The sequence below is a fragment of the Canis lupus genome, chromosome 38, assembly GCF_003254725.2.
Source record: "Canis lupus dingo isolate Sandy chromosome 38, ASM325472v2, whole genome shotgun sequence".
In the NCBI taxonomy this organism is placed as follows: Eukaryota; Metazoa; Chordata; class Mammalia; order Carnivora; family Canidae; genus Canis; species Canis lupus.
The window spans coordinates 13,663,628-13,807,806 of record NC_064280.1 but is presented as its reverse complement, the minus strand read 5'-3'; the positions used below and the strand labels follow the sequence as shown (position 1 = coordinate 13,807,806).

At 36.7% G+C, this 144,179-nt stretch overlaps 2 long non-coding RNA genes across 2 annotated transcripts; one reads left to right on the top strand and one right to left on the bottom strand.

Moving 5' to 3' along the window:
- Window positions 1-44,322: 44,322 nt before the first annotated feature.
- On the bottom strand, window positions 44,323-53,613 carry LOC112643141 (uncharacterized). Its single transcript, XR_003125661.2, has 3 exons — window positions 53,485-53,613; window positions 46,511-46,648; window positions 44,323-45,906 (listed from the first exon to the last, which is right to left on the bottom strand). It is a non-coding gene; the product is annotated as an uncharacterized LOC112643141 (long non-coding RNA).
- A 6,552-nt stretch (window positions 53,614-60,165) lies between these two features.
- LOC112643140 (uncharacterized) lies at window positions 60,166-143,534 on the top strand. Its single transcript, XR_003125660.3, has 4 exons — window positions 60,166-60,913; window positions 61,188-61,323; window positions 126,113-126,187; window positions 142,098-143,534. It is a non-coding gene; the product is annotated as an uncharacterized LOC112643140 (long non-coding RNA).
- Window positions 143,535-144,179: the final 645 nt, after the last annotated feature.

The window sequence follows — 144,179 nt, the reverse complement described above, 5'->3', positions numbered from 1 at the left end:
GAGAAACTCATCCACCCCGTGAACTTTTTGTTTACTTCATTTGGGAAAATCTCCGTAGTATGTGTGCCATCTTTTTTTTTCTTTCCCCACCCCCCCCCACCTCAATCAATGGAATAATCTCAAAACAATTTCATTATCTTAAATGAAGAAATAAAACTAAGTGTTGGACAAATCCAACACTAAAGATGGTAGCTTTGCTTGTTCAAGAGATCCTGGGTCCTATAGCAGAGAAAGTTGGTTGGTACGTACATATACCTTTATTGTGAAGGCCAATCCTTTGAGAACTCAAATGAGAACCTCCCCATAGAATAAAATTATCTCAGAAAATATTGACTCTATATCTCATCGTGTTAATATATATGAGGGGTTGTTATAAATGATAGAGATTTTTAAAGCAAATTAATTTGATTCTACATAACCAAATGTATGTTATCCTTAAATGTGGTCTCTGACTCAGGATTCCTACAAAAGGCAGGCTCTGCAGACATTTGGAACATTTGGAACAGCATTTTGGATTCCAGAGGGCAAGTGAAGTTTGGAAGGATGCTACTTATACTTACCTCCTGAAATGTGAAGTGAATGAGTCGCCATTAACTCAACACCTTATCAATTCAATATTAAAGTCCACAAGGCTACACCGACAAACACTAATACTTGAAATGAGGCTGAGGATGTGAGATCATCCACATGGCTAGAAATTAAGAAAGAAGAATAAACAGAATTGAAATGAATGATGACACTAGTTGATCTTCCCTGTCTTCCAAACAGGTGTTGTCATAAAGAAAGAGCATATTACAGAAAAGTTTGAAAAGAAGGTAAATAAGTAAAAAGTTCACTCATTATTGAACACAGAAATAGCCTATTAGCATTTGCAAGTTTGCATCTAACATTTCGTGTGCACATATATTTGTATTTATTTGACAATTTTAACCAAATCTGGCATGCCATTTGATGATTTTTTTTTCCACTTAAGCATTCTCCTTGTTTTTACCTAATCACCCGGGCATTGGTGTAAATTTATGTGGTACCTTCTCTTTAAAGATGTCACACATAACTTGTTAACAAGTTTAACATTTACATGTTAAAACTTTCTGTTAATGAGTATCACATTTTATTTTTTCCATTTTTAAGATTATAAAAAATTCTAAGATAAATTTCTTAGTTCATAACTTTTCCCACAAATTCAGTATTGGTTCTTAGGATAAATTTTGACAAAAACTGTTACTTCCTAAATGAGAAAAGTTACTTTTAAGAGAGATTTTTGACCCATTCTAGTTGTAGAAAACCTTGAAAATACAGTAGGTATGAAGATGAAAATAATAATTATGCACAATCCTACAAAATAGAAAACTAATCACTGATATGTTTACTCCAATTTTCTTTTTCCTATGCACATAGGGCACACACACACACACACACACACTCATTATGTGATTCATAAAATTGAAACCTTATTGTGTATACAGATTTGAGTTCTGCTTTTCTTTAAATTTCACATTGAGTAACAAGAGTTTTCTTAGGTTATGAATCTCCAAGTATGATTTTTAGTGGACATACTATTATTCACTAGTTATCTCCTTATTGCTGAATTTTAGGCTGTTTCCAAAATTTTAGTTATTATAAAACATCTCTGATTTTTTTTTCTTTAAGATAGAGTTCCAGAAGCCATATTCTGGGTTTAGGGCCATGTCCTTTTAGAAATTCATATTGCCCATTTGCTTTCCAGGTCAGTCATATCAAAGTACATTTTTCCTGGAGCACTGCATGGCTCAGGTGGTTAAAGAGCTGACTCTTGGTTTCAGCTGGGGTCTGATCTAGGGGTCATGAGCTGGAGCCCTGTGGCAGTCTTCATGCTAAGAGTGGAGCCTGCTTGAGATTCTCTTTCCCTCTGTCCCTCTGCACCAAACACACACACACACACACACAAAATCTCACTCTTCCTGGCAGTGTATGAAAGACCTCTGTCTCCTTGAACCCACCTAATATTTAATAATATTATTAGATTTTACTATTTTTAAATTATGGAAGTGATCAACTACAGCCTGTTTTGAAAGTTTTCACTTACTTTATTTTTTATTTTTATTTTTTTAAATTTTTATTTATTTATGATAGTCACAGAGAGAGAGAGAGAGAGGCAGAGACACAGGCAGAGGGAGAAGCAGGCTCCATGCACTGGGAGCCCGATGTGGGATTCGATCCCCGGTCTCTAGGATCGCGCCCTGGGCCAAAGGCAGGCGCCAAACCACTGCGCCACCCAGGGATCCCTCACTTACTTTATTATTAGCAACATTTTCTTTTAGTTTAAATTAAACTAAGCTTAATTTAAGCTTAGTTTCCCAAATTGTTTTGCAAAATTAGGATTTTTCATAAAATATATGTGCCTATTATAAGAAATCTCATTACAAAAATAAAAATAATTATTGCTAAAAATATCTCACTATTCAGATTTGACAATATTTTATTAAGTGATCATCCTTCTAGAAAACCCTATGCAAGGGCAGCCCTGGTGGTGCAGCGGTTTAGTGCCTCCTGCAGCCTGGGGTGTGATGCTGGAAACCTAGGATCGAGTCTCACGTCAGGCTTCCTGCATGGAGCCTGCTTCTCCCTCTGTCTGTGTCTCTAAGAATAAATAAACAAAATCTTTAAAAAAATATTAAAAAGAAAACCCTATGCAAGTATACAGTTCTCTTTTTAAAAACCACTTTATGATTGACATATATGTATACAACTTGATAGTGAAATTTTCTCCTTAAGCCATCACCATCACCAAGGCTATAAATATATCCATCCCTTTCCGAAGTTTCCTCCTACCCTTTTTATTATTATTATCATTTGTGTGCACATGCCCGTACATGGTAAGAACATTTAGCCTAAGATCTACCCTCTTAGCAAATTTTAAATATACAATACAGTATTGTTAGCCATATGTGCTATGCTGAATAGTAGAACTCTGGAACTTATTTATCTCGTGTGACTAAAACTTTGTGCCCTCTGACCATCACCTCCCTAATTCCCCCTCCCCTATGCCCCTGGTAGCCACCATTTTACTCTCTGCTTCTAATAATTTGACTTATTTTAGATTTCATGTTTCTTAATTGACTAAATACCATTGTGCAGAAATGTATGTTCTAAAGTTACCGGCAAGGGTGACCCCAAATATTGGAGGAATAAGGCAGTAAACCCTTGGGTTACAAATCACCACCCTTATCCATAAATGTGGCTTCCTTGCAGTCTCAAGATCCCCAGAGCTTCCTCTGTGGTAGGGTCTTCTATCCCATTCTGGAAATGTTGCCCTGAAAGCGTGAGATATTCCTATGCGTGTGCATTAAGCAAGGACCATAAGCATGCAATATTGCTAGGTCTCGGGCATTGTAATGTCACTCCATGAAGATTTTTTCATCTGGAATAGAGTTGTATCATTTCTCCATATCCCATCATCTGGAAACACGGAGTAGTATAACATGTGCGTTTTTCCCTGTGTTCATGTTGATTTATGCAATTACAATAACATCTGCACTTGTGTAGAAGTTTAAAACAATTTCACTTCTGTTGTCTCATCATCTATCTCTAATATTATATCACTGACTTGATTTAAAATGGCTTAATCCACTGTCCAAGGTCATATAAACATTCCTCTTTTGTCCTAATTTTGATCTTATGCTATAATACATCAACTACTTTTATCCTAATCATATTTTATTTTCTATGGATTCCACATAACTTTAATATAAATTGCAGCTCCTCACAGATTTTGTCTGCTGTGTTAGTTTTATAGTATATCTTGGCTGATTTATAAGGACTTATACAATATTGTGTGATATTAACAGTAGTGATAGAATTGCTTTGGGTATGATAAGCAGGCACTTAATAAATCTTTTATTGACTACATTTTTCCAAATTAATTATTTAAATCTCAGGATATGGAAGAAATCAAGGCATATATGTTGCTTTATATTAAAAAAGATACTGCTTTTTCAGAATTGCCTCACAATTCATAGATCCTTTGGCTGGAAATAGAAAACAAAGAGAAAGAAAGAGACTGAGATTGACACTGATGTTGAAATTAAAAGAATTTTTTCTTTTTTTTTTTTTATTTTTGAGAGAGTCCCTCTCACAAAAATAGGGATGCACATGTGTGGGCGTCAGGGATAGGGGCAGAGGGAGAGGGAGACAGAGAATCTTAAGAGTGGCCCATGCCTCCCACGAGCTGATACAGTGGAGCTCCATCTCACCACCCTGAGATCATAACCCAAGCCATAATCAAGAGTTGGACCCTCAACCGACTGAGCCACCCAGGTGTGCCTTTCTTTTCTTTTCTTTTCTTTTCTTTTCTTTTCTTTTCTTTTCTTTTCTTTTCTTTGTTTTTATTTGGGGAGAGAGAGAGTGTGAGTACAAGCCAAGGGGAGAGGGACAAGTAGGTTCCTCATAGAACAGGGAGCTTGATGGAGAACTTGGACCCTGAGATCATGACCTGAGCCAAAGGCAGACACATGACTGAGCCACCCAGGTACCCCTCTTTTTTCTTTTAAAATATAACATATAATTTTGCCTAAAGAAAAGCACATGAAAAGCTAATGGATATACCTATTCTGTTTACTTACAAACTCATTCTTTTTATTTCAGGATTTCTGAGGTCCTTTCATTGGTACAGGTATTAGGACCCAAACAGTAGCAGGACTCAAATTCCATATAAAATATGCTAGATTTGAAAATTTTAATATTATTTTCAGAAAAATTTAATAAGTGCTTTTGGCTTAAGAACATAAAATCGCTGCTTAATTATTATGAAGAAAATTTCAGAAGAGTAAGAATACTATTCCGACTTTTCCAAAACATCTGCAGTGATATGGGGCTATCCTAAATATTATAAGAATTTCATCATATCATTTTCACTTACATATGCCTATGTTTTGTAAACAAGTAAATATATTTTAGGATGTATATATAAACATGAGATAAATATCCTCTCCAGCCTAGTGAACTTGACAGCAATTGGTAAGTACAGCCAATGTCAAATTGTTTCAAGTAAAATATTAACTTACTGATAGAAAAGGAAATAAAAAAAGAATAATAATTTTGAGAGCACTGTGAAGAAGAAAAATATAATATTAGGTTTAGGACTTCCATATTTTTTGATCAAGATCTTTTGCCAACATTAATTAGTATTCACGGTACGTTGGGAGGTAAATATTATCATCTTAATTTTAAATAAAATTGAAGAATAAAGGTTAAGTGGCTTCCCCCAGGCTACGGAGGGATTAGATTTTATTTTTTACAAGGAAAATGAAAACGACTAGTTCATAACAATGTTAAATAACATAGAGAAGAACATAGAAGTCCCTATTTACAATGGTAGGCACCCAGTAGGCTTATTATAAATGTGTGTTGAATTTTTTAATCATTATACTAGTTAAGGAGAAAAAGACCTTAATGTGTCTGCTTCTGTTACCCAGAAAAATATATATATGCACATATAGTTACAGTTTTTACTCATGTAGTTAGTTACTGATTAGAAGAATTAGAAAACATTTGAATGCATAAACTTATTTGTTCTTTTGTCTTTTGAGTTAGCCTCTTTCTTGGAGAGAAGAAGGCAGATGTTAGGTTTTTCAACTTCTCCATAGAATGAGATTATAGATTCTCTTTAGTACCTAATGACACTCATGTTGATATCAAACTGTGTGGCAAATTTAATCAGGTCAATAAAGAATTCAGTAAATCATTAATAGGCTTTCTAGATCTAATACCATCCCCTAAATGGCCTGTTTTTTTTTTTTTCTTCTTAATCCAATTGGCTGAAATTCTATCTAAATTTATTAAGGGTTCTAGTGTCATGTTGGAATAGTCTCGATGTCAGGTGGTTTTTCCTTAAAGCTACCCTACATCTACACTACATTCTTTGATTATTATCAAATATTAATAATAAATATTATTATTCTTGATTATTAAAAGATCCTAGTGTTTTTTGGTCACTGTTGGACACACACTGAGGGCCAAGGCTCACTTTCCTGCTTTCTTTCATAGTAAACAAAGATTGCTTCAGCTGTGTTGTCATATGAAGGAAATGAAAAGTCATAACAATTCTCCACCCCCCTCCTCCAAAAGAGAGAAGTCCAGTGGTCTCTGGTAAATAAATTGAACTTCTCCAGGTAATTCTGTAAAGCTAGCCACAGTATTAGTGATAAATACATTCAAAGAGAAAGCTGAATGAATTCTTTGATAAAAATTCCTTTATCAAATTAAACTTCTAAAGATCACTTAATATCAATGCCACATTTTGCTACTATTCATTAATGCCCTGAGATATTTCAGTTTATGGTCGAATAAAACAACTCAAAAGCAGAGCACGTCAGTTCTTGGCACATATGATGTACAGAATGGCTGGAAAGAGATTATTTTTTTCTCTGATTATTAGCGAAAGCTCATGTTGGAGATTTTTGCCTTTAGTCAGTTATTTTGTGAGCTGTCATGTTTACTAGAAAAAGGTGAGTTGGCCTCAGAACTGACACAACATCTGCTCTCTAGTGTGTTCATTACTATTGCCGCACGACAATGGCACCTCAAAACTTAGAGGCTTCAAGCAACAGCCATTTATTTATGTTGCGTAGGTTAGGAATTCAGGCAGGTTTCAGCTGGGCAATTCTTCTGGTCCTCATCTGATTGATGAAGATCATCAATTTAGAGAAACTTAGCTGGGACATAGGTTTGCCTGGAAGATCCACAACAGCTTCCTTCCTATACCTGGCACCTTGGTGTGGGGTGGGGAGGCTGGGAGACTGGGCATAGCTGGGGGGCTATCAGCCAGGGTACCCCATGTGGCCTCCTTAGCATGACAATCCCTAAGTAGTGAGGCAAGACAACTGGATTTTCCCAGAGCATGTGTCCCAAGAGAACCAGGAGAAACTGCATGGCCTTTCTGACATAGCCTTCAAAATCGAATGGTTTCACATCCACTCTGTGCATTGGTTAAAAGCAAGTTCTAGGTTCAGCCCAGATTCAAGGAGAAGGGAATTAGACCTCAACTCTGCATGGGAAAGCTGTGAGTGAATCAGTGGCCATTTTTCCAAAACTATTATCAAGGGACCCCTGGGGGGCTCAGTTGGTTAAGCATGTGCCTTTGGCTCCAGTCATGATTCCGGGGTCCTGGGATTGAGCCCCACATCGGGGTCCCTGCTCATTGGGGAGTCTGCTTGTCTCTCTCCTTCTGCCCTGCCCCTCTGCTTGTGTTCTCTCTCTCTCTCTTTCAAATAAATAAATAAAGTATTTTTTTAATTAGGAAAAAAATAAAACTGCTGTAAACATGAAAGGGCAATACTGGGAACATAAAAGAGGTTATAATTTCATGCAAATCCACATGCCATTTTATTTACAAAGAACAGATAGAAATAAACTATATATCCCTTGATCTTAATTTAAAATGAACAAAATAGTGCAAACTGAGACCACAGTTAGATCACAGTCACTAAATGAATAGAAGGGAAGAACTTTCCCGCCTTTTCCACCTGGACATATGTGGACTCTGGAGGGGAAGGTGCCTATGGACACTGTGACGTGGTAAGAGAGAAAAAGTTTTCTTCATGACATCATTGGCACCATCAGAGTTTGTCCTGTGATATCAGATGGCCTGTTACCCTGATATGTTTGGTATCTTGAGTTGCCTGAACTTATTTAGGGCTGCACTAAGATAGTTTTTTAAAATATGATTTTATTGATTTATTCATGAAAGACAGAGAGAGAGGCAGAGACACAGGCAGAGGGAGAAGCAGGCTTCTCACAGAAAGCCTGATGTGGGACTCGATCCCAGGACTTGGTTCACATCCTGAGCCAAAGGCAGATGCTCAACTGCTGAGCCATCCAGGGGTCCCTAAGACAGTTTTTATATGGAAAATAGGTCCAATACTAAGATTTTAAGCTCTTTTCCAATATTGATTTTTGTTACTTAGGAGAGAAAGAAATCAATGATATATTCTTTTAAAAAAATATTTTATTAAAAAAAATATTTTATTTATTTATTCATAAGAGACATACAGAGATAAGCAGAGACATAGGCAGAGGGAGAAGCAGGCTCCCCACAGGGAGCCCAATGCGGGACTCAATCCTGGATCCCAGGATCAGGACCTGAGCTGAAGGCAGACGCTCAACCGCTGAGCCACCCAGGCGTCCCTCAATGATACATTCTTTAATTTGTTTTTTCAAAGTTTTATTACAAACATAATCTACATGTATTCAAACATAAAGATAAGTTTAAAGAATTACATAGTAAAAAAAAAATAGACATTACCTCAAATGTCTTATCCTTTCAGACTTTAGATACAATACAATCTGCATCCAAGGACTTTAGAACACTTAGCACTCACGTCACTGTTTTCAAGGAATTTATTTAAAATTCATTACAAGTGTGAAAATATCAAATGTCCTACCTACGGAGTATCTACAAGTAACATTTTGCTATACTTGCCTTTTTCTTTAGATGCATTTCAAAGTAAGCTGTTGATGTTGATACATATTATCTTCTTGGGTGTATTTGATTTAATTTTTAAATTTTTAAAAATGTTTTTAAGAAATTCTTTAAAAATTTTTTAAAAAGATTTTGCTTATTTATTTGAGAGAGAGAGAGCAAGTGAGAGTACAGCAGTGGGGAGGGGCAGAGGCAGAGGGAGAAGCAGGCTCCCCATTGAGCAGGGAGCCTGTTGAGGGGCTTGATCCCAGGACCCGGAGACCATGACCTGATTCTTGGACTTATTTTAAATGTTCATCTCGGTACAAGAGCAAACTATAAGAACATTATTTCCAGAACTGAATGTAACCCAAAGGAGGTTTCAGATTTTGCTGGCTGATACGCTCAAGGTGAAACACTAACCCTTCCTGTTTTCGAATACGATATGCATGTTCATTTTGTATCTGACAAAACATCAAAAATAATTTACATTAAGAAATTAAAGTCATTTTTCTAGTTCAAGTTAATGATAATATCCACATCGATCTGATAAAGTCACTTGTTCAATTTCCAATAATCTATAATTATTAAGAATTTTTTAGTTTAGGAATAAAAATAGTAAAAAAAGAAAGTTAAAAATTAAGAAACAGAACCAGCTGGTTATGAAGGCTGCCCCGTGGTGCAAGCCTTTGTTGCATTCCAGCATAGAGAACGTGGCTGAGGATTACAAACAGTATTAAAGTTCCAAATGATAGAAAGTTCTTACTCCCTTTTAATTGTGCTCATAGGTTTTGATATTTTCACACTTGTAATGAATTTTAAAATAAATTCCTTGAAAATAGTGACGTGTGTGCTAAGTGTTCTTAAGTCCTTGGATGCATCTTGTAAAATATCTAAAGCCTGAAAGGATAAGACATTTGACGTAATTGCTTAAGAGTTATTAATTCAGGAAAGTTATAGGAACGTGGTCCCACTGACATATGGGCTCAGATTCCACATTGGCAATTGTATGTATCAGGATATCTCATCATCACAAAACTAGCTTTTAAGGAATAATGGAGGCTTGCAAATGTGAACATCTGCTTCTTTATTTTATGCTTACAGAAGAGAATATTTAGAGAAATGAAGGAGAAATAAAGTCTTTCTCCTCTCTCTCTCCATCCCTGTTTCTAGCTATAAAAAGTATGCCCCATGGAATTTTCTACCTTAGTGGTTAAGTGGACTCATAGAAAAAATTATCCGATTATACCCAAGGACCCAAGATGCCCACACTCAATAAGAACATTTAAAAAATTCTTAGCTAATAATATGACCTGACCATCTTGACAAAATGGTCTATTAAGTAAACTAAGTTAAAAAAATTGAGAACACACTATATATGTATTAGTCATATCTACATATATAGAGATTTCTTTATCTCTCTATAGGATCTGTATATATACACAGATTATTTTATTAATTATTAATTATTATATATTAATTATATATATACAGATTGTCTCATAAAGCCAATACTCCATTCAAAATAATTGAGAAGTGTTTCAGTCTTTTAAATATTATGAATAAGTGTCCCAACTTTGCTTCATTTTGCTAAGTGGACTTGATTATTATGGTCAAGTTGCTAAATTCTCAGGTGACCCGGGCAGGTGCACTCACATGATGGTTTCAGTAATGTGAGAGAAACCTTTAATTGCTATGGGTAAAATCTGTTGCCATAGCATTCACGTCCTTTTTAAAGAACTATCTAGATTTCACCCTCAAGCATTTCTCTTCTAGATCAACATGGATCACAGGCAAATTGGGAAACACTCAGGTCAAATTTCCTTTATTTACACACACACACACACACACACACACAAGCTACATCTTCTGTCTTTCAGTGCAAGCACATAGACACCTTAATAACCTTAAAAACATCAAATTCTGCCAATATATAATTTTTAGAATATGGCATATCGATTCTGACTTAAAAGAATAATATTACATAATATAAATTTATATTAATCTGTGTCCAATGAAAAGTATCGAATAGGAATTATGGTTTTTGCACAAAAAGCACTTCAAGGGTTAAATTAATAGCACAGTGGCTTTAAATCCTCGCTTAAAATATGCCCCTTCTTAAGGGAGGAAAAAAAGAAAGAAAAATGATGGGTATTCACATGATTGACAACCTTTCCAAATAGAAGTGTTGCTATAATTAAGTAATAATGTATGAGTGAGTGTACATTATGACAAATTGGAAGCTTGGTTGATTAGATTGAGCATATAAGCTGTCAGTATAATTATCATATTTTAATCATTTTTCTCCATTTTTTATAACAGCATTGTCTTCAGCCTCACTTGGTGCTTATTAGATTGATATTCTAAGAGGAATTGTACAACATAAAACATGTCCTTAAACAGGATGAACTTTAGATAAGGCTTTAGTTATGTCTATAAACATTTATAATGATTGCTGTTATGTTTCTGTTTCTATCTGCTGTTTTACTTTGTGTAAGAATGAAAATATCTTTTTCAAGATAAAATGGATAAACTTGAGCGTATATGTCTCTGTGAAACACCACTATATTTCAATAGAAGCATATAAAATATTTATTAAAACTGCCTTCAAAATGTGGAGCTTTTTCCTTTCCATTGCCTGTTCTATCACAGACAGATCGCCTAAATGGCTAACTCAACCCTTTAGGCTGAATACTTTGCTTCTATTATTTGGTCTGACTTTCTCTAATCACAAATGTTGAATCTGTGAGCCACACAGGAAAGGAATTTGGGGGGGGAGAAGGGGGGCAGGTAATGGTCCAGCTTCTGCTTACTAAAAGCTGCTCATGCAACCAATAAGAAGGGATTATTAAGGAAAAAGCAAGAAACCAGACACGGCTTAGTACCCAAGTTTTAAATACAAAGCCTGTAAAGGGATTGTGCTGATGTTATGATATAGACATTTAGGAAAGACATCAAGGGACTTGAATATTAGTGTTTATTTCTCTTCCCCAAATCAGGATGCTCACTGGACAGTCCCAGCAATCCATCCTTCCAGCATGGGAAGAAAGGACTCACCAGGCTCTCAGGTCTATATTTTTGTCTTTGTGAGCCACAAGTTAGACTAGTCTGAAACACAAGGTTTGGAGGGTCTATGGACACATTCACTTGGAAGTTGGTAGAGTTTCTTTTCTCCAGTGTTTCAGTGTTTTAAGAGACACACCAGAGTTTTGAGTACAGGCTTCCAACTAGGTATGCCCTTACCTCAAGAGGGTGTGAGCTACAGTATTTTCCCATTTATTCATAAACTTTTACTGAGGCCCCCAAAATGGACCTTGTTAAAGATGTTGGTTGCGTGGAAGTAAATGATATGGTGGTATCACTGCCTTATGGTAAGAGCAGCCCAAACCATTAATGAATCAGTTGACATACAACGAATCCAGAGTCTCAGGAAGTAAGTGGAGAACAGATCAGCCGTCAGGATGCCCAGGTATCCATATTCCCAGGTGGTCTTTCTGCTGTACACAAGTACATTTAAAAAAATTTTTTTGAAGTTATACTGAGAGATTTTGTGTATGTTGATCACAGACTAAATAAAGTTCTGGTATAGTCTCAGGCAAGCAGGCACCTATGGTATGTTATGTGGCACCTACAAGTTGAATTAATTATTAATCATACTCAGGAAGAGATTAACATGGGTACACAGGTTACTGTATGCAGTTGGTAATATTTTTATAAAAGCATAAATTCACAAATTTGAACCCTGGACTGTTAAGGGAAGAGCAGAACTTTAACTCAGAACAAAGGCATATGAGGGAGAAAGAATGATTGACTTGATATTCTCTTTTTTTTTTTTTTTTTTGACTTGATATTCTCTTGATGTCTGCCATGGACTGAATGTTTGTGTCCCATTGAAATTCTTGTGTTAAAATCCTAACTCCCAGTGTGATAGTTCTAGGAGATGGGGCCCTTGGGAGATAATGGAGCCCTCAGGAAGGGGATGACTGTCCTTATAAGAGATGGGAGAGAGCTTTCTCTCTCTCCTCTCCCCAGCCCCATCCTTTCCACCATGTGAGGTTACAATAGGAAGATGGCCATCAGCAAACCAGGAAGAGGGCCCTAACTAGACAACGGATCTTAGACTTTTCAGCCTCCAGAACTCTGAGAAAAAATGTTGCTTAAGCCACCTAGTCCATGGTATTCTGTTACAGCAGTCTGAACTAAGATAACACCTTTTTAAACTTTTGATCTGACTTAACTCTTTTTCAACACCTGAATAAGTTTGATTTCTTTAGCAAAAGCTGTCCAATGATCACATTCTTAATTTTTTTCAGATCTAAGTCCAGGATTTCAAAATAGGAAGGCATCTGGAAAACATGTACCTCTATTTTAGATAGATTTTTAAAAATTTATTTGAGATGGGGTGGGGGAGTAGAGGGGCGGGGGAGGAGAGAGGGAGAAGGAGAAACAGACTCCTTGCTCAGCAGGGAGTCCCACACAGGCTTGATTCCAAGATCCTGGGATCATGACCTTTACTGAAGGCAGATGCTTAACTGACTGAGCCACCCAGGTGCCCTTATCTCCACTTTAATCTGTTGGAGGTTTAGTTTTTCCATCTCTAAAATGGAGATACAAAAAAATAAAAATAAAAATAAAAAATAAAATGGGGATACTTTTATCTATCTCTTACCTATAATTCATGCAAGGTATAGCACAGTCCATGTCTGGGCACACAATAGCCATTCAAGAAATGTTAGTACCATTTTCCCCCCTTTAACATTTAAGGAAACTGAGACCAACAGAGTTTAAATGATTTGAGTAGAACCGGATGGCTAGTATGTATTAGAACCAGAATTGTATACCTTGTGGCTTCTTCCTGAAGTCTCTGTTTCAAAACAGAATTATTTTTAAATGCATATCTATTTTTTTAACCAAGCTCTAGACTTACTTCTCTCATACTTTAGTGATGTTTTAGATGGAAAATCAAATCATATTGCCTCCATTACTAGCTGTGTGGTTTTATGCATATTGCTTACCTATCTATAACTTTGTTTTCTCATCTGCACCACGGGGTAATTCTAGAACGCCTCCCTCTTGAGCTTACTGGAAAGATGACACGAGATCATCCATGCAAAGCACTTGACACATTGCGTGCCACATAGTAAACTCTCAATAAATGTTCTGTGTCTTGCAAAACTTTACTAAGTGCCTGACTCTGTAAGTCAGTACTAGAGACACAAAAATGACACCATTTCTGCTCTTTGCTGGTGCATCATCTCCTGGAGAGTTGTCAAAACAACATGCACCCGGAGTGCAGTGTGTGGTTTGGAACTCGGGCTAAGGCAGTCGGGGAAAGAGAGAGATGTGTGCGGAGCCTCGAGGGACCAGGAGGAGGTGGGTACAGGTGACTTGGGTAGGGAGAAAACAGAACAGATAGGTTGAGGCATGAGAAGGTGGGCAGCTTGTGAGCACTCCAGCTAAGATTTTGGGAAGTCAGAGGTGAGTCATGTGATTTGAGATGCGGGAAAGTGCCATAGTGTGTTGGCCTGATGTATCAGGATGAGGAAGTTTTCTGTTTTGATTTTGAATTATTATTGTTTTTTATTTTATCTCGGGAGCCATGATTTTGAGGGCCTTTGAGAAGGATCACTGACCAGGTTTGGGTTTTAGAAAGATTACTCTGACAGTTTTAGGAAGATGACTCTGTTTGGGAAGAAGACCAAAGCAGAAAATCACCAGAGCTAAGTTCATGTTGCATATTTATGAAGCTTCTTTTAAAGAATGCAATACATATATGAGTTTGTACATAAGATTAAGGTTAACTTCATTGAATGTTCAATAATGAATGAGTGAATCGATTAGCTCACATAATCAGCAAACACTTAATGAGCATATAGTATGTGTGAAGCAGGCCAGGGGTTTGGGCTGCAAAGTTGAGTAGGTCCTCAAAGATCTTTCTATCTGTTTACATGATGAGGCCATCTCACAGACAGAGGCCAGAGAGACAAATGGCTTCTCTGTTACTCAAATTAACCTAAAAAAGCCAGTTAACACAAAAGCTCTCATCCGGGACTATTATCCGAGTCTCAAATAACCTAGTTTTGCAATCTGAGAGCTGTTAGTTACCCACCAATACTTGTCTCCTAAGTGTTTGAGTTTGATGGATTTCAATGTCAAAGAGTCTTTTTCCATCTTTACACAAGGTGTGCTTCTGGTAGAAAACACCAGTTCGTATTATATATCCTGTTAGACCTCATAAGGTGTGGATTAGGTAGGTGTTCAAACGGATTGAGTACGCCACAGATACCCACTAAGTCCTGGAATATTTGGACAAAGATCGAATTGCAAAACTTAGAAAGTACATCTGCTGATATTGTTAAATGAAGCTTGGTCTCCCAATTATATCAGCTTTAACAGGAGCCCAAAATCCAAGAAAGAGAGTTAGTTCCTTACTAGTGGTTTGTGCCTGCCCAAGAATGTCACCCAAGTCCCTGGGGGTTGAATATGCCAGCATTAGGGTGAATGAGACTGATTATTTAGGTCACACAATCAAAAGCATTCCTTAAACATCCTGTCTCCAATGTCCACATTGCATAAAGGTGTACAACTCATTCATCACAAAAACAAAACCAAACAGAACCAAATACAGGTTTTCTACACTCTCCAGCATTCCAGGAACCTTCCAGTGTGATGTCCTCCAGGGCTGGTTTCCATTGGTCAATGCATCGCCATCTTCTGGTGAGGGTCTTAGAAATACTGATTCCTGGCTCCCACCTTGAGAGATTCTAAGTCAGTTAGTCTGCACTAGACTCTAGTAATCTGTGTTTTTAAAAAATAGCATCCCAGATTCATCTGATGACAAGTGTGGTAAGCGCTGCTATATTTTATAGACAAAAATGCCTCTGTAGAGAACCTTATTGAATGACAAGCAAAATTATAATGAACCAGATCAAGTGCCCAGAACTCATGTGAGCATGAACTGGGTCCATCCCACTCTAACAAGGAAAGATTGTATCTAAACAGTATTGTTAGAACAATTGACCGTTTGGGGGTATATATCACTGTCTGGGCACATGCTAAGGGAGAAGACAGGGAAGAAAAGCATTATCATGGGATTCAATATTCTATTATTAGGGCATGGAAGTATTTTTATCTCCTTAAAGAGCTCAAAGCATTACATAATCAGATTTTAAATTGAATAACTCTCCAATGGCACACATTTCAAACCTTGAAGTCATACTAAGGTGGGAAAATGGAACCATTTACTGAGCATCTACTAGGTGGTGGATGCAGCTCTAGGGGCTTCACATTCTAATTAATCCTCACACTCTGAGATAGGATTCATAATCTGTGTTTTGCAGATACAGAAACGAGACACATTTAAGTGGCTGGCCCAAGGCCACACAGCTAGTATTTGGGAGAAGGAATCAGTATTCAAACCAGGGCTGCCTGATGCCAAAGTCCACTTGATCTCTTCTATTCATAAATAGAAGTTTTACTGGGAAAGGAAGTTAATAGTCATTTCATGTGTCTACTCATCCCTCCATAATAATAACAATAACAGCTGTTATTATAAAAAAATGGAAGACAATTCATTATAACATCTAGAAACAATAAGCAAATTGAAAGTAATGGGTATGTCCATGGTCTTGATTGTGGTGGTCAAAATATCAAATCATGCACTTTATTCACAATTTACTATATGTCAATTATTCCCCAATAAAGCTATTAAAGAACCCTTACAACTGCACACCGGTTAAGTTAGTTGGTTGGATAGTTGGAACAATAAGGTCACAATTCTGGTTTAAACTCCTACACAGTCCAGAGGACTTCAGAGTTATCTATTCTTTGTCTTCAGACAAATCTACGTTCTCTTAAACAAAGGTCAATAGGTGAGGCTGAGGCTAGATTAGAAAAATAATTCAAAGAGCACACCTGGGCCCGGTTGCACATCTCCCAGCCTACTTCTGACTTCACGATTAACCTTTCCCATGTGCGTAGACACTGCCTCCGCTGCAGGCTGTCTCTGATTTTTTTCTGCCTTAAAGCTTCCTTCAAGGCCTGCCTCGCACATGCGAGCGTATCTTAAAAGCACAGAAGAATTCTCAATCCCTGAGAAATTCACAACTTTTGTTGGACAGGAACCTGTGGATAAATGCTCGAGCTTTCCTTCTTTGGGAGGGACAGTCCTGAGGCCTATTCTAACATGTCCTACGTGGTGCTGCAGAGGGTCCCCGTGAGATGGAGCCCAGTTGCCCAGAGTGATTGCTAATAGGGTAGCCTGGATGGGCTCTTCCAGTTACGTGACTCGCCTTGCTGCCTCACTCATGCTTCCTAGGATCACTTCCTACATAAGCCACCTGCACTCAGGTCCTCTCAAGGTCAGGTCTCAGAAAAATCAAAGGCAACACTCAGCTCTAATTTTCGTTTTTTTGGTAGATCGTAAAATTATTTACCATTTTAATCAAATAATAGTTCCTGTTTACTTTTGTTGTCCCTTGGTTATGAGGTGACACTGGGACAAAATGGGCAATATTGAGGGCTTTGTCTCTTGGGAGCACATATTGCACATGATTGTGATAAGGCTCAGGTCAGCTTGGTTTAGAATCAGTCACCTTGGCTTATGGCTCTTGTGGTTCATCCAAACCATAGTAAACAGTAAAATTAATATATATTCTTTAATAGTCAATAGTTTGATGTTATGATTTTAAAAAAGGATTAAAAAATGAAGAAGTCCACAAATTACTAACATGAATGTCATCAAACTGTTTCCATAACAATGTTATGGCAGACGCTCAACCACTGAGCCATCCAGGTGCCCCAAGAATTATAGAATTTTGAAAATGTATTTTATGAGTATTGGCTTATTTTGAAGATGTCCCATGTTGATGTTTCATGTTGTGCAGACACTAAATTAGGTTAAACTAGAGGCAGTCCTTTTGGATGCCTTGAAGGATTGGTTCTTGAAACAACTTGAATTTCAAAATTTCACCAAGTATCATAATACTAATGGGACGCAGAACAGAACTCAGAACACATATTCATTAACATGCATTGCGGTTATTTTTATTATCAATCACATGAAATTTTTTTCATCTTATAGATTTAAGCAACATGTTTTACATTTTGTCCTCAACGGATTTGTTCATTCATGTATATATTCTATTTATGCTGATTTCACTCTTTCTTAATTTTATATGTACAACTGAATTTTTACTTCTAGCTGTGTAACATGGTAATATTTTACTAAAATAGGAAAGGTTATATTGTGTTGCTATTCTACGGCTTTAGGGTATAGAATCAACATTTCTAATCTAATTCATCAACAACGTCAGGTGTTCACAAAAAGATGGAGACTGGAACTCAGAGCCGGCACATCTTTATGTTAAGTTACCAGAATCTAGCCTCTTGTCGCTAATAAAATGACCACCTAGTTTTCTTGACTGTTTAATACCACACGGCCAGGAGTCTCATTTTGGACTTACCCACCTAAAAGGATCTTTTCTTCCCCACCTTGGTCTTCCCACTTAGGTTTCCCAGAATTTGGATACAGGTTCTCTTTCCAAGCAATTTCCTATGTCCTCCTATAACATTATTCCACAGATTTGCTAGTTGAAATAAAATACTGCAGTGACCTTTTTAATTCCCCTGACTTTTTACAATCTTGGAAATTTAACACAACAGCAGGAGTTTAATCATATTCACTGATGTAAAAGACAAAATAAGGCACCTTTAAATTCAGAGGGAGATGTGACCTCCAAGGTATCAGAGCTCAGAGACTCCCCAGCTGTCTCTAGGAACCGCTGCGGCTCTGCTCTATGGGTTTCTCATGGTACCTCACTACATCGTGGGCTGACACGTCTACCCACTGCTCATTCTTGAGCCTATAGGCCACAAACTCCTGGATCTGTTCCACATTTGGAAACTTCCTAACGAGAACTATGATATTCCACATCCACTTCTTCTTTTCTGACAAACTACTTTTTGATTTATTCAGAATGATATTCATTCAAATGTTTCACAGCCTTTGATTTAATTTTGAAAATGTATCCTGTTACATTGGATATTAAAATCTTTTGCAACACCAGAGCCTATAGCTAGATGATGCATGATGCCAAACATTCATTTGTTTACGTGAGTATCTAGCAACCAGGGGACTGATCTTTAAATCAAACAGAATGGTTAACCTGATTCCTTGTGGGTTTAGCAGAGCCCAATCATTTAGCCAAGTGTCATTATATGTGTTTTTTTAGTTTTAGGTCTCAATTGTGGTGCAGTTCAGTTGATGGATGAGATAGCCTAAAGAAAAGTAAGAAAGAAAAAAAAAAGAACAATGTTCTTCCCATAGCCCAAAGTGACAGAGCAGATCAGCTCTCCTAAATTCCCTGTCCATACAGCCATTGTGATCAAGGTGATTGATGAAGAATCCTACCAGCTCTGAGCTGTTTAGGTGTCAAACTGATAGGAAAAAGCAGTGCTCACTGTGTTCCTGCAAACAGTTTGAGAGGTCAACGGCTAGCATATCTCTACAACTCGATGTGGGCTTCCGTCCTTCAGATACAAGCAAGTGCTTATCAATTTATGTTTGTTGTGAGAGTTTGTGTCATAGGTGGTCACCTTCAAAAAGCAAGTCACTGCATGTTCCATCTCCCGTAACTACTTATTCAAGGTCTTTCGTTGAGCTCTGCTAATGAATATAGGTATGTTTGTGCAACTGAGAAATTATGATACCTTTTTTTCCTAAGCTTGCAAACACTTCTTACTGAGTGCATCTCGTGAATTATCCTACTCACAGTGGTAGGGAGCAGGCTTGCTTCCTTTCCACCACAGAGTCTTCCTTCCCAAGAGAATGTGTGTCTTCCAACAGCCTGGGTGATCATAATTAGCCGCTCAGACATGAGTTTCCATGAAAATGGAAATGAAAGAGTAAAGGAAAAGAAAGATAGATGGACTGTATTTGATTTACTTCTAGGCCTAATGTTAGTAGGCTCCAGGGATATCATAATATAGATGCCTGAAGAAAAGATTCTTATTTCTCTTAATACTGTAAAAACAGATTTTTCAGTGAATAATTAATTAGTTCAAACAGAAGATAGGTTAACGTTACCCAAAACCAAGTAGAGTGGTAAAAGTATGTATTTAGTGAATTTATTTTTTTTTATTTTTTATTTTTAGCATAAAACAGTTTATTGTTGATCTTTAAAACATAAAATGTCAATAATTCCAGCTAATTGGAACAAATACGGTACTGAGTTCTGCTTGTTGGCCTGTTTTTGTATTTAGTGAATTTACAATCATCTTAATCTTTGGTAAATATTCAAACTCTAAAATATCATAAATTCCTGATCATTGACCTACAGATTCTTGGCAAGGGAGTTCTTTCCCTCTTGAAACAGATTTTTCTATTTTTCTATTGAAAATTGCTTGTCCCTTGGTTGTGCTGGAAGTAGCAGAAAAAAATAAAAACAATGTCATTACCAAGATCTGAGGCTGGGAAACTCTGGGCTTCATAAATTTGTTTTATTTGATCGAGATTAGGTAATAGATAATGTAAGTGGACACAGTTCACAAGAAATTATTTATTATTTAAAGAACTACTTAAAGAGGCACAGGCTCATCAAAGAAGATTTAGGGGAAAAGTGGAAACATAAATAGAACATGCAAATATACCAATAGTTCTACCACCCAAATTACAGGCCACATCTTGCCAGCATGTTAGTGTTGCTATTTAGTCATTGAATATGCCAAGATTTTTTAAAATATAGTTCTGATAACTTTATATATACTTAAAAAAAATCTGATTATTTCATCTAACATGTACCAAGATGCTTCTACATTATAGTACAGTCTTCACAAATTGAATAACGATATATTCTCATAAGTGCTCTTGACAGACACTGTTCGTTGCTTACTGAATATCCTTTCCTCCACTGGATGCGTGGTAGCAAAGCCCCAGTTTGTTCAACTGATTATCCCTTTCTTACATGATTTAGGGAAGAGTGATGTTTTCCCTGAAATACCTTGGATTGAATATCAGTCAGTCATCATGATCTTATATCTTTGTCCGTTGATCAGCTCCAGGGTGCCATGTGACCCACTTCCGTCCAGTGAAATAGAAGGTGAGGTCTGTTTTGCTAGGAGCACTTCAAGGATTTCAAACCCTTAGGCTATTGGCCTGGTATTTATCAGATGCTAAATAAATAATTGTTGAATGAAAGGGTTTTTCATTCAAAATAAGAATTCACTGGAAGATCTTGCCCTTTCTAGACTTTGCTGTGTCTGGATGTAATGGCTTGAGCCATCTGGCGATATAGTGTGGGATGAAGTCAACCCACTAATGAGACAGACCCAAGAGATTACAAGGAGTAGAGCGCAAGCAATCCTTGCAGATCTGTGACTTCTGGGTTTCTTGAGATAATAAATATCCTTCTTGGATAAGCCAATTTGAATTCAGGGTTTCTATCATTTACTGCTGAACATGTTATTTTATATCAGGATTTACCACATTTTTAGAGTAATACATTTAATTAAAAGAGTTTAACAGATCTTTATTTGGCCATCAACCATTACAGACTTAATAATAAAATCTCTTGCTAGATTTAATAAAGATGTGAATGCTGATTTTTAAGAGATTATACTAATGTGATACATATTTTATTAAATTCAATAGCATTTAGCAAATTATAGTAAAACATAATGATAGATATCACTGTACTACAAATATCACCAGTTGGTGAATTAAGGAAGTCGTTTTTTCTTTCTCTGCTGCTCCAGGATCACTTGGACTTCATAACAAGGGTCAGACTAAGCTCAGAAAGTGAAAGACTACAAGAGAATAATGGTGAAAGAAATGTGAGTTTGTGAAAAGAGTATGTTTCAGTATCAGTAACAAGAATTATCACGCATAGTTAAAACCAAAAATGTTAAGACTGGAAGTAAGCAACAAACGTGAGGGAAAGATTTTTTAAAGCAAATATTTATAACAGCAGTTAATTTTCACCCTGCAAAAAATTTTCACCCTGATTAAGTCTGGTTATAAGCATATATCATAACATCCAAGCATCTGCATTCAAAATTTTAGGATCAACAACTTCATATGATATGGTTGATGACATACATTATTTGACGAAGTTAGGCATTTGATTAATGATCTAAATGTTTAAAAAGAAAAAATTATAGTAAATTAGAAGTATATATTAGAAATAAGCAAGTTTGAAGTGTGTAGGTGGCTTAAGTTGGTTGAATGTCCGACTCTTGGTTTCATGGTCATGGTCTCAATAGTCATGAGATTGAGCCCCCCATTGGGCAGGCTTGGTACTCAGTGCTGAGTCTTCTGGGGATTCTCTCCCTTTGGCTCTCACCCCACTCACTCCTTCTCTTATAAATAAATAAATAAATAAATAAATAAATAAATAAATAAATAAATAAGGCAGCCCCCGTGGCTCAGTGGTTTAGCGCCACCTTCAGCCCAGGGCCTGACCCTGGAGATTCGGGATCAAGTCCCATGTCGGGCTCCCTGCATGGAGCCTGCTTCTCCCTCTGCCTGTGTCTCTCCCTCTCTCTCCCTCTCTGTGTCTCTCACGAATAAATTAATAAAATCCTTAAAATAAGTAAATAAGTAAATAAATAAATAAATAAATAATAAATAAATAAGCAATTTCTAGAAACACACAAGATTCTTCATGAGAATCACACTTTATTTTACGAGGAAAAATATGAAACCCTGTTTAGAAAGCCAATTCAATCTTTCAAAATACCATAGAAAAATTAGAACAAAATGAAATTCTAGGTGATGGTAACATCCCATCTTGTATGTAACTAAGCCAAATATAATGTGCTCTTTTTGGTAGAATTTCCTCTAATCATGTGACTCTGTTGAAGCCATACTTGCTTTATTACCATATCTAGAAAAAAACCACAAATCCAATTTCAGAAATGTTTCTAAGTAACATATATCTTAGGGGGAGATGCAGGAAGGTATTACACTGTACATCTGTTTGAATCAGCACAACCTGGGGCCACCTCTCTTTGGGTCCAGATTTACTTTGGTTCTTTTTGATCTTGTAGTTCCTACTCAAGCATTGTGTTTAACATGTGTTATGAACATAATGTGTTTAATTATCTGTCTCTCCCATTTGACTACATGGACATGAAAACAGGGATTGTTCCTGTCTGGCACACCTCGCAGAATGAACGAACAATGTTAGTTGTTTGTTCAGAGGAAAATAAGTGTGTGTGTGTGTGTGTGTGTGTGTGTGTCCATAGTGGAAGAGGAGTTATGTAGAAATCACCCTGTTTCTATAGTTCCATAGAGCAAAACTAGATCTGGTGTGGATGTATCAGCAAAACAGGTTTCACATCATTACAAGAAAGATCTTTTTACAAACACAAGCTTGGCAATAATGGCTCAGGTTGCCTTAATATGTGATGAGCCTCTGGTAATGAAAATATAAGCAGAAACCACATGAGTATAACTTAGCGATATTATAGAATGAATTCTTGTCCTGGGTGGATAGTGAGATTGAACAAACCCTAAATTTCGTCTAACACTAAGAATCTAATCCTAGTAAGGTGTCAATTCTCAGTAGAGTGGATAAGAAAAATTAACACTTACTAAGCACCTAGTATAGGCAGACATAGCCCTTGCCATTGAGGATACAGCCTTAATTAAGGAAGAAAAGTCCCTGTCCTCATGGAACTTAGAATCTATTGAAGTGGGGCCCCTGGTGGCTCAGTCAGTTAAGTGTCTGCCTTTGGTTCAGGTCCTGAGATCAAGTCCTGCATCAGCTCCCTGCTCAGCAAGGAGTTTGTTTCTCCCTCTCCCTCTACCCTTCCTCCTTGCTCATGCTTTCTCTCTCTCTTTCTCTCTTGCTCTCTCCCCGCCCCTCTCTCTCCAATAATTAAATCTCTCCAATAATTAAACAAAATATTAAAATAAAGGAAAGATCTACCGTAGGAGTTGCTTAATAAGTAAAAAAAAAAAAAATACTGATAATTTAGTTTTAGATAGTGGTTAGTGCTATGAAGAAAAAAAAAAAAAGCTAGGTTAACTTACAAGGAATGACTAGGGTCAGGGCCAGATAGCATTAGATGAGCCAGCAAACAAGAAAACATTTATGTCTCACACAATCTGTATTACATTTTAGTAGCTTTTCTATAAAAACAAATATCCAGGATATAGTTATTGCTGGCACTTCAAAAGTTAACACTGTCTCTGAAAACCCTGGTTTTCTATATTATGGGGATGCCACAGAGGGCAGACACACAGCATCATCTGGATAACTTACAACCATTTAGGAAAGACGACTATGTCATTAATGAAATAGTTAAATAGTAAAATAAGGTCGTGGATGGTAAATGAGAAGCATAGGGAGTAAATATCATAGGATATAATCAAAGGGAAAAATAATGTCAGGAGTGATTTGGAAAGATGTGGAAATTAAGAGGGCTCTAAAAATATATAATTTTATAGTAAAATCATCAGAAAACCAAATGTTCAAATTATGGTTAACATGATAATGGAATGTCTATTACAGGCACACATATTTGATCTGTTACAAATTTCTGACATGCTTCTGCATGTAAAATATATTATTGCAAGCTCAGGGCCCATTAATATGTGCAAATGTTCATGTAGCAGATGGCATCTCACTGTATAAACATTATCAATGCAGATATTAGCGGCTAAAACGTTATCTATTTCACGTACCTACTTCTACAACATGGACCCAGAGGATTGCTTAATTGTGAAGCTTTGTGATTTTTGATTCTCATCTCTTTCATTTTTTTGGTCCAAAGAAAAGAATCTCCAAAGACTTCACGCTTAACGTTGACTGTTTATTGTAATAATTTATCTTATTGTTTTCTCTCAAACATGGATAGCTGTGTATTGGAATTTTATGTTCTCTTTTAGGAGGAAATAACTGATATTGGGGGGGGGGAGGGAAAGTATCTTGCATTTATTTATTATTTATTTATTCATTTTAAAAAATCATTGAAATCCTACTATGTGCCAGCCAGTGAGAAATTAAAGGCCAGCAGAAATTGATATCATCCTTTTTCCTTGGACTTGGGCAACTAAGGAGAGAACTCATATTGTCGTAGGTAGCTAGGGTGTTAGGAGTGAAGATAGACTCCTCATTCTCATTTGAAGACCCTTCAGAAACTATATGGGGGGGTGGTGCCTGGGTGGCTCAGTCGGTTGGGCCTCTCACTCTTAATTTCGGCTCAGGTCATCATCTCAGGGTCATGAGATGGAGCTTCAGGTCAGAAAGGGAGTCTGCTGGAGATTCTCTCCCTTTCCCTCTGCTCCTTTCTCCCCGGCCCCCTTTCTCATTCTCTCTCTCTCTCAAACAAATAAATAAATATTTTTAAAAAATGTATTCTGGAAGGGAGACAGAACATGAAAGACTCCTAACTCTGGGAAACAAACTAGAGGTGGTAGAAGAGGAGGTGGGGTGGGTGTGGGGGTGACTGGGTGATGGGCACTGAGGGGGGCACTTGACGGGATGAGCACTGGGTGTTATTCTATATGTTGGAAAATTGAACACCAAAAAAAAATAAATTTATAAAAAAATATAAAAATGTATTCTGGAACAAAAATATATTAATTTTTATGAAAAATAAAATTCGGGTGTTTTTATGAGGAAAGTGAATACCAACATTTATCAATGGACATATTGCGTTGTTTTTATTCTAAAATGCTTTGAAATTAATTGGATTACTTATTCCCAACTCTCTGTTAAGAAGGAATTCCTATCTTCAGAACACTTGGAGAGAGAGTGTTGATACATAACATAATTGCTAACAGTAATTATTTAATATAGAATACAAAGAAATATTTCTAAAGGAAAAAAAAAGCACCCAGGTTTCTAGTATTTGATGAGCATTCCTAAAATGACCTGTGCTATAAGAACAGAGCAATGTTTTGTGTTGTTGGTAAAAATGTTTCTCACTTTTAAAAATTCTTTCAAGACGCTCTTCAATTTGTGGGAATTTCAACTTTTCACGAATAAATTAATAGAAAGGATTTTGTGCCTTTGATTGCAGGGTGTGGGGGGTCCTTCCTGTGTTCCTGAATACACCAAATATCTTCCTGAAAGTTCATCCAGCAAATTCACAATCGACTAGGAATTCAATCTCCTGCACTGTGCAAATGGCACAAATGAGGAAGGCCAGTGACCAACCTTGTATGACCATCTACCCTATAGGCTAATTTAATTTAAAGCCCTGGGGAAACTCGGAACAAGCACACACTGATCTCATGAGATTGTTGCTTCTTTGCCAGTACAGAAGGGCTTATGATATGCTACTGTGACAGGGATCTTTCCATGTATCAGCAATATTCCCTCTTCTGAGCGTTCAACTGCCTCTTGGAAGAAGACATCAAAAAGGCAAAACAAAAACAATCAGTGTAGAACAAAACTTTGCTTTCGTACATTGAGCAAAATGGGGGTTTGAAGCAATTACCAGGATATGGTTTGAAAACCACTAACAATGTTCACACTGTTTGGTCAAATATTTTAAGGAATATAAATTACGCAAAAGCTTTCCTCTCCTGCTACCTCATTCCATTTTAAATAGGCAGAAGCAGATACCGAATGCTGCATTAATTCCTAGTTTGGGTTTTTGAAATGTAACAGTCAAAATAAAAGCTTTGTGTTATTCTGGTATGGTACTGTTTTTAAAAAATTATTTGAGGGACATAATAAAATGATGAGATGAAAGACCTTAAAAAATCTACTTTATGAAATATTAGTATTACTAATTTTATTTTTAAATTGTTATTGTAATTATTTTTGCATAATTGAGGAGAAATTAATTTCATACAGTAAAACATATTCCATTGTAGTGGGTGTTAGTTTTTTGTATCAACCTGGTGATTCTTTTGGACTATTTTAATTTAAAAAATGGTATTCTGGGCACAGAGGGTATTACTTATCAATAGCTTTGTCCTGTGAATAATCTTTTTAATGTGTACTAGGAACTAGGATTACCTTTCTATTGAAGGCTTAATATCCTTTTGTTATCACTCTTGATCTTTGTTTAAAATAACCAAATTTCTCTGTGAATTTTTAATGTTTCATTTGCTCACTGGGAAAATTTAGGAAGGTATCATTTTGATTCTAAAGATGCAAAGTTAACTTTCTATAAATCAATTTTACAAGTATTAAACTATTTCTAAATACATGATCATTATTGTTTTGGAAACAACTGCTGAACAATATTTGATCCTCTTGAAAAAAAATATCTTTAATACAAACAGTATTTAAGAAATATAAACATAAAACAGGAATTCCAGTAAAATCATTAGGAGGAGGTGAATTGACCTGTAAAATGTCTAAAAGAAAAAATAAAAGGATTTCTTTTCGTTTTTAATTTGCTTTTTTTGTCCTCTAACAGCCAGGAGGTGCTTTACAATAGCTTCCTTCTTTCCTGACGCTCCTCCTTCTTACCACCAGATGTCAGACTTTCACTGCAGATTTAAATTCCTTCATTGCATAGGACTCACCGTTATCTTTTTATTTGTAAATGTTCACTATTCCGAAATCATCTCTCTTTCAACTTCTGCACACGACTTAAAAACTTGTCTTTGAATATGAATTTGCAGATACTGATTATAGCTGTTTCAGGCAGTTTCTATGTAAGTATTCCTCTTCAATTCACTCTTGTGAGTTTTGTATTTATTTTGCAGTATCTACATTTATACATGCACATCAATGCTAGATCTCTTAGCCTTAAAATTAAAATGACATACATAAGTGCCAAAGCAATGAGATTCTGTTCTTGAAGCAAAATATAGAAAAATGGAAAACTAAATTTTAAGAATATCGAAATACAGTTTGTTTTTGATAAAACAATAACAACAACGGAGTGGGAAAATGCTATTTAAGTACTATGTTTTTTCACATAAAATGTAACTATTACAAAGGTGTTATTTTCTCACAAATATCAACAACATCTATGCCAAAATTCCTAATTTTCTCACTAGAGAAATAAGCATAATTTAGCATATCTAGCATTTTAACTGGCAAAAATTAAACATCAGAATACTATACTTTCTTTGTATGTTGTATATACAATGGCCAAATGACTAAAAGTTACTAAAATATGCATTTATCCTGTGGGCAAGTTATAAATTGTTGTGATATTGAAATGATCTAGTATAAAACTTCATTCCATGTTTTTTCTTAAAATCACATCTTTTCTCTATATAATGCCAGAAATGCTTAACTAGAAATATAGTATAAGAAACAAAATGTGAAAATAATCAAAACTTTGGTACTACAGTTTTTATGTGTCATTTAGAATTTAAATTTAATTACTATCCAATATTATGGAATATAGAACCTAAATACTTTCAATAAGTGTGTAATTGGAACAGGATAATACAGAAAAAATATATTCTGTTTGGATCATTCAAAATGTTTTTTTTTTAAGACACATAAATGCTATAGTAAGCATAAGCATTAAAGTATGTTAGTAAATTGTTAAGGACACATAAATATGCCACTATAGTTTGTTTCTGGGTTGCCATTTACAATGGTAAATTATAAAGTTACTACACAACTAGTTACAGCAAATTAACAAAAGACAGTTATCTGAAACGAAAGGAAAGAAAACGAAAAGAGACTGTCGGAATGTGTGCACAAGAGAATTATCTTATTTGAGCGGGATCTCCCTACCCTGCTGGGAAACACTGCTCTTGACAGGGTATCAAAAATAATGAAGTTAATGTTTCTCTCTGTCTTCAGTTCTGGTACAACTTTACATTCCATTGTTCTTGCCAGTCAAAGATACCATGTTCCAAGAACTGCAAAACTGACAATGGGTAGTCCTGATTTCTTTTATGATAATCTTTAGATTTTCTTTTTAATTTTTAAAGTTTGATACAAACGAAAATATAAAAGCCACTTGTTATTTTTCATTGTTTCTATAGCTATTTCTCAATCACAAACATACAGCCATTTCATGAAATATGCTCTTGGAATCCTCCCCTTTTTACCATAAACTAGGCATATTTATCATCAATTTTTTACCTTTAATGCTGCTACTAGATGCCCTTTTTTTTTAAAGCCTCATTCAATCTGACCTCTTTTAATGAATATGCACATATTCCTTAGTAAGTGAATAAAACTTTGCTTTCACTTGATAGTAAGTACTTAATCCTCATTATTGAGACTATGCTGAAACCTTGAATACTTGTCAAAGATTCATTTTATAATCCTGAGGTTGGTTTGGCATTCAGTGATTTACGCAGAGGCTCTGCTTACAATAATTGATTCATTTCATACTTAAAACCCACTGATCTCATTACAATTATGGGAAGGCATTTTAGCTGTTGCAATTTAGATTTACATCAAAGAAAGGAAGACAGAATGAAAGAAGGAAAGTAGAAAAGAAGGAAGAAAGAATGAAAGGAAAAGAAGGAAAGAGAAAGGCACCCTCTACCCCCTTTGGATTTCTGCAACAAATGAAAGAATTAGGTCATATCATGTATCAAAATAAAAACCCGGTACTGACCTTTCTAGACTCAAAAGGTTGCCCTAGAAATATAAAATAATGAAACATACTTCATTTGAGCAATATTAGCATAGTTGAGAATGAAAATATTATCAACTTTATTATCTCCTGCACTTATTTTTCCATTAGTAATTTTACAGGACTGAAGGAACTAAAACACAGTTTTCAACTGTCAATTCTAACATTTAAGTCAGTGTCTATGGAGAAGCTCTCAGTTCTAAGAACTCCAAATTATGAAATGTGGCATTTTAAAATGTACTTGCTGAATATTATGGACATGCTGGCTTCTCCTTAAAGGTGTATTCCATATTTCTTTATTTCGTATACTATTCTATAAAAAACAAATATATACTTAAAACCAATTGATCACATAATCTATGCATCAGAACACTGTCCATTTTTTGGAGGCCTCGATAAAAGAAAACAAGTAGGTCTTAAAGAACACATGGAGAGAGCTTCTTTTATATCCTAATGGTTTGAATATGTAAGAGGACAGAGACTAATTGGTGAAAGAAATATTGGTTATTAAAGGCAAACCGAAGTAGCATTTTTATTTCATAAATCACTTAAAGGCTATAAAGGGAAGAAGGGGAGTGTTGCACATCTCTTCCAGTTTTGTTCATTTCATTGAACTTTCGTTATTGTTGCAGAGATAAAAAACAATAATTATGGCTTATGAACATCGTAATTTTATCCACAGCAGAAAACATGTTTTATAAAATGAAAGGGATATTTTTACAAGAAGCATTCTCAAGCACTTAAGAAGAGCTACACAAAATAAATACAACAGAAATTAGGCTGAGTGTACTTAAAGTTTATTGCTTCTGAAACCTACTCTTTAAGCTAATATAATCGCTCCTGTGAATCACCACCACTAGCTTGGGAGGGCATTTCTCTGGTGGGGAAAAAAAGAAACTTTGAGTTTTCCTGTCAACTGTGAATATTCTTGATTTGGCTGATGGGAGTCTTGATCTCCCAATCCTAATATCTTCAAGTGCAGGGAAATCTAATTCATTAACTTTTCCAAACGTTTTAAAAGTTTCTTTTCATCAGGGACCATTTTGACCTTCTTTATCCACACCACTCTAGAGATCAGAAATACAAATGATAATAATTGATACCCATTAGTTAGTAGCTCAGAAGCCCACTCTCTATGACTGTACACTCTAAAGGCAAATTATCCTTGTACAAAACTATGCATATTTTAAATGAACTGTTATACACATGATACCATGATGACAAGTACTCCGGGATCAGTATAATATCATTTAAAAATGTTTTGATCTTAAAAATGTGAGACAAAATATTTTCTAAAATTTTGTCGGTAGCAAGATGTATTTTTAATTACCTTCAGAGAATTTATTTGTCTCTCTCCTCTCATTCATATATTTAAGTCAAATATTAAAAATAAAGCTGTCTTAATAAATGACCAATTTTCAGTACAAATCATAATTGTTTTTCTTTAACTTACTTCAGAATTCTAGAGTACTGAGTCTTGTTTAAACCTGTACTTGCATTAGCAAAAACGTATTACATATATGCTTTTTCCCCAAACAACCCCTTAATAATTAGTTATATGCTGATTAATATTAGTTATATACTAATGAATTAGTATATAAGTATATTAAATAATTAGTATATAAGTATAAAATGCATTCTAAAGAATTCAATAGGCAGTATCAGATACATTTATCAAGAATTTTTAGTCATTAACCAAAGCTATTTTAAATGATTATTTCATTTTCAATATTAAATAAAAAGGTCTAATTAATTTGTTACAAAATAATCATGTTATAAGGCAAATGATGTAATACATAGTATTAGCAAAAACAAAAGAGGTTTTTGTGGTTCATATTTAGAATATATTGGAATTTTGGGAAGACAGTAAACAATTTAAAGATTTTTAAAGATTAAGACAAATGAAGACTATATTTCAAGGTTACCTATGCTTTTGAGCATTATTGAATTTTCTAGACTTCAAATTTACATTTATATGTTTTTGGTTTCATAAAGCTATATATATTCTATCCACCAAAGGGGAGGGATATATACACTGGAATTTTTTGAACCTTTAAAACAGAAATATCAATATAAATCATTACTGTTACTTTCTTTAGCTGACTATAAATGACTTCATTATGGAGCAAAAAAATAATAAACTTCAACACTTTAAGCTTTTAAAATAAAAAATTTAGAATTATCTGGAAGATCAATTTTGAAGGACAATATTAGTAAGAATAAGTATAAAAATCTATTATTTTAGGACTGAATCCATTAAGAGGTGACTATTATGATGAGATAAATATTCTTAAAAATGTCTAATTTTCTATTAGCCTTGGCTGTCCCTTTTATCTCATATTTTCAAATTTTATATACTCTAATATATCACGTTTTGCTGGAATTATAAAACACACAACATTATCCTTAAACAAACATATAATGTACTAGTCAAGCAAACATTTCAAACTGCACCAAGACTTAAAATGTCTCTGGAAAAAAAAATAGAGAAAATGTAAAGATAAATCTTGACAGATTTGCATTACAACAAGCTTTATGTTAACTAAAAAATGTATCCATCGCACACTTTTATTTTTAATATCTTGTTGAAATGGAAGACATCTATACATGGACTTTTGTTACTCTTGTAGAGAGGATTTCTCCCTTTTCGAAATCACTAATATCCTGAAATCACTCTCCCTTCACTTCTATAATTACAACCATTAATAAACATTTGTCTGGCAACAGATATCACCAAGCACCGCCTAAAGTAAACCTGTACTTTACAAATTCTGGATTATGTTCTCAATTTGCACTACATTTCCTCTTTCCACTTGGTTCTATTTTTCCTGCTTCCCTGGTTTATTTTCTTAATCCCATCTTCCCAGACACATCCAAAGAACCACGCTGGTTATGATTACAAACACTGGGTACAGAAACATTTCCTGTGGCCAGTTTAGAAGAGTTATCTGTCGACTTCCCACAAACCAAACGTTAAACCCCCTGAAAGACCACTCCCAAATCTCCTTCTGTGGATGGACACATTAACTTTAATTTAAAAGTTGGGGTTTCTCCCGGAGTTTGGCTTTGCGGTTGGGGGTCTTCAAAAATCTCTTTGCCTTGGGAACAGTTGTGTTCTGCTGTTTTCTGTTTCACTCCGCATCATAATGCCAAGGAAGGAGGGCAGTGAATATGCCCCATAACCTGAAGTCCAAATAATGCTTTGTGTTCTGATGCCTATATCCTGGCCAGAGTTTTAGAGGAAAAATAATATGCAGATAGTAACCCCTAAAGATGGTTTTAAAATTTTTTTTTCTCATTTGCATAGCAAGATTTAATTTCCATCCCTTAAATATGACGAATTGCTGAGATTTTCTCCAGTTAATGCTTTTAACAGCTCCCAATAAACTTCATTAATCAGGCAAGCTCGAGGCCCAATGTGTAGCCTGGAAGCAGCTAATTTGCTTGATGAGACCCCGACTTTAGTGAATAAACAGGTGGATAATCTGAGGGCTTTATGGCCTTAATTACAGTCTAATCAGTTCAGCGGTTGGCGGGCAAAAAGGAAAGAACAGGAGGGGGGGGGGTGTGTAGCTCAAAGCCACTTTTCCTAAACTAGGGGATGTGCACCCTTTGCTAGAAGCCTGGCTGGCTGCCTCCGTGCTGCCCCGGCCCGCCTGCTCTGCTCTTCGCCCCACTCCCGCCTTCCCCTCCCCGGCCCCCTGCCTCCCCCTGCAGCGCGTCCCCTCCTGCTCGCCGCCGTCTCCGCGTTCTCCCTGCAAGCAGCCCCCTCCCCGGCCCCGCGCGGCCCGTCTCTCCTTCTCCTCGGGCGCCGGGGGTCACCGGGCGCCCCCCCCCCGCCCCGCCCCGCCCCCGCCGAGCATCCTCCCTGTCACCCGTGGGCCGCCTGACAAATCACTTCAAGGGCAGCCGAACTTTGAAGGACAAGACAAAGCTTCAGCATCTGGTCGGATCCCCAGATGTCCGTCCTTCCGCGCTCGGCTCCCCGCGCCCCGCGCGCCCCCGCCGCCGAGGGGGGCGCCCACCGAGGAGTGGCTCGGCGTCTCCTTTCCGCCTTTTGTCTCCGCGGCCTCCCTTCCTGGCCGAGGAGTGGGGGGCAGGCGAGGTTTCTTTGAACCTCGTGATTTATGTGTGACCGTGCGATCGAAGGCAGGCTCCCGGGCCGTGGGGCGCGGAGCGGGGACCCCGGGGCGCGCGGAGGTGGCGGGCGCTGCGCGGCGACGGGGTGAGCGGGACAGCGCGGCCCCCTCCAGGAGCGGGTCCCAGGCGCCCCCGCCTTCCCGGGCCCCCCGCCGGGGGTGGAGGGGAGCCCCCCAAAGACGCGGGCAGGGGCGCGCGGCTGCACCACCGACCCCGGCCCCCAGCACCTGCAAGGCCGGGCAGCCGGGGAGCCCGCAGACCACCTGCGCTGCGGAGCTGGGGCGGCGTGCAAGGTGCAGGGTGCAAGGGGTGCAGAGTGCAGGGGTGCAGAATGCAGGGGTGCAGGGTGTAAGGGCTGCAGCGGTGCAGGGGTGCAGAGTACAGGGGTGCAAGGTGTAAGGGGTGCAGAGTGCAAGGGTGCAGGGTGTAAGGGGTGCAGGGTGCAAGGGGTGCAAGGTGTAAGTGCTGCAGGGTGTAAGGGCTGCAGGGGTGCAGAGTGCAGGGGTGCATGAGTGCAGGGGTGCAGGGGTGCAGAGGTGCAGGGGACACCCCCCTCCCCGGGTCGGGGGCGGGCGGGAGCTGCGGCCTCCGGGCGGCGGGGGGGGGGGGCCCTCACCCGGAGCGCGGGGACCGTCCGGGGCTCGCCCCCGGGCCCCCTGCCGGGGACTGTGCGCTAGCGGCCGGGGAGGAGCGAGCAGCCCGCCTTGCCCCCCGCTTGGGGCCCGCCAGACCTCCCGTCCCCCCTCCCCCTCCCCCGCCAGGGGCGCGCACATCTGGCCGCAGCAGCCGTGGGGCGAATCGCGTCGGGGCCCGGAGCGCCCCGCGCGGTACTCGGTGCCGCCCCCGCCTCCACCCGCTGGGCTGCGAGCGGCCCGGGAACCCCGGAGCGAGTCACTGGCCCCGCCGCCCCTTTCCTAATCAGCGGCCTCCGTGTGTCCCCGCCATGCAACTTTGCTCCCTCCGGCTGCGTCCACCAAGACGGGCGGCGCCGCGAAGAGGGTTCCCCGGCCTGGAGACAATGAGCCGGACGGGACGGGGGAGCCCGCGCCCCGGGAGCCGCGAGCCCTGCAGCGGTCCCCGCTTTTCCCTGGGATCCTGTTCGCCCGCATTTGGGGGAAGGCAGGAGGCAAGGATGCCACTAGGAAACGACAAGCCCCGGGCAGTCTTCCCTCGGCCACAAGACGTCTTACAAGCGTCTGCGCGGGTCGAGGTCCTGCGCTGCAGAGAAAGGCCCTTGGGACGCACGTGTACCCTCCAACAGGGGAAACTGAGTCCACGCATCCAGATTTGGCGTCTTTATTGTTCTGATTTTCCCTCCTGCCCTATGGTGGGGAGAGTTTTCCCTTAGTGGGGTGGCCTTTTTTTTTTTTTTTTTTTTAACTTTTTGGTTATTCCCTGCCCTCCAACATCCTTTAACAGGTGCGCTTATTATCTGCAACAAAAGTGTTCATTTAGTCCTTTGGAGAAACCCAAACTCGAATTACGTGAACAATGGACCCAATACATTATCAATATTTTCTATTTGCGTGATAGAAAATATGCCTGGTGCTACGCAGATGGGTCAACTGAAATATTGAATGTTGTAAAATAGGCACTTGAAAATATATTTCCACCACATGTACGTTTTCAATAAATGGCTGGAGTTAGCAGAAATGTATCCAAACTGTACGTACTGTAATTTCAAATTCTTAACGTTACGGCACCTACTCAAACCGTTTAAATAACAAGATTATGACATTAAATCAGTTTTCCAAAATAAAAAATAAAACTGCAGAAGAGCTTGAAAAGTGAAAAAAAAATTTTTTTCTCTGCTATCCTAAATTAGGTTATATTATACAGTCTTTTTGGGCAATAGGTGAGCCTTGACCTTTTGTTCTTTCTCTTTTATGTGATCGTAAGGGAACAAACGTCTGTTTTGCGACTGGGTGAGTAAGACATCTCCCAAAGAATGGCCATGGTCAGCATCCTCTACTTATCTAAACTAAATTACAGCTTAATAATATTGCATCGTGTGCTGCACCGGTGCTCTCGCACACCTGAGCGGACAGGGCCATTGTGCTGCCTAATTTCTCTTTTGTGTTATGTCTTCATCATCAAAATGCATTATTATTTCTTTTTCAAAATACAATGGGAATCCCTCCTTCCCCGCCCCCAAGTTCTGAAAATTCTCAAACCGGCCCTGGAGAAATACAAATGCACAAAGCGACAGGCGAAGCCGGCCCTGTGTTCAGCACTCAATCATTTCCTGTCACAGGTGCAACCACTATGCATTATCCTGCCATGATTGATAGAGTGGGTTTGTGCAGACTGGGGGAGCTGGGGAGGCTCAGATGGGGTCCTGTCATTTGGGCTCCATTTCATGCTACCTGTAGGGAAAAGGAAATTCTTTGCAGGGATTGGCTGTTTAGTGAGTTTTAAATTTTAGTTCTTCGTATATACTAGAAAGGTCATATTTTCTAAAAGTCAAATATAGGCTTAAGCTTTATCTTAGCATAAACTTTATGCTGGGGGAAGAAACAAAGCAAAACCCCGAATTGTAACACAATGCATTTCGTTTTATTTAAATTGACACATCATAGAAGTACAGCTACAACCTAATTTCCCATGATTGTGTTAAAGTGTATAAAGCTATTTCTCCAAATCTTAGTCTTTACACACAAAAAAGCCCCAAACAGGTTTGATTTATACCCCCAATGGCTTAAGTATACAACAACCTAATATTGAGATTGATGTCTATATAATAAGGTTTAAAAATGTACTTAGATCATGTGAATCACTTTACTAGACAATGAATTATGTTATCATATGCCCTTCAATAATATGCCAAATATTGGAGAATATCACAGATAAAGCAGAAATTTTCATCATTATAGGTCGTAGCTGTATTTCATTTTAACTGGGGACCAGATTTTTTAGTTTGCTTTTGCTATGATCAGTCAAGATCTTAACTAATTAATGTAAGATCAAAGTTGACAACCATCTCACCAGTGTTATGTAAAACTGTAAAATCCTCTAGGTCCTTCATTTCTTTTTGAAATGGCTAAAGGCAAAATGATTTGCATAAGGAGGTCTCAGATTTTAAAATGTAAAACTTCTTTCATTGGGATTATTAAGTGGTTTTCAATGATGTCCACAGATGTTCGTGCACCTACTGCAATGCTTTAATATTTTTCCTTGTGATTTTTATGCAGCTTGATATATTGATTAAAATGATAACACAGGAGTGGAGAATGAAATGGCCTTTAAAATGTTCACGTTTCTGGACACCAGAATATTATCAACACATCTGAATTTCAAAATGATAGCAAACAATATTAAATTTCTCCTAAAAATTTGCCAACTAAATTATGTTCTCAAGCATCAATTTATCCTTAGTGTATTTTTCTTAGCCGGCAAATTATAAGTATATATATATATATATACTTTAGCAGATAAATTTCTTTCTAGAAAAGAGGCCTGCACCTATAAAGAATTTTTGTTTTTGTATTTTCCTTATTATATATAGCAACAATCTGGCATAATACAGCAGTTTAAAAATCTGATGGCCCAAATATCAGTCATTTGGGGTAAATGTTTATGTAACAACATTTATGAAGCTATATTGATAAAAGGTAATTTATATTGCATTTTCTTTTTTTTGTAAAAATTGGAATGAAAAGAGGCATAAAAAAAGAAAAGAGGCATAAAGTCTTAAATGTTTTCTAGTAAGATTTCAATGACTAGAAAGTTAATGGACATTATTTAAATAAGCATAATGCTGAGTAAATGTGTAGATTGCTATATATATATGGATATAATGTATGTAACTACAAACATTGTCAACTACTGTCTTTTTAAAAAAATTGTACATTAGTTTCATTTGGAGAAATGCTAAAAAACAGCAACCCTTGCCATCCACTGCCCCAAGGATTTTAAGTATTATTTGGAGGACCTTTAATATTATACCTATGAGGATGTCCATTTTAACATGCTAAAATATAAAGAAGTAACTTTAAAATGCATATAATTTCTTTTTCTTTTTTTTTTGTAATTAACACTAGGCTGTACTGGATTCATAGTTAACTCTATTGTTTTATGTTAACCATCGTGCAAGACCAGTAGTTATAAAGTGCTCATGATGCAGAATGTGCCTTTAGTAGGTCATTTATTATTTTAAAATGAAAAATGTTCTCTTCTTTATATTACAGTATCACTATGTTAAGGTTCTTATTCAAGAAGAAATAACTTGCGTGTATACCTAGAGAGAAACATGCTGTTTTCTCAAATACCGGTGAGTTTCAGTTCACTGTTCAAACCAGTTCATGTTTTGAAATCCATTTATGACTTACAAATAAAATGGATACAGATTGAAAAATGGTTATAATTAAGTGAAACAGCAACTTTGTGAGAAAATGAAGGCAATTTTGGCATTGGACGTGAATATGGGTCTGCCTTTTTCACACTGGGTTTCTGACAATCTTATTTAAGTAGAGACATAGACCCGAAAACTGAGAAGCCAAAATGAGATACCACACAGTGGACAAATGAACCTCTTTCTGACTTTATAAATATATGATATGCTCAAAAGCAGACTGGAAGCTGCTGCTGTGGCCACTAGGTGAGTCAGCCAAAGAGCCGGAAGCTGTAGCAGGGGAACATTTTCATCGTCCTCCCTGCAGGTTGTGGTGAAGACCACCTCAAGGAAGAGAAGTGGAGAATTTTCTTCTGAATAACAGGAGGTATTGCTCAATGAATCAAAGTGTCTATACATTTCTGGTTTTCTCTGAAAACACACACACACGCACACACACACGCACACACACACACACACACACGCACATACTGGCATTCTTTAAAGAATAATACCGTTATGCCACTCTGGTGGGAGTAAAGGAAGAAAACAAGTCATATAAAGATCTGGAGCTTAAAAATTGATTTTGATTGGCTTGAATAATGTAGTTCCATTTTTTCTTTCAGTGTCTGCTTGCCTGTGGGATGCAGAACGTGGTTATCAGGTTCAGTTCCCCTGCAGCACCTTTTCGTTGCAAGCTGGGACAATGCCTTTAAAAATAAATCTTGAAGCTAGTTGAGTAAGCTAAGGAAACCGTACCACAACCAAGCTCTCTGTTGCAAAGCCACAGTTCTTGCTTTTCTACATACCTTTTACTCCCAGGTGATCTTTTTTTTTTTTTTTCTCCCAGGTGATCTTAATGCGGCTACTTTTTGTTTCGTATCTTAGAGCTCCTGGTTCTTCACTATGCGGTACTGTGCGCATAGCTTGCTCATGTAAATTTATGAAGACTGGCAAAAGGATGTGTTAGTACTTGTGTTAACATACCTAGGAATATTTCTCAAGTGCAATATAATTAGTAATATAGAGAATACAAAACAGATAGGGCTCAAGTGCCTGTCTGAGAAAAAGACAAATACTAACATGTAACCAGGTCAGGGTATAGGTGTCCATTCCGCTCAATGCATAAACTCAGAGTGTTAGTCCTACTATTTTCTTTCCAGCTAAAGAGTAATTCAGAAAAATCACCAGAGCTGCAATTCTAAATTGTGTAGAGAAATGGAATAAAGTGAAAGGCACCTAGGTGGGAATGTGATTTTTCAGTTGTATCATTGTATCATCTACTTGCCTTAGATGGCAGAAAAATTGAAAACATGTAAACTTGCAACTGTTCTGAGGGCATCCTGGCACAGTGGGATTCAGCACGGTGCTACACAAAGTGTGAGTCTGCAGTGCGAGCATCACCTCACGTCCCACCAGCTGGAGCCCCCAAACCAGATTCTTCAACGGGGAGCACAGGTATCTCTATTTTAACAAGCGCACCGATAACTCACATGTACAATGAAGTTTGAGAACCCTACCTCCAAGTGTCACAAGCTGTTTCGGTCTTTCTCAGAAATGTATCCCCCCCCAATATTTATACTTTAAACTTCTATATCAGAAGGTATTTCTTTTTTTTTTTTTTTTTCAGAAGGTATTTCTTATATAAGAAGTGAGACTGGGGCACCTGAGTGGCTCAGCCGGTTAAGCGTCTGCCTTTGGCTCAGGTCATGATCCCAGGGTCCTGAAATCGAGCCCCGCATCGGGCTCCTTGTTCAGTGGGGAGCTTGCTTCTCCTTCTCCTCTCTGCTCATGTTCTCTCTTGTTCTCTCTGTCTCGCTCTCTCCAATAAAATTAAAAAAAAAAAAAAGAAGTGAGACTGATTAGAAAGGCTTAGAAATTGGGAACCCCTGTCTAAATTAGGTTCATGGACTATTATAATGTGCTCAAGTTGAAGTCTTTAGAAGCGAGTTAATGTACGAACTTTCTTATATGCATAATGTATAAACTTTCCTATATTTTACTAGCATGAAGCACAAATGTGTAGAGTAGTCCTATCTAAATGCAGTAGTTGTTCGGGTGTTCTCTTTTTGATGACTGTCTGTGTAGCCCTAAAGTCTCTGACTGGCCAGCCATAGTTTGTGAAGGTCTTTTACCAGCCTGTTTCTCTTGTGTAGATCACCTCTCACCCTGGATCACAAAGGAGGTAGGAGAGAGGCGGGAACAGTGGAGAAATAAAATAGTCTGAGTGGTGATAGTTGCTTGGCAAAAAGAACAAGTGGCATTTTGGGGAAATACTTTAGCTATTGAGTCAAGATTGAAATGCCCATAAGAGAGTAGGCAACGTAACTTAGCTTTGGTCAATATGTGTATGTTGACCAGAAGTATGGTGAGAATCTGCTTGGAGAGCCCTTAATCACTTTTTTTTTTTTTTTTTTTTGCCTATAAATCTCCTTCTTGATACTGGAGATGACAGTAACTTCTGTACTGCAGTCCAGTGGAGCTGGCAAGCTGTAAAGCATGAGGTACCACCACCTGAAGAGATGATGAGTTTGTCGTTCAGGAATTAAACCGTGAGTGTGTGTTAAGCGTCTGTTCTACACCAGCACAGTGCAAGGTGTCGGGAAGAGACAAGAAGGCCCAAAGGGGTCTGTGGTACCCTCGAGAATCTTTCGCTTTGTTGAAGAGAGGATAGTTGCTTATTCAAAGAACAGGAAAGCCAAAACAAGCAGGGTTCTGTTGATCCTAAATGCAAACTGAGTTCAAGGAAGATGGTGTTCGGTTGCAAGTAACAGAATCCTTGAGAAACTGATGGAAGCCCACAGGAGAATGCTCAGCTGCATAGCCTTTGGGCTGGCCTCAGAAAGGCCTGAGGATCTCAGTGATCACCAAATGTCCTGCTTCTCTACCTTACCTCCAGCAATGTCAGCTTTATCCTAAGCCTAACTTGCTCGCAGCCCCAGGATGTTTTCCAGAAGCCCTTCTTCCTACATGTCTGTGTGTGGGAAAAGAGTACATCTTTGTCCCAGCACTTTAGCAAAACCTTAGTTTCTGTCTGCCTGCCCCTGCCTGACTAAATAATGTTAATTATTTATTCACGAGAGACACAGAAAGAGACAGAGACACAGGCAGAGGGAGAAGCAGGCTCCATGCGGGGAGCCTGATGTGGGACTCAATCCCAGGACCCTGGGATCACACCCCGAGCCAGATGCTCAACCGCTGAGCCACCCGGGCGTCCCCAGATCCCACTTTTAGAGCTGAGGACGGAGCCCTGCCAGACAAGCCTTGCCAAACAGCATGTGGGACTTAGGATGGAGGGAAAGAAAGATGAGGATGCAGACAACAGATGTCTACTATAACAGGTGACTAAGGCTGGAGTCATCGAGGAATAAATACTTCTTATAAGAGCTGGCCCCGGGCCGGCTCTGGAAAGGCTGGTAAGTGGAGAGAAAGGAGAAAATAGTCCAAGCAGGGGGAAAGGCAAGGCAAGCAGGAGGTTAAGAACAAGCATGGACAATGGGAACAACGAAGCATCCCTGACTGCACCAAGCCTTCGTGTTGGAGAGTGCAGGAATGAAGTTTGGTGTTTGGGGTTAGCTGGTGCAGGAGAGAGCAGTTTAGATTTAATGAGATCAGCAACAGGGAGCTCCAGATTGACTGAGTTGAGCGAGTCACAGGGTAAAAATATTCACTGATGGTATTTTGTTCTTTCTGAAACAAATTTCACATACCACATACCCATTTTTTGGAGCAGTTATGTGTGAGCTGCTGGATATGCAAAGATGAAAAGCACAGATCCCGAGCTCAGAGGAGTTCCCAGCATGATGCTCCGGGTCCGTGTGACACCCTCGCAAAGGACCTCAGCATCATTTTACCCCACCGCCGCATTTAGTAGCCATAGAAAAATACGATCCAATAGGATTTTATCTTTTCTCTTTGAAGATTCCTATTTCCCGAAGCTTCGGAGCTTTAGGAAATCCACATGCAGATTTAAAGGCCTTGCTTGATCTTCTGTTTGGCCACAGGTAAAATGCACCCTCATGAGCTTTGGGTGTGAGGAAGGAAATGAGAGGCCTAAGGGGTGTGTGTGTGTGTGTGTGTGTGATGGGGGGCAGGTTATTTGGGGGAAAAAATCATCAACCCAAAGTGGAAAGAAATGCCCTACCAGGGAAGGTGCAGGGCCGAGAGAGCGGCCCTGGCGTGTCCCAGTGGGCAGGGCGGCCAGGCCGCACGTCCAGCAGGGACAGGTGTCAGGCGGTGCGGTGGCAGTGACGGCCGGTGAGTGATTGCACCATCAGCTTCCTGCCGCGATCCATCATGCGGCCCCAGCCGGTGAGGAATCACAGCCTCAGCCAGGTGCTGAGCCCAGCAACATATCATTAAACAAGGTTACCACCGGCAGATTTGTTCCCATGATCAATCTGGTCAATAACCGTTCCACCTCACTGTACCCCCCCACCCCTACCCCCCACCTTAAAACATAAACAAGTATTATGAAAGCACTTGCAGAACAATGTATAGCTTTCTGAAGTCTTCATTTCTCCGGTGGCATTCCGCAAGCTTCTTTAAAAACCCTTATAAATCATGAAAAATAACCTTTACTACAGGATATATCCTCAGGCAAGTGCTCTACCCTAATTCCATATTTTATTACCTGATACTGACTGATTTTTTTTTTTCTCCAATTGATTACTGAATAGCATTGGGACAATTTCTTTTTTTATTTCCCCTTAAGTCTGCATAGCTCACTAGTTTCTTCCCTTAGGAGGTCCCAAATGAGATAGAAGTAAAACACTTACTGCTTTTAGTGTTCGGCTTTAATTCTCCTGTTTTGCATTTAACCCTTCGCACACCCAGGCAGACAGAGTACTCGGTGGTCCTGCACACTCGCCTTCCAGAAAAAGATCTTGACTTTGCTACTGTGTGATTGAGGCTGGTAAATGTTAGAAGTGTTAGAATTTAGGAAATTGAACAGCAATCTCAGGGGAAGAACTTGTTCCATTTTCTGAGCTGCTGAGTTTGAAACAGAAGATCCTAGTACATATGGGAACTTTGAAAAAATGAGAAAAAAATGTCCACAAATATGAGTGGTTATTCCAAAAAAGAAAATTTATGTTCCAAATTTATGTTCCTTTCTGGCTTGTGTCCCTGGGATTCTCTCAGACATTATGGTTGTAAGTTTATACCCATCAAATTAAAAAATATATATATTTTTAAAATATATATATAATATATATGTTTGTGTGATTAGACACATTGGTGATCTCTGCCTTGCTAAAAACTGTGAGAGTCTCATTGTTTAACATACAATTAATTGATAAACTGTGGAGAAAATTACAAATCCGAACTCCATCTAAATTCCAAAATTTTCATTACTGTGAAAATAAAGTGTGTTCTCACTTCCACCTTTGGGCAGGGCCCCCTTGTGTCCGTCCAGGAAAATAGGACAGATTTCCTTCTTAAATCCTTCCAGAAATCTTGAGTAATCACATTAAGTAGAATAACCCATATAGAAACTTCAGTTGCCTAATCTCTTTTTCTTTATGCTTTTATTCAAATCCATTTCCTTCTTTATCTTCTTAGTGGAGATGGATTGCAGGTGGGAGTTTATCTCTTCATAGAACACCGTGTAAGTTAAATGGTTTGGTTTATCTGAGGTTAAGCATTCGTGGAGAGAAGATAATTCCTCTAGAAGTTCATGGTACAAAACATCCTGCTGGCTTGAGAAATCTGAGAATTCTTGCCAAGTAAAAATTTCGACATTTACTGAAAGTTGAACTCATTGCTTAGGCTTCAAAAATACATTAATTGTTTCTGCTTTTAAAGTATGATACACTTCCTGAATACCAATGGAATTCACTCTTGCCATTATTGTTTAAAAATGTTTATTCTTTTAACCATTTGTGAATATTCTTCAGTGGTTCTTGCCAGTGAAGTCAGTTTTAAGAACACTTAACGTGTACTGATTACCAGTAAGAAACTGATTGCCTACTGGGGTAGATTAAAAGCATGCATTGTTCATTCAGAAGAGGTGTGTTAGTCTATTCTATTCTGTCTAATAAGAGTTCCAAATTCTCCTCAGGAACATCATTTCATATATCAAGGCTGATGGCATGATAAAAGTGTTATAGATTAGTGGTTCTTAATTCATTTATAGGAGAAAAATAGAAGAGATTTGTAGTAGGCCCAGGGCATATCTGCAATTCAACAAATATTTATTGAATGCCCATTGTGTATAAGGCACTGTGTTTCAGTTTTTTCTTATAATAATTCCATGGTTACAGATTACATTGCTATGTTCTGAAGATACTAAATCTGAGTCATGCAGTGGAGACTTAATTTGGTTAAAACCTGGATGACTTATAGTCTAGACACAATATTCATGGCAGCTTGGTAATGGGCTTAGGTGGCTCTTATAGCACAATAATGCAAAAAATTGAAGGAAGCTATTGCTTCCATAATACACTATAATTTGACTTAGGCTCTGTATAGATACAGTCATCAATAACTCAGTAAAAACAATTTCACATCTAAGCATCAGCTCTAACGACAAAAATGCCTAGACTCTTGAAGGGAAGGTGATGGAAACACAAAGCCTTCTTTCCAGTATCCATTTTCTTCCTTTTGCTATTGATTTAACTAATGACTTAAACCCTAATTTAGAGGGGCATAAATGAAAAAATATATATATATAAATGAAAGTATATTATAGGTGGCTTTAAAGAGTAATTTCACAGCATTTCTTATATTGTTCATAAAATTATTTGCAAGCATTAGTAAATATCCCAATACTGTTTCAATAATAGCATTTCATTTTTAATTTAATAAAATTTTTCTTTTAATCGTACTATGCCGGAGACATCTTTCTCTATTTCAGGAGGTTGTAAACATTCCTGCATGTGCATATGCACATATGTGTGCACATGTGTGTGTCATTTTTTGTTTTTTTTTTTTTAAGTCCTCATTGTAAGCTTCAGTTGTGTGCCTCTTGGAAGTTCGATAATCTTCAAAAACCCTTCAACTCCATCTTACATAAATTTAATTCTCAGTGGAAAAACTGTAGAAGAGTCAATTAAATGCTTTAGAAATTGTCACGGCCTTTGCCACTCATTCCACATTGAATTCTTAATTCTGAAGTTTTTCCGAAGAAATACTACTTAGGGAAGGCAAGATTTTTGTTTTGGTTTGTGTGGTTTTCAGTTTCCTTCAGGGCTAGAAATGAGCCTACTGAGGCATTTCAGGTGAGTAACTCAGTGTTACAAAGGACAGTATTTTCTGTTTTTTTGGTTGATGCTAATAAAGAGGTAAACCTAGTTATTTCTGAAGGACTTTGTCTTGGCTTTTCCATTTTGTCTCTTTCACTTCTGGCCACCATAGCTTGGATTCTCCTTTCTAGTTTCTACCTAGTAAAGCACAATTACAAGTAATCAGCACACAGAGGCCTCGGCCCCTCCCATAGTACTTACTGGAGGCTTCCTAATATGTGTTATGCCAGGAGTAGAGTCCTTCAAATGGTAACAATGTTAAAATTGTTAAAATTATGGGGTCAGATATGATACCTCTACTTCTGCAATATCAGGCAGCTGTGTGGAGTTTTGTTATCATTTCTGGATAGAGCTGTGTGCACCATGACAAAACAAGACTAATTGAGAGTTTCTGTGTGTCCAATCAGCCATGATGCATTAAGAAGGCTAAACAGGAACAGCAGGAACCTGTAAGTTCAGGCTCTTGCAATTCATCTCACTAGAGTAGACAAGTTGCAGGAAATCAGATCTACTAAAACACCAAATAAATACACTTGGTTTTGCCATGTTCTTGATGTTTTACTTTCTTGCTTGCTTCATTCAACAAACACAAGGAGGGTTGTCTGCAGGCTCTGTGATGACAAGGGATTTAAAAACACAGCCCCAGAAGCTCAGGGTCTCAAGTCATAACGTGAGAAGTAGCAAGATCATGCCAAGATTACATGATAAATGCAGCCTCATGGGTACACACAGGGTGCTCTGAGGGTCAGAGGCAGGGAGCTATACTTTTAACACCATATCAGGAAGAAGTTAATACTTTAGGAGACTCCCATCCAGAGAAGGAGGTGAAAGAAGCAGCATGAGAAGAGGCATAGATGTGGAAAAATTCAGCCTCTGTCCACAACCTCAGAGGTGTACATTAAGGCAGGTATAGATTGCCTGCAAAGTGCAGGTTGAGAGATGAGTCTGCATCAATGGGCAGGCCCCACCTCCTAAAGAGATGTGCTGAGAAATCTAGACATACTGCTGAAACAGAGAAGAGTAACTCAGCAGCAGCCTTGAAGAGGATTCCTCTTTTTTCTGTGGAAGACTTCAACTTACGGGATCCCTGGGTGGCGCAGCGGTTTGGCGCCTGCCTTTGGCCCAGGGCGCGATCCTGGAGATCCGGGATCGAATCCCACGTCAGGCTCCCGGTGCATGGAGCCTGCTTCTCCCTCTGCCTGTGTCTCTGCCTCTCTCTCTCTCTCACTGTGTGCCTATCATGAATAAATAAAAATTAAAAAAAAATTAAAAAAAAAAAAAGACTTCAACTTAGGATACCAACAATTTTTTTAAAAATGTATTTCTCATAAAATCATAATTGTAAAAGCAATTAGCTCTACTGTCAGTAGAAGACATACAAATCTCTGCTTTAATAAAGGTTTATAATCATTGTGCTCATTAAAGAAGACATCAACCCATTATGTCTGAAAGTCATCAACAGAAATAAAAGCAAAATCGTTATAGAAACAGACAATTATCTAAAGAAGCAAGAAGGTGAGTATCATGTGAAATGAAAAGGGGACCACACATCTAGTGAAATTATACTAAAAGGGAAAATTGAATAAGTCTGCACATATGTCTTCTTCTTTAATGAATATGGCTGTCAAAAGGATTTGAAAGGACATGCCAGAAAATAGGGAGGAGGCCCTAAGTTCTTAAAGAAGGTATTGTAAAGCACTATTCTAGATGGATTGCTTGTGATAGAGAACTAGTATGATCCTCTCAGTTTCTCAGCTTTTCCTTTAATAATCCCAATGAGGGATGGGACTCCTCAAGTTCCCGCTAGAAAAGCAGAAGTAATGTTACTTAGAAACCTACCGTAAGTGGGCTGGGTTGGGCATAGGTACTGTATTCAGTGGTTGCATGATAGACACACACTTGGTGGAAGGCAGCCTCCAAGTCAACAACAGCAAAAGTTACTCTCGTTTTATTACTACAATTAATTGGGGATTTCTTCTAAAGAGGAGATACAAGAATCATAAATGAAAAATCAAAAATTTCTCTAAGGAAAATATTAGGATAAATAAAAATTTAAAGCGATTTGGCCTTATACCTAAAACCCAAAGTAGAAGCACAAACATCATGCAAAAAGTTAAAGCGGAAATTCAAGACCTGACTTCCTGTTTACATTTCAATCTCATAGATTATATATATATATACATATATATGTCATAAATTATATATACTCACATATAAACATATAAATATATAAACACACACATATGTATAAAATGATTGAAGTTAACAGTGGATTACTATAAAGAGATTGAATCAGTAATCAAAAACCTCCCAACAAACAAAAGTCCAGGACCATATGGCTTCACTGATGAATTCTATCATTTAATTCTAATTTAATTTAATTCTAACATTTAAAGAATGAATACCAATTTTTTCTCAAACTCTTCCAGATGAGGACATCACAAGAAAAGAGAATGACACGTCAATATCCTTGAAAATTCTTAAAAAAATATTAGCACACTGAATTCAACAATACAGTAAAAGGATCGTACACCATGATTAATTGGGATTTATTCCCGGGATACAAGGATGGTTCAACATCCACAAATCCGGCAATGTGATGTACCACACTAACAAAGTGAAGGATAAAAATCATATGATTATCTCAGTAGATGCAGAAAAAGCATCTGATAAAATTCAATATCCATATATGATAAAACTTCTCAACAAAATGAGTATAAGGACACATACCTCCCAAATAATATTATTTTAGGTCAATTTCTATGCCTCCATGCATGAACATTTGGAGATATCAGAATGGAATCATTCAAAATATATATGCTTATGTAGTTTGCTAAATTGGGAAAATACAAGTACATTATCACTTGTTCACAGACACTAATGACTCTAGGAAAGATTGATAAGCTCAAAAAACCCAAATGATTAGAATTGATGACAGAACATGAAAAGAACCTTAACATTTTCTCTGCTGAAGTTATAAATTCACTGTTAGGGGTAGGCCACCTTCAAAGCACAACACAAGCACATGTACACATGTATTTAGTTTATCCACTAATTCATTTCAAACCTCTTGAGATACTAGTATATTCCAAGTGTGCCATGTTTATAGAAATTGAATATAGTCATTCCTGTCCTCATAGAGTTTGCATTGGGAAGATGGATACAAATAAACATGGGGGAAAACAGTAATTTCAAGTTGTAGTGAGTGCTATGAAGGAAATGTTATGAGATAAAATAATCTGTGTAGATGGCCTATTTTAGGTTGGAGGATTGGGGAACAAGGGTATATTATCTCCCTCATGTTTACTGAAGATTGTTTTTGAACATAGAATGTATTAAAGTATATCATATAAATAGATTCAAAAATACACATGTGAAATAGGTTTTATTTAATCTATGAGACACAAATCATAATTTGAACTGAAGAAGGATGTCCAAAGAATAGGAACATTAGAATGAGATTTCTTAAGAATGAGGTATGTGTTTTGTGTTTCAGTTCCTAATTTTAACGAAAAAAATTTAACAGAAATTCAATTGTCAGCAATTGAAAACAAAAGGTAAAAACTGTACAAAGCTTCTACTTGATCATGATTTTAATCTCATTTAAGTATTTCTAGTGACATGGAAAATAGTTACATTTTATAATTAAGTTAATAAAATTTAAAATACAGATGTAGAATAATAGGTTTTTTTCCTATCAGAAAATTAATTTATATTTTTAAATGAACATTTTTGTTTTTTACATTGAGTTAAAGTAGAGAATCTCTCTCTCTCTCTCTCTCTCTCTCACACACACACACACACACACTCATAATACACATCCCCATGCAAAATAAAATGCAAAGTTGAGTGCTTTGCATTTTATTGCAAAATAAATGAGTGCAGGGTTGAATAAATGTAATGATTTTATCAACGTTGACTTTAGGTCAACAGTTGTGATTTTTTTTTTAAGTCCACGTTACTGGATAATTTGCATTAATTATTTCTTTATGTTGAGGCACACTTGAAAAAAAAGGAGATCAAATAATAGCAACAATCGGATGAAATGTCTTCAAAGCTCTTTGAATGTAGTCTATGTGCCTATAGACACTGTGGTAAATGGAATAATGGCTCCCAAAAGCTTCCATGTAATTCCTAATCCCTGAAATTTGTGAATATGTGATCTTACATGGCAAAAGGAACATTGCAGATGCAATTAAAGATTGTGAAATGGGGAGAAGATCCTGGATTATCAGTGCAGGCCCGATGTAACAAGTATACTACTAAGGGAAAGAGAGACAGGAGAGTCCGAGGACAAAACATACAGTTGGAAGGAGAGGTTGGAGTGATGGCATTATGGGATTCAAAGATGAAAGGGGACCACAAGCCAAGGGATATGGGTTTCTAGAAGCTAGAATATGTAAGGTAAGGAAACGTGTTGTTCCTTGCATTCCTTCATTCCCCTGCGCTCCGTCTCTCTAAAGGGAATGCAGACTTATCAATACTTTGATTTTAACCCAGTGAGACTTCAAAGCTCCATATTCATGAGATAAAAAATTTGAGTTGCTTTAGGAAACTGGTGCAGAGATAGAACCTCATAGATCATATGAAATAAAGATAGATAATAGTTAACTAAAATTCTTCTCAAGTCTCAGGGAGCAGATGACTTCATGAAGTTTGTAGACAGCAAAAACATAACTAGATTCCTTCTTTGGTTGTGACAATGGTTTACCACATGTCCTTTTTGAATCAAAAGATAAAGAAAAAATATCTACAATGCTTTAGATTTCAAATCTATGAATTTAACTTGGTTAATTTTAACTTGGGACTGCTTCTTGGCAGTGCTGATTTTTCTCAACAATGACATAAGAATTACATTGAGCTAGGGCGGGAGGGGGGGCAGCTGAGCGGTTAACGCTGCCTTCAGCCCAGGGTGTGGTCCTGGAGACTCGGGTTCGGGATCGAGTCCCACCTCAGGCTCCCTGCATGGAATGAAGCCTGCTTCTCCCTCTGCCTGTGTCTGTGCCTCTCTCTCTCTCTCTCTCTCTCTCTCTCTCTGTGTGTGTGTGTCTCATGAATAAATACATTAAATCTTAAAAAAAATTACATTGAGCTAAAAGTTCAAAAATTTCTCTTAGATATTTTCTCTTTCTTAAGTCCCATTCCCTTTGTTTAATGTATTTGTAATGAACTTTTAAATAATTTCATAACAAAAGCTCAAAAAGTTAATTAAAATATAAAGTCCTACAGAAAAACGAACTTTCCTTATGTGACAGTTTAATGAATGTTTTGGAAAGTAAATTCACTTGTCTAATCACTACTTAAATTAAAAAATGGAATAACTAGCACCACAGAAGCCCCCCTCAAACTTCTCCCAATCATTATGCTCTTCAAAGTAAACCACCATCATAAACCTCTTTTATCCTATTTTGCCTTGTATGCACTTCATATAATCATACAATATATATTTTTTCATCTTGTTTCTTCTGCTTAATTTTATGTTTATGAGATTTGCCTTGTTTTACGTATAGCAATCTTTCATTTTTGCTAGTATATATTCTACTCTATAAGTATAATGTAATTAATTTATTTGTACTTTTATTTATTTTATTTATTTATTCATGATAGACACACACAGAGAGAGGCAGAGACACAGGCAGAGGGAGAAACAGGCTCCATACAGAGAGCCCGACGTGGGACTCAATCCTCAGACCAAGGATCACACCCTGAGCCAAAGGCAGACGCTCAACCACTGAGCCACCCAGGCATCCCTCTGTACTTTTATTGGTAGACATTTGGGTAGTTTCTTGTTTGGAGCGATTATGGATAGTACTGCTATGAACTCATTTCTGGTAGGTATATAGCTAAAAGTGGAATCTTCCCTTAGGGATACATGTGTTTGGCTATAGGGGATGATGCTTAACAGTTTTGCTAAGTGATCACACTAATTTAAATTCTCACCAGTATGTTTGAAAGCTTGTTGCTCACATTCTTCTTAATACCTGGTACTGTTTTTTTGTTTGTTTTTAAAATTACTCACTCTGGAATATATAAAGAAGTATCTCATTGGCATTTAATTTGCATTTCTCTGATGATTAATAATGTTAAATATCTTTTTTACGCTTTTATTGGCCATTGGATATACTAAGAAATGCCTAGTTTAAATCTTTTGTTATTGGAATGTCTATATTTATCTTGATGTGTAAGGATTGATTTGTATTCTGGATTTAAGTTCTTCCATTGTTTGTTTTTTCATTCATTTGTTTAGTGGTATCTTGATGAATATCAGTTCTTAAAATCAAAAAGCCTAATTTTTCAATGTTTTTCCTTTTCAGCTATTGCTTTTGTCTCCTGCTTGAGAAATTTTTGCCTATCCACAGGTCCTGCAAAAGTTTTTCTTTTTTTTTTTCCCTGCAAAAGTTTTTCTGTATTAAATTCTAGAAGCTTTGTGGGTTTGCTTTTTACATTTAAGGAATTCGTCCGGAGTTGATTTTCGTATTTTTTACAAGGTGAAGGGTCAAGATTTTTTCTGTACGGACATCCATCTGACTGTCCTTTCTCTGCTGCACTGAATGTTGCCAGTCCTTCCATATGTAAATGTGTTTTTATATTCGGCTTTATTCTATCTGTCATTTTTCCTGTTCTTATACCAATACCACAGTGTCCCAATTATTGTAGATTTTATAAACCTAAAGGTTGTGTAAGTTCTCCAATTTTGTTTTTGTTTTTTGAGATTATTATGGCTGATATTGATCCTTCGTATTTTTTTTTAGAAGTTTTAGAATCTATCTTTCATTTACACAAAAAAATCCGCATTTTTCAAATTTTAGTTGCATTTTCCATACACTAACTTGGGGGAGAACCAGCATTTTTATAATATTGAATCTTTCAAACCATGATCATGGTATATTTCTCCATGTATTTAGATCTTACTTAATTTCTCTCAGAAGTGTTCTGTGGTTTTCTCTGAGATACTGCACATTTTCATTAGATTTATTAGTAGGTGTTTTGTTTTTGTGGTATCATTGTAAATTACATATTTTTAAAATTTTCATTTTTCTAAATACTTGCTACACCATGATATGCAATTGATTTTTGATTATAGACGTTTAATCTAATTACCTGCCTAAGTTTATTTAATAATTCTGGTATTTGTATGTTGAATTTTTGAAGTTTTTCTCTGTACATGGTCAGTTCATCTACACATTATGACAACTTTATTTGTTCATCATCCTTTTATCATTTATTTATTTTTCTTGACATTACCACCCAGTATAATTTTCTTTCAGCATGAAGAACTTCCTTTAGTATTCTTTGTAAGACAAGTCTGCTAACAGTGAATTCTCTCATTCTTTATTAAAATGAGAATTTCTCTTCTTTACTATTTGAGAGATATCTTTGCTGGATATAGAGTTCTTGGTTGGCAGTGATTTTTCTTACAGCACTGTGTATATATCATTTCACTTACTTCTGGGGCTTCTTCTGAAAAGCAGTTGAGTGTTAATCAAAATGTTTCCCTTTACCTGGAGCATTAGTCTTCCCTTTCTGCTCTAATTTTCTATTTGTATTTGAATCATTATTGGCTATTATTTAATATTTTCATCAAATTTGGGAAGATCTTAGCCCTTTTATTTGTTTGTTTGTTTATTTATTTATTTAGATATGTCATCTCCTTCCTTTTTTGTCTCTCTTTCCACTACTTCTTAGACTTCTACTATATGTATTTTGGTATGCTTGATATTGCTCCAATTTGTCTCTCTTGCTCTGTTCAATTTTCTTCAATCTTTTTTTCTCTGTTCTTTAGATGATATAATTTCTCTGGCTTTGCTTTCAAGTTTACTGTTTATTCTATCATCTCAAGTTGGTGAAGATTTCTTTTCAGTCATTGTAATTTTCAGTGGTATAATTTCCATTTCATTCTTTTTTTAGATTCTATTTCTTTACTGAGATTTCTTTAATGAGATGAATCACTGTCATAATATTCTGCATAAATTTTGTTAAAGTCTGGACATTTTAGATAATATACTGTAGCACTTTTTGATTCTGATATTTTTCCAGGAAGATTTCTGTTGTTGCTGTTTTCTGTTTAGTTTTGGTTAGTTTTTTTTTTTTTTAAGATTTATTGATTTTAAGATTTTAAGATTTATTTATTTTAGAGGGTGGGGCAGAGGGAGAGAGAGAAAGAAAGACAATCTCCAGCAGACCCTGTGCTGAGCACAAAGCCTGAATCAGGACTTGATCTCATGATGCTGGGATCATGACTTGAGCCAAAACCAAGAGTTGAACACTTAACTAACTGTGCTACCCAGGTACCCCAATTTTGATTAGCTTTTTTATAACTTGCCTATACTTGTCTCCTCTGTGGAACCTTTCTCTATATAGTGTGTGGCAGCTTATTTCTCTACTAATTTCTTTTTAAAAATATTTGCTCTTAAGCCTGACATCCTAAAGGTTGGCCTGTGTTTCCATAATATAATGACCAGAAAATCATTCATCAGAGGTTGTATTCAAGTACAACTCTCTGGAAAGTCTTCCCCTTTTGCTGATACATTTATGTGTGGGTTGGGAAGTAAATGCAAAGCTTAAGAAGTTTTTAAGTCTTCTCTAGCTTTTACTTTCTGCCAGGCCCTTGTGGAGCTGCCTGCATGTGGACACAAGCTCACAGTCAGCCAGAGAGTTATGGAGGGATTAAGACCTCTCAGATCTTCTCTGCACAAGTATACAGACTCTTATTTAGCCAGAGATGTATGGATAGCATATTAAGCCACACTATGGTTCTCTCATTGCAAGATTTACTGTCAAGTTTATGGCTCATCCACCAGTCTTTTGCTTACCCCAGATCAGAGTTCAACTTCAGTCTAACAAATCTGCAGTGTTTTGTTTTCAATTCAGTTTCACACCTTTATTGACAATACTATGGGATGTGGACTCCCCTCCTTCTGCTCTAGAAAAAGCTACTCTCCCCACTCATTGGCAAAGCAGCTGACTTCACAGACAGTATTGTCCTGCTACCATGACAGCACCAATGGAGCTGGGAGCAGCCCCGGGCAAGAATTTCCTATATTCTCACTAATCTTACCTTAAGTTCAGCGTTTTTCATGAATACATGCTTCTAAGTTCATTGTTTGCTATTGGTCAATTTCCAGAACCCCAAAATGGTAGTTTGGGGCAAATTTTGTTTAGTTTTATAATTGCATTTGGGGGAGAGAATTTATTGATTTCTTCACTTTGTCATCACTAGAATTACTGTCCTGTAGGGGTGCCTGGGTGGCTCAGTTAGTTAAGTGTCCAACTCTTGTTTTTGGTTCAGGTCTTGATATCAGGGTCCTAAGTTCAGACCTCACCTTGGGTTCCATGCTGGGTGTGGAGCCTACTTTAAAAAAAAAAAAAAAGAATTACTGTCCTGTTGTTCCCACTGAGAGAAATTTTAATAAAATTTCTCGATGCAGTAATGTCAATGAATTTTAGAAAAATAATAGTGTGGAAAAAAATGATTTCATAGGAGATTCATACAGTTTGATGATATTTCCATGTTTCCAGGAAACATGAAGACAACTGAAGCTTTAGCAATGAATTTGTCTAGAGATAAACATAACTGATGGAAATACAAGCATAAAATTGTAAAGAAATAATTCCCAAGTACTGAAAAACAAAATTAGAAGAATTATATGTGCCAAATTTACATCAGATAATGATAGCCATGGTAGGTGAGGGTGGCATGTAAATATAATGTACAGTTTTTAAATTGGGTAGTAGATTTATGGGTGTTCATGATTTTTTGTTTCATTTCTTAGCTATATTCTGATATATGTTCTTTTATATGTATCAAATATTAGATTAAAAATTTTGGCACAAAACAAAATCTAAACATCATTGCCACCACAACAAAAACGTATTGAATCATTCTTACATATTTCTCTCTAAAATTGTACTCTAGTAAATACTTCACGTTTAGAGCTTTTTATATTTCCATTCTGTAGCAATATCTTATCCTAGTGTTATTTTATTTCTTTCCTGGACTGTCCTTCTCCTTTTCAAATTCTACATCTAGACCTGGAAATTTGGCCTTTTAACAGTCTCCTCTGGCATTTATGCCATAAACATAATAATCTCGACCTAGACAATGATGAACTAGAGATTTCTTTTTCTATCTAAAAACATCATGTTTACTTTACATTCAAATTCACAAGTTATTTGTGGTTCATGGAAAAAAATATTATTTTAAATTACTTACTTCCCAGTAAAATTAATGCCTCTATAGTATGTGCCAAGCTTGTCCAGGTACACCTATAGCCCAGTTGGGGAAACTGTACAACTCAGGTCGATTGAGACAACCAGATCTAGCAATAGCATTTTATCAATATTCTAGATTTTAAGATGTATTTACAATCCAGAATGCATCATTCTCTATCAGAAATGTTAGACTGAGGTATTGAGGCTTTTGGCGAGATGGTGGACATTTGTACTAGTGTAATGGCAGAAGAAAACATTTCGAGCAAGCACTTTAATGTCTTACTCCTCAAATGCAAATAATAATTATTAAAAATCAACTTTATTGAGGTATAGTGTGTAGTTTGATTCATTACGACAAAAAGCTTCCACACCTATAACTACTACTGTAGTTGAGATACTGAATAACCCCAAGATCATCCTGCTTTTCCTTTGTAATCAGCCTCCTCTTCCAACCCTGGCCCCAGGCAACCATAGTTCTATCTTCTGCCATTATATACTGCATTTTTATTTTCCAGAACCTTATGTAAATAAAGGTATACAGTATGTAGTCTCATATCAGGCTTCCTCTTTTGAGTATAATATTTTTATATTCATCCATGAGGTTTTATGTATCATTCATGTCCATTATTGCTGAGTAATATTTCTTTGTATGGATGTTCCATAATTCCGTATAGTTTCACCTGTTGATGGACATTTCAGTCATTTCTAGTTTAGGGCTATTAAAGCTTAAGTTCCTTTGAACATGTTTAATGACTACTGATGGCTAATAATACTGATTATCTTTACATGGGATTGTGGGCATTTCACATATCTTCTTCTGTGAAGATTCTTAATTCTTAATCTTCTGTTAATTTTTATAATATTTAGCTATTGTTATTTTTAATAGACTTTATTTTTAAAAACACTTTAGGTTCACAGCAAAGTTGAGAGGAAAGTGCAGAGATTTCCATACACCCCCCCACACACACACACATATACACACATTCACAGCCTTCCCATCATTGAGTTAATTTTTTCAGAGCTAGGTTTTTGTCTTCCTAGTATTGAGTTAGGAGTTCTACGTAAATTTCAGATACCAGTGACTACTCAGACACAGGTTAATACAAAATCTGGATTTTAGTCTTTTATCAGAATATTTTCTTGCAGTTAGAGGTTTTCTATTTTTTTTTTTAATGGGATGTTTGAACATCAAAATTTCAACTTTGATGAAATCCATTTATAATTTTTTTCTTTTATAGTTTCTGACTTTTGTGTAGCCTATCCAAAATTTTGGCCTACTTCAAGGTTAAAAAAATGTTTCTGGTACGTGTTCTTTTAGACATTTTATGTTTATGTATATGACACATTTTGAGTTAATTTCAGTGTGTGGTATAAAGAAAAGATTGATGTTGATTTTTTGCAAGTGGATAGGCAGCACCATTTGTTGAAAAGACTATCCATTCCCATTGGATCATCTTGGTACCTTTGTCATACATCAATTTCCCATATATATGTAGATCTATTTCTGGATTCTACTCTTTTCATTCATTCATACACAAATATCTCATATTTTGATTACTGCAACTTTATAATAAGACTTGAAATCAGGGTGGTGTAAGTCCTCCAACCTTGTTCCTTTATTTTTAAAATTACGTGACTATTCTAGTTTCTTTGCCTCTTTGTCATACATGTTAGATTACTGTGTCAATTTTTCAAAAATCCTATGGAGAATTTGTCTGAGATTGCCTTAGTTTGTAGATTAATTTAGGAAGAATTAATATGCTCACAATGTTGAATCTTCCAATCATAGGAAGCCTTTGAAAAATGAATGATGAATATGGTCTTTGTCAATGAACATAGGAAGTCTTTCCATTTACTTAGGTCTTTTTTTTTTTTACTTCCCTCAGCAATATTTTGAGAGAATTTTCAATGTGTAAGTGTTGCATATAATTTATTAAATTAATCACTATTTGTTTCAAGGTTTGATGCTATTCCACAATTGATTTTTGTTTATTGATCTTACATTCTGTAACCTTGCTAAATTTACTTATTAGTTCTAGAATCTGTTTTGAGTATTCCTTATGATTTTCTATTTACATGGTCATGTCATCAATGAATAAAAACTATTCTTACTTCTTTTTTCATATTATATGCTTTTTTATCTTTCTCTTGCTTGATTGCACTGGCGAGGACTTCCAGTGCAATGTTAAATAAAAGTGATGGAATTGGACATTGTTGCTTTCCTTCTAATAGAGAAAAGGAATTCAGCTTTTCATCATTTAAATATGATGTTAGCTATAAATTTTTTATAAATGCTGTTTATCAGGTTGAGGAACTTCCTTTTAAATAGCCAGTTTCCTTTTATATTTTTTTATTATAAAAGACTTAAATTTTATCAAATTTGTTTCTGTTTATTGACATAATCATACAGTTTCACACTTATCCATTAACATGGTAAATTACACTGTAGATTTTTAAATCTTAAACAAACCTTACATTCCTGGGATAAATTCAAATTATTCAGGATATATTATTGTATCATTCAGGGTGTGATCAGAGGAAAAGAACTATGGTAAATCACAGATTATGAAATTTATTATAAGAATTTAACTTTATGTAATTTTGAGGGACTAGTTAAACATTTTGTGTATAGTTATTACTTCTATCTTTGGTGCTGGGACTGGCCCAAGTGTTGGAGAACCTGAAAGAAGAGATTCAGTGTGAGCTGGAAGAGTCCTGGGTTTGGCAACTGCCCTAGAAATTGCACGTGTTGGCCAAAGATTCAAACAACCTGAAGGAGGAGATCTGGAGGGACTGGAAAAGCTTTGGGCTCAGCTGCTTCTTCTGGAGCTGCATATTCTGGCCTTGGATTCAAAAAAGTTCAGAGGTGATCCCATGGGAGTTGAAGGGGCTGAGAGAACAGCAACTGCCCCAAGCCAACAAAGTGAGCTAGCAGATCACCAGCAGTGCGTGTACCCTGCAGCAGTGCCCAGTAAGCCCATGTCTGCCCTCCATGAGTCACAGCAGAATTGTGGCAGCTCCACTTTGCTTCCAAATCTCATGCAAAATGTTTCTTTGAGCCAATGCTAATTTAAAGTTATGGAAGGCCAAGAATTCTGGAAAAAGTTGTTCCAACTTAGTTAAGTTGAAGCAATGCAATACAAACCAACTACAACTACCTTTTCCATGTTGCTTGATTTGATTGAATACTATCTAGTTATGAATTTTTGCATCTGTACTCATGAGGGATTTGGTCTGTAATTTCCTTTTCTTGTGATATCTCTGTCTGCTTTTGGTTTTGGAATAATACTATCTGACAAAATAATTTAGGAAGAATTCCTCCTCTATTTTTCGAAGAGCTTATTTGTTGATGGCTATGTTGCTGCCCAAATCCTTCTCCTCCATGACATATCCCCATCATTGTGAGTATTGTTTTTTTGTCCCAAACACCTTCTTTCTGATACTACAAGATGCCCCAGGCTCATTCTGTGATATCTCCAACTCTAATCCATCACCACATGGATCGCTGTAGCCTCCTCTTCTTTCTGTTTTATAAAGTTTCACTCCAGTCATGAGAAACCTGACTCCCTCTATTCTCCATTTACTGGCATTCAGTGTCATCATACACATATAGAAGGACCAGAATTGTTAAGATTAATATCTTGTGTACAACTTTATCAACCAGAGTACAGTGCTTACATGCAATTTCTTTTTAGTCTTTCTTTTTTAAGCTTTTATTTATTCATGAGAGATGCAGAGAGAGATGCAGAGAGAGAGGCAGAGACATAGGCAGAGGGAGAAACAAGCTTCCTGTGGGGAGCCCGATGCAGGACTTGATCCCAGGATCCCGGGATCACAACCTGAGCTGAAGACAGACGCTCAACCACTAAGCTACCCAGGCATCCCCTTTTTTAATCTTAAAGACTTTTTTTCTACATTTACTAAGGTCAGCCTTTTTCCTCCCACCCCTTCATTGAGGTTATTTTATACATTTGTAACACAGCTAGATTGTCCTGTCACATTGTGCATTTTATCTTGCTCTTTTCTAAACCTCCTAAGTGATTTTTTAGCAAGTGTATGTGTTATGTTAATATTTCCTCCCTGGGCTAGAAAGTTCAGTGGCTTTTGACAAATGCACAACATCTTGTATCTACAATTGTTACAATATGTCTTAGTGTGGTTTCTTTGTGTTTATCTTGCTTGGGGCCTGTTAAGGTTCTTGAATCATCAAGTTTACAGTTTTTATCACATTTAGAACATTCTAACCATTATTTTCCTACCTAATTTTTCACTTCATCCTTCTTTTCTGGGATTCTAATTACACATATGTTCATCTGTTTTATATGTTTTATAAGTCCCAGAAGTTCTGTTCATTTTTTTTAAACTTCTTTTCTTCTATGCTCCAGTTTGGGTAATTTCTATTGATATGTATAAACATTCATTAATCCTTTTTTCTATAAAATATAATTAACTATTAATCCCACACAAGAAACAGCTCATATAGTATACTTTATGTTTCATTTTTGGAAATTCTATTTGGTTCATTTATATATCCCTTATTTCTCTCCTCATTGCCACAATGTTCTCTTTTAAGTCATTGAGCAGATTCACAGTAGTTGCTTAAAGTTCTTGTCTGTTTGTCCTATCATTTTTGTCATTTTTGAGTCAATTTTCATTGAGCAATTTTTCCTCTGGTTATGGGCAGAATTTTATGGCTTCCTTGTATATAACTTGTAATAACGTCCCTATTGGATGCTGGAGATTTGTGAACTGTATGCGTTAAGTGATAGATTTTATTGTATCTATTAGTGTAAGTTGGGTTCTGTTCTGATTGGAAGTTAAATTAACTGAGGATCAACTAACTATTTCTTGTGGGACCTACCTGGCTCAGTTGGTAGAGCATAGAGCTCTTGATCTCAGGGTTGTAAATTCAAGCCTCACATGGAATGTAGAGATTACTTAACAATAAAATCTTAAAAAAAATAAATTAACTGAAGGTCAGTTTGACTATTACAAAGGCTATGTTTTAGACTTCTTATGGTAGATCAAGAGCAAGATCAGTACACTTCTCCTATGAAGAGCTAGATAGTAAATATTTTAAGCTTTGCATATCTCATCCAATATCTATATATGCTATAACCTCCTTCTCCTCCTCTCTTTTCTTCTTTTTGCAACTTTTTAAACAGTAAAAACTATGCTTTAGCTGGGGGTCCCTGTGAGAAAAGGTTGTGGACTGGATTTGGCCCTTAGACCATTCTTGTCAATCCCTGATATAGAATGTCCTTTATTCTAGGACTAGTTTAACACCGCTAATGAAATGCAACATCTTTGTGGTCTCCAACGAAGGTGTCCCTCAGCCCTGCATGAGCTGCAGGAACAGCTTATTATACAGCTCTTGAGCTGCTGTTTGCCTGGCCTCATGGACTTTCACCTTACGCATGTGTACTTGGTATTCAGCAACAGATTCACGGGACCCCTAGGAATATTTCTGGAGCTTGTTCTCCACGCAGCTGTCTTCCTCCTCCAGTCATCTCAGTCTTCCAAAACTCAGATAAGTAAACTGAGTTTACTGCCATACTCTCTTTGGGACCTCCTCACTGCCTTGCAAGAATATCCAGACAGGAACTTGGGCAGTGGGGTGGCTTACTTTATTCATTTCCTTTCTCTAATGGAGCTCTGCACTCTCCCAAAACTATTGCTTTACACATTCCTCCTATTCCAGGCCCACACACTTTTCTAATTGTTTTCAGTGAGAGGGTATGTTTGGTTCTAGGTAGTCCAACATGTTATGAAATGGAGCTTCTCCCCACCAAGTGTTCTTATGACATGTCTATTGTTCTTAGAAACTAAGTTTAGAAAGAAACCTAATCATGCTCATTGCTGTTTGAACATCTTTCACATTTTTCCTTTCTTTTACCTGCCTTCTGCATTATACAAGAATAGGATGGTACAACCTCCTCCTTAGGTTACTGCAGCAGCTAGATTGTAAAATCTTTGCATACGATGATTATATTTGTGATCTTGAGTATGCCCTTCTATCTCCTCTCTCAGGTAAGTCTAGACTTTTATTTTTACTATGTATTTTTTGCATATATTAGGATACCAAAATACTAAACACCTGAACTTTGAAAAGAAGAAACCAGGTAAGATACAAAAAAGAAAAAAAATAATGAGCAAGTGAGGGACTGTGAAAACAATATTTCTAATAAAAATGAGATGAAGCATTTGTTGAAACAGACACTATGCTAAGCATGTTATGTACCCCATATCATGTAATCCTCACAGCATTCTTATGGAATAACATATTTTAATCTGGACTTTATAGATGTGGAAATTATGACACTATCACATTCAGTCTTCCCTAAACACCATAAGATTGATAGATCTCAACTTTACAACCTCTGATTTCATCAAACAAGGCACCAGGAGTCCAACCATGATTTTGTGGACAGCGTAGCTGGGTGAGTGACAGCATTAGCTAAATCCTACCTCCATGTGTACTATATACATGACCCCAGTAGCTTATCTTTTCGGTCCTCTAGCTTCCCAAGCCAATGATGAGTCATAATGGAAGTGTTCTCCACTTCTATGTCCATGTCGTCAAATTCTTTTTCTCACATAGAAGGGCCGGTTTCAATGACAGGCGTGGCAGCTCTGAGAGGATGTAGGATTATGTAAAACTCTGGCAAAATGTCATGAAAACATTTTGGGAAACCAGCCTAGCTTGCCTAATGACTGATCCTCTTGGGCCTCTTGACCTCCTGGTCTCAATCCTTTTCCAATTGAAAATAAAACAAATTTAGCAAACTCCACCTCACTCCCTGTGGATTATTTATCATGAAATAACTTCCAATTCAGCCTGATTGCCTTTCTTGGAGGGGAGCTGTGTTCTGAAATTAGGAGGCAATGTCAGGACTGAGGTCCTGCACTGTGAATCAAGGAAAAGAAAAGACATTTACATGATGCTTATCTACCCTTCAGCTCACTTAAAGTCACTGCCTTAAATGCACAGCATCTGGGAATATAATAATTCCGTCTACTTTAGCTTTAAAGGTGAATTTTGCAATTTTTGAAAAGGTCCTTAGAATCACATTGCAGAATTAAAGGGTGTATTATAATTATCAATATCAATAGTCATAAAAGTTTATTAAAGGTCATTAAAATGAAAGGGGATGGCTCTAGATCCCATCAATCTGAATTGACTCCCTCCTCTTGTGTTAATTAGAAAACTCAGATAATGGTTCTATGGGGGAGTACAGGGAAAATTTAATTACGAAAGTTTAATGGGCCACTATCTACTTCCTGCCAGATTAAAAACTGATGATTTACACAATTTTAGATACTACCACAGGCTTTTCTAACAAAACATGTTGCAGAGTAATGTAAAAGTTTACTGAAAGCTTTCTATTCATTTTAAAACAATGGCAGCAAAAGCCACATTTGCATGTTCCTTTTCAAAGGCATATAACCTTAGCTATATGGAAGGCATATATTCAGTGTTTACTAACGCTTAAAACCCTAAAATAAGTACCAATCAGAAACTGTAGGGTTTTCCACAAATATTGGTTAAAAATAAAATTGTATCTATTATGCTTTGGGAATTGAAAAAGGGGTACATATTGGGGGGGGGGATAGGTTTTAAGCCACCAAGGAAGGAAAGTATTGTTTTGTCCCATGTTTTTCACTGAGGGTTCTCTTCCTTGAGTCTCAGTGACTAACTTACTGTCCCAGGGCCAGGGCTGCCTGTTACCAACACAAAGCAATAGTATTATGGAAACATGAAATTTAAAGGATTTGGATGGAGAGAAAGGAAATGATTGCACAGGAGAGGAGATGAGAAAAAAAAAGAAAGAGCAACATCCTGTTCTTACTGTTACTTACTTTTTAAATGGTGTAGCATGTGGTCACTGAGGAGATAGTTTTTCAATCTGGGTTGGAATCCAGGATAACCAGAATACTCACATGAAAATATAGCTGCACATGAGTCTCATGATGAATTTAGGATTTTTAGTAAGCCCTCTAGATCTGCATCATTTAGTACAGTAGCTATTAGCCATATGTAGCTTTTGAACACTTGAAATGCTGATAATCCAAATTGAGACTATCAAATTGTCAAGTACACATCAGATTTTGAAGACTTAGTGTTTTAAAAAGGTTGTAAAATAAGTCAATAATTTTGATGTTGAGTACATGTTGACATGATCCATTTATTGGATTAAACAAGATATATTATTAAAATTAATCTAACCTGTTTCTTTTTACTTTTAAAAGATGCCTAGTAGGAAATTTAACATTGAATATATGGCTTGTATGATATTTCAATTGGCCAGTGACTCTCTAGATAATTGAAAATGATACTCAGAGGAAGTAATGGTTTCTAGGATGGAGTTCTATGGCTTGGAATATAATGGTAGAGACCATCAAGGTTTACCTTTAAGAAAGGGGAGAGTGAGGGACCCTGGGTGGCTCAGTGGTTGAGTGCCTGCCTTGGCTCAGGTGGTGATCCTGAAGTCCCAGGATTGAGTCCCACATCGAGCTCCCCACAGGGAGCCTGCTTCTCCCTCTGCTTGTGTCTCTGCCTCTCTCTGTGTGTCTCTCATGAATAAATAAATAAAATCTTTAAAAAAAAGAGAGAGAGAGAGAAAGGGGAGAGTGAGATGAAATTCAGGAATAGAAAAAAAAGGCAGAGAAATATGATATGAAGGGTTAGCCTGGCTTGGAACTAGAGAGGTCTGAACAGTTTTCTGAGAAGATATAGTAGCACACCTTTCACATCTTTAGCTTGTATTAAAGGAGGGGAGAAACAGAAAGACACAGCTTTACCATGTTAAAGGAATGGAAATAAAAGTGAAACAACCAAAATGGAAGGGATTAATATCTTTAATCTCTAAAAAACTATTACAGGATTTCCTGGGTGGCTCAATTGGTTTAGTGTTTCCCTTTGGCTCAGGTCATGATCCCAGATTTTGGGATTAAGCCCCACATCAGGCTCCCTACTCAGTGGAATGTCTGCTTGTCCCTCTCCCTCTGTCCACCCCCCACACTCATGCTCTCTCTCACAAATAAATAAATAAAATCTTTTTGAAAAAGCTGTTACAAATAAATCAAACATTAATTCCAGTTATAAAATGAACAAAAGGATGTAAGCTAGCTAATGACCCACAGAAGCAAAAGTACAACAGCCAGTAAGCATTTTGGAATTTAACTTTATTTGTAATCAAACAAATGCTAAATAAATACAAAAATACCATTATTTGTAATAAAAATCCTAACTAGATGCTTAACAAAAGTTAATGCTTAAATAAACTCTTGTATACTCAATGGACAGAAAGTTATATACTATTTAAAGTTATATTTTCAGGGGCACCTGGGTGGCTCAGTCAGCATTAAGCATCTGCCTTTAGGTCAGGTCAGGATCTCGGTCCTGGGATCGAGTTCTGCTCAGTCTCAACAGGGAATCTGCTTCTCCCTCTCCCTCTGCCCTTCCCCCACTCATGTTCTCCCTCTTGCTCTTTCTCTCTCTAAAGTGAATAAATAAAACTTTTTCAAGTTATATTTTCAAATTATTTTTAACAGAAAAAATGTTGAAAATAAAAAACAGGTTCCTAAATTATATATACTCTGTGATCCAGTTATGTAAATACATATAAATTCTCATTGAAATAAGATGTTATTTATTTATTTATTTATTTATTCATTTATTTATTTATGATTTTGTCTATTCATTGAGACACAGAGAGAGAGGCAGAGACATAGGTAGAGGGAGAAGCAGGGTCCTTCCATGGAGCCAGATGTGGGACCCGATCCCTGGACTCACCCTGAGCCAAAGGCAGACACCCAACCACTGAGTCACCCAGGTGTCCCTAATACCATGGGGAGAGAAACCATGATCTCTCTCAGTTGTGCAATTTACAATGATTTTTATTTATACTTTTCTTTTTAACAAATATCCTACAGTGAATTTCTGTTTATTATACAATTATGATTCTGCTTATTATACAATAATTATTTAAGAAAAATATACAAAAGCTTTTTAATCTAGCTAGTGATTAAAGAAATACAAATTATAGCATCATCAACTTGCCATTTTCCCCTATTAAATTAGCAGTGACTATGCTGTGAATCAATGTGGTGTGCTGGGACAGACCTCTTAGTGGGAATGTGGAGAGTGAGTGTGGCCCAAGAGATATCCATAGAGTATGGTTACTTTCAGGAATTCTTCTGAAGGACAGAACCCAAAATTTGAATTTAGGATTGTTAGCCAAGACTCATCATATGAGTTCACTATATTCAATTAGAGTGCAAGACCGAAAACCACCCAAACTTCCAACAATGGTGGGTTAGTTAAATGGGATTTTGAAAGTGCTTTTAATGGCATGGGAATTTTCATGGCATTCCACTAACAGCAAAAAATTAGAATGCAAAACTATGTATGCTATAGTATCCCCGTATACAAAATACTATGTTTTATATGGAGAAAAGACTGGAAGGAGTCGTGGTAAAATGTTAATAGCAGTTATCTCTGAATTGTAATATTATACTTAATTTAAAAATTTTTATTATGGTTAATTTACGTTTTTTAAATCATTTTCTTTGTTTTCCAAATTTAAAAAAGTCAGGAAAAAATCTTCTAAAATAGCTGTAACCCCAAAGAGTTGCCTTTAGCAGTCAATTCTCCGAGCTGCTCCTCAGAGGTTGTACTTAGGAGTCCAGAAACTGAGGAAGTCCATGAGCTGTTCAAGGAGAAGAAAGACTAGTTCCTGGTAGGAGCTGTAATCGGGAACTGCTGCCAAGAGGGGTAATATTTGCTGCTGGGGAAGGAAGCCCCGGCCAGAGCCAGACTCCAGGAGCAGCTGTTGGAAGACTTTCTTATCTTTTCAGAGAAATGCCTGTGGTGGGAGCAATGCAGGAAGGCTTTCAGCAGAGAGATCACCAATCCCTTCTAGAGTGTATCATGCAGATGAAGAGGGTCAGCCTTCTTTTCTCTACTTGTTATTTTAGGGAAGAGTGAAGAATGTAGATTTTTCATTCTAATCCTCTTTGAGAAGAGAAAAAATATTTTTCTTCTGGCAATCTGGTGATACATGAAGGTCACTCTGGGTGGAGTCTTACAGATCATAGGCAATAGACTAGTACCCAGATTCCCAGACTGAATTGTGTTGCCCGTGGAAAGAGGTTAAACAGAGGAAAAAGTTACATATTTTAAATACTTGTTAATTTTAAACATCCTTTATTTTATGAGTACCAGGTAGTTTAGATGATATAGACCAGTGGTCTTCAAAATGTTTTCATCCTGGACTCCATCAGCAAAAATGTATACCTACAAATTTTTACTCAAAAATTATAAAACACTCTAATATACTAACAGTGTGTTTATCATAAGACATATGTATATGGTGTGTGTGTGCATATAAAACCTACAAAAACAGAGTTTTACAAGGGTTAAGATAAAGATGAAATCAATAATATTTAACTATAATTTTATTTATTGATGCTATAAAAGCACATTATAACATAAACTGTGATTGACTATGCTTCATTAGTTTTAAAATTTGTTGTTCAATACTTTGTAATATAGTATTTGAAGGTGTGGTTTTAAGGTCTTTATTTTAGCACAGAGTTTTAAGGAATGTCATTGCTGGAAAACAGTTACCTTACAAAGAAAGATAGATCCAAATGGAAGAAGTTCATTCTTGGCTCATCTTACTAAATCATGATACTCATTTTTCAATCCCAAACTCCAATTATGCAAAGATATTTATTGTTGGCAGGACTATGGGGAACAGACATGCTCATATATTGCTGGTGGGAGTGTAAATTGGTACAACATTTATGAAGTTAATTTGGCAGTATCTTTCAAAATTGCAAATGCACACACTTTTTGGTCCAGATATTCAACCTCTTAAGAATTTATCTAACAGTTACACTCACACGGTGTTTAAAATGACATACAAAGGAGTTATGCAATGCAGCTTTATTTGCAATAGCAATAGATAGACACAACATAAATATCTATTATTTGGAGACTGATAAATCGATCATGGCATAGCTATAAAAAGAAATACTGGGCAGCCATAAAAAAAAAAACACTAAAAATTCTATGTGCTTATAGGAACTGTCTCCATGACATAGCCAGTGGAAAAAAAAATTAAGGTTCAAAATATACATGGGCTGCCACTACTTCTACTGTAGAAGGGGTGGTGGTGGTGCAGTTATGCCAGCTTAATGCGTACACATAGTAGATCTCTGGAAGGGTCCATAACAAGTTGGTACCTCGAATCAGCTCTAAGACAAATACTAGAGGTGAGAATCATGACTGACAGGATGACTTTTCATACTTGATGTTCTTAAGTGTTTTTGATTTTGTACAATATAAAATGTGCAAGTAAAGTGTTTAATTTTATTTTTTGTTATTAAGTGGACTGATTTTTATAAAAGTAACCACATTGGTAATATCCTGTAGTATGTAAACTATAGCATATTGTAGCTGGTAAGTGGAGATGGTGGGGCTCCGCTGTCAACTCTTCCGTGTTATAGCTCTTCCCCTCTGTGTCAGGCTACTTCAGGTTTTATATGTCACCTAAGGACCAAAGGTGTAGGCAGTGTCAATCCCTATATTAAAGATCAGTAAAGCTTCATTGCCTTTCTAAAATTTATATATAAGTATAAATAAAACTTGTATTATTATTATTTGCCGCATCTGAGGGATTCTCACAAACACTTTGAAGGCAGGGTTTGGAAACTAATTATAGGTCTACCAGTAGTCATAATACATGGCTAATACCAAAGTCATATCTTATCTCTAAGATAGCCAACCTTTAGCATCAACTAAGAGATAATAATTTTAAAATGTGTCCTATAGATTGGTAATAGCCAACTTTTCCCACAACATAAATTCTCTGGACCAAAAAGCTATACACAGCTTCGGTGGGAGGGAAACATACTTCAGAGTCTTTGTACCCTCCTATTTCTTCAGCACAAACACTAACCATGGGCTACATTCAGGTCACTTTGGACTTTACATTGGAATAACTGCTTTTGATTAATCATTTGAACATCAGAAATATTTTCCTTTAAAATAAAGAGACATTTTTCTAAAGGAGGGTGCCCCAAAGCAAAACAAAGAAACAGAAAAACTCAGTCCGTGTGGTTGTTTTTTCCAGTTAGGTTCGGATGTTCCAAACTGAAGAGTCTTACATTATAAATCCAGGGCTAGTTGTCACTTCTCATTTAGGTAGATGTGGACAATTTTCCACAGCAGCTCTCTGGCCTGAAGCCGTCTATCTGGCTTCTAGACACCGCTGTGTCAACAGCATGTCCTTGAACACTTCAGGTGCAGATCGAGTTAGTGGTTCATACCAGAGACAAGATTCTAGAAACTGAGATACAAGCAAGAGGAGCCATGCGATGACAGTAGCTATTAGAGCATCTTGGCAGAGTCTTACTTTATAAGAAGGTCAATGAGTCCAAGGACCCAGATGGAGTTATAGTCTGAGCACTTAGTAGAAAAGCAAGGAGATTTTCTGAAGCACTTGAACATCTTCTAGGAAGAGGAAAGAATACAAATAATAGCAAGGGAATAAAAAGTAAAGAAAAATTGTAAGGTATGCATTACAAGACAGATGCTCTACTTTCCATCTTTTTATCTGCAGACTTTAAACTGAAAACCAGACCATTTGATCAATGCTTAGTCATCTTCCAAGAGGCATCTAGAATATAGCCTCCTGACTGTAGCTTTTCTCAAACTTACCAATCTTCACTCCAGTTCCTAGGAATACAGAATTAATGGTTCCCTTTCTGCTTCAATTACACCTTGGGGGCAAAGTCTACTCTTACTCCTCCCTCTTATGTTCTGAGAACTTGTGTTCTAGAACCTGTGTTCTTTGTCCACATGTCTGGCTCACCTAACTGAATGAGCTTCCCAGACAATGACTGAGATTTAACTACATTTGATTGTTTACTACCTAGTGTTGTTCCTCTTTTGAGTTTTTCATAAAAGTTGATTTTAGATTGAATGAATAAATACAATTCCATTTTTCTGATGTATACATACAAATTTTCCTCTAAAATACTTTTTTACATTACTTTGATTTCTCTCTCATTTAAGCAATATTTTCATGTTAGTCTATAGCCAGCATTTTGTAATGATTGCTGCTGTAAACATTCCTTTATGCATCCATAAAACTGTGGATATATTTTTGGACTATAGTTAAGAAAATGGATGACATGTAATCTTCAACAACAAGAAAAGAAGGGATTCTGCTTTTAGAGCAAATTTCTCTAGTCTATTGAATAATTTTTATCAAGAAAATTTTCCCCAAGAGGCACATACTGAAATATTTACAGATGAAATAATGTCTGAGATTTGCTTCAGAAGAACAAAAGGGTAGGGCAGGGGTGTAAGTGAATCATGAGTTGATAATCATTGTAGAGTAATGGGTACATAGGAGTTCATTATATTATTATTTTCATTTTTGTATGTTTGAAATTTTCCACAATAAAAACTAAAAGAAAAAAAAAAACAAAAAAAGAAGAAAAATTTCCCATAGCTCTAGAATTTGTAATAAGCAAAAGTTATGGTAACCAAGGGCAACCAGGAGAAAAATTAAGTTGGCAGATAATTTTCTTTATAGTTTCCCAATTTCCCTTTACCTGATGTTATCAACTCTCTTCAGACTGTATCCTTCTGATTCCTTTTGTTTTTATAAATGCCTATCTTGTCTTCTACATCCATAAAATTTTTGCATTTGTTTTTGTTCTTTTTGGTCTGCAAATCATTTGAAAAAAATATGTCTAGATATGATCTCATCAAGGGTTTAAAGTTAAGCTTATTTTCATTTGAATAGAAAAATCTTTACAGGAATGCCTAAGGGAATGATTTTTGAATATCTCTATTGAATGAATGAGATAGTGTTGTGTTGTTCAAAAAAAAGACTGGGAATCAGGAGACCTGGGTTTCTGTCTATCACTGATCTACCCTTTATTTCATAGATTCTAAAAGATACATTTGGTCAAATTTTAATATCTGTGAAATCAGGATGCCTCTGAGACTCTGTGCCATATATAGTTTAGTTGATAGTGTTTCTTCTTTATCAGAGATGCATAAGATAATGATGTGTCTTACAATGCATGGCATTTTAGGGCCGCTTGAACATGGTAAATATGATCCATGGCCATTCATACATGCACACATTCATTCATTCTGCTATTTAATAAATGCTTATTCAGAACATACTATGATCCACTGTATTTGGCCTTGGGAACTCAGAAATATTCCTGTGTTAAGGTTTCTAGTCACTTAAAGAGTGAATTTGTGTATTTGTTTTCTCACCAGTGAAATGTAAAAGTTGAAATAGATGAATTCTAACCTTGGGGTTAACATTCTTTGCTACATGAAATTACATGAAAATTCCTTGAATTACATGAAAGTTTTTGCAGCTTCTTTTTCTGAGGAGTTTGTGGTGGTGGTGGTGGTGGTGGTGGTAGTTACTGGTCACTATACTGGATAGTAGGGAAGGGCACTAACACCATGTATTATATAACTGTAATAGTGGCTTTGCATACATTTATTAATTTAATTTGTATACTTCTATTGGATAAGTATTATCTTCATTTTTCAGGTTAGGATATAGATGCTATGAAATATGAACTTATTCAAATTTGCACAGCTAGTGAATTTTAGGGTTACGGTTTCAATCTAGGTCTATATCACTTCAAAATTCACTCACTTTGACCAAATTCAGCCAATCAAGAGGCTGCCATGACCTATTCCTGGTTTACAAGTTTTAGTTGAGTCCCTTTCAAGGCTATGTTCAATATGAAGTATCCTTTCTAGGTCATTTTAATAATGTCATAAGACTTGATCCTGTTTCCACATATAAAACTGTATAATGTTTTACAATTTTAATGTTTAAAATACATTTTAAGACAACTATGAAAGTCTCAGGTTCATATAATGGTGAAGTAGCTTTAACAATAATAATCCCATCACTGAAAGTTAACACACAACAGTTCTAAATAATCAATAAAACAAAGAAGAAGTCACAAGAGAAATTAAAAAAATATCTTACTGAGCAAAAATAAAACCACAACATATCAAACTTTAGGTAACATCTTAAGAAATGCTTAGCAGAAATTTATTACTTTAAAAAGCTTATATTAGATCTTGGAAAAGTTACAAAATGAGTTATCTAAGCTGCCACCTGAAGAAGCTAAGAAAAGTTCAATTTAAGCCCAAAGTAAGTAGAAGAAATAAAATAATAAAGATAAGAATGAAGATCAATAAAATTGAAGACAAGGAGAAAATCAACAGTAAGAAGTTGTTTTTTTAAAAAGATTAATAAACCTCTAGCCAGAGTTTTTAAGGAAACAGAAAAGATAGAGAATATGAATTACCATTACTGGGAATGAAAGAAGGGATACCACTTTCTTTCTTTCTTTTTTTTTTCTTTTTTGTATATTCTTTTTAAATATGTTGCATATGTATGTAATATATATGGTATAATATATTAACATATATGATATGTTATACAATTGTATACATGTACTATACATATTTACATATATAATATATATGTTACAAACTCAACAATATATTGTTATCATTATTTTCCCATATAATTTCTCTCTTTTATATACTAGGAGAATAAAGGCGATTGCAAGGATACGTGTATAAGTTAAGTGAAGAAAAAAGTAAATATGTAATTATCCTGTTCTGTGTCATTACGTACATAATTATCCTTATCAGCATTCTTTATTGTTGTTTGTTTTTCATGTGGATTTGAATTACTGCTTAATGTCACTTCTTTTCAGCCTGAAGAACTTCCTTCAATATTTCTTTTATGGCACCCATCCTATCAATGGATTCTTTCAGTTTTTATTTTCTGGGAATGTCTTTATTTTACCCTTTGAAAGGTAGTTTTGCTAGACATAGTATTCTAGGTTGACAGGTTATTCGTTCCTTTCAACACTTTTAGTATGTTTTCTCACTCTCTTTTGGCTTTCTGGTGAGAAGTCAGCTGTTAATCTTAGTGCAGTTTCTTTGTATATGATAAGTCACTTTTCCCTTGCTGCTTTTAAGATTGTCTCTTTGTCTTTGTCTTTCAACATGTTGGCTACGAGGTAGCCACATATGGATTGTTTTTTTGTTTTGTTTTTGTTCTTTAGTTTATCTTACTTAGAGCTTGATTAGTTTCTTGAACATATAGATTAGTTTTTTCATCAAATTTGGGAAGTTCTCAACCATTTTTTAGATGTTAAGTGCCATTTTTGTCTCTCTTCTGGTACTTTCATTATGTACATGTTTCTACAGTTAATGATATACCACAATTCCTATTGAGTATTCATTTCTCTCTACTCTTTTTTGTTTCTGTTTCAGGTTATATAATCCATCACTATTGATCTATAAGTTTCTTGATCCTTTTTTTTATACCAACTCTAATCTACTGTTGAGGCCCCCCCCCCCCCCCAGTGATTTTTTTATGTAGGTTATGGTATTTTTTAGCTCCATAGTCCACTTGATTTTCAGTAAACTTTATTTTTGAACAGTTTAAGATTTACAGAAAAATTTCAGACAGCATGAGTTTCCTCTATTAGTAACATATAACATTTGTAAGGTACATTTGTTACAATCATTAAACCAATGTTGTTATGAATCATACTTTCCTGTTTCTTTGCATTTTCTTTTTTTTTTTTTTTTTTTTTTTTTTGGTTGAAACTGAACATTTTATGTAATATATTGTAGCAATTCTAGATACTGATTTTATCCTCTGGGAGCTGATTATTCTTTGTTTGACTCGGTTTTTTTTTTTTTTTTTTGACTCGGTTTTTTTTTGTTTTGTTTTGTTTTGTTTTTTTTGATGATTGGACTACTGTCATTACGTCTATTTTCCCTACAGTGTCCAGTTCTTATAATGTCCTTATTCAGATTTTTTCCCTTTGTTTTATTTTTTAGTATTGTAGGGATCACCTCAGGTCAGCATAAGTCATTATTAGTCAAAGTTTATTCTTATGTCTCCTTAACCAGTAATATTTTTGCCTTTGACCATTGGATGTCTAGCAGACTGCTTTCACAATTCAGGAAGTTCATGACTGTGCTCTGCATTCATCCAGAAACTAATAGCTCTGAGGTGCTGTCTCTAGTCACTCCTGAGAGAGTATAGCCTTGGGCATGCATACAATCTTCCAGGCTGCCAGGGATGGGTGTGATTTATTTTTAAGCCTAACTTTCTAATGTTCCTGGGTTGGAGTAACTTATTGTTCAGCCAGTGGTTGGTCAGAGATTATACAGAAGTCTCTTAAGCCTGTAAGGCTTCTGCCCTTTGCTAATGAGTTTGTATGTGGCTTGGGGAATGCTTTCAGGCCTGTCCCATGTCCTTCTCTCATTGGTCCTATATGAATGCAGCCTAGAACATGCACGTAGGCTTCCAGAGCACAGAGTTGACTGTGATCCCAGGAGGGCTATATTTTTGCTATTTCTCTTCTAAATTTCTAGCTGCACTGTGATTTGCTTGTTTCACTGAGCTACCAGAATCCTCTTAATTGGTCTCCACCAAGATCTCCATTGACTTTCCCTTAATGCATGGAATTCTCTACATTCTATTTTAAATAAAATCAGTCTCCTTAGGAGGAGCTCTGGAGCTTCCCAGTCTACCTCTCCTGGGATAAGGAACATGGGGTAGGGAACAATCTGGCCCCAATTGCTGACTGGCATACTGAAGCTAGCATGGAGAATCTGTTCTAAAAGGTAGGTGAAGAAAGGGAGCCCAGGGCTCTGGACTATGTCCATTGAAAATAGAGCTTTTGCAATACATAGTTACAGGGTGGGTGCGGAGATTGAGAAACATTGTACTCAGCTCCTCTCAGGGCTAAACCAAAGCCATATAGACTAAAATCTAAGGAAAGCTTCCAAAATAGAGCTGGGTGACAGCTCATAACTCAAATGCACTAGACCCTTATTTTTACTGAGCTATAGCAGATTTTTTTGAATAATGTTTCTCTGTTTACTGTATGCTTTTAGGTCAATTTCCAGAACTTTGAATATTTAAAAAATATAATTTTTACAGACTAAATTGTTTTACTAAAGAAAAGATTGACAAAGCTCCTCACAGAGTCATTCTAGAAGTACTATCTCTACATCTGTTAATTTTTTTATTGGAGTATTATAAATAACTTTATGCCAATAATTTAGTCAACTTGGATAAAATGGATAAATTCCCTGAAAATCACAAACTATGAAAAAAATACAAGAAGAAACAATAGCAGTCCTTTAGGTATATTTATATCTATAAATATGTATCTATATAGATATATTTCCTTTAGATAGTATGGTTATTATAATATCTAAAATATTATTTAAATATTATAATTGACTTAATATGTTACAGCTTACAACAGATATTTGAGTCCCTTTTGATAAATATTGGGGTGGGGGGAAAGAACAATAGTATTGTTCATTTAGTTGAATGTTTCATTCAGTTCTTAGGAGAGCAATTTTGCTATAGGTTAATTAGTTGAGAAGATTTTTAAAAATACAGAATACTACTTATAAAATCATTTAAAGAGTTAGTCAATCTTTTATATTTAGAAATACAACAATAACTTGCATTAAAAAGATATCAGAGACATGTTTTATAAATAATAAATAATTTCACAGCCAAAGCAAAAATTTATTATTTTATCATATTTTTTTCAAATAAATTTGAAGAATGGTTCCAAAAGGGTTATTATATTTTCCCTGTTTCACCACTTACCCTTGAGACCTCTACCTCTACCTTGAGACCTCTATGCTTGAGACCTCTACCTCAAGGCCACTACTTTAAGACATGCCTAATCCATAAATTAGTTGTGGGTTATAAGTTTACTGCTTTTTTTTTTGTTATTATAAGGCTTTTGGAGGACTCAGTAGATCATGTAGAGGGATAAGTGAGAAGGATCATATTTTAAAAATAATTGGTTATACATGTACAGTTTATTCTAAATTGCTTATTTTATAGACTATTTCTACTCATAAGAAATGAAGTAGAGAATTGCTACAATTTTCCATACAAAATGTGCCTAAAAGTTCCAAATACTCCTGTCTAAATGATCTCAATGATGATACTAAAGTGGTATTGAACCTGGGTATCTGTAAATTGCCTCAGTTCCCTAAGACACTTTGAGTGAGGAGACACCACCTGAGAAGAATTAACTGAGGAGGGTATCCTATAGGTACCTAGCAGCTGCTCTTTCCAAGACTGGGAAACTGCATCATTAAGGATGATAAATGACAAAGTTGAAGGACAAGAGGTGAAATTGGCAGGTTATCCTGGAATATGGTAATGAAATGTTGTAATAATACTTGGATTGGCTTCAGTAATTCTGTGTGCAGAAATTTCTGATGCATCTGGTGTCAAATTATTGAGTTCCATCTCCAAGAAGGAGTGATATTGAAAATTTACCTGGCTTTTATTGGCAGTGACAGAGACTTAAGAAGAGTCAGTAAATAAGCTTATGAAAATGTCCCTATTGTTGTACCGCACCATTATTTGGGATCTTTTGTAAGCCTTTAATAAAGCTTTCGTTTCTTCTTTCTTTCTTTCTTTTTTTTTTTACAAGCAAACTTCTGTCAAAGACTCCTCATACTGTAGTAATTGCATTTTTCATCCATTATTCCAGTCTACTGAGCTCTGTTGAAAGCCTGCTTTTATGATCCAATAGATAACTCCTTATTTCATCTTTATGTAATCTCAAAATAAAATCAGTATGTCATTAGGCACATTGCAACCCAGTTCCTCATCTATAAAATGGGGATAATAATAATATCTAACCCAAAGTTTCTTCTAAGTATTGAATGAGTTAATGCACAAAAAGTTTATAGTAAACTCTCAATATTTAAAATATTATTATTGCTATTGTTATTCAATAAATTGATTTAAGATAATGAGGAACTCAAAACCAAGACCAAGCTCCATATGCCACTCCACATGCTACTACAAACTCCTTTCCAGGGATCAATGATCTAATAATCAAAAGTATTTGAATTTGCTTGTTTTGCCAGTGACAAATCATTTGGTGGGACTAGAACTTGGTCCAACTTATTCTCACAAGAATAAAATAATGAGTTCTAGTCACATATGTTGCTCAAATACAGGTGCACCATCATTCTCTCCTAATATACATAAATAATCCCAGTTGAAACTTGAAATAACTTTTCATCATATATGACTTTTCCTCTGTGAATATGTCATATTAGAGATAATCACTGTCTTTCATAGATGTTTCAAAATTTTTCATGAAGTCTTTCTTTCTTTTCTTTCTCTTTTTTCTTTCTTTCTTTCATTTTTTAAGAGTACTTTTATGAGCCTGCGAATGTCCTATATATTAGAGATAAAGAAATGAGTATAAATTATTACTTTGGATTTCTTATAGTCTAAAGAAATATAGATAATCATCATAATTTTATCAGAAAATTATGACAGGGACCACGAAAATTCAGAGCTATGTTCATGTGAGGTTTCCTTAAGGATCTGACACTTGAGCTAGTTTTGAAGACATGTGAATCACGGTGAAAGGGGAGGATCTGTTAAGAAGAGGTAGGGGTGTGTGTAAAAGGGCAGAAGTGTGTGAGAGAGGCAACTGTTTTGACAGGGGAAATAGCCAGTGTGACTTACAGCATGGTAGGAAATGATGCTGGAGAGGTGGGCAAGATCAATTGATTCATTAGAAAACAATATCATATTATACCTGATTTAGTGCTAGATTACTTGTTAAAAATGGCTTTTAAAATTTAATTAAATTAATTTATTTTGCGGCTCCCCAGGTGGCTAAGCAGTTTAGCACTGCCTTTGGCCCAGGGCCTGATCCTGGAGACCCGGGATCAAGTCCCACATCAGGCTCCCTGCATGGAGCCTGCTTCTTCCTCTGCCTGTGTCTCTGCCTCTCTCTGTGTGTGTGTGTGTGTTTCTCATGAATGCATAAATGAAATCTAAAAAAAAATAATAATAATTTATTTTTTTTATATATAGAGAGAGTGTGTGAGTGGGTGAAGGGCAGGGAGGAGCAGAGGGGTAGGGAGAGGGAGGAGGAATGAATCTCAAGCAGACTCTGCATTGAGTGGGAACCCAATGGGGGCTCAATCCCACAACCCTGAGATAATGACCTGAGCTGAAATCAGGAATTGGGTGCTTAACTGACTCAGCCACCAGGGCATCCTCTGATGTCAAAAAAGATAAAGGCAAGAGATGGCTCAGAGCCGGGGACATTTAAACCTCTGACTGGGATTTGACTGGACTTCAAGACCTATGACTCAACCCGCTGAGTATGCCTTCCCTCTGGAAAAAGGTCATGAGGAGATCACGATGCTCCAACATCAGTTGCAGGCTGTGAAGCTCGTGGCAGCCCCAAGGACTGGAAAGCTCTCATCCAACCCGTCTGTGGGCAATGGGCCAATAGTTTTTCCTGTCTGTCTGGGAAGCCCTTAAAGAAGGCAGTCTTGTGTCTAGGCAGTCTTGAAAGTCTAGTTCAATCTTTTCTCTGCAAAGGCAAAAACTAGATGTGGGTTTCATTTCAACTAATGCCTTCCTGGCATGTGTGAGTTCTTTTGTTCTTCACACAATGGAAAAAAGGAAAAATTTATGAGAAGAATAACTGACCTAAGAATGGTTATCCAATTTCAACCCATTCTTGGTTCATGCCTCACTTCTGGCTCATAAAATTTTCTGTTTGAAACTCATGGTTTTTTTTTTTTTTTTTTTTTCAAGCTATCAGAATTACAAATATACTATTCCAATGATGTACACAGAAATTTTAATTCAATAAATTTCCTAGGGCCTAGCCATTATAGGATGTGAGGTTTCTTTTTTTAGAGCCTAAGACTTCAATGAGTGCTAATATATAAAGGGTCAAATAGTGTCACCAACCACTCTGACCAATTTTTGCTGACTTAATCCCAAACTGATTCGTCTAAAGAACCCCAGGAAGTGTCTTCCTTCTTAACATTGTTGTTGTCACGAAATCTTAATGGTCCTTTCAAATGAAAATGTACCTTGCAGGCCTAGTAACTGACCTATTTGATTCCAACATAGATCATAATAATTTGACAGTGTCACTTATTTTAGAGTCTGATTGCCTCCTTTGCCTCCGGGTGCTAGAGCAAAAGGGATTTGTGACTGAAAGGGTTAAGTGGATTTTATTATAATGTGCTCCTATTTCATTTCCCTCCTTTCAGCTCCTTCACAAAATGTTAATCTAATTGTGATACTATCACTTTGATGACAATATGACAAGACAGACAAATTTGATTTTATTCTCCACAGAGCAAAGCATATGCTGCTTGGGAGGCTTTGACAGAGAGAAGGACATAAAACAAATGGAGTTCATGAATATACAATTTTTATTGTACACAGTAGTGACATCCAAACTTCAGAGACTAGGTGGGTGAGACTGAGGCTTTACTATTGAGATTAATGGGTACGTAAAAAGGTGCCAACAGAGAGTACTACAGTTTATGTTAAAAATGTCGATGTGGATAAGAATAATTTTCTTCTCAAGATGAATGATACACTTAATGGCTGTGAGACATTTGTGCCCAGTAGCAGTCCCTCCAAAGTAATTTTTTGTTGTTATTGTAAATTATATAATCTTAACTGCAATTATAGTCCTGTTTAGGTAAAGGTCAAGTTAGTGCTGTGGATGGTTATAAAGCAAAAAGGAAATTGGCATATGGATTCCCTTGTTGATAGCTTATGAATGATTTCAAGTAAGATGATTTTTTTTTTTTTTGGTAACTCTATTTCTCGTTTAATGTAATATAGCAAGTAGAGACAGCACACATTAACAAAACACAAATTAGATTTCTCTAAGTCAACATGTATCTTCTAAAGGAGTAGGGCTGTTGGAGAAAGGACAGTTTGAAGGTTAAAGACACCCTCCAAACAGGGGAGACTCAGTTTCAAGAAAATCAGAAGAACGAGAAGTATTGAAAAATTCTCACTGTGGGATTTAAATCTCAATTTTTTTTCAACTTGGCTTGCTGAAACACAAAATCCAACATGGTTTCTGGTCTTATCTTATAAAACCTTACTCTGATAATAAGTGAGATTCAACCTACCTTATCTTAAACCCAGATAAAAATGATTGTCTGAATACCCTGGTTGCTCAGCAGTACTTTGTATATCTTCATATACATAAGTTCAAGTGATTCAGTACAGGTCATATTTGAATCTCAAAGTTTAGCCTCTATTGTATAAAGAATAATAAATATCTAGATCATAATGTGAAATGCAAAAGCAATTTTTCAAATTTTAAAGACTTTGATTTTTTAATTTAATTTTATTTTTTGCAATTTATCTTTTTATTTAAATTCAATTAAGTAACATATAGTGTATTATTAGTTTCAGAGGTAGAGGTCAGTGATTCATCAGTCTTATATAACACCCAGTGCTCCTTACATAACGTGACCTCCTAACGTCCATCACCCAGTTACCTCATCCTCCCACCCCCTTCCCCTCCAGCAACCCTATTTATTTCCTATGATTAAGGATTTTAAAAAAATAGAATACATTTTCTAAAACTAAAGAGCAGAAAAATATACTTGGAATTAGCTGAAGTAATATGACTCGAGATGTACAGAACTTTTATTGAGTTATAATCTCTTTCCATTTGAGCTTCCATATGCTTCTGGTCAACAGGAAATTTTTTTGCAGAATGTAATGTTAATGGAAAGGGCTAGACTAACCTTGATGTTTAAGGTCTTTTAAGATCATCTAATATAACCATAGTTTCTTCCTTTTAATAGACATATCCTTCTGGCCAGCCTTGCATCTTTTTGGGAAAATGCCTCTCCTTGAATCAAGTAGGGCTGACTCTGCTACCAGGCTCTGAAACCAGGTTTATGACTTGGGAATGCCGTATCCATACTCTCTTGGAATCTGTTACTGCAGAACGCAGGAATGAAATGCTCTTTTTTCCCCTAACGGTTGGCTTTAGTGTGGTTAGTGAAGCTCTTGGCCACCACATGAGGAAACCTGCCTGAGAGTGACTCCAACACAGAAGACAGCAAATCTGAGAAGAATGTGTGAGGTTGCATATATCCCAGACTCAGCCACAGTTGCACAGTTGCATGACCCTGAACTTCACAGCAACACGAGCAATCACATTTCTTTCTTGGTTAAGCAAGATGGAGCTCTGTTTTCTGTCCTTTATAATGAAAACATCCTCAGAAATTCCTTAAAGACTATTTTTGCCAACTCTCCTATAATGTAACTAATGTCTAAATGGAAGAAAAAGAAACTATAATAACTAGCTGGAAATAAGAACAAAGTTTGTGAATAGCTTTGTCACTAATGTGCTTTCTCTTTAGTAAAAAATTAATTTATCACTGCTGTCTATCCTTTTCAAAGAAGATTCTCTTGTATTATTTCCTCTGTGTACCCACGTTGTATAAGATTGTGTCTCCAGAACCAGCCAGTAATAACGAAATCATTTTCCCATTTTTAAGTAATTGTGCTTACACTTGATAACCAGAGTTTTGATTAGTAGAGATAACAGTTTTGGTATTCTAAATTCTAAACTCCAGGCAAAAGCAAATATAATGTCATAATTGGCCTCTGTTGTCTCAAAAAGAGCCAGGTACATATACAATTTCCATTAGAGTTTTAAAAATACGAAAAATATCTCATGGACCCCTTTCCCTGTCTTCAAGGACACCTTTAGAAAACATAATCTTGAAAATCTTTTAAAAAATAAAAAAAAAGGGACGCCTGGGTGGCTCAGTGGTTGAGCATCTGCCTTCGGCTCAGGGCATGATCCTGGAGTCCTGGGATTTAGTCCTGTGTTGGGCTCCCTGCATGGACCTGCTTCTCCCTCACCTGTGTCCCTGCTTCCCTGCCTCTCTCTGTGTGTCTCTCAAGAATAAATAAATAAAATATTTTTTTAAAAAAGGAAAACATAATCTTGGATCATAATAAAGGTTGTTTCTGGGTTTGATGACATTTTCAGAATCCTCTTTAGGTTAAACATGGAGGTCAGCTGTGATATTGGATTGTCTTAGATACAAACCATACACAACACAGAAAGGTAATTGTAAATGCACTTTTGTTCCCATTTCAATTTAATACAAGTCAATTTCAATGAAATAATATTTTTAGTGTTATACTAAAAACTTAAAAATAATATTTTTAGTGTTATACTAAAAATTTAAAAATAATATTTTTAGTGTTATACTAAAAATTCTTCCTGAATTATTTATTTGTCAAAACATCCTTGGAGCTATTCCAGGCCACTTATAGGCAAAGTAGTCTAGACTACTGATGGGGAAGGTGGATTCTGGAGCCAGGTTGGATTTGAATATTGACTCTTACACTTAATTTAGATATTTGTGATCTCCAGCAAAATACTTGATATATATGTTCTTAGACTTGTCTATAAATTAGAGAACTGAATAGCATTATTGTGGGGAATAAATGAGTGAATATATACAAGGTCCTTAGAAAAGCACCTCATACTCACTGCATGCTTCCCATTTCACTATCCTTATTATTATTATTATTTTCCCCATCTATATTTCATGTCTTTCTTCTACTCCTCCCCTCTACCAAATCCTTTACTTCTTTTTCTTCATATTCTTTCAGGTCCCAGTTGGCTTCAACTATAACAATTCCACTCAAACCAGTTGCTCTAATTTTGGCTGCACAGTAGAATCACCATGGGAACATTAAAACATCTCAATGCCCAGTCTGGAATCCAGAACTAAAAAAATCAGATTTCTAGGGGACAGGGTTCAGGGACTGGGATTTTATAAAGTTCCTCAAAGATTATAAGCAAATTCGCATCACCTGGAATAGTTTCTAAGCAGCACATTGGTAGCGGCACTCTACTTCTAGACATTCTGACTTAATTAATTAATTAACCTGGATGGAACCAGAGATTGATGTTCTTAAACAATTTTTAAATGAATAAAATCTGTAGTCAAGACTGAGAACCATCAGGGCACATGTTAATTACCAGACAGATAAAACCCAGAAGAATGGTTCTCAGAACTGGAAGGAACTAGAGTTTCAAATCGATTTTCAAAGTACATAATCAGAGCAGGATTCCAAATAGAAAAAAATGCTAATGGAAGATTAAACTTAAAAATTGTCAAAGACACACCTGAGCAGGAGAGGAAGAATAGATATATTTAAGGCAGAGTAGGATGGATAGTATGACTAGAGCAGAAGTGGAGAATGATTTTGAAATGAGGCTGAAAAAAGTAGGCAGCAGTCAGGGCAGGGGAAGGCTTGCTGGTCATGTCATGGGTTTGACCTGGATCATCAGAATACAGAGGCCATTAACCACAGAATCCTGTGCCCACCTTTTTTTCCCAGGTCCTCCTACCCGCGTTATCCAGTGTAAGCGCTCTCTGCAGCACTTAGCACCATCTTATCAAACATCCATTTAATAGGTCAAGCCATATGCAGTAGCTGGTATTAAAGCATTTTTTGACCTACAAAAAAAATGTTAATTTCATAATAGCACAATCTAGGACTTGTTTATTAGTTTCACTTCTCTCCCACTAGAATGTGAGTTCCATGAAGGCAGAATTTTTTGTCTTTTCTTTATTATGCCCTTAGAATTTAGAACACTGATTGACTCATAACATTTCTCAGGAAATATTTGTTGAGGGAATCCCCGTGTGGCTCAGTGGTTTAGCGCTGCCTTCAGCCCAGGGCATGATCCTAGAGACCCGGGATCGAGTCCCATGTCGGGCTCCCTGCATGGAGCCTGCTTCTCCCTCTGCCTGTGTCTCTGCCTCTCTCTCTCTCTCTCTCTCTGTGTCTCTGAATAAATGAATAAAATCTTAAAAAAAAAAAAGAAATATTTGTTGAATAAATAAATGTTCGTGAAAGTTTTAAGGGTTAGAGGAAAGCAGCAAAAAAAGAACTACATTTTTGTCAGCTGGTGAGATGTTTATATATAAAGGATAAAGAACAAACACATCTAATGGATATTCAGGTGGTAAAAAAAAATACGAAAATAATTAAAATAGATTTCATACAAAGAAAAAAATATACCTCCCAGAACTTTGATGGTAAAAGCCACCATCACTCAAGAATTCTATATACTGCCCATTTTTCATTTATATGAAAAAACACTAGAAAGATTTTCAGACATGGAAGAACCAAATAAAAGTATACCATTCTCAGACTTTCCTGGAAAAACTATATCTCAAAGGAAAACTGTAGAAGTTTGAGAAATGAATCATAATAAGGAACTTAAGAATGGAAAAGACTTAGCTTAAAAAACAAACAAACGGGATCCCTGGGTGGCGCAGCGGTTTGGCGCCTGCCTTCAGCCCAGGGCGTGATCCTGGAGACCCGGAATCGAATCCCACTTCAGGCTCCCGGGGCATGGAGCCTGCTTCTCCCTCTGCCTGTGTCTCTGCCTCTCTCTCTCTCTCTCTCTCTGTGTGACTATCATAAATAAATAAAAATTAAAAAAAAAATAAAATCATTAAGATCCCATAGTGGATCTTAAATTAAAAAAAAAAAAAAAAAAAAAAAAAACCAAACAAATAAACACTAGTGTTGAGCAGTGAAACCGTAAAATGTGTAATGAACCCAGCACCTATACAGTGCATATTTGCATGGGGTTACATTCACATTGGTTGTCACCAGACATGGTGAAATGTAAATGTAAAAATAATTCCTGAACGATATATAGGTCATAAAACTAATTATTAAAATCTACATCCAAAATTCAAATTAACTCAACAAAAACTTGGAGAGATAAAGAGCATTATTTTATAATGATGGAGAAATTTATACAAATGTACATATGTATATATATTACTTATATATATAAACTTATACATATGTATTTATATATGTATCTTATTTTCTGCTTCTGGGTCTACTATTTTAAAAAAATCAACTTTAAAGGAACAATGTTTGGGGATATCAAAATAAATTCATTGACTTAATTTATGTTCTTAAAAATTAATATTGTATTTACCTTAATTTTATATACAAAAATAATGGCCAATAAATGATATCATCCTCTCATGTCTCTACCTATATTGATGGGATACTAGATATAGCTTCCTTGAAATACATCCTTTTTTTTTTTTTGAGAAAACTATAAGCTATCATGAATGCAAATGTGTTTAAGCCAATTCTACTCATCAATAGATTTTTACAGAATAAAATTGTTAATTTTCTTTAAACCAGAGTCTACGTGTTCTCCAATTAACCAAAGGGGCAATATGTGGATAACTATCCCACACTAAGTCGGACACTGGCAGAGTTCCTGGAAGCCATCATAACCTCCAAAGCCCAGTAGGATGCCATGGCTTTACTCTGAATGAGTGCAAGGCTGACCTTTCCCTTTTCTTTCTCCCTGGACCTCAAGTCCTTCTCATTACCCAAAACTTTGTGAAAAATGATCTCTCTTGCTATTTGCATGTTTGAAAGTATTCATCAATATCCTGTGCAGTGACGGCTTTATAATGCAGTTGTGACAGGGTTTGAAAAATGCCAGTTCTATCAATCAGTATGTAGTAGAATTATAAAGCAATGCTTCCCCGTGCTATTTTCATCCCTTTGTTCTTTTAGTGTCCCCTTCTTTGGCAGTGATCATTTTTCCATGTACGTGTCTTTATTTGGCAAAAAACCCCTTCCTGTATTTGCCATTGAAAAGCAAGAGCAATCCATTGTGGATGGACTTCAGCAAGCTTCCAGAATAATAGATTTGGAAGCACAGGATATCAACAACCTACGCCATTTCCTGTGGAACTTGATTGTATGTCAATTACAGGATGAATGGATTACAGTTGCCTACATCAGAACTCTATGTTTCTGGCTCCCTTAGAAGTTTTAAATTCCTTTAAGACCATATCTTATTTGGTCCTGTATCCCTTCCATTGTAGACACAATGCCAGGTAGAGAAATTTAAAGTTTCAAAGCAAGAAAAAGCTTCAAATGCCATTATTCTTCCTGAATATCTCTACTCAATCATAACTGCATTTCTCTTCAAACATGCCATATGCAATTGACCACCAGACTCTGATCATTTTGCCTATATAAATGTTTGAAACTGAGGCCAAATACACATAAAAGGAAATGCACAGATGCTAAGTATATGATTTGATGAATTTTTATTATCTATCTACCATGATATATCTCTATACCTATACATCTGTATAATCATCACCTTAGTCAAGATAGAGAACATACCCAGCATCGCAGAAAGTTCTCTCATACCTCTTCCTGAGCAATCTCCATTTCTTTTTCCCACCCCATAAGAAACCACAGTTCTAATTTCTCTCACTTTAGATTTTGCTTTGCCTTTACTTAGGTTTATTACAAAAAAGAATTAAAGAAAATGAATATCTTGCCTGAAATCTTTCATTCAACATGATGTTTTGAATTTTATAGTTTTGCATATATCAGCAGTTTATTCTTTTTTGCATTTATATTCATGGGAGACATATTTATGTTATTATATTCATGTAATTTTATTTTCTTAAGATATCTTTATTAGGGTTTTAGTATTAGGGTTATACTGGCCTCATAATGAGCTGAGGCATGTTCACTTTTTGACTTCTAATTTCTGAAAGAATTTGTGTAGAATTATTATTAATTCCTTCCAAAACATTTGAAAGAATTCACTAATGAAACCGGACCATGAATTTTCTTTGTGAAGAGTTTTTTTGAAATAAATTTGACATGTAACATTGTGTAAGTTTAAGGCATACAGTATGTTACTTTATATAATTATACATTGTCATATGATGATCAATGTAGTGGTGTTTATCACATTACATAGGCATAGTACAATATTATTATCTATATTCACTATACTATGCCTTTGACAATCTCTATGGCTTATTTACAACTAGTTATGATTTTCAAACACCTTAAAAAATATCACTGTTACCACCTCTCCCCATCCCCCCATAACCATCCTTGCACTCTGTTTTCTTACAGGTTTAACATTTTTAGATTCCACGTATAGGTGATTTCATACAGTACTTGTGTTGTCATGATCTTGTCCAGCATGATGTGCTCAAAGTCTATCCATGTTGTCCCTAATGGAAGGATATTCATCTTTCTTCTTTTTTTTCCTTCTGCTAGCTTTAGGCTTAATTTGTTTTCTTCTTCTAGTTCCTTGAGGCATAAAATTAGGTTACTTATTTGAGATTTTTTTTTTTAAAGATTTCTGTATCTATTCATGAGAGGCACAGACTGAATGAGAGAGGCAGAGACACAGGCAGAGGAAGAAACAGGCTGCTCGCAGGGAGCCCAATGCAGGACTCGATCCTGGATCCCGGGATCACAACCTGAGCCAAAGGCAAGTGCTCAACCGCTGAGCCACCCAGGCGCTCCTATTTGATCTTTCTAACTTCTTAATATATGTGTTCATTACTATAAACTTTCAATTTTTACCTGCATCCCACAATATTTGTTATGTTGTATTTTAATTTTCATTAATTTTAAGATAATTTTTTATTTCCCTCTTGATTTCTTCTTTGACCCAATTGTTTAGAAATGTGCTGTTTAGTATGCACATATTTGTGGATCTTTTTACTTTCCTCTTATTAATTTCTAATTTCATATCATTTGGTCAAAGATCATTGATTTCTTAAATTTGCTAAAATTTGTTTTATGGTTTATCAAACAATCCATTCTAGAGAATGTTCCATGTGCACTTGTGTGTTTTTCCTCTGCTGGGTGGAATGTTCTCTCTCTCTCTCTATATATATATATCTTAGGTCCATTTGTCGTGAAGTGCTTTTCAATCCTAATATTTCCTTGTTGATTTTCTGTTTGGACAATCTATCCATTGCTGATAGTAGGATATTGAAGTCCCCTACAATTATTTTATTGTTGTCTATTTCTCCTTTAAGATCTGTTAATATTTGCTTAATACATTTCAGTGCTTGGGTTGAGGGACCATATATATTTATGATTGTTATATCTTTTTGTTATGCTGATCCCTTTGTCATTGTATAATGACCATCTTTGACTCTTTTTACTATTTTTGGCTTAAAGTATATCTTGTCAGATATAAGTATGGCCATCCCCACCTTCTTTTGGATTCTGTTTGCTTGGAATATCATCTTCCGTCCTTTTACTTTGATCCTATGTGTGTCTTTAGAGCTAAGATGAATCTCCTGTGGGCATCATATAGTTGGAGCTTTGTTTTTGTTTTATCCGTACAGCTACTCTGTAACTTTTGAATGATGAGTGCAATCCATTCACATTTAGGGTAGTTATTGATTTATAGGAGTGTACTACTGCCATTTTATCTTTTCCCTTCTAGTTATTTTCTATTGTTTCTCCGTTTTCTTTTCTGTTTCTGTCCACCTTTTTAACCTGTGCTTTTTCCATGGTGATTTGCTCAGTCTCCCCCTTTATTAGGTTTTGTGTCTCTGCTCTAGAAAGAAGGAATGATCAACTGCCATGATGTGATGTCACCCCTCTATGAAAAGATTTTTGAGGATGAATTAAATAGTTTAATAGATATAGGGTATTTTGAATTTTTAATTTCTTTTGGTGTCAATCATGGGTAGTTTTGTTTTCTTTTTTTAAAAAATATTTTATTTATTTATTCATGAGAGACACAGAAAGAGAGAGGCAGAGACATAGGCAGAGGGAGAAGCAGGCTTCACGTAGGGAGCCCCATGTGGGACTTGGTCTGAGGACTCCAGGATCATGCCCTGGGTTGAAGGCAAACACACTCAATCGCTGAGCCACCTACGTGTCCCTTTTTTTTTTTTTTTTTTTTTTTGAATAGTTGTGTTTTCAAAGGAACTGGTGCAATTTAGCCATGTTGTTAAATGTATTGATTATTCATAACTTTTAGATTATTCTTTAAAATTGTGTAGTATACCTTTTGTTCCTGATATTGGTAATGTCAATTTGTTACTCTTTATAAAGAACAAGTTTTTGTTTTTTTTTTCTTGGTAAATTTTCTTTATTTCTTAATTCATTGACTTCTGCTATATTTATTTCCTTACTTCTACGTATTTTTTTTTAATTTTTTATTTATTCATGATAGGCACACAGTGAGAGAGAGAGAGGCAGAGACACAGGCAGAGGGAGAAGCAGGCTCCATGCACCGGGAGCCCGATGTGGGATTCGATCCCGGGTCTCCAGGATCGTGCCCTGGGCCAAAGGCAGGCGCCAAACCGCTGCGCCACCCAGGGATCCCTGCTTCTACGTATTTTGAGTTTAAATTACTCTTCTTTTTCTAGCTTCTTGAGGTGTAGGCTCATATCATTTTTGTTATATCTTTGGTTTTTAGCAATTTGATTAATTGTGCCTATGTGATTCTCTTTGTATTATCCTAAACATTTTGAAAAATTTCAGCCACTTTTCTTTGAAGTTACTTTCCTGCCCTATTTCCCCCTCCTTCTGAGACTCAAAAATGCATAAATGTTAGACTTTTGTATATTGTCACATAGGTAACTGAGGCTCTGTTCTTCTGAGGGTTTTCTAGACTTTTTTCCTCTATGTTCTTCAGATCAGATAATATTTATCTATCTTTTTTTCAAATATACTGGCTGTTTTGCTTCAATTGATGCTAAACCCTTTAGGTATTTTGTTTTTTATTCAACTTCAGATATTATATTTTCTATTTCTAGATTTTTCTTTTGATTTTCCTTTCATCATTTCCATGTCTACACTGAAGATTCCTAGTTCTTCTTTAAAAAATATTTTATTTATTTTGAAAGAGAGCACATATGCATGTGTACAAGAGAGGTGAGGGAGGGGGCAAGAGGGGCAGAGGTAAGCAGAGTCCCTGCTGAGCAGGGAACCCAATATGGGGCTCAATTTTAGGACCCTGAGATCATGACCCAAGCCAAAATCAAATATTTAACCAACTGAACCACCAAGGCACCCCAAGATTCCTAGTTCTTCATTCACTATCTTTTCCTTTAAGCCTTAGAACATATTTATAACTGTTTTAAAGTTCATGACTACTAATTCCAATACTTGAGACATTTCAGATTTTGCTTCTGTTCATTCCTTTTGTTCTTGATTGTGAGTCATATTTTCCTGTTTATCTAGAATTTTTAAAATTATTTGCTAGACATTTTGGATGATATGTTATAGAGATTATTATTATTACATATCTATGTCAGCTCATTTACCTGGTATTCAATTTTGTTCCAGAAGAAAAATTACTGGCAGCTCTGTTTCAACCTGTCAAAATTGGTTTTACATTTTTATTGGGGTGAATTTCTTTTGGTTTTGACTTTAGTCCTCGGGTGTAGCAATATTCCTATTTCTAAATTGTGATTCTTGAGAGTTCTTAATTAAATGCATGAGAAGCTTGTTAGGTCTCTCTTCTCTGGTTGAACTGGACCTCAGATGCCTCTCAGCACTGACTCTGAGATCACCATTTGGCTCTCCATGCTGCAGGATTCTCTGCTAGGTCACTCCCTGCTGGGTCTTGTGAGTTTTTCCTTATTCATGCACAGCTTAGCTTTGACTAAGGGCTCATGGTGAACTCCCAATGCAGACTTCTAAGGACTTTTCCACAACCCTTGTATGACTCCTTTCCACCTCCCTCCTCTCTCCCCTTTTTAAAAAAGAAATAGTATTTATTTTTATTGTGGTAAAACATACATCACTATTCAGGGGTACAATTATGTTTATATTGTCAGAACTCCTTTTCCTCAGGTACCCTGTCCTATGGATTCCAGTCACTTCCACAGCCTCAAATTTTGATCTTTGTCTCCTCAGTTCAGTGTAACTGCTGCCCTGGTTAATCTCTGCCTCCTGCACTAGCAGTAGCGACCATGCTCCCCATCAGAGACCTATGTCATTTATGAGGCTTGGCTCATGAGTTCCCCTTCCCTCAAGTTCTCTTTGTTGTTTAATACCTGAAAAGAATTGCATCATGGATTTTGCCCAGTTTTATATTAGCTTACTGCAAAAGGGTGATAGCAGCTACATTATGTTAGCCAAAATAGAATCTCCTGGTTATATTTTTAATATAACCACTTTTCTGCATCTATAATCACCATTATTTTAACTTTTTTAAAATCATGTAGACTACTAAGTAGCCTACTAAATGCTTACTCTAGTCCCTATCCGTGTTATCTCCCATGCAGAAGTCAAAGGGAGGTTTATCAAATGTGAATCTAATTATGCCATCCCATTGCTTAAAACCTTCAATGCTTCAATGTTCTTTTAGATTATAGGTAAAATTCCTCAAATAAGTTGCATGGTCTTGTCTGCATGCATCTCTTCAACATCCTCTTAAACAAAGATCACCTCTGATCTCTCTTTTCCCCAGTCTTACAAGATCTGCATATCCAGGGCTTTTGCACATTCTTTTTCTTCTCAAGATTCTTTAGTTTCTGAATCAACTTCTTCAGAACTCAATTTAAGCATCACTTTCTAGAAAAGAGCTCCTTGATCTCCTGGACAAGGTGAGATTCTGCTAATGTCAGTTTCCTTAGCACAACAAACCTCTTTTCCATATTACTTATCTTTTCTGCAATTTTACATGTATTTCTATGATTCTTTGATTAGTGGTTCTCTCCTCCATTAGACTACAAGCTCTATTAGGAAAAAGATCATGATGGTTTGTACTCACTGTTATATCCTAGTGCTTGGCCATAGCATGCACAGAATAAATATTTGCTGAATGATGGAATGCCTACAGCTAGCTCCCTGGACTCTTTGGAAATATATATATATTTGTACTTAATATGACTTCTGCACATTTATAAGAATAGAATAAGCCAAAATTGATTCACTTTAAGTAATTTAGTAAACACCAAATAAAAAGCTTGTGCATGAAGAAAAAACTCCTTGGGTATGTCCGTACAAAGTCACAATATAAAATGAAAAAAAAAAAATTCAACACATATATTTGAAATAACCACATGGCATCTTGTTTTATTTTTCATTCTCTGAATATCTATAGATTTATTTATTTATTTATTTATTTATTTATTTATTTATAAAATATTTTATTTATTTATTCATGAGAGACACAGATAGAGAGAGAGAGAGAGAGGCAGAGACACAGACAGAGGAGAAGCAGGCTCCATGCAGGAAGCCTGATGTGGGACTCAATCCCGAGACTCTAGGATCATGCCCTGGACTGAAGGCAGGCGCCAAACTGCGGAGCCATCCAGGGATCCCCCAATATCTATAGATTTAAATCAGAAAATTTCCAATATTATTTCTGGATTTAGAAATTTAAATAGTTGAAATTTATTAGATTATTTTATTTGATGAAATATTTTTATGTTTTCTTAAAACAATTTAAATTGCCCATTTTTAAAGGCTCAAACTCTGGAATGAATGTATCTGACCCAATTACACACACACATTTCATTTGCTTGGTATAAATAAGCAAATTGTATTGATATTATATCAGGATTTAAATAAGGTTTAATATGAAAAATATATTAAGATGACACAGACTAAAATGCCACATTGTTATATTACAAATCATTTTGCATTATAGGAAACCATAAACTTCCTAAGACTGTACAGATTCTCTTTTCTGATCATCATTATTTTTATTTGCCTCCAATATTACTAGAAATGCAGTCCATCATAGCATAAAAATTTATGCCAATATTTTAACTGTAATATTATTTACATCACAAGATTTTCCTAACAGTCTTCACTTTTAGACAATTCTAGCATGCCAAAAGTCACTTGAATAAAGGGCACTATTATTCATATATTCACATATATATGGATATGAATATGTGCGTGTGTGTGTCCTTTATGAACTAGCATGGGCATCGAGTGACCTATCAAGTAAAATTTACTGATTGAGTATTGAAGAAAAGCACAGACTCTATTAAGTGTGAACTGCACATAAAGCAACCAAGACTTGCAACTAAAATAAGATTGTCAGTTATGTCAAGATCTCTGCTGTGGTTTTTGACATGAATATCCATTTCAGATTTCTTTTTAGCTGAACTGGTTAATAAACAAACAGTTGGATTTTGATATAGTTGCGAAAGCAATGAATAAATTGGGCAGCTTTTGGATATTTTGACTATCGACTTTTCAGTTTTGTTTAGAATCACACATTAAGGGACGCCTGGGTGGCTCAGTGATTGAGCATCTATCTGCCTTTGGCTCAGGTTATGATCCCTGGGTCCTGGGATCGAGTCCTGCATCAGGCTCTTGCATTGGAAGGAGCCTGTTGTCCCTCTGCCTATGTCTCTCTGCCTCTTTCCCTGTGTCTCTCATGAATAAATAAATAAAATCTTTTAAAAAAACAATGAGGGATCATCTGTTAAATAGGAAGCAAAAAATGAGCATTTGCACCCTGAAATATGCATTTTGGGGTAAATGAGAATCGGAACATCTTGCATAATATATGTAGTTTTACTTTTCCTATACCATGAACTAGAAGAGATAGGAGCAGGGATGATGTTAGGAAAGGAAACTGAGGGTGAAGATTGAGAGGACATATGAGAGAAATATTTTTTTTTCATTGTGTTCTGTTCCATTTTAGTAGGAATTAGCTGCTGGGCCCTCTGTATACATTACCTAACTTAATTTCAGAAACCACTCTAACAAGTGACTATTGTTCCCTGTTTGTTTCAAAGAGAGAAAACTGAGGTGCAGAGAGATGAAAATACCAGGTCAATTATGAAGAGCTGATAAAGCCAACTTGGAAGTCAAGATAAACTTTAATGAAGTCCTGACACCTTTTCTAGCATAACTTTTAGAGAGATCAGTTTGATCTTTATTTCTAAAATGTCCACAGCTTAACATTTTACCTGTGGCATTAGCTATCAGAAGGACACTTGTGATCTCCTAGGTGAGTAGGATTACAGTATCCTAAATCTAATGAGATGTGATGGAAGATACAGGAAAAGATGACTCTCTGCTAACTAGGCTGGTAAGACACTTTCTGTGACACTCAAAAGAGAATATTCTTGCTTTGTCTCTTAACGTTGTCTGAAGGGATGCACTGCCACTTGGAGGGCATGTTGGAGCTGAGGGGAACTGGGGCACGGGTGATGAGCTGTCTCCTCTGCTCTTGTGGATGCGTCTAGAAGGCTCCGAGCTGCCATGGGGCGTCCTCCCAGCCCTCCTCTTTTCTTGTGATGTGTGCGTGATTCAAGGTTAGTTTTCTCACATTTGTGAAAGTGCTGCTATAGCTTCCAATCAAATAGATTGTTGTTTCCCTTGCGAAGTAAATTGAAAGGCATATATATTTTTAAATTTCAATCCATACAAGTAGGATTTCCATCAGTTCATCTTTAAAGATGAAGCGAGCTTTTTCCAAATATATCTTAGTTATGCATATGAATATTATGTGTTTTTAAGGAAATTTTAGTACCAGGCGGTGTTTGTGCAGATGGCAGGATTAGAGTAGGTGAAAAAGTTCTGGTTCTTCTGATAACCAGGTAAACGATCTCACAAATGGCTCTCCAGCTCTTAGTAGCTCAATAGTTTCATCTGGAAAATCTGTGATTGGGCACATGTGCAGGTAGCTACCAAGACTCCCTCTTCTTCTTCTTCTTCTTCTTTTTTAAAGATTTTATTTATTTATTCATGAGAGACACAGAGAGAGAGAGGCAGAGACATAGGCAGAGGGAGAAGCAGGCTCCATGCAGGTAGCCCAATTTGGGACTTGATTCCAGCATCCCGGGATCACGCCCTGGGTCAAAGGCAGATGCTCTACCTCTGAGCCACCCAGGTGTCCCAAGACTCCCTCTTCTCTCTAGTCATTTCTATTGTGTTTCAGTGCTCTCATAATTGCATAGAAATCAGTTTTATTATAAGCCTGGGTAAATCACAAGTGGGAAGATAAAAGTTCCAGTAAAGTCATATACCACAATCTCAAGTCGTATATCTGTGTACGTTGGTATACATGTGTATATGTGTATATACATGCACATATGAACACTCATATTTTTGGAAATTATATATCCATGTATAGTGACTTGCTGTTTTAGCTGATCAACATCACCATTCCTCCTCCTTTTGTTGCACTCAGAAGATTTCTTCATCTTCATAGTGTTTACATTTTGTGCGGACTACTCCGGACTCAGCCCCCACATAACCCAGGAATTGCCTACTTCTGTCTGCAGGAGTTATCCTTTTCATCTGTAATTTTACAATGTAAGACAATCCCATGGCTTCATATGTTTGGTCCAGAGGCGGGCATTTGACATGGTTGGGTTAATGAGTCAATTTGATTTGGAGAATGGGCCCAGGATAGGCAGCTTGGGGAGGTGGTTGGTGGAGGTGTGCTCCAGCGCTTAACTAGGGGCCCAATGGAAACAGGCCTGCAGACAGAGAAGAAAGGGACAGATGCACAGACAGGAGCAGGGTAGTGCATGAAGAAAGAGGGACTACAGGGGTCCCAGATATGGACTACAGGGATCCATATCTAGTTCTAGCCTGTTCCGAAAGCCAAGTCCATCTATGCCCTCGGATTCCACAAGACACTCTTCTGTTCCCATAATCAACTTTTTCTGGCTTATGTTGGCTCCAGGAGGGTTCTGTTATTTGTGACCAAAGGAGTCCCAACCCATGCGACTTCCAGCCAGTCATATTTCTCTCCAGTCAGTCCACATATGTCTGATGTTGAGGAAGTACTGCAATCTGTATAATTTAGATGTAATCCGTACTATTTAGATTATAACATGCATTCACTTCGAGCAATACATACAGCTGCCCACCAGTCCTTCAAGTACTTCAGTCAGAGAGGTAACTGGTCTGAAAAAAGACTATGCCATTTGCCCACAAGCTACTGAGCCATCCTTACATAGCAAAATTGCTAGAAAGAGTTGTCTATATCTGCTCTTTCCCTTAGTGTCCTCCCATTCTGTACCTACTCGAATCCACTTCTCTTCCACCTTTCTATCCAAAGTGCCTTTGTCTAGGTCACTAATATGGTCCTTTGGAAAGCCCGTGGTGGATAGTCTTCGTCTCACTTGGAGTATCAGCATTTGACATCATTGAACAATCCTTCTTTGATAGACTTTCTTGACTTGGCTTTCAGGGCAGCACGACTCCTCGCTCTTCCTACCTCACCGATCATTTCTCATTCTTGGCTAGTTTTTCCTCTTTGTCTAGCCTTCTTAATGTTAGTGCACTTTCGGTGTACACTTCAGATGAAATGTACACATAAAGTGTAACGTAAAACATAGTTTATAGTACCTAAATCATACCACGGTGAAGCTGATAAAGAGTTGCCATCAGTTCAAAATAAACCTAAACTATAGACAATTCCACAAAAACGAAGCAATTCGCTTGGGAAGTGTCCCTTCCTCTCTGAAGTGAAGAACTTGTAACCACTTTGTTTACCAATTTTGGCCAAAGTGAAAGATCATAGGCGTGTCGGTTGGCATCAAGCATCTTGCCAGCACCTTTAGCTGCTATGACGTCATACTGCATTGCAGCCTTTCTCTGATCTTTGCCAAGCCGATGGATGGATACGCAAGAATGTGAGGGCTCAGAAGACGCTAGGCCACTAATGTGCTCAGGAGATGTGGAAATAAAACTGTTGCAGTACTTTCCGTTATGATTGCAAAAAATAGCTATTCATTTATAACCTTTGAAACATTTTTCGCAAACACAGGCACTCTGCCAGAAGGAATTCCAGGGCTCTCCAGAAAATTGTTAATGAAGCCTCGGCCTCAAAGAGCAATCAACGGCCCTGCTATTTTCCTCAGTTTCCTGTGTGCCACATCTGCCCGTTTCTAAAAACCAGACTGTAATTTCAAGAAACATGTGTGAACTACATTTTACAGTAGGATACATTGTCCAGAAGGTCCCTGGCCAGCATCATCCGGACGGCAGAGGTCCATCAGACCGCTGCAGTGGCAGATGGCAGCTTTTTTGAAATCCAGTGACATATGGTCTGTATTCTCAGTGGTGAGGTGTGCGAGTCACTCTGTGGCCGGACTGCTGCCCCAGCCACAGCTCTCCCCGCCTTGAGTTCATCTTGCACAGATCACTCTTCCTGGAGCATCGTGCTCATGATGCCTCACCCCTATTCAGAGATAACACCACAGACTAACATTTATTGTGCATTATCCGCCGGGTATCGGGGTCATGCCGGTTGCTTTCCCGTATATGAGCCCTTTGAGTTTTTACAACACACCGATGGGGTAGTAGGGATCTATGCTGGCATCTTGGGACTCTTCAGAACACACTCAATTCTCTAGAGGTTCCTTTGAGGAATCCCTGCAATATGCACCTTGGCCAGCAGCCTAACTAGTCCTTAGGATGCTGAGTCAATTAGGGCAGTTCCTTCACATTTTTGCTCCCTGCTTTTTCCTTCCCAGAACACCTTCCCTATTCTTCTCTACCGATCCAGGGTTTTAACTTCAAGGCCCTCTCCCAGATTACCTGCTCCGGAAAACCATTTGTAACCAAGTACCTCTCCCTTGCAAATTGGTCTTTTCCAGTTTCCAGACTCTCTAGATGGATCAGTATGATATGATCAATATGGATCATATTGATCCATCTAGAGAGTCTGTGCCTCGTTCATATAGACATGTCCAGGTATTACTTTGAAATAGGTAGCTGTCTACATTTTTTTTAAATAATTGACTAATTGTCCCTTTAAGTAAGTACCTGAAAGACCTTATTTTCTACATATATATTTTTACTTTTCCTAGGGTGACTTTTATCATCTTGGATGCTGAAATTGAGCATTGACTTAAATTGTATGCCTATGGAAGTAGGTTTTGGTGAATTTGCTTTTAAGATTAAGTCCCTGTTGGGATCCCTAGGTGGCTCAGCGGTTTGGTGCCTGTGTTCGGGCCAGGGTGTGCTCCTGGAATCCCCAGGATCGAGTCCCACATCAGGCTCCCTGCATGGAGCCTGCTTCTCCCTCTGCCTGTGTCTCTGCCTCTCTCTCTGTGTCTCTCATGAATAAATAAATAAAATCTTAAAAAAAAAAAAAAGATTAAGTCCCTGTGACTCTAACTCTGACACTGACCACCTGAACTTGGGTTGGAAGGATGGTTCGGTTAGGTCCCCTGTATGTTGTTGTCTGGTGCACGAGGGGCCTCAGGAGGCTGACTGCAATTGTCCCAAAACTTGTTCTCCACTCACAGAAAGAGCAGTCATTGTCTATGAAGGATGCCATGGTGGCAAAAAGTCCCTCAGACACTCAAGTCAGCCAGAACAGAACGCTACAAGGAATGTCAAGCCAATAATTTGAGTATTTATATACTTTGTATAAAATGAATTGAAGTATCACATCCTTTCGGTCACAATATCAGAAAAGATTTTCATGGTCAACGGGACATTTACTCCCTTGAAACAAAATGTCCCATATCCATGAGAGAGAGTGTCTTGGCACAGAAGTAGGGTGCTCAGCCTGAAAGATTATCTCAGACTTACGACCCCAAACTCCCAATTGCTTTGAACCAATGTCCATCAGTTATTTTCACCTTCTTTTTTATGGCCATTTAAATTATCGTTTCCCTATTTCAGTTCTACTAAATATGAATGAAGCAGGTGAAGTGTGGCCCCGTTGGAGCATTACAGTGTTTGGGGCTGGTTACTATCTTTAGCAGAGATGCTGGAATTCATTCTCATCTCATTTGCTGAGCGCTCTATCATTAAAGTGTCATTGAGAACTGACACCACTTAATTTTAGCAGCTTTCAATTCTCGTTTGCAGCAAGAATAGCTTTAAATGGAGAGGAGTGCAAATTACAGAGAGAGGGATATTTTTACACCACACTCAGCATTTTATCAAACAAAGCAGCCTCCCGGGGAATAGAGGACAATACATTATAAAACCAAACTCTCTTCTGATCCTGGTAAATGGGTATTTAATCTTCCGATTGCAGGCATCCACTCTGATGAGCCTGTAATGAATATACTGGCAGGGACATTATCTGAGCTGTTGTGCTTTCCTACTCCTTAAAATATCCTTGGTTTTTATTTCGGGTGTGGTCAAAATTAAGAAAGAAGGAAAGAAAGAAAGAAAAAGAAGGAAAGAGAGAAAGAAAGAAAGAAGAAAGAAAGAAAGAAAGAAAGAAAGAAAGAAAGAAAGAAAGAAAGAAAGAAAGAAAGAAAGAGGCTCCAGAGCTCAGCTGTCCCCTGCAGGCCACAGCAGAACCTTTACCTCTTTGCAAATTACAGAGCTCTGGAGATTTTTCCCCTATTAATTGCATAATTGCTTTTCCTGCCAAAGTAATTTGAACCCTTGGGGGTTAAGAAAATCACTTACTGTGAAATAGTGGCAATTTTTAACCCATTCAGCTGGAGTTTCTTTGCCTAATTAAATGTAAAACGGCTGTTTGCTGCCCACGGTGGCTGTGTTTCAGATGCTGCTCAAACAGCTTTGCACTGGAAGCTTCCGAGTATTTAAACCTTGATAGAATTATTACCCTTAGCTTCCATGTATTCTGATTACTTGCATTATTATTTGATGCAAGAGAAAACTTCACTTAATCATTGGCTGGTCTCTAATATCTGTGTCTATCTTTCTGTATATGAAAAACATAAAGCCAGCATCCGTTATACAGAATATTGTGGCTGCCTGGAGGATACCTTGTCGCATGCTGGCTTTGAGAGCTGCTCATTGGGTTTTCATAGAAATCCAAGTTATTATTCCATGTTATAAAAACTTAGGACCAGAGGCTTAATGACTTTTCCAAGGTCACACCTGAAGTCAACTCTTGTATTCTCAAATTATCCCTGCATTTTTGCTTCCTTGTTTCTTGCTTTAGCATAAGTCACGTTCTTATGTCATGATCCATTCATAAGAAGCAATTTAACTGAAAGGTTTATGGGTCTAACCACTAGATGTAACTTGATAATTTGAAAGATCTAAATTTTGTCCATAGCAAAGAGGTCTCATACACTCCTTCTTTACTTGGGAGAAAGTGTTTTGTTGCCTTGCAATGCCTGGGCATAAACAGTGCAGAAAAAAGGATGGTCTGATTGAGCTGTGAACATCAAAGAGATATTCAATTGGCATCGAAGATGGCATTCAATTGGCAAATTTAAAAAGTCCTTAGTAAAGTAAAACCTTTTGAAAGAGAGCTGGTTGTGGGACTCCTGGGTGGCTCAGTGGTTGAGCGTCTGCCTTTGGCTCAGGTCATGATCCAGGGATCATGGGATCCAGTCCCACATCGGGCTCCCCATGGGGAGCCTGCTTCTCCCTCTGCCTATGTCTCTGCCTCTCTATCTCTGTTTCTCATGAATAAATAAATAAAATCTTTAAAAAAATGAAAGAGACCTGGCTGAGATTGCAGCTGAACTATAACATCACTGTATAATCATAATACATATTCCCTCAAAAGAAACACGTTATTTGAAATAAATTTTCAGTAGGTATAGACTGTGGTAGAAGGTAAGATTACACAGGAGGAGAGGTAGGGCGTTGTGTTTTTGGGGACAGCCTCTTCTTTGAGTCTCAAAAAGGAAATATGGTGTGCCTGGGGATCCAGGAAAGCTGAGGCAAATCTGGAATGAGATAACACTCAGATATTCCATTCCTAGAATATTGTTCACCCCAATAATACAATGCCGTGCATTTGAAGTCCAAATATTTTTATATGTCTTTTATGTGATTTTAAATGATTAAATCACAGCATTAGCAATTATAATCTATTTTACGTTGGTGAGTGCATATAAGTATGTGTAAACTTCTCAACCATTCACATATTATTACTGTTACTAGTTAAACGTTTCTGTTACAGATCAATTCTCATCATCTATAGTAATTATTCACCCTTGCAATTTCTTGACCTTCTTTGGGGCACAGACCAAATCATTAATCCAGGCTGAGTAGCCCTCTAGACCACTGTATTCTTGTCATCATGGAAATCTAAAGAAAACAAGTCTACCTTTCCATCTACAGTTGCTAACTAACTATCTCGATCTGTGGAGGACAAGCCTCTCACCTTGTTTCTAAATTCCATTCAAGGCACTTTCAGTGAAAAACAGGTAGGATTTGAGCATAGTTGGGCAAATTGAGTTTTGGTAGTGGTTAGAGGGATGAAAGCACAGAGGTAGGGCACGTTAGTACCCGGACAGGGCATATCGAGAAATTGGACTTAACTCCAGCTTGGGCGTACAGGAGAGAAAGTTGAGACTAGATCATAGAAGGCTTTTTAGATATTGGTCTAAGGAATTAGTACTTTACTTTTCAGGCAAACCTTTGGAGGTTTTTGGAATTGGATGTTCCCAGAGCTCTGTGGTAGCACTGTCCAAGATAAATTCAAGATGGGAAGACCAGAGGCAGAGTCCAGAACACTGGAGGAGCTCTGCTGAGGGGTAATGGAAGCCTCGAAATAGAGTTTTGGCCGTGGGCTGGAGCTAAGAAAGGAGGTGTCAGAGACATGGTAGAGATAGAATTGATGGACTTCATTCTGGGCTCTGGGGTGAGCAAACTGGGGAAGGAGAAGTCATGCTAGCTAGCATTGAAGTTTCAGGTCTGTTTTACTAGCAGGAAAGTGATGCATTTAATAAAATCAGGAAACACAGGAGGCTCAGAAAGGGAAAGTAGTTATATGAGTTTTATCCATAATGAATCTGAGATGGCTTTGTGATGGCAAGAGAGTGATACCCAATTGGTGGTTGAAAATAGAGACTGGAGTGCAGAAAGAGAGAATTTCATTTCATCCACACAAAGAAATCAAGAAGTTGAATAAGATTATCATGGTAGAGAGAATAAAGGAAGGAAATCAGAGCCCAACTCAGATGATTAAGGAACGCTCACGCTGGAGTATGGGCCATGGAGAATGTGTAGTCAGCAAATCAAAGAAGGATGAGAGAGGACAATGAGAGCAGGGGTGTGGAACATCATGGAAGTCAAGAAAGGCAGGACTTTTCAATAAGAGGAGATGGTCAAAGTGTCGAATACTGCAAAGAAGAAGCATAAGAACTGAGGGGAATAAAACCCCTAGGCAGCTTCTTGAGCAGAAGTGATTAACTTATGGAGACAAACTGATCTTTAAAAGGCTGGTGAGCTCAGAGGCACCTGACTGGCTCAGTTGGTTGAGTGTCTGACTCTTGGTTTTGACTCAGGTCATGATCTCGTGGGATCGAGTCCCACGTTGGGCTCTGCACTCAGTGTGGAGTCTGCTTCAGATTCTCTCTCGCTCTCGTGCTCTCTCTCTCAAATAAATAAAATATTTTTTAAAAAGTTTAATGAACTTAGAAAAGTTGCTCAGGAAAAACTTTCAATAAGGATACAAAAAGAAGCTTAGTGGAGAAAAGAAGGAGAAATGACCAAGAATAAAGCAGGAGCAAATGGAAAAAAACAAGACTTTGAGAGATAAGAACACCTCACATGCTTTCCCACTGAGACTAATGACCCAATCAGAATGATTAGAGAGGGACACAAGTGCCACAAGGCCCAGGGGCGGCAGCAGGGGTGGAAACAAAGGCATGAGTGAGCATTGTTCATTAAGAAGAGAACCACGGATAAAGAGAGAAAGAAAGAAGAAAGAAAGAAAGAAAGAAAGAAAGAAAGAAAGAAAGAAAGAAAGAAAGAAAGAAAGAAAGAAAAGAAAAAGAAGGAAAGGAAAGGAAAGGAAAGGAAAGGAAAGGAAAGGAAAGGAAAGGAAAGGAAAGGAAAGGAAAGGAAAGGAAGGGAAAAGGAAAAGGAAAAGGAAAAGGGAAAGGAAAAGGAAAAGGGAAAGGGAAAGGGAAAGGGAAAGGGAAAGGGAAAGGGAAAGGGAAAGGGAAAGGGAAAGGGTAAAAGAAAAAAAGAAAGGAAACAAGGATCTTTCTTAGGGACTGACAGGAAGATGGGAGCAAAAGAGGTGAAGTTGAAGAGAAATGTCTAAATAAAAAGGAGAGAAGCCAAGCAGTTCATGTCAAATGCTGTCAAAATATGAGACTAAGTTAGATGAAGAGAGGAAGGACATAGAATAGGGGTTTCAAAGTGTACTGAAGTAGGTACTCTACAAACTCTGATTATTAATATTTTAGCATGGGTTTATATGGCACCTACTGTACCAGTCACTGTTATAAAGATGCTTTACCAGTATTAGCTTATTTAACCCCTTTAACAATCCCAAGTGTGTCATCACCTTCATTTTACAGATGGAGAAACTGAGGTACGTGGACTCTAAAAAATTTATCCAAGTCACACAGCCAGTAAGCAGCAGAGTCAACATCACGTAGGCACTTTGGTTTCAGAATTGATGTCCTTACCCTGTGCAATCTGCAGACTTTCATCTGCTACCTGCCTGTTGACAACAAGCCAGGGAGATGGCAGGCAACGCCAATGACAAAAAAGAGTCATATTGCTTTGTTAAGAGTGGAATTAACTGGTCATTGTGGGAGTCTTTTGTATTGTTCCACAGCCCAAAGGTAGCACAGAGGAAATGACCCCTGAATTTTCCAAGGCTTGAGTTCAGCCTGGCCATCGAAATCTCCAGAAGAGTTTTTAAAAATATTATATTCCAGGACCTTTCCCAGAAGTATAATATGAAAAGACTAAGTGTGAGGTCCAGGAAATTTTTTTAAAGGCACCCCCCAGTGCTTTTAATAGGTAGCCAGGTTGGAAAACCACCAAACTTGGCAAAACCAGGTAGAGGATGAAGGTGAATGGCAATCAAAGGTCTGTGTGTGTGTTTCCTGCACACAAGTGAGGACAGATGAAGATGGATGGGCAGACGGGGAGCACAGGAAAGAATGAGGGTTCTCTAGAGCCAGATTTGCAGAAAGGGGACATATTGAGAAGGAAAAGATAGCAGGAGAGGAAGCTGTGATCCACTGGGGACATTCTTGATTACTATGGAACATTCCATCCAGAAGGAACTATGCAATGTGAACCCCTTGTCAGTGTTTTTGGAAAGAATTAAACATCTGTCCCAGAAATGACTGCATCTCTGCAAAGACAGAGTAGTAGGTCTAAAAAGCAAAAGCAGTTTGTGGACAAAATGTGCACAACCTGTAGCGGAGGAAGGATCCTTTCATCAAGACTTCTCCAACGATTCATGGAGCAACAGCAGTTTTGTTGGTTGGTTTGTTTTAATTTCCCAACTCTCGGGATCTGATATATTTGTAAAATAGTCTAAAAATGAATTGCTAGAAAATGGATTGAAAAACTCAAATGCACACAAATAAAAGCTCAGATATCTATATTACCAGATGCAACAGACTTAAAATCATTCCAACAAATTGCTATTAATCTGTCTACATACTGCAACTCCTGTATCTTAATATCTCATTTTTTAATGAACACGGTAGAGATCAGATCTAGTCCCTGGACTACACATCCAGCACTCACAGTTCCTCTTTCTCTACTTGGAAACATTCACGTGTAATTTTTTTTTTTTAACCATTTCTGTAAATCTTTGCACACCTAGAGCCAGGACCAGCTATATAATTTGTAGGACCCAGTACAAGGTGAAAATACAGGATCCTTTGTTCAAAAAAAAAAAAAAAAAAGGAAAAAAGTGACAGGAAAGGTACTAAATATAAAACTTTTCCTTTTCTTCCATGGTCTTTTGGCTTGCAACAATGTTATTTGTTTACTATTTAATGTTCCAAGCAAAGAAAAACTAAGATTTGATTCAGTTTTACCCTTCATCCTTTTATTGTGCAATGCCAGTTTTAAGTTCAAATATAAGAGCATTTAATCACATGCAGAATCAGCAAAGTTATATATTTCATATTTTAGAGCTCGAATATGCTTGTCTTCTGTTCTTACCAAAACAGTGGAGATGTTGCACAAAACAAATTCACCTGGCTTTATTGCACTTCTTGACGTGCATGGATTCTATGACCACTCACTACCTTTGGCTTAGCAATGGTAAGAAAAGAAGGATTGAACTAAAAAGAAAAGGAACAATGGGTCGCCCTCTCCCTTTCCATCTGTTGTCATCTTCAGCATCAGTGGATACAAGGAAGGAACTCATGGAAGGACATGATAGACTTCCCTCGTTACTCCTACTTCTTAGAATGGCATCACTTGCTTTCTGTGTTTGAGGCATTTCCGGTTCAAATGGAAAGTTGCCTCTTGCGGCAATCCTTGCCCCTGCTTAATTAATCATAAACATAACATACTAATCTTGTATTTGCTTTGAACATTGCTGAACTCCTACACCTTATGAGCCCACTGAAATCCTGTGTTCATGGGGCGTTGGAAACACCCTATACAAGTGAGGTGTCAAGGAATAGCAGACCCACATATTGTGTGTATCTCCTCCGCTTACGTTCATGTGCCATTGTCACAACAGATTTTGCCTACAAAATACAAGAGGTCAACAGCAGAGCATGAACCCAAGTTCAGGCCCCTTCTGTGCATGGGACCCTGTCTGACTATATAGGTTACACTTCTATAGCATTTTGTCAGCTGCTTTCTTACAGCACGCATCATCCTCTGTGTTCTGTATGGTCAACTCTGCACACCTCTCGTGAGGCTTCCAATGATGTCTCCTGGATTCTTATGTCCATGGTCCAGTACCTTACCTTATTCTAGCAGGTTCTTCACACCACTGCGAAGGTCAACTTTCTGCATAAAAATCTCACCATATTACTTTCCATCTTAAAATTCGTTCATAGCTTCTGTTGCCCTTAAGGACAAAGTCAAATCTCTTTATTAAGCTTCTACAGACTTCCACGATCTGGTCTGCTTCCGCCTGCCCAGCCTCATCCTTCATCCATGCTCTTCCTACACAAAAGCTATGATCCAAACAGAGTCCCTTTAATAGAGTTTCCTGCCATCTTGAACATGTGGTTTCTTCAGCTTGAGAAACCTTCTGACATTCCTCTGTTGTTCCCCACTGCACCAAAACCACGTCCTTGTACCAATTCTGCAGGACTCAGCTTTCGCAGTATATTTTCTTGAGAGTCTTTCGTAACTTCTAGGTTGGCTTAGAAACTCCTCCTCCATACTATTCTGTATCCCCTACGATGTGTCAAAATTGGCTTATTATGGTTAAGGGAAGAGTTTATCTATCCGCTGTGCCCCTCATCAAGCCTAACACTTAGCAAACTTAATTGGATTAGCAATGTTTGCTGACTTGGGTTATATTTAAATCTCCTGAAGGATGAGATTTCCATGTTACAGGGAAAATCTTCTTTCCCAATATTCTATTTTTAAAAGGCTTACACAGCTATGGGTGCAAGATGTGGGGGTATGTGTGTGTGTGCATAATCCCTTGTGCTAAATTTTCACCTTTATTGCTCAGAATATGTTTTTATTTTCAACTCTTCCATCCCTGAAAAAGCACCTCTGTGGTTCTTCAAAAGAGATGTCTTATTTGAGATCCTGGAGGAGAAGGCACATTGGAAGGATGTTGGAATTTTAAAAACCTGGGTTTCAATCCCAGCTCAGCCTCTTAACAGCTATGTGGCTTTGGAAAAGTTCCTTAATATCGTTCACGGTCAGTTTTCTCAACTAAAAGGGAGATTGAGGATCGTCAGATAGAGTAGAAAATATATACATAAAACATCTCACCCAGAGCCCATACATAATAATAATAAGCCCTCAATGAACAGTTGTTGTAATTATGCTGTGAAATTTCTCATTCATAAGTGTGCAGCTCTGAGTCCGTGATAAGAACTGAAATCAATTCAAAATAATGAACAGAATCCCAGAATATTAGCTATGGAAGGAAGTTAGGATTACAAACTTGATGCTTTATAGATGAGGAGACTTGCTCTCAATAAGATCAAAGTGAATTTTTTACCCTGAGGTTCAGTTAATAAAGACCAGTGCTGGGACTCAAGTCTTGATCTTCTGATTCCAAGTGCATTGCTCATTTACTAATGGTTGTTGTTAAAACTCCCAGCAACAGCCAACTCTGTGTGGAGGGATAATTACTGAAAAGTCTGGTCAGTCTGTGAATCTGGCTTTCACCCATTACATTCTAGTGGCCAATGCTCTCTTCCCTTACTGCTCATGTTGGCACATTACTTACACAAATCTAGCCAAAGACATGTAGCAAAAAGAGTAGAAATATGAAGAAGAGGAAAAGAAGTGCTGGTAGCCCAGAAAATAATGATCAAAATTGCACCATCCTTCCATATCTTGAACCATTGGCATACATGGTGTCCTTTGAGACAGAGATACCATAAAGAGAATAGAGAGGTAAGTCTAGTGTGTTTCCAATCTATTTTGTTTCTTTATTCCTGAGCACTGAGCTTCCATGCTCTTCAAACTTGATTTGTTTATGTTCTCTTGGATGCCTTCTGCTGCCTTGCTACTCACCAGTGTCACAGTGGAACTCTTGCACTTGGCATCACAGCATGAAATGGTTTGGAGCAGGCTGGTACTCATCAGGTCTGGGCTGCTCTCATAGGCAAAAGTGACCATCTGACTCATTAATATCATATGCTGTTGAAAGAATATACAGCAATGAGTTGAAAATTTGAGGCACTTGAAATATTAAATACAAATTACACAATTTTCTAATTTAATTCTTTTCTAGATGTTGAAACCAAGCAGTATTTTCCAAGAATTTGCATAGACCTTTTGTTTCATTCCAACAACTTAACTAGAATTTCACTTGGATAACATTTGATATTTCTTAAATTTAGTATTTTATTTTGCATGATAAGGGAGCATGCATTATGCAGATTTTATTTGTCTTTTGGGTTTTTTCCCCAAAAGAAATACCTACAATCCCACAGCATGTTATTTATATTTATATGTGTATTGTAATACATATCACAAATTTATCTTCTGATTTTAAAAAGGTTTTATAACACCTATCTATCCCTCAGTTGGACTTAGTATCATTTGAATTACTCTTAGGGATTACTTTTATTGTAATGGGCTTGGAAGTATACGAATCTGTATACCTGACTATACGACCTCCTTCTTAAGGAGGTATCTAAAAATGTATTTGTTTCTCAGGAGGCCATGTGGAGTTACAGGTGGAGTCTAGAGTCAATGGAGAGAACTGAAAATAAAGTTCTAACTATAGCCTACAGCCCACTCTTTTAAATAACTAAATAATCTAACCCCCAAAAGCTACTAAATTCCCACTAAAATATGATTAAGCTGTCAAAGCTTGATGTTGTTGATGTCTTTTCATTTAGTAATAGAACACCATGGTGTATTCTCTCCTTTTGCCTACATCTAGATATCTGTGGCCCCTTCTTTACAAACCTATGGAAGAAAAAAAAAATCCACTGCCATGATCTCCTTTTCTTCCACCTTCCTTTTTCTTCTCCTTCTCCTTCTCCTTCTCCTTCTCCTTCTCCTTCTCCTTCTCCTTCTCCTTCTCCTTCTCCTTCTCCTTCTCCTTCTCCTTCTCCTTCTCCTTCTCCTCCTCTTCCTCCTCCTCCTCCTCCTCCTCTTCCCCCTCCTCCTTCTTCTTCTTCTTCTTCTTCTTCTTCTTCTTCTTCTTCTTCTTCTTCTTCTTCTTCTTCTTCTTCTTCTTCTTCTTCTTCTTACATTTTGTTCAATTAGTTATCCTTAAGAGGTCTTGACATTTATTGGACTGACTTTTGGCCTCTAATATTCTTCAATTTTTTATTCCATTTTATACAGTCATCTTTTTATTTCTGTGTGTACTTCTCCACTTTACTTGTCAGTTGCTTCAAGACTTTATTTTTTTCATAATAAGTTAGGTACCAAATACCTACTGCATCATATGTTTGTAACAGTGAATTAAAATAATACACTTTTATTCCAGGCATTCAAAGGGTGGATCCGTACCATTAAAACTTTGGCAACTGCTGTTTTGTACTTTCAGATGCAGAAGTAGATGCTGAAGGGATCTGGGACATTGTTACATTCATGCTTCCACTTTCACTCCATCAGTATGACAAAAATAAGAGAATAGAAATATCTATATACCAGTTTCTTTACTCTCTAGAGTTCTGTATAACTATAACATGACACTTTAGCTAATAAGCTAGAGCTAATTCATCCAAATGAGTGGTGCCCCCTTCAAAGTAGTCATCTTGAGAATGTATACATAAATGCAACACCTTATAGCTCCTTTTTAAGAAATAATCTAGAGAACCTGAGAATGTCCTGATTAATAGCTAATTGTCATTTTTGGGAAGATGCGCTTTTTTTTTTTTTTTTAAATAGCCAAATATCATTTAGGCATAAAATCAGGCAGATAATTTTATCATCAGTGGTATAATATCATTCAATGTCTATAAAGAAATCTGACTCTAAAAAAAGACACTAATGGCCCAAGGCATTTCCTACTCACAGGCATTACAGGGTTTTTGAGCAGTGACAGTGTCATTAGAACAAGTGGGTGGTCACCTAAGATGACTACTTTGATAGATGGCAACCTATTTGACAGAAAGACTCTCGTATGTTCGTTAAATTAAAAATATGATTTAGATGCATAATTTATAACTTCCTTCACCTTTGTGTGAAGTCCAATGTTATCCAGCATTAGGCCAAAAATATCATTCATTTGGCTAGGACAAAGGCGTCAGACTCTGAGAGACTAAGGACTATATTCCTTCTTTGGACTTCATAACACTCTCCTGTTTTTTGTTTGTTTTTTTGCTCTTTGATTTGCATGGGCCTCTTTTGTGTCTGTCACTGCATTATTATGACTTATGGGTTTGTTTCTTGTAGTTTTATTTCTTGGAACAAGTAGAAAGGATTGAAATGGAAGACAGGGAGCCAAATTGAGATAACTGAAAGGAGAACCATTTGGATTGATGAGAAGAATGTTCCAGTAGAAATGTTGCTGCTACTTGTCATGGATCTTGTTATGTAAACTATGTTTTTGGTTTTGTTTGCAACTGGAAACTTTGTAGATCTACTTAAAGTTTTGGTAAAAACAAGTTGTACCATTGATGCAATTTATGAGATCGAGTCAATCTTCTTATCAATATGTTAGATAGCATAGATGATTTTCCAAAATATGTTAACATTACCCTTCTCCCTCAGCGACATCCCATTTGTGTGACAAACAGTGTTTAACATAGTAAGCAAGTTCAGTGCTTACTGTCCCTGAATAATCATAAATCTTTAGTTAAAGGAATCTACATTTCGAGGACATTATTGAGGTGTATTTATTAAAGGTTGTTAATCTGAGGCTTTTTGATGTTCATTTAAAAACTTACCTATGTCTGGAAACCTCAATTCAACTTAATTTTAGGCAGCTAATTATCAGAATTTGGTCCTTAAAATAACAAAAATAAATTCACATTTTGCTTAACGTTTGCCACCACTTTTTATTCATTTTCTTGTTTTCTCATAAGCCCCATAATTAGAAGTTTGCTTAAAGCAATGGGCAAAGCCACTTATCACCACGTGGCAGATCTTTACTCACACTCCCTATTTCAGAAATATATATTTGGATTCAAGTGGTAAGAGTATACTATTTGCCCTAGTCCTTAACACAGACATTTTTGGTATGGTATTTGTCAAGAATTTCCTTTTCCAGTGGCCAAGACTCAAGATATGACACCTAAAAACCAAAGACCCTTAATGTTTGACACCCTTCATAGAAGAATAACTGCAGGAGCAAAGGATCACGACACACAATTGCATGGGAAAAGGAGATTTGAGTCACTGGGACCAGACAGGGATTATGAATCAGACTCACATATCGAACTATCTTTATATAACTCAGAATCGAACTCAACTTCCCATAGAAGCAAACTTTGTTGTAGAGGTGCTTGTATTTTTCATATTTTCAACACATGTTCTATTTCTGAAGAAAACCATGAGTTCTGTCCTTCTTCTGAAAGCCTTTATCTTCTTTGCTCTTTAGTTGCTTATGATTTGGTAAAAGCCATGTATGGTTTGAAATTCTTAGATTTTTGCTTCACTGTGGATAATGCTTTTGGATATTGGGATCAGGATATCAAAATTTCCTCTGCTCCGGCCTCAGTCCTAATTGTCATTCCTTTATCTTGCCGCAGTTCATGGTTATTAGATTTCCCTGGGACCTTTTTTCAAAAGGTAATACATCAAGTATACAACGCGCCAAGCATCTCTGCATACTGAAAAAAAAAAAAATAGGTGCTTTAGTGTTTGGAGCAAGACATGATACCCACATACATAAATATATTTGAAATCCGAGTGTCTCCTTCAGACTTGCCTTTAAAAGAAGCCACAAAGTAGATTGTGGTGAGAGGGGGGTGCGGGGCGGGGGGTGCGTGGAGGGGGTGGATGGGTGCAGGGAGAAAATTGAACTTTCCAAGATCAGTACTTAACATAAAAATTTCATCACAATCTTTATCATCTTGCAGTGGTTGCAGAAAAGGCCTAGGCTCCCTCCACCTTTAACTTCCTAAAGTCGCCTATTTTACCTTCAAATCTGATGAAGTGTCAAAGTCATTTACCAGTAATGAGTTCTGCTGCAAATTTTATTTTGCTTGGAATTTAATTAATGGGCCAAAGACTTTCCATTGTGATTTGAGCAAATGAATAATAAATCAAGAAAGGAGATTTGTCAGGGAAGGAACATCTGTTTCTTACAAGCGTTACAACATGACTACAGCTTGGCTGTGCATTACCAGCACAAAGACAGTAGGAGTCCTCTCCGGTGAAGCTCTCTTCATTTATTGCTCCACTGAAGGTGAACAGAGAGAACTCTAATGGGCCTCTGGTGTTAATAAAAGCTTTGCGCTTCTCCAGTTTGCCTGGAGCCCCTTCCTGTAGGGTGCTACTGTCCTTAGTACATGGTTTGTTGAGCTACGTCAGGATTCTGCAGTGTCAGTACTTTATTGGATGATTAATAAGGGAAAGACAAATTCATAAGCAGAAACAATATGAAATTACCATCATATTAGTGTTCGCTGTCATGCTTTTTATTTTGGGGGGGGGTTTGTAAATGAGATCGTGATTGAAGTTAAGTACTTTGACTTGCACTGTCAAAAAGCAAAAATAGGTCACCCGACCTGTTGGGCTTTGTCTAGTTAACCAATAACAGACTATCTAGAGTAGTGTGACTTTTGTAATAGTGCCAAAGCGTCCTGTCAATGGTTCAAAAGAGGAGAAGAATTAGTCTCATCCACCAAGGTCTGCACTTGTGGGGGAGAAAAGAGACGCGATAGTGCTTTCTCTGCTATTTATTGCTGGAACACACTTTGCTCCTATACACAACGGAGGCTTAAGTGCCCACTAGGTAGGAATAAATCGCTTACGAAAATTTGCACTGCAGGGCTCCTGATGACCCTTGTGTAATGTTTATAATGTATGTGGAACAGTAATGGGCGCTAATGTCATGCAGAAATAACACCGGGATCCTATGCCTTACCCTTTATAAAAAACCTCTTCTGAAGGCTGGGAAGATGATAAGAAGAATTTCAAATTTTATTATTTTTTTATACGTCTCTGGAATACACCTCTGAGGAATGTTTTCCTGATGGACTGAGCATTTCCCATCAATGGAATAATGTGCGGCCCCCTAAACAATTCTTTCCAGCATCCTGCACAACGTTGCTTTGTTTGATATGGCATCTTTCATGCAGTTTGTGTCTGAAATAGCTCTGTAGAGTGGAAGTAAGATACATGTATATATATCAGCTGTGGGAGAGAAGACAACATGAAGACAGAGAAAGGGATTATTTTGGACTGGATATAGTATATACAGAGTCACTAAGACATGCTGGAAAAAAAAAAAAGACATGCTGGGCTCCCATTTTTCAATGTTTGGGAATCAAGAAAATAAATCTACCCTTAAAGTTAGCATGCTGAAAATCCTACTAATAGTTTCCTTCACTCATTCCTTTTAAACATAACAAAAGTAAATTCTCGATTCACTCTAGGAAAAGGTTGTCAGAGAAAAATACAGGATACTCAGTTAAATATGAATTTCAGATAAACCAGCTGATTTTTTTTTTTTTTTTTGGATTTTAGTAGAAGTATGCCCCGTGAAATGCACAAAATGCATGGGGCATACTTATACTAAAAAATTATTCATGGTTTATTATTATTCATTATTTATTATTTATCTGAGATTGAGATTTAACCAGACATCCTGTAATTTATTTGCTAAAGCCAGCCTCGTTACTCCAGGGAGAATTTCGTATTACAAACACTAAAATTTCAAGTGGCCAACACATTATCTTTTGACGGCAATGACTTTAAATATACTTGCAAAGGTAAGAAAAGAAATAGATATAGCCTGCTTTTACAATTAACATGAAATAGTTATTAAATTATGAAAAGTAATGCTTGGTATTTAAAGTGAACAAATAAGTTGGGCAGTTTAATGTGCTAAACTCTGAAATTTAAGGGTATAAACATAATATCACATATGCCCACATATAATGTGAACTGAAATATAAGGCAAGATTCATTTATCCCATAATTAAGATTTGAAAAGTAATTATCGAACTATAATGAATAATTTTAAGATATATTTGAAATAGTCAAATGTCTATTTGTATCATTTACTTTAGAGATTTATATATACACAGCATAAACATATGCTATTTATTTTTAATGTGCTTTTGTAAAATTTGTCTGTTCTCACACATCTCAGCAATCTTATTCAAATTCTTCCCTCATATCTTTGACATCAGTACCTTGATCAATCAGCACTTAGCAGCATTGGTCATGAAAGAGTTTGCCAGTGGCTTTTTTTTTTTTTTTTGCATTTTCTTCTAAGCTGTTTGAGATATAATGCCTTTATATTTATATACATTAGTGCTACTAAAAATATTATCCCAAGCCATGGTGACCATTCATATTACATTTGGATAGTTTATGGTTTTCCACTGATTCTGCAAGTGTACATTTGTGCTCTTCACAGCATGGTACTGTTTCAAACTGACCTTTAAAAGATTGAATATAATGGCGGACAGTACTGGTAATTGTGGTATGGACTCTGAATAATTACTAACCTGTGTTATAGATTCGTCTTACACTGTTTTCATCAAAGACACTAATTGAAATCGTTTAGAGTTGTTTATTTCCTTTCTTAAACAATATGTTGCTGTTTGAAAGGATGCAGTTGAGAGTAAACCCCTTGGATATGAGAAAGTATTTATGGCTTTGAATATAAGGTGACTCTTCCTGAGGAAAAATTTTTGTAAAATGTTTTGTAATTGAGCATGTAACAGAACTATGCCTATCACAAAAGCTTGCAGGTAGATTTTTGCAATTGGAAGGTGTCAAGGTCATTTCTGGAGCTAAGTGACAGTCCTTTTAAGCCCCATAGATATGTCTATGCCCATTTTTCTTCTGAGTCACAGGAAACAAGAAAGACCTTCACATTTGGATATATATGCAGTGGGACCTCAGAAATTGGGAATCCACCCAGGCATGGTCAGGAACAAAACAATTAATCAAGGTAAAGGGAACAGAGTTATTAGCATATTATACTTCTATGATTCCATCGTTCTTAATTGTCTAGGTAAATTATATGTTAAAGTGAGGGTAAGAGTTCTTTTATTTTATGTTTGAACATTTGATATTAATTAAATGACCAAGCTCATGTGGTATATTAGTCACCTAATTCTAGACATTAATCCTTGGTTTAATATAGTTAAATTGTGTGTGTCTGCGTACCATGAGCATGTAGACACATGTATATAATATGTAGTTATACAAATATACAAAACACAGAACTGGGAAACTACTTCAGGTATGGCTTTTTTTAAAAAAGCATAAAGAAAATTCACTTCTCAAAGTTAAAACTGGGTTTTATTTAGTTTTTACATTCCTAAGGCCAAAAATGCATCTATTGGACTAGTTTTTGAAGGCAATTCAAGACTTCCTTTTTACTGGCCAAGAAATCGACAACTAACAGGGCTGTACAATATGGAATTGTAGAACCCAGTGGAATGCTCTACAGAAAGTAGATTCACCAAAATGTCCGTTCATTCATGTTGAATGAATTAACAGATAAGTAATATACAGACTGAAATGATTTCTTGCTTAAGTGAGTGCTCTCCCCCACCCCACCCCCAAAAAGATTATGCAGAAAGAATGTAGGGCAGCACCTTTGTCTCAATATTTTCACACGGGCCTCAACATTGATCAGTTCCCCTCAGTCATTCTTACCTGGTTTTCTATCTTGGCTCCTGTAAGCCTAGCCAGAGCTTTTTACCTTTGAAAATGGAGGACTTAAATACCATAATTGATGATGTCATTTTCAGTGTGATGCCACTGAAACAGTTCACTCATAAAACGCCTCATTTCTACTTAGTCTTTGACACATGATGGTCCCCCAGGGGCACATATCAGAATACCCCGAGGGACTTTCCCCAGCCCCCTCCCTCCATCCGGAGCCGAACAGGCCCCCTCTCCCCTCGAGAATTACTCTAACTGATGGGGTGTGTTGTAACCCTCAGGTGTGCTGGGGTAGAAAATAATTTGAAAACAACCCATCACATGAAAAGCCAAACATCTGGCCAATTATTAGCTATTTTCCATTATGCTGATGTAGATGTCTTATGATTAAACCTTCAGATAACAGAATTTTCTTCTTAATTTAGTAGTTGCCATCATATAAATGCTGCTTTCGACTCAATGGATTTTGCATAAAAACATATTTTTTCCCCTACAGATATGCAGTAATGTTCACAGCCTAGCAATCTTTTTTTTTTTTTTTTTTTTCTGGAGGCATTCAAAACATGGTGCTCATTGAAATTACTTCTTATGTTCTGATAACTTTTTTTATGAACCTCTAACAATTATGAAGAAATTTCTATTCATAAAACTGAGAGCCTTAACATAAGAAGAAGTAATTTGCACTGTAATTTGCCAATCAAAATTCCATTGCCTCACTCTTTCTAGTTATCTGGGCAGAATTATAGCCACCTCTCAGACTTAACGTTGGTAAGATCTGCCAATTTTCTGGGCTTTGACCATAAGCATTCGAAGATTTCATTCTAATTAGTAGATTCCAAAAGCACCTACTACTCTCATCCTTGTCCAAACAGGAATTGCCATGCATTGGCCCTGTTCTCAACAGAGTAAATACTGCCCCTGGCTAAGAGATGCTTTCCACAGTGCAATGCAGTGGTATTCAGCACCTCTCTGTAAAACCAAAGTGGTTAACTTAAGCTTGTTAGATAACTAGTTTTAATTTCATTATGGTTTCAGATCAATTTGTCTGAATTCAATATAAAGCATATATTACATTGTTCTGTTTTAATTCAACAAAATACCTTTATTTTTTGAAGAGGGGGCTGGGAATGAGGCCTTATGAAAGCGGTTTTCTAGGTATGATGCCAAAATTTGGTCTGATGGAATATTTTAGCTGTTGATTAAGCCATTTTTGTTAAGAGCCACCTTTAGTGAGACACATACTATTTTGGCAGAGAAACAACACCCTTTTGTCTGACAGGAGACTCTAAGCAGAGTGCCATGTTTAGAGGCTACTAAGATTTGTCCAACCAGTCAGGTATATCTCTTATTCCAGAACATACCTTCTGTGGGAGGGAGAAGTTCTCACATAATGGCTAGGACACTCTTGTTGCAGGAGTGGCGAGGCGGGGGTAAAGGAAGTAGGTGGACTTAACATTTGTGGGTGGATATAGAAATCCTTTCCTACTACCTTCCCTGATTAGCAAGAGTTACTACATTCCAGCCACAAAATCTACCTCATAGATGTTTTTCTTGCTGTCCCTTTGCCTATGAGAAGCTTTCTCATAGGCACTGTCTCTTCCTAAAACTTCTTTGGTTGGTTTCCTATTTTTCAGCTCTTAGTTTGTACGTTCTGAGAGGGCTTTGCTCCCAAATGGATTCAGTTTGTCCCTAATCAACTGTCCCTCACTCATTTTTACTATCACTGCAATCTGATAGCTTCCTTCATAATACCTGTCACTTAAATATCTTCTATTCCAGATATTTCCTTCTATTCTCTGTACTTGAAATACTGATGCCAGGCCTATTTCAGAATTTCAATAATTTTTTTCTCTTACAGAGATGATATGGTACATAAACTGTATTTTAAAGAGTGTGGGACAGCACCTTATAATCAAGAACATTAATATTTCTGTAGTGAAAGACATGCATATTCTTACCAAGTGGGATGAATAAATAAATAGATGAAAAAATGAAACAGCTTTATGTCAGTAGAGATCAGGTCTCACTGCTAACAAGCTTACGAAAATACTTTCTGTTTTCAGAGAAAATGCTTTCTGTTTTGATATTCCTAGACACCAAAATATTTGGTAAAGAATTATAGACTTCTATATATTTATGTTTCCTCATGGTCTGTCATCACACTAACCTTCAACTTCCACCAGGGCAGGAACAGGTCTGTACCCTAGGATCTAACACTTAACAGAGTTTTGAATGGTATTTATTGAATGAATGAATGAATGAATGAATGAACCTACATGATATTTTTCCTGAAGGAGTCTCTACTTGTCTTTTGTTCTCCCATAAAATACTGCAGTAGTAACTAAAAGACACCCATTGGAGTGCTATGGAAGGCTTCCCATTTATTTGTTGTTGTTTGTTCCGAGAACAGGAATTTGTGACAGTAGAAACCAACGAATTTATCTGCATTTTGGCAGTTGGAGGTGTTATTAACCATCCTTGTCTTTCATATCCAATTATGAACAGCATTCAAAATTATAACATGGAGGGGAAATATCATCAAAGAAAAGCCAAGTAGCATTTTCTCTAATGTTATTCTTTTAAAATTAGTGGTCCTCGAACAATGTAAAAGATATTTTTCTTTTCTTTTTTTAAGGATTTTTTTTTATTTATTCATGAGAGACACAGAGAGTGAGAGAAAGAGAGAGAGAGAGAGAGAGAGAGGCAGAGGGAGAAGCAGGCTCCACACAGGGAGCCCAATGTGGGACTTAATTTTGGGACTCCAGGATCATGCCCTGGGCTGAAGGCAGGTGCTAACCACTGAACCACATCCCCTCTTTTCTTTTTTTTAAAGATCTTATTTATTCATGAGAGACACAGAGAGAGGCAGAGACACAGGCAGAGGGAGATGCAGGCTCCCTGAGAGAAGCCTGATGTGGGACTCGATCCCCAGACTCTGGGATCACGCCCTGAGCTTAAGGCAGACATTCAACCACTGAGCCACCCAGGAGTCCCAAGGATATTTTTCAAAATGTTCATTTGTAAGTCACTTTTCTGAAATATAGAAATATTTTTCCAAGGAAGAAAAATAGAGTGGTTGAGAGGGAAGGAAGAGAGAACATACGAAAAAGTAAATATGTCAAAATGTTAACATCGGTGAATCTAGGTCAAAGTTAGGGTACATGGAACTATACTGTGTTACTTATTCTTTTCAATTTTCTGCAAGTTTGAAAGTTGTCAAAATAAAAAGTCAAAGATCATTCATAATAGAAGCAAAAAAAATCATAAAATAATTAGGAATAAATTTAACCAAAGCAGTATAAGAATTATAAACTGCAAAATACTGTTGGAGAAAATTAAAGATCTAGGTAAATAGAATAGTATCCTGTGTCATAGATTAGAAGACAATATTGTTAAGATTATAGTACTACCCAATTGATCTGCTGATTCAATATAATGCCTATGAAAATTTCGCCTATATTACAGAAATAGACAAACTGATTCTGAAATAATATAATGCAAAGGTCCAGAACAGGCAAACAATGTTTAAAAAGAAGAACATAGTTAGAGACGTACCACTTCTCTATTTCAAAAGTTACTACGATGCTATGGTGATCAAGAGAGCGTGATACCGACACAACAATAGGCATATATATCTACAGAAGAGAACTGAAGACCAGAAAGAAACTACACATCTATAGTCAATTGATTTTTGACAAGAGGCCGAGACCTTTTAATGGAAAGACATTTGTTTTTTCACCAAATGGGACAACTGGATATCCACTTGCAATAGAATGAATTAGAATCCCTCCTTTATATAATATGGAAAAATTAATGCAAAATGAATCAAAGACCTAAATGAAAGAGGAAAATTATAAAACTCAGAAGAAATTATAAGCATAAATCTTTGTGACTTTGGGTTAGACAACAGTTTCTTAGCCTATGACACTGAAAGCACAAGCAACCAAAGAAGTATGTAAATGTGACTTCTGTAAAATTAAAAAAGAAAAGTCTGTCCATAAAAATACAATGTCAATATAGTGAAAAGGCAATCCACATAATAAGAGAAAATGTTTGTAAATCATATATTGATAAAATTCTGGTATCCAGAATATATAAAGAATTCTTACGACTCAACAACAAAAAAGAGAAATACCCAATTTAAAAAATGAATGATAAACTTGAATATATTTCTTCAAAAAAGATATGCAAATGGTCAATAGGCACATAAAAGGATGCTCACATCATTACTTATTAGAGAAATGCAAATCAAAACCACAGTAAGATTGCACTTCTCATTCACCAGGCGGCTATACTAAAAACAATGGTAACAGCAACCAAACTAAATCAAAAGGAAACTTTTATCAAATGCTACAGTGCAGTTGTTGTGGAAAATAGGTTGGCAGTTCCTTGAAAACTCAAACATAGATTTACTGTAGGATAGCAATTCTACCGCTAGATATATGGACAAGAGAGCTGAAAACATACGTGCACGCGAAAACATGTAAAAATGTTGATCACAGTATTATTCAAAACTGGCTGCAAGGGGAAACATCCAGTTGTTCTTTAATTTTTTTTTAATTTTTATTTATTTATGATAGTCACAGAGAGAGAGAGTGAGGCAGAGACACAGGCAGAGGGAGAAGCAGGCTCCATGCACCGGGAGCCCGATGTGGGATTCAATCCCGGGTCTCCAGGATCGTGCCCTGGGCCAAAGGCAGGTGCCAAACCGCTGCGCCACCCAGGGATCCCCATCCAGTTGTTCTTTAACTGATGAATGGAAAAACCCAACTGGTATAGGATGGAATAATATTCAGCAAAAAAAAAAAAAAAAGACTAAAGTACACATATTACAATAGGATGGATCTTGAAAACATTATCTAAGTGGAAGAAGCTAGACACGAAAAGTGACTTATTGTATGATTTCATTTATATGAAGTGTCCTAAATAGGCAAATCCATATAGATAAGAAGCAGATTAGTGGTTTCCAGAAGGTGAGATTGAGATAGAAAGTGACTGCTAGCAACTACAGGGTTTTTGTGGGGTCATGAAAATGTTCTGGAATTAGATTTAGACAGTGATGGTTGCACAACCTTAAAAAGATACTAAGAAACACTAAACTGTCTAACGTAGTGATTTCCATGGTATATGAATTATATCCTAATTGTTTAAAAAGTTGGGGGTGGAAAAGATTTCTGAGTTCATAGTCTCTTCAGTCAAGGAACAAGTAGCTTTATTGTAAGCAGATTGAAAGGTAGGATGTGATAAGAGGGGAGATACGTATAAGAAAAGCATCAATGGGGCAGCTGGGTGGCTCAGTTGTTAAGAGTCCAGCCCTTAGTTTGGGCTTAGGTCTTGATCTCAGGTCATGGGAACAAGCCTGCTGTGGGGCTCTGCACTCAGCACGGAGTTTGCTTAAGTTTCTCTCCCTCTTCCCTTCCTCCCCCAAATAAATAAATACACTTTTTAAAAAATTAAGGAAATAAAAGCATCTATGAAGCACAAAATATGGGTAGAATGAAAGTTTTCCTCAAGAGCAGTTAAAAGCAAAAATAAAACCAGAAAATTTAGGAGTGAAGGTCTAAATCTTAAAAAATAATATAAAATGCAGAGGATAATGACCAATAGAAAAGAAATGAGAATACAGCAATCACAGAGAATAAAAAATGAATACTCATCTTAAGAACTATAAATATGCATCTTCTTAGGACTTAGGGTCCTGTACTTTTCCTTAATTGTTATAACTCTTTCTGGCTCACTGCCATATCCACCCTACCTACCGATTTCCAACAGTGTCTGGCACATAGTAGGTAATCAATAAGTATTTGTAAAATGAGCTGAATGAATTAATTATATTCCAGAGGAACAACCCAGAACAAAAGGACAGCATCAATCATGGTTTTAACCGAAAACAATTCCAAGCTCAATAAATACCAATCTAGAATTTGAAGAGATTTCTAAAATCTAGACCAATTTGATTAAAAGAGACCCTAAAATCAGAAAGAGTTGTGTTTTAAAAATAAATAAAAATAATGACAATGATTTTACAGTTATTTACAGCATTCAGACTTCTCTTTCACTACGCTAGATGCCAAAGATGATGGAAAAATGTTTGCAGACTTTTAAGGGAAACAGATTGTGACCTAGGAATTAAATACCAATGCAAGTTATCACTCATGTGCTAAGTCAGAATAAGGAGGCTTTCAGGTAAAAAAGCCTCAAAAATATATCACTTTTGTACCCTGCCTGGAAAGAAATACCATAAAGATAAACTCTGGTAAAATGAAAAATGAATTAAAACATAGGAATCGTATAAAGGGATGGTAATAAACATGGAAATAAGTTTTAAAACTAATGGATTATTACAATAAATGATAAGTATAAGTCCATTTAATAAGTTTAATACAATTAATTCTCCACAAATAGTTATTGGAAAAGAAGATAAGAGTCTACAGTATTTCTGAATCCTTTTCATGTCACGGGTGATGTAGAAATTTAGGATATTTTTACAAGACACTGGCATAAGGGGCTGAGGTTACTGGCAACTTATGTTCCACCGGATAGCCCTGTTAGCAGAGGGAGCCAATATCTGGGCACACCTAGTGTGCCCCATTGTACCTAGACTTAGATTTTGCTATTTTTGAGATGGAAAACCAATGGGAGATCTTAATAAGAAGTAAATGGTAAGAAAAAAAACAAAACAAAACAAAACAAATCTCAGTGTAAACTATAATTTCAATTGGGATAAAATATAGTTTGCAAAATTGGTATATAATTCATTCACACAAATATTACTATATTATCTGAGAGATACTAGTAGGGGAGTTTGATTTTTTCCTTTCTACTTTTTCTTACTTTCCAAATATTCTACAATATAGTTTGTTTTTCATAATCTCCAAAATCTAAAGATAGTATAAAAACCCCAATGAGTTTTTTTTTTTTTTTTAAATGTGTTCTCGGGCAGCCCGGGTGGCTCAGTGGTTTAGTGCTGCCTTCAGCCCAGAGCCTGATCCTGGAGACCCAGGATCAAGTCCCACGTCAGGCTCCCTGCATGGAGCCTGCTTCTCCCTCTGCCTGCGTCTCTGCCTCTCTCTGTGTGTGTCTCTCATTAATAAATAAATAAAATCTTTAAAATAAAATAAAATGTTTTCTCTTAGTGTAGGAATCAGCAGATTAATGAAACAAAGTAGTTCTGCCTCAGATTCATATATACATACATAAGCTATGCATGTATATAATATGCATATTATATATAATAAATTATTTTTGTTTATATATTCATTATATATGTAAATTAAAAAACAGAATTTAAATATGTAACTATGTTGGTGAACCTGATTTGCTCTGTAGTGTATCCATTTATTTACCGAGGGATGGTATAATGGTACTTTATTCAAAATATTGCTACTCATAAAATTTCTAAAGATAACTTATTTTTACTTTAAGCATATCAATAATTATTATTTAGATTTTATTTATTTATTTAAGAGAGAGATAGGAAAGAGAGAGAGTGCACAGAGAGAGAGGGAGAAGCAGACTCCCCGCTGAGCAGAGAGCCTGATGTAGGGCTAGATCCCAGGACCCTGAGATCATGACCTGAGCTGAAGGCAGGTGCTTAACTAACTAAGCCACCCAGGTGCCCCTCAATAATTTTTGCCATTCATTTTTCTTAATTCCATCTGAAAGTTCTCCATTGCCCATTTCCCCTACTTCCTGTGCAATTTGCCCTGGGACTAGACAATTTAATGTTAACTCCTTAGCTGCTCATTTAATTCTTTACCTTAGAAGAGGCATTGTCTGTTTCCTATTGATCCCAGTGCACGTACCTCTGCCCCGTTCTGCCCTAATTTACTATTTACTTTGCTCAACATTGATTTGCATTATTCTCTAAGCTAATGAGAAAAAGCATTTCTGTAGCTCTGAGCCATTTATAAATTGAATCTCTGGCTGTCCTAATCAAAGCTTTTTTTTTTTTTTTTTTTTTTTTTTTAATCATCCTACTTGTTTCCTACCCATTCTTCAGTACTTGGGGTAAGCAAACAGCTGCCATTACAGGCAAGCCCTGAAGTCTTGGTGGTCGCATGTACTCAAAGTGGATTTTCCATTCCTCTTATGGTCTAAGACTGCTCTTCTTCATCTCTGAGTTACTGCACTTGAAACCGCTAGGCCCAGGTTTACTGAGGAAAGGAAAGAAAGAAGGGATATATTTTAGGGCGAGGCCTGGAAGTGATTTTCATCGTTTCTGTCCATATTTCATTCACCAGAATTTAGCCAGCCACAGTCTCATTGCACAGGAAACTGGAAGCTGATGTGGCAACACGTGGTATTGTTTTGGCCACATTCTCTGAGATGCATACAGAGTGTCTCTTCACCAGGCCCGGGTTTCTTGAGAAACTGTCTCAACACGGTTTTCCTTTCAGTTTAACAAAATATTGAACATGTGTCAAATGTTCTCCATCATCAGTGTTACAGACCAACCGGAGTGTGCTGAAATGTGTGCTGTGGTTGCAAACAGTATCTGGATTTTTAGACTCCAATACGATGGACAGTAGGGAGACCGAGAGCAGTTTCTGTGCTTTTGCAAACCAATATAATTATTAGTGCTTTGAAATTTATTGATCCAGGGGCACCGGGTTGGTGGTGGAGCATGCTACTCTTGATCTCTGTGTTGTGAGTTCAAGTCCCAAGTTGGGTGCAGAGATTACTTAAAAGTAAAAATTAAAAAAAATATATCTTTTGAAAAAAACAAATTTATTGACCCATACCCTGGTGAATATCTTCACTTCTTATGTTAAATTTTCTAACCCCCAAAATGAGAAGGCCACAGACCTTCCATTCACTGGCTTCACCAGAGTTTGGCCGACATCAGGCCCCAACAGTTGTAGATTAAATAAATTGATGATCGTCTACTTTGGGAAGATAGCAGTTGAGAGAATTGAGAAGGAGAGGGTCTCTGGTTCTTGGTGCCTTTAATTTTGCTCATTCCCTTGTAGATTGGGGTAAAACATAAGCACCTCTTTCTTCTTTTCTCCTGTTTTTTCCCTAGGGTCCAAGAATAGGTATGACAGGATAAGAGGCAGTGCATAGCTCGATGGGAGATAGACAGTGTAGGGAATAAAGGAGGTTATGCACATCCACATGACTCAAATGATAAACTGTAAACTCAAAACTGGGACTTATGCAATTTTTGATGTCTTGTGAGAAATCGAAGCAACGTCATCTAACATTTGGCTAGTTCCAGAGATGGTGGAAACATTGCCCTTATGTTTTTAGTTGACGCCAGGTTGACTATGTTCAAATTCTGTAGAAGTGAGACAATTTTTTTTTCCTTTTTAAGCATCCTGTAGAAATAAGAAAATAATTTATCAATAATAGCAGTAGGGAACGACCGATTCAAATTTTCAGTGTCTTCTCACGGCAACCTACGTAATTGCAAATAAACATTTCACGTATACGCAAACCGGATGCAGTTAACATTTCATTGGTAAACCCAAATCTTTCCAGTGAAAGCTTTCATAAAAAACATCAAAACCACTCTGTTCCATTCTGGGTTTCCAGCCAAAATTAATTAGGGCCTAATCAAGAGAAGCACTCACCTTGACTTTCAATGAGCCATAGATAAATAATGAACTAAGTTTTGGTTGACAATGAAAGGGAAAAAGGTGCCAGGCTTAATACTTGGTTTGGAGATAGTCACCGAGGGCCATTCTCTATATTTTTCCTCTTAATATCTTTCTATCAAGCCTCATCATAGCCCTCTGGTATGTCAAGAGAGAACATGAACCAAGAATCCAACTAGGTTTAGACAAAGGTTTAGACAAATATCTGGGGATATTTTCTGTCTTTGAGAACCATGCTGTATAAGACAAAGGATCTCTTCTGAAAAACCATCTCCAGGGACCACTGTGAGAAAGGAGCAAGGACAGGATGAGCCCTGGGCCTGAACCCTTTTGCATTGAGATTTTGATCACAGTTTTTCCTCTGAACTCAGGAAGGCACCTGAATACCTGAAGAAGCCAATTCTCATCTCCCTATTATATACATCTTATACATTTTGTGCAGTGGACTTTGATTTGAGCTCAAAACAACTCTTGTTGATCAACTTTTAGTAATAATGCAGAGCATGTATTTATTTTTAATGAAATTACTATCCTTTACAAACCCGAGTTAAAACTTCCTTGTTTGGTCGAGAACTTACACAGTCGGCAAGAAACATTGATTCTACAGGTCAAGACCACAGGAGACAGACACCCTGGATCCGAGTGAGGAGTTTGTGGGTTTGGAGTTATTATTTCTCTTTCAACCATGTCCTATTCGAGAGAGGATAATAGCGCCCGACAGATCTTTTGTTTAGTGCTTCTTATATATAGTAAAATACTGTAATTTAACAGCTTGCTGGGGGAACAAGAATTTGTTCCAGTTCCTGATTTAAATGTTTATGCTAATTGCTATTTATTGGCCCAGATGCAAATGATAGGTTGGCCAAAGTGAAATTTTATGACGAGCAAACTCCCCCCTTTTGTGCAAATTGAAAAAGTGAAACAAGAGGAGGATGAAATGAGCCGAAGATGGTCTTAATGGCTGCTTTTTAATGGGGAAGATAAAATTAAGACTGATTTACGTGGCCAACTCCCCTGTTTTCTCTTATCAGCTCATTTGGCAGGAAAAATGGAAAAGTAATTGTTCCTCTTTCAATGTGGGCCTCAAACCATTATTTATTGGCTGAAATTAATCGCTGTTTATCCTTCATTCACGTGGAAACCGCTCTATCAGCATTATGAACCCCAGCAACTCAACTAGTCCCTTGCAATTTAGTCGACAGCAAGCTCGGATCCTGATGAGGCGTGCCTTAATTTTCTGGGCTGTGGGAGTTAATGAAGACTCCTTTCTGAGGTGGACATATTTGTATTTCTACAACATTAATAACAAAGACCCACACTTTCTCTTTGGCAGCAAATAAACTTTTTCAAAAAAAAAAAAAAGAGGAGGAGGAAAAATTATTGAAAGGATGGTGCTTGGGAGAAAAACCTGAAATAGAATCATGAAGCCTATTTGTTTTTACTTTAATCATAACTAGAACATGAAGCGATGTATAGACGTTTGGGGGACAGTACCTGGACCCAAGCACTCCCGGGAAGATCCTGCAAATTGGTAAAGATGAGATGAAAATAGTGCAAAAACCGTACATTCAAGAAGAATAACTTCTTGGTTCTTTTTCGCTTCCACTTTGCCTCTTCTCCACATTGCTTGATGCATGTAATTGACAGCCTGTGGTTTTTCTGGGGCAGAGATTCCTGGATCGCCTCCTGTTCTTCCTCAGGGAACCATCTGGAACTGACAGTCTGTCCTCCAGACTCATATCTTCCTCTTTCCAATCAAGCAGTCAATCATCAAGCGTTTGTGTGCACCTTATGTGCCCAACAGGCCTCCTCTGCCATGAGAGAGACACACAGAGCCAGAGTGCCCTCCACGTCAACGAGAAGCACAGTTAAGTGTCAAGAATCAGATTCAATCTATAGAAACCATTTGATAGGGGGTAGGGGGAGAGGTTGTAATTGCAGTTTTTTCAGAGACACGTGGGGTCTATCTGTGCATTCTTTTGGATTCCATCTCTGGCATTTTCCTGCCAAGATCAATCTTCCCACCCTTGCCTGACTGATTATAATTCTAAGGTTTTTGATCTAGGAGAATCTGTGAGTAAATATTTTCATGAATTTCCACAGTCAAGATTTGAATTACCTTGCCATGTAATAGTTTAACAGATGCCGTGGATACAGATTCTCACTTAAAATTTTTATTTGGCTTTTAGTTTTGTTTTTTTTTTCCATGAAAACCAAATAGCACATTCCCTTTAAATTTTTAATGATTTCTTTAGGTAATTCTTTATATATATATACATACATATACATATATATAAATATATATATCTTTATATATATATAAAGAATTACCTAAAGAAATCATTAATACATATATGTATATATATAAAGAATTTTATATATATATATGCAATTTTGTATTCTATTTTTCAGAATAGAAAAATATTCTATTTTTCAGGTTGTTTATTCATTCTTTCATTCAACGAGTATTTAATGAGCACATACAATGTGTCAGACACTATTTAAGCACTCAGGGATAAGACAGTGAACCACAGGGAAACAAGACCTGTGGAGCCTCCATTTCTAGTGGACTCTTCATATTAGAAAAATATATTGTGTCTTTAAATTCTCCATATTCATAATTATAAATAGCCCCTGCTGGTCCATTTATACAGCATAGTTTACTCAATTTACTTAGTAGCAAATCACTAATTTACTATGATAAATAATTCAGTGATGAACATCTTTATGCATTTTTCTTTTTTTCATTTCTGATTATTTCCTTAGGTAGGATGTTGAGATTTACTGTGGTCTGATTTCAGGTTCTCAGCCTAACCACACACCAGAAGCCCTCCATTCCAGACTTATTGAATCAGCATGTCCAGAATAGTTTCCAGGTATGTATATTTCTGAATGTTGGCTGAAGTCGAGAATAATATCTTATCATGATCATGCAATGTCACTTCAATTTGTTTTTAATTGCATACCAACTATATTTATGTTTTATATTACATATAATACTTATTATATGTATAATCTCAAATGCCTCTAGTTTTTAATTTTATTGTACTATAATAAAACCATGGTTGAACAGCTGTCCTGTTGGAATGGTTCCCATTGGTATGGTTCTTATTCTGCTAGAATTCACATTTTAAATCAAATGCTACCAGAAGAATAACATACACCTTGCAAGTAAAAAGATAAAACAGAAAATAAAAGCCCATGTTTATCACAATAGTTCCTAAACTTCCCTAAAAAGAATTTTCTCAGGTTATATTGCAATATTGATTTCAGAATCTATATTATGAATTTTTATATACTGGTGCTGTCTTTCAACTATTTCTATAGACTGTTCATTAACACTAAGATGTGTTAAAAATAAAAACATCAATCTTACTAATACACAGGATGTTAAAAAAAAACAAAATCCTATTTCTAAAGAAGATTCCCTCTAATTGGTGAAAAAGATAATCCATTAGATTATTTGGACTTAGGTTGGGGTGATAATACATTTCTGAGTGTGGAAAAGTAGAGAAGTAATCGGCTAGTGAGAGATTTGGAATGTGGTATCTCAGAATTCTTTCTTTAAAAAAAATTGTACTCTGGTCTGATTTTTTAAAAAATGAGGTATCTTATAGTAAAAGAAAAAGAGATAAAATAATCATTTAGATTGGACATTTTAAAGTACGAAAATAATAATAATAATAATTAATAATAATAATAATAATAAAACCAACTTGGAGATCGATGCAGCAACCTGACACTAAATTCAGTTTTAAGCTTTCTGGAAGCCAAGATGAAAAAGGGAAAGTTATAGTTCTTTGTTGGTCCAATGATATACATAAGGTCATTCAGAAAAGCAATATTCCCTCTGGCCAGTTTTATGAGATACAGCCAAAAATCCTTTGAAATTAAAATAAATAGTGTTTTCTGAGGATCAAAATGATTTTCAAAACCTTGAAGAATTTCTATCCCATTCTGCTTAATCACTTGTTTCCACTTCATAATTTGACATTTCTTGGATTGACTTTTAAGTACTGCCATCAATGATAAGCAGAATGAGTGTTGATGGTGGCCCAACACTGCCTTCTGGGCACTGGAGCTTTTTCGTACAATCTGAAAAAACTCTCCAGAAGGCAGGTAGGCATGTTTAACTCACTTCAACTTTAATAGCTTTTTTTCTAATGATATCATTACATTCCACTAGACAAGGGTCAAGAATGAACTTTCTCAGTATTAAAACTTTTTAAAAATATTTTTATGGTTTAAATTATCAAAATTATGCAAGATGGTTCTTAGCCTTTTGAAATTATTCTCATTTGTTTTCATTGTCAGAAGACCACTTCAGTAATTTTTCATTCTTCTAGTTGATCCCTTCTAGTTATCTAGTTACAACCCCTTCTAGTTGATGTAACTGTACAAATTATTGAATATTATTTGATCTTGCTGATCAGAGTATCTTCTAGTAAAATTTTTGATAGAGAGCATATTTTGTGTTGAAAGAAATTCTTAAGCCCAAGATGGAGCTTGCTTCTGCCCAGGATCCCATGTCAGCAAACCAAAGACTTAAATAACTTTCATGTTCCTGTAAATGCTCCCTTTGATCAGAAAGGCAGTATATCCCATCAGCCAATCCCCAAAGACCAAGTCAACTCTCCGCTCCATACTTGTTCCTTTTCATCCCAAACAAGGTTGTCTGCAGGCCTCGCCAGATATGTTCTGTTTTTCTCTCCCTTTTTCTTTAATTCTTTATCCTACAAAAACTTCCTAGCTTCTGACTCATTTTTCAGTTTTCTGGACCTGGGAGAATGGAGACTGCCTGCCTCATGAAATGTTAAATAGTATGTTTGGATCACCTAGGTTGTTTCTTTAATCACGTTTTAGCACTTGGTATTATAGTTCTCAGAAGATAGGAATATTTGCCTTCTTAAAGGGAGGATTCATCTTTTGGAAATGACAGCAGTATTTACTTACCAGATATTATTATTATCAGATTATTAACCAGGTTATTATTAACAAATACATATGTATCACTTACTGTGTTCTGTGTTCTGGGCACTTACATTGTTCTAATTGCTTTAAAAATAATCTCTTCAGGGGCGCCTGGGTGGCTCAGTCAGTTAAGCATTCGATTCTTGATTTCAGCCCAGGTCATCATCTCAGGGTTGTGAGATTGAGCCCCATGACTCACCTGTCCCTCTGGGTGGGGAGCCTGCTTAATATTCTCTCTCCCTCTCCCTCTGCCCCTCCTCCACTGGTACACATACTATCTCTCTTAAGTAAGTAAGTAAGTAAGTAAATAAATAAATAAATAAATAAATAAATAAATAAATAAAAACAACCTCTCTAGCATTTTCCTTCCATGTACTAGAAACAAGCACATAATCACATAATCCCAAATTGTGACATGGGATCATAAAAATAAACATAAGGAAATATAACTATTCAAAGTCTTTTCTGATAGAGCAACCAGAAACCCAATAAAAAATTGTACTTTTCTTTGATTATCTAAAGTAGATTGCACCAATCCTTTACCAAACTTTTGACCCTACCTAATGATGAAGATTCATTGCTTATTTTCTTATTTTTTCATCACTTATTTTCAATCTCACTGCACAGCACAATGCCTGCTGTATTTTGAGGCTCAAAAATATTTGAATGAATTAATATGCAAATATTGAAGTGTGGAACAACCAAGAACACAATCTTTCATATAGATCTGCGGAATGGAACTGAGAATACACAAATAAACTCTTAAATTTATGGTCAGTTGATTTTCAACAAAGTAAAAACAACCCGATAGCCATCAACTGGTGACTGGATAAACAAAATGTGGTCTCTCCAGGCAATGGAATATTATTTAGCGATGAAAAGGAATGAACTACTGATACATGTTACAACATGGATGAACCCAAAAAACATGCTAAGCAAAAAAAGCCCAAGACAAAGACCACTAAATGTATGATTCCATCTATATGAAATGTCCCCTCCAAAAGGCAACTCTAGCAGAAAGTAAATTAGCGGTTGCTTGGGACTCAGGGTAGGAATGGAGAATGGATGAAAATGGACATAGACAGTCTCTTGGAAATGATAGACATGTTCTAAATTGTACTGTGAAGACGGCTGCACAATTCTGTAAACTTACTAAAAATCATTTAATTGTCCATTGAGATGGGTAATTTATATTTAATAAACCTATTCAAACAAGTAAGAGACTATCTTCATAATGCTCACTCAAGTTTCACACATTCTCTGTAATTCAGATTCTGTCCTCATTCCATTAATGCAGCCACTATTGTTGTTGATGCTTATCCATCATGATTTGAATTTCTGTCTACCCATTTGTTTCAGAAATAACTAGTGAGCATCTAATATCTATCTACTAGGCCATGGTGAGCTGGATACGGGGGTTGCACCAATGAACCATACTCTTTAGGGAGCTTATATTCCAGCATGGAAAACAGGTCCCAAGTGAGCAGACACCGTGTCCCTGCTTATCTTGAAAGACAGGGTTCTGCTACGACCTTGCAATACGTCCTCTGAATGTTCCCATCCCCTTTCTGGCTCATTTTCTTTATCTGTGAAATGGGAGTTGTAATCTCTGATTTGCTTACCACATAGAGTTTTTGTTAGAGTCCAGTGAGAGGGGATGCCTGGGTGGCTCAGCGGTTGGGCATCTGCCTTCAGCTGGGGGCATAGTCCCTGGATCCCGGGATTGAGTCCCATATCGGGCTCGCCACAGGGAGCCTACTTCTCCCCCTGCCTATGTCTCTGCCTCTCTCTCTGTCTCTCATGATTAAATAAAATCTTTTTTAAAAATTGAAATTAAAAATAAATAAATAAATAAATAAATAAATAAATAAATAAATAGTCCAGTGAGAGGGATTTTGTGAAAATCCTAAAGTTGTAAGATATATTACAAATTTCAGGTCAAAATAAGGTCTGCATGTGTTCAAACGTAATGTTTCAACAAATCTAACTCCACTGACTGGGAAGAGTGATTTCCACCCAGCCCCCCAGGATGTGCTAATATTTCGTAATGGCACGAAAGATTGTATAACGGAATGTTTTATCGAAGCAGTCAAGGTTACCCTTCAAAGCAGTTATAGAATTATCTTCTCCTAACTAAATATAGTTAACCTTAACAAACAAAAGGACTTCCCGATGAGCCAAATGAAATGGCCTTTATATTTGAGGTAGTCACTTAGAAAATAATAAAGGAAGCAATTTGCTAAATTTGCAGTTTTTCCTTCGTAGAACTTGGAGTTTAAATTGCTTGCAGGGAAAGATCTTTTTCATGATACATATTTAGGTAAAGAAAAACATCTTTAAAAAATAAAAGATAAATGTTTTATTGGTGAGGGGAGATTTGTATAGCTTCTGGTCTATCTCTGGGGTCTGCTTAATCTTCTGGAGTTTAAAAATGATTGTCCTGGACACACCTTTTCTCTCTCTTGATTCCTTTATTTAACCTTTGAATTTAGTAAAAAGTTGTCTCATTTTTATTACAGTTATAAAGATTAAAGCTGACCTTTACATTTCCCTTTTTTAAATTCAAAACTGTGGTCACTTTTCCTTTTTAATATGAGACGGGTATATAAAATTGATCCACTTACAAATGATGTAGGAATTCGAGAGTCTCATGGAGGTTAGTCTCTATTAATTAGTTATAAGGTGCATTAATTACACTCTAAATGATAATTAGCCTTTTCTCTGATCTATTGCTGGTTTTCTCATTGGTTTCACACTTTCTGTAAATGGAAATTGAAGCTTGAAACCTTGCTTTAAAAACTAACTGTATTAGTACAATTCCTTACCTTGCTCAGGAGTTTTGAAAGTGCTTGATGAGTTATGCAAATGTTTTATATAACTATAAGTTAATAACAGTATTATTATATATTCAGTTCTGTTGTTTGATGATTTCTCTCCAAACAGCTTCCTCACTGTGAAGCCCCTACCTTTGAGTCTGTGGTCATTATTCCTCCTTTGTCTCCTAACTTCTTTTCCTTGAAATTATCTCCACCTTCTCTCTTGCCTTTCTAATAACCGTCTTTGTCTAGACTCGTTTCTGGTTTGAAAATGTGAGTGTCCTCCATATTCCGTCCTTGGCTTTTCTCTGGGTTTTGTTGTTTCTTTTTCCCACCTATCTTTTCTCCTCCAGGGATATCTTTTATTTCCAGATAACATCTCTTAAATTATTTTATTTTATATGTAATCCATTCTCTTTATTTATCAGTTCACAAGGCTTTCTGGCATCACTGGTGTGTAGGTGGATCCCAAACCTATAGCCTACAATTCTGACTTCTCTTCAAACACTAATCTCATGCTTCCACCTGCTGCCCAGGAACACATTCGGGTATGTTCTGAGATGTTTGATCTAATATCACTTCCTCCCCAATCAAGGGCTTTCTTTTCACATTCTCACTTCTATTCTGCATCTTAATGTTGGTGCCCAAGAGTGAACTGGGCCTCCCTCCTTTCCTTTACACTATTTCCAGTCCATCTCCCACTTCTGTGGGTTCAGCTGATAAATGCCACTTGCTGTATAGGCTAGAAAGACCTCATGTATCTTGAAAACCGTTATTAACATTTGCCCGGACTTCTCACCATCAGCTAATTGTCATCCCCTTTTATAAAATCCAAATTTCATAAACTGATATTCTAATCTCATTCATGAGCATGCTTCAAAGAGCTTTCCATGCTTCTTTCCTATTATTTTTCTATGGTCCAGCCAAATGTCACTATGCACTTTAAAAGTCAGATGTATCCCAAGGTCTACATTTCTTTGTTTACCCACTTTACCTGTATCTTTAGTGTGCTCACCGCTCCTTTAATCTGTTGAAATACCATTCTTCAAGTTTCAACTCAAACTCCGCCATCTCCATGAAGCGAATATTAGCTCCTCACATTCTGGATTCCTGCAGAAATTTATATATTTCCAATGGCTTTCATTACACATAGTCTGAAAGGATGGCTATGTATGTACATCGTCTCCCTCATTGCCTTTGGGCTGAGTCTCTCACCAGCTGGCTCAGTGCTTTGCACACAATAGGCACACAGTACACTACCATTGAGTGACCGAGACTCTTACCATGTAATTGGGTCTCGATGTTGTGATTACCTTAAGGTTCAGTCACCAGGCCAACTTCAGGGCACCAGCCCACTGGATTTCCTGATCATCCCCTCCTAAAGATGAAACACCAAGTACTCAAGAATAGTGCTTAACATTTTCCTACACCATGTACATTGCAGAGAAGAAAAAAAAACAGCCCTCTAGGGAATTTTGAAATGTCCTTTAAGGATGTGAAATTAATATAGGTATCTCCAGGGTTTTTAAAATTGTCTTCTGATATATGAAAAATGCCCATGTGAATTAAAAATCCATCATTCAATAGGGACTAATGGGAGCAAGACCTGTGAAGGTAAAGCACCTCACAGAGCGCCATGTAAGGCTACAGGATCCTTCATGGCAAAATGCTACTCCACCTTAAGACCTGAAGCAAATAAACTTCAGCGAGAACACTTACAGAAAGACGTTCACCCATTATCTCTCCTCTGAACAGGGACAGGAAATATTTCAGGGTCTCTCTTTGGGTCCAGTGGTTTCATTTATCCTGAAGTGCTCATACATTTACTTGTTAAATATTGCTCCATTTTGGAATATTAAAAATAATATCATTTTTGACACTTGTACCTATTATGGAGGAGATCAGGTGTTATTTAAAAACTGCAGCAAGAAGGTAGACATGATACAACTCTGAGTAATGGAAAATACCACATGGAAACAATAATTATGCTGCAATCTGATTTATTAAGGAAAAACTAGCAATTACTTAGGCAAGACTAAGGCAGTCGTTGGCTTCCAACTAAGAAAATATGGAATATGTTCAAATAATTGGACTTGAAATATTTTGAGTGCTTAGGATTGAATTTTCAAGTTCCTAGTCTTGCTTGTATAAATCTAGATATGAGGGCATAGGACATACCAACCTAAACTTTTGCACATGAAACTTCAAGTTGGCTATCACCTCCAAGACTTCTTGCTAACTGTTTTAACTCCTACCCCAACCTGATTCCTGAGGTATAACACTGATAATAGTAAATTCTTTATCTTGCATGTTTATTGATAGAAAATGATTTCCCATATATGTAAGGCAATTTGGTAGTTCTAGAGTACATGACTTAAATATGTTTATTACAGAATTTTCTCTTTTTTTTAACAGTTTGTGATATGATTCATTCAATTAAAGGGTGCAATATAATACATTTTAGTGTATTCATGGATATACGCAACCATCACCACAGTCTATTGTAAAGTATTTTCATCACTTCAAATAGAATCCTACACCCTTTGGCCATCATTCCTCCACTCACTTCTCTTATGTCTTCCACCGCCCTAAGCAACCACTGATTTACTGTCTGTCTCTATAAATTTACCGATTCTGGACTTTTATATGAATGAAATCATAGTAAATATGATCTTTTGTGACTAGCTTGTTTCATTTAGCACAGTGTTTTCAAGGTTCCTCCATGTTGTAGCATGTGTCAGTACATTCACTCCTTTCTGTGGCTTAATAATATTCAGTTGTATGAATGGAATAGATTATTGATTTGTGTGAATGGACATTTGGATTATTTCCACCTTTTGGCTATTATGAATAGTATCCACCTAAACAGTCATGTACAAGTTTTCGTGTGGCTGTTTTCCTTTCTCTTGAGTATATACCCGGGGTAGAATTATCAGCTCATCTGGTGACCCTGTGTTTAATCATTTGAGGAATTACCAGACTGTTTTCCAAAGCAGCTGCACCATTTTACATTTGCTCAGTGATGTGTGAGGGTTATGGTTTCTGATCATTCTTTCTTTTCTTTTTAAGATTTTATTTATTTATTCATGAGATACAGAGGTAGAGGCAGAGAAGGAAGGAGGCTCTCCGAGCGGGGGGGCCCTGGGATCATGACCTGAGCTGAAGGCAGATGCCCAACCAACTCAGGTGCCCCTGCTCATTCTTACCAACACTTTTCATTGACTTTTTTTATTCTAGCCATCTCAGTGGGTGTGAAGTGATATTTCATTGTGATTTTGTTTTGTAGTTTTCTGATGCATAATGATGTTGAACTGTTTTTATTCATAACACTTGTGAAACCAAACATGTGAGGGTTTTTTCCTATACCAACCAATTTTCCAACTCTCCAGACACCAACTGCATTGACTACAAGTCAATTCAGCTCTGACACTATCTACCTAGAGTTATCACAGACCCCACATGATTAAAGTCTCAGTCCCATGAGACTGCTCCCACTTCAGACACCCAGTTGCAAGTCTCAGATTGTCACCCGTACCTCTGGTATACTGGCTATAAATCAGGGATTTCTAAAACTTCCTCTTCCATTTCAATAATTTTCGAGAAAGCACTCTACCTACTATTACCAGTTTATTATAAAGGATGTCATAAAGGATACAGCCAGATGAGGAGGTGCACAGGATGAGGTCTAGAATGGTCCCAATCACAAGAGCTTCTATCCTGTGGATTGGGGATAGGATGGATGTGTTTATCAACTATAAAGCTCCTTGATACCTGTTGTTTAGGCTTTTTAGAGATTTCATCAGTTGGTATGAATAATTATTAACTCTGTCTCCAGATTCTCACCCCTCCCTAGAGATTAGGGATGAGGCTGAAAGTTCTAAGCTTCTAGTCAAGGTCTGGTCTTTTTGATGACCAGCCTTCATCCTAAAGCTTCCTAAAAACCCAGTAAGATGTAAAACATTAGACACTCCAAAATTCCAAAGATTTCAGAAGTTCTTGTGCTGGGAATGGGGGACTAAGACCAAAAATATATATTTTATTATATCACAATATCTCTGATGTTGAGCATCTTTTCATGTGCTTATTGTCTGTTGGTATATATTCCTTGGAGAAATGTCCATTCAGATCCTTTGCCCATTTTTAAATTGGGTTCTATTTATTATTAGTTACAACTGCCCTTCTATATTCTATTTATCAGTCCATTAATGCATTTATGATTTGAAAACATTTTCTCCTTAGGGCACCTGGGGGGCTCAGTTGGTTAAGCATCTGCTTTTGGCTTAGGCCATGATCCCAGGGTCTTGGAATCGAATCCCACATTGGGCTCCTTGCTCACTGGGGAGCCTGCCTCTCCCTCTCCTTCTACCTGCCACTCCCCTTGCTTGTGCTCTCTCTGTGTCCAATAAATAAAATATTTTTTTTAAAAAAAGAAAATATTTTCTCCTATTCAGTCTTTTCAGTTTCTTGATGGTGCCCTTTGAAGATCAAAGCTTTTAACTTTGATGAAATCCAATATACCCATTTTTTCCTTTATTTTTCTTTTTTGCCCATAGTTTTGGGGTCATTTCTCAGAATCTTTTGACAAATCTAAAATAATTAAGATTTACCCCTATGTTTTCTTCTAAGAGTTTTATAAGTTTTGTTCTTATATTTAGGTCTTTGATCCATTTTGAGTTAGTTTATTATATAACATAAGGTAAGGGTCCAATTTCATTCTTTTGCATATGGCTATCCTGTTCTTAGCACTATTTGTTTTTTTAAATTTGAAGATCTCATTGACTTTGTTAAGAGATTCATGAATCAGGAAGCCTCCCATTTAGCAAGTAGAGGGGAATTCCTCATCACTATTTGTTGAAAAAACTATTTTCCCCCCTGCCACTGAATGGTCTTGGTACCCTTATTTAAAATCAGCTAATCGCAGATGTATGGGTTTATTTCTAGACTCTTGGCTTTATTTTATTTTATTTTTTTTATTTTTATTTTTTTTATTTATTTATGATAGTCACAGAGAGAGAGAGAGAGAGAGAGGCAGAGGGAGAAGCAGGCTCCATGCACCGGGAGCCTGATGTGGGATTCGATCCCAGGTCTCCAGGATCGCGCCCTGGGCCAAAGACAGGCGCCAAACCGCTGCGCCACCCAGGGATCCCGACTCTTGGCTTTATTTTGTTAATCTCTACATCTATTCTTGTACCAGTACCACAGTCATGATTACTGTCGCTTTGGATTAAGTTTTGAAATCAAGGATTCTAAATCCTCCCACTTCGTTCTTTTTATTCAGAATAATTTGGGCTATTTTGAGGTCCTTAAACTTTCATATGAATTTTAGAATCAAGTTGTTAATTTCTTCAAAGAAGTCAGCTAAGATTTGAATAGGGATTGTGTTGAATCCCATAGATCAGTTTGTGTAATATGGCCGTCTTAACAATGTTAAGACTTCTAACCCATGACACGGAATGTTTTTCCATTTACTTGATACCCTTTGTTTATTTTTAACAATGTTTCATAGTTCTCAGAGTACAAGTTAAGTTTTGCATTTCTTTTATTAAATTTATTCAAAAAATTTTAATATTTTTTCATGTATTTTTATTCATAAATTTTATTAAATTCTTTTTAAAGTTATTGTGAATTAAATTATTTTCTTAATTGTATTTTCAAATTGTTCATTGCAAGTGAACTAAAATAGAATTGACTTTTGTGTATTTCATTGTATTGTATCCTGAAACCTTTGTATCCTGAACTCATTTATTAGTTTTAATAGTTTTGTTTGTGTGTGTAGTTTACTTAGGATTTCCTATACTTAAGTGTACATTACCTGTGATAGAAATAGCTTTACTTCTTCTTTTCTAATCTGTATTTCTTTTGTTCTTTCTCTTGCCTAATTACCCTAGCTAAAGTATAATGTTAGCTATGGGTTTTTTTTGTTGTTGTTGATGTCTCTAGATTGTTGAATGTTTTTAACATGGAAAAGTGTAGGATTGTGCTAAATGCTTTTCTCCATCTATTGAGATGACTATGAGGTTTTGATTTTTATTCTATTGATAGGATGTTCTACATTAATTTATTTTCAGGTGTTAAACTGACCTTTTATCCCTGGAATAAATCTCACTTGGTTATGATGTATAATTCTTTTGATACATTGCTGGATACACTATATACTTTTAAATTGGTTTTATCCACCAAGTGAGTAAAAAAGTCCATTTGGCCATTTGCTGTATCAAAGGATAGATTCTTTATACATATTTGTAGCCAAACTAATTGATTGCTCTGTGTTTTGTAATTGGGTCTTGAGTCAAGCAAGTAACTCAAGTGTCATGTCTGATATCTTGAACACATTCATTAGAATTCCATATAGATAACATCAGACTCCAGTAGGCTGGAAAAGCCAACTCAGAAAGTTAGAAGGGGAGCAAAGTACGCATTGCCATTATTGGAGAGAAAATTTTCCTTCTACCCTTCTAGGTTCTTTGATTAGCTCTTATGTTGATTACCAAATTAACATAAACAGATAACAGTAGAAAGACAAATTTAATTATGTTAATACAGGCATCCCATAAGAAGAATATAAGATCCAAGGATAAGCCAGACAATTGAGGCTTATATACTATCTTGAGCTAAGAAATGGGATAGGGGCCTGGGACTTCAAAGGGGAGGAGGGTGATTCACAGGACCATATGAAGAGCAGATGTTTGGTAATTAGATGTTTGTCCTGACATACAGATAGGTCATTTAGATTAAAAAAAAAAAAAAAAAAAAGTCATCTCTTGGTAATAGCTCTCTTTCTGGGCCAGGCCCCCTATCTAGATTCTTTTAAGTAGTTTAAGAGAGAATTAGAAGTTTGTCTTGAGTCTGCTGGGTCTTGATTGCTTCTAGCTCAAAACAGTCCACAAGCCAAAGTGGCACATTTTGAGAAAACTTATTCTAAACCCCTTTGTCATGTTCAGAAAACACAGCCCATTTAATGTGAATTGGATTGAAAGGGAGACAGAAATATAAAACAAATGTTAAGGAAGTAGACGATAGATGCCCTTCCCCGAGTTCCCGTGTTTTCTCTACAGGCCTTAGGCATAACACTCATCATACCTCACTGCTAATTTACTTGCCAGTCTCTATCATCAGGATGTCTGATTATCAAAAATGCTTGGCATACAGAAAGGGTGCAATAATTGCTTGTTGAACAAATGAATAATAAGTTGGCTAATCCATTTGGTGGGCAAAAGTTAGAGGCAGCATAGCTCTGACCAAATAAAGCAAAGCAGCTCTCAGAGAAAGAGGCAAAGATTTTCACAAAATATATTTTTTCTGATAGTAGCTCCTGTGATCAAATAATAGATTTTGACGTGTTTGGCTTTTTTTTTTTTTTTTTTTTTTTGACGTGTTTGGCTTTAGCAGAGTGTGACTTACCCCCTCTGTCAGATTTCATAGCACAAACAAACAATGCCAAAGTCCAAAGTGCTATGCTCACCTGCTTTCCCCCTTTCATTTCTAGAAAAAAAAAAAAAAAAAAAAAAAAAACATTAATGAACTCCCATCTCCCCCTCAAAAAGCAGTTTTTCCAAGATTAAAACATATACATGCAGATCAAGGTTAAAGAAAGGATGTTAATACCTTCAATTAGTTAACTAGATTTTCCTAATTCTGAGACAACTTCAATTATAGCAGATTTCCCAGAATTAAAAAAAAATCTAGGTAAATATAAAAATTGATTGCACATTGGATCCTAATTTTGAGAACTTTAAAATATGCATCTTAAAAACCAAGAAATATAGTCTGTTTTCACTTTTCAGTTCATGGCATCCCATTAGAAAATCAAAGCAATTAAAATGTGTTTAATATATATTTTTCGCTATGTCATATCAGAAGACAATGAGGTACTTTAATGATAATACTGATGACCATAGTACTCTTTAAATCTCACTTGGATACTTGCCCAACAGGACTTAACTTGTGGGTAAATAGATGTCTGATTATATCTATGCAAACTCAGACCATTTATTCTTGTCCCTCAGATAATAAGAGCTTCTCAGCTTTGGGTGGTTTCAAAGGAAAGCCTTTGGTCTTTTAAACACAACAACCAGCAGACAGAAATTAGAACAACAGCATTGACATTCCTGGGGGAAAGTCTCAGGAAAAAAATAGCATATGGCTTCAATGTGGTTTTTTTCCTGGCTAGAGTTCTTGGTTCTCAGTTCCGTGGTTTCACAGTTGATGATTTCTCTTATTTAGGAAAATCAGTAGATGGGGAAAATGTTTATCTTGTAAGTATATTGCTCAGCTTAGGGAACGGAGACTCCCTCCGGCCTGGCAATACTATGTAAGATATTTTCAATTCACCCAATGACTTAATAGCTTAAAACGTAAGGTAGGAAACCCTGTGGGTTTAAGGTATCTGAAAGTCCAGTGAAATTTTCAGAAGTCTCTACTCTTATCCCCACACATTGGATGCAAGTGATGTTCTAGTTAATCTTCTTTAAGATCTTATTCACTTAATGGAAATGCTTAGCTGCATAATTGCTTTGAGCCTATTGCTATTCGAAATGGAAAATATAATAATCTAATGGTATTGTCTCTATAAGCGAATGAGAATTTCAGGAGTGGCTGTTGGTGCCACCCATGTGATCCAGAGAGGTTAATGCAGTTAAAGTTATTTCACAGTCCATTAAGGAGCTTACGGTGACCTCACGACCTTTGCGCCAACAACACGGAATCCATTATCATCACAATGGAGGAGCTGTGGGTTCGGCTGACTTGACAATGGGCCCGGGAAATCCCAAGTTAGTACTTAGTTTAAAAAAATGCACTTTTCTTTCTGCTTCTTGGGTATGGCTATTAATATGCCCTCCTATAATTTGTAACATTAACATTGCTGAAGGTACAGAAAAGGACATTGAAATGAAGATGTCAAAACTGCTGACTTAGTTCAGTGCATGATAATATTGGCTATGCATTGAAGTAGTAGATATCTAACAGGAAAATCAAGATGAAGAAAGTCAAGGAACTCCGTTAAATTAATGATAAATTATCACAGGTTGTGAAATTCACTTAGGCAAATAATAGCGTTTCTCTACTTTCAATGTTACGTTATGCAATTTAATATATGATTTAAAGAGAAACAAATGCTTTAACTTATCAATGAGAATGTCATGAGTATAATTAATTAAAACTACATTAAAATGTTTTCTCCATCAAAGTCCACATTTCGGAGACATGAGACTCACTGCATATTCTCAGGAACATCTCACTATAACAAATAATGCCATGCGATGGACATCAAACGTTTATCTTCCTTCTATATGCAATTTGGAAAAGACATCCCTGTCACTCACATTTAAAAACAGATGTAAGGCATGGGGTTAAAAAATAAAGATTTTTATCAAAATACTGGTTAATATGAAAGTGTTAATTAACATTTGTGTCCTCTAAAATGAACTTGACTGCACAACAGTCTCCTTTGGAGAAATAATAAGCATGGAATTTAAAATTAGATTTTGCAGTACTTTGTATTAATACAAAAGAAATGCTAGATCAAATAATCCCCATGCCAAAAAAAATTAAACAAGATTGTTTATAGATATAAAGGTTAAATTGTAAACATAGGCTATAAAAGCATCATTTTTATTCCCAGAACTCAGAGGAAGCATTTTAAAATAATTTAAGGAAAGCATTGAAAGGTATTTAAAGAATCCTGCAGTACATTTCAAAGATAGTTATTGCAGATGGTAGTTAACATATCTTACCTCATTTAAACACAATAAGGTTTCAGCACTTATTACAGCTCCAAATGCCTGTAATATAATCACACTAAAACGAAAGCCGAACTCTCGAGTTAATTTTCAGGAACACATCATCATGATGTCTTTTTATGGTTTGCTATCTGAGAAAATAATTGAAAAAAAAAAAAAAAGTATCACCTACCTCTGATGATTCAAAAGAAAATAACATGATCAAACAGTATTTCCTAAACATAGCTCTACTTGAAACCTATCTTATTTAATTATTAAAAGAACATGTTAAATTTAGTGTTTGAAACTGGTGTTAAAAATCTGCTTCGGAATATTCAGAACTAGAAGAAAAGTATCTGACAGTAATAGGTTTATGTCAACTTTGAATAAATGTAACTCAAAAATAATGCCATAGTAAGTATTTAATCATTGATTATTAAAGAAGTTTTACAGAAGCTCCTGTCACTAGGCATTAAAGCTACAGGGATGCTATTCTTACAAAAGGATTTAACAGTATTCAGCTTTGAGTTTTTATGTTATTTTTTAAATTCGTGAATACCAAAACCAAATAGGACCTTGTTTTAAAAAGTCATTGAATTTAATTCTGTAACTCATTATATAATTTACAAAGCAAAAATGGCTAGATAATACACTTTAATCATCTGCTCTAATTTATTAACCGGAAATGTTTTGCAAGACATTTGCAGTCATTGGAAGATGCAGTTTTACTCATGAAGTTCTAAGAGCTATGTTTTTATGTATTTATTTTTTCCTCAGCAAATATTTGTTTCAATGATTAATTTCATTTTCATGGTAATACATCTCCTGGTAAGCATGTTATTCCTTAAATGAGCCAGGACTCCAGACAAGAAGAGCACAGGATGAAAAATGGGCAAATAGAAAAGCAATCGCAATAAATGGATTAAGAGGAGTATATATTTTAAAGCAAAGAGATAATACAAAGCAATCGCAGGTCAGAATTTTACATGAACAAACCACGTCGAATTTCGACACACTCCTAAGATAGGATATGTGATTCCCCACAGTTTGCAAAGTACAGTATTAAACAATCATTTTAGATACCTTAAGACATACAATGTACCTGACCAAAAATTGATGTAGTCATCAGGGTTAACTTTCTCATAGTGTTATTGATTATTAATATTATTATTATTATTATTATTATTATTATTAAATGGTCTCAGCAGAAATTGAAGAAGCACTGCTGTTCTCTTGAACTTTTCTTAGAGTAATACAGGTTCTGATGCTTCTTTTCCCAGCTTTGTTTGAAAGGAGGCCCCTCCATCAGGAAATCTGTCCCCCTTGGAAGGAAGAATTAATCCTGGAAAAGAAGAAGGAAAAAAAAAATCTCAAAACTCTGTCAAAATAGAACACAAGGCTCTGGGGGCAGGGATGTGAGGCAGGAGCTTATTTGCTATGGAAAGATGCCTCTATTTGACTCGAGAGGAAGTTATCGCTCAGAGAGGCTGGCATAGAGCGTGAACGTGTAAATGCTGCTCCAAAGTGAGTCTCAGACTTCAAGAGCCAAAAATAAACCGGTTCTTGGCTGAAAGACATAAGTGCAATTGTGAAATTGATACTCCTCCTTGGCCGGGTCCCAGACAATATGTTGCCTTTCGGGGGCTGATCAGCGTGATTGATGTGACCTGTGAAATCCAGGGGGGCGCTCCCCCTTCATCAGACCCTCCAGAGAAGCAGCTGCGACTAACAAGTGCTTCAAGCATCCTCCGTCCAGGTCCCCCTAGAAACCTGACAGCCCAGAAGGAGAAAAAGGTGGCAAAACAGCCACCAAGCAAACTCCACCCTGGAAAAGGACAGAAAAGAGAGAAAAAGACGAGCTATGGATTGGGACATAAGATGGCAGCAACTGAACAGTGTATTGCCTTTCAAAGAGAAATTCAGACTTCACTTTGAATGTCAAAACAAACTTGCTGAAGGCGGGCTGCTAAGTTGGTTCTTTTTTCTTTCCCCCTAAAAATAGGGACTTTTCTGTTTCTCTCTAATGGGGATGATCCATGGCTCAGAGACTGCATCCCTGTTTTTCCATCTCCCTCTCCAGTTTCCATGTTTGCATCCTCTATCAGAGAGTTGTGATCATCTGCCCCCTAAATAACATGTGAAGATAAAGTCAGAGGGAGAAAAATGACTTAAATTCTTCCAGGGAACCAACGTTAAGCTTGCACACTCCCTGTGGGTGTCGGGGTGGTGGATTCTAACATCAGCCCCCTGATTCCTAATCATTAGCTTAGCACTTGTCCTGACTCTTCTCCACTGCTACCAGGGAAGGAAGAGGGCTATCGCCTTGGATGTTTTGCATTTCCTAAGGCAAATGTTTCTAAACCTGTGACAGATTGGCACTGCTCCTTTTTTTTTTTTTTTTTCCTACAGCCATCATAATGACTCAGATTGATTTTAGCTTAAAAGATCAACACCGGGGTATAATTCACTTTTTCAGGGTTTCTTTTAATGTGGAAAGTCTTCCAAATTGGTTAACCTTACCACACACTTTCCTGCATTGTTGTCCTATTTGCACATAATATCCTGGTGCCAGATTGTCAGCTAATTATGTCACAAGCAATCAGCTAACAAAGCATAGCCATTCTCGCCTGGAGAATGAGCCTTGTTTCAAAGCTACTCCAAGGGAAAGAAAAAAAAAAAAGATAAACCCCTTTCATTAAAGAAATCTGGAGTGAGGGTTTTATTTAACTCTACTCGTTTCAGCACTGCTGTTGTAGGGATGTTGTATGGCGAGTTATTTCTTAAGCAGCTGCAAGTGCCCTGGAGCCTCATGGAGCCTGTGGTGTATCTCTACATACCTGGGAAGACAAGTGAGTATTTGGGAAACCTCTGTGATGTCAATCCGCAAAATGAAAACTAGTAAGTTATTTTCCTCCGAAAGACCTGTTTTTGGCTTAGTCTCATTGAATGATACCTCAGTTTTCTTCTGTAAAGATTAAATCTGGAGCAAGACTACAGCGACTTTTTAATTCTCTATTTTATTGGAGATGAGACTTAGCAAAGACAAGCAAACCAAGAGAAACCCCATGACCACGGACGGTAGGAGCCTTTGGGATAGGAGAAGCATGGAGTTGTTTCCATCTGGAAACATCTGGATGTTGTCAGTGGTAGGTGCCTACCGGAGAGCCCTATGGGGTATTGGCACTCAGGAGAGACTAGTTTCCCCTTTCCTGTAGGCAAACTAAAATTAGCTCTCAGTTTTGGAGCACATGCACATTGGGTGGTAGAGAGAGCTAGTTAAGTGCTATGGCAATAAAGAGCCTGCTTGGATAAAAAAAAAAAATGTGCTAAGAATAAATGAGTTACATTGGTTACACTTCCTT